The following is a 127,137-nucleotide window of genomic DNA, read 5'->3' as shown; positions in this document are numbered from 1 at the left end:
TGCAGAGCTTGGGCTCCTGTGGGCCTAGTGTTCCTGCCCAGGTGGCCCTGCTGTGGACATCCCTCCCTCTAGTCTCACGACTGGATGTCCCAGCCTTGATGACTCTTGGGCCTCTAGTGACCTCTGCCACCCCAAAGGGAACCCAGGGACTCTCTAGTGCTGAGAAGGATGCTGCCTGCCCTGGCAGAGACTCCTTAGGCAGCCCTGGTGAGGGTCAGCGCCCGACCAGCACCGGGGCTCCCCCTGTCCTCCTATGCTGTCTCCTCTGCAGTTCATCCCCCAGGGCAGCCAAGGGGCCAGTCTTCTCCTCGGGGTGTGTTCATGGCCTAGCCAGGGCATCTGGGTCTCCATCCTGCCCCACCTCACAGTAGTCTGGCTGGTCCAGCAGGGACAGTGATACAGTGGCCACCCACAGCTTTCCTGATGGCCGGTCCCTGTCTAAACAGGGGCCGAACCCTGTGAGCCTCTGGCGTTCACTGGAGCTGTACTGGAAAATAATTAGACTAGCCCTCTGAAAGCAAGGGCCACAGCCCTGCGCAGGTCGCTGGCACCACCCACGGGGCAGACATCTGGGGCAACCATGGGTGGCATGGTGGACTCCCAGGGCCTCTGCACCTGTGTCCTCCCCACAGCCTAGGGACCCCTTGGCTGCTGGCACCATGCTGTGCAGTGCCTGCCCCACAGAGGGGAGACCCAGGCTCCGGGGAGGCTGTCTGGCCTCGGCTGTTGAGGTGTTTGATTCCCTGCAAATCCTGAGGTCTGTGGTTTTCAGTTGTGGGTGTAGAACCCAGAACCCCCATGCTGAGCTCATCCTCAGACCTTTTCTACTTTTTGGAAACAGTGTCTTGCTAAGTTGCCTAGGATGTTCTTGAACATGTGACCCTCCCACAGTGCTGTGATTACAGGTATATGGCCCCCATGCTCAGCTCTGCATGTGGGTTTTACTTAGCACTGTACCTTGGGAATTTTCCTTTCATTATTTTATGAAATTCCTTGAATTTTAACTCTCATTTGTTTTCAGTCTTTTTCTTTTTTTTGGAGATCAGTTTTTACTACATAGCCCAGGCTGGCCTCAAACTCAGTGATCCTCCTGCCTCAGCCTCCCACACGCTCACCCGTTGATACATTTGTTTTGAAATACAACTTCCATTACATTTTCCTTGCCAATACCCTTGCTAGACTTGCCTTGCAGTTGCCTGGGAAGGAAGCGCCTTGCTCCTGCTTGCTTGGGTTCTCTGTGTGGGGTGTCTATGTTTGCCCGGGCCTTGGAGCCCCAGAGCCCAGGCAGTGAAGGCTTCCTGCTCGGAGGTCTCTGTTGGAGGTCTCTGTTGGCTGTGCCTTGAGGGGCTGTGGGGCCCTCCTCCCTGCAGACAGACACACAGCACCCAGAGGCTCTGTAAAATTGAATTATAGCTGGGCGTGGTGGCACACCCAGCCCTGTAATGCTCTGGGAGGCTGAGACAGGAGGGTTGTGCTGAGCAGTGCTCAAGGCTGAGCCACACCCACCCCAGCTCTGTCTGCTTCCTGCTCTGGAGAAAGGTGGTTCAGATGTACCCAAGCTTACTGCGCACCCATGAAGGGGCAAAGGCCCTGGCTGCCTAGGACCAGAGGGTCTGCGACTTGCTCACTTGGAGCCTCTGTTCTGGGGTGACCTCAGCGTCTGTGACCAGAACCCTAGTCATATCTGCCCACAGCCTGCCCACTGAAGCAGGTGAAAGCCCACCTGTCCCCTCTGAGGCTGTGGTTGGGGACAGCACCTTGATGGCCAGGTGGACACGGTCTGTACACCCTACATTGCCCCCTTAGGCTGTGCCATCCAGCCTGACTCATGGTTGGGACTCTGTGGTGTGGAGGGACCCACACAGACCCACTGGCCTTCGGGGGGCACCTGTGACGCCCATGCCCCGTGGGGTGCTGAGAGCCCCTCTCACACATCCTGTGGGCTGCTGCTAGAGTGCAGGGCAGGGGAGCACAGAGGAAACCAGGCCACCGGCGCCCCTGCTCTCCGTCCGTCCTCCACATCCACCCAGGTGCACCCTGCAGGCACCTCCACTGGCTGCGCGGCCCTGGGGGACAGGACCCTCCCTGTGTCCAGCGCTCAGGTGTCTGCTGTCTCGCACTGGAGCCCTGCAGTCCTGGGTTAGCTGTGCAGGGCGGGGCGCGCGAAGGGGTGACAGAGGTGATGTTCAGGGTCCCACTGGCACAGCGGCAACTGTTTCCCCAGATGGCGGTGGGGAGCACGGCTGGGGTCACAGGGACAGAAACAGAAAGGTGGTGGCCCCAGAAAGCACTGCTCTCCCCATGGTGAGCTCAGGAGAAGGGGCCTGTGCGGGAGGGGTGGCCTGGGCCTTTGGCAGGGAGGCCATCTGCTTAGTGGCTGTGCAGGGTGCCATGGCAGTGCTGGGAAAGGACCATGGGCGGCTGTGACCTGGGAGCATTAACCTTTGTCTGGAGTGGGCGGTTGCTCGGGGGAGCGCTGTTTGCAGTCCAAGCTGCTGGGCAGCAGCAGCCCGGGAGTCACGAGAGGCCGGATGCCCCGCCCCGCAGCACTGCTGACTCTGCCTAAGCTAAGCTTGAGATCAGCCCAGCTCCGCCCAGGGGGCTCTGGTCGTTTGTGGCCGTTGCCTTTATTTCCTAGGGCCTGTCTCTGTGGAGAAGGGACACAGATGGGGCCGAGGGCGGGTGTGTGGGGGACAGATGTCTCCGTGCTGGCGGCCAGGCCACAGGGCGTCACGCCTAGAGGGCCTGGCCCGTGCTGTGGTCACCAGGCTGCTGCCCCACGGAGCTGTCCTTGCTCCGTGGAACAGCACTCCTGCCTGGGTGACCATGGGCATCAGGATGGCCAGTCCCTGACTGGATCTCTGAGGAACCAGCCCTGGGATCCCCGGGTCAGGACACTGGTCTTGCCTCACAGCTGGGGTGGCAGGAAGCTTGTGGGAACCCAAGGCGGACACCGCTCCAGCCTGGAAGTTCAAGCTCAGCCTGCGCAAGTGGGCAGCGCAGCCAGACCTCACCTCAAAAAATAGCGAGCACCCTGGACATCTGAGACTTCTGCCACATTTGGAAAATGCAGATATGAGCCAAGTGGGTTTGCGTCATCTGCAGATGATCCTGGGTTTTCAGCTTGGCATCTTCTGAATGCACATACATACGTGTGCATCGCATGTGCATCTGAAGGAACACACGTGTTTGCTCATGCAGCACTGTGCTTCTCTCACACTGGGAACAGCCTTGGAGACCACGCCTGGGCTGTCCCATGCACAGAGCTCCAGCCGGGTCCCCTGGGTGGACAGGGACATTGCTCCTGTTCTCAGCTGCTGTCAGCATGGCTCGGTGAACTCCTTGTTTGTGCATCTGTTCCAGCCTCGGCCCTGGGATAGTCTCCTCCACTTGGCTCTGTGGTCTAAGTGTGGGGCAGCATCTGGGGATGGTACCATGGAGGTTCAGGGTCTCCCTGCTGGACATCGTTGGAAATCACTGTCAGCATGCTGTGCAGGGCTGGCTTGTCTCCCCCTGGCATGGACCAGGGTCTCCCCACCTGCCCACCTGACCCTGCCTGTGTGGGGCACTGAGACCCTGGGGTGCTGGGGTCCCACCCTCCTAGGGCACCAAGCACACACACAGGGCAGTGGCGTCCAGATCACAGCACACACCCTGCACCCCACCCCCTGCAGATGTTCGAAGGGCTGGAGCCCCGTGAAGCATCTGCAGGTGACCCGCCCAGGACGGATTAACCATCAACCCCACACCCTCTTCTCTGCGGACTTCAGGCCAGTACTTTTCCAGGAAGCCTGGGCCTGGTCCATGAGTGTCCAGAGGAAAGCAGGGATGGAGTGGGAGCTGGACTCCACCTCCTCGCACTTGTGCCACATCCTGTGGGCCCTGTTTGGGGCCCTTCTGGACCCCAACAGCCCCTCCATTCCTATACATCTGGGTCCTCAGGTCTCTCTGCCCCTCTGCAGGGTCTCCACACAGCCCCAGTGCCTTTGTCCCTCCCTCACCCACCCTCACGTCTCCAGTTACCTCCAGGCCGTGCCATTCTCTCCTGGAGTCCCAAAGACTACACCAACCCCACCTGACTCCCCAAGCTGCTTGTCAGCCTGCCATTCTTGGGGGAGCCCTGGCCTTGCACCAAGCTGAGGGGCTCCCCATTGGTAGTCACCATCTGAAAGTCTGAGGTGGACACAGAATGAATGGAGATGGCCAAGGAGGCTTTCCCTGCTGCCCCCCACCTCCCCTGCTCCCCAGGGCCACAGAGGGTTTGGGGAACACTCCCAGAGGCCATTTGGTCCTGTTGTCCCTCTCATTCCTGCCCCTCATTCCCCTGGGGTGCCACTGTGGAGACAGCCCCACCCAGGGCTCCCCAGGACTCTGCCCTCCTGACCCCGTGAGGAGTAATTACAAGCTGAGCCGGGTAATCACCAGAGTGGGCAGCATGCGTGAGCGACTGTGCCAGGTGCGGAGTGCTGGGAAGGGACGGTACCTGGAGGGAGCCACTGGGCATCTTCATGGCAGGACAAGAACCCAGGTCACCTAACAGGCTTTCAGAGCAGTTCCCCTTGTGCTGCCCCAGACCTGGAAGCTGCTGGTTAGCAGCCAGGGTGGTCCAGTTCACTGGTACTTTCCCTCCCACGACCCTGCTGGGAGGGCCCTGAACACACAGCCAGCACGCTCGCTGGGGTCCCCAGGAGGACACAGCGCAGCCAGGAAAGGGGCGCGTAGTACAGTCCAGCCTTGTGTTAGGCTCAGTGCTCCCTGGAGCTGTAGGCTGGAGCCCTCGGGTGAGATTAGGGAGATCCTGGGTGAGACTCAGGGGGACCCTAGGTATAGACAAACTGCACCCTGCTCTGGAAGGGAGTAGGCTGGAGCAGAGAGACAGGGACAGGGAGCTCAAGCAGGACGGCAGGTGTCATGCTAGGATGGCAGCTGAAGAGGTAGCAATGCCCTGGCCAGATGGGCAGAGAATCCAGGGCAGAAGATGCCTCCTCCTGCCTGAAGCCCCCAGGTCAGACACCTGGATCCCTGGATGAGCCCACTGGTTGCTCAGAGGGCACAAGGGCACCCAGGGCCAAGTGAGGACTTGGCATGCCGGGGCTCATGGGGGCACCAACACCCTGACTGGAAGGCTGAGACTCCGAGAGGCATGGGGGAAGCTGGGGTGGTGTAGTTGGGAAGTGGCAGTGGCGCCGGTGAAGAGGAGAGTATGCCGAGGGACCTGGTGGCACTGTCAAGTGGGCATGGCCCTGGGCTAGGGCTAGGGTCCAGAGGGCAGGGGTGTGGTGGGGACGGGTGGGGCAGCGGCACGAGTCAGGAGGCTGGCGGGGTGGGCATGTGGCCAGAGGAGGAGAGGTGACAGGGTGACCCCAAGTCCACGAGTCAGGATCCGGTCCTTCAGCCGCAGTACCAGCCGTTTCCTGGTGCTCTGTCCCCAGTCTTGCAGGGCTTCTGTGCACCCAGTCCACCTAAGGGGCCAGGCACCCCCTCCCCACTCTGTCTGCTCCCTCCTCTGCCAGCCCTCCCCTTCCCTCCCCGGGTAGTCCCCCGCCCTGCTGGGGTCCCTGCCTCCACTATCTCCTAACTCCTCTCCAGCTGGGTGCGCTCTCACTCACATGGGCCCCAGTTCCTGTAGCCCAGGGCTGCTCCTGTCCATAGTGCCCAGCTCTAGGGGCTGACAAGCCTGGGCAGATGGAGTCAGCGGCCCTGAGTGGCAGAGAGGTGCTGGGCAGCCTGGAACCAGCCCAGGTCATCTGGAGAGTAGAGGTCCCCTCCAGATAGGGTCCTCCAAAGGGGAGGGTATATGGCGACACAGAGGAGGGATGCCTGGGGCTTAGGGTGCATTGGGCCGGATGCTGTGGGAGCAGCGGGAGTCTGGGGCACCCCTGCTCTTCCTGGAACCTTGAGGTGGAGAAGGTCGCTGTGGGCCAGTCCAGCTGTGCCCCAGGACTGCTGTGTCAAGGAGGACAGCTGGACGGACAGCTGAGCTCTGTGACTTGCACCTTCAGAGAGTCAGGTCTTCTCTCTACTCTCTGGGTGTCATAGGAGTCCTGTTGGTCACTCGGGGCCTCAGATCCAGGCCAGCTAGAGGGAGGGACCAGGCCTGGTCACATCGTGGGCCCCAAATTGTCAGCAGCCTACAGAGAAAGGTGGACAGCTCCACCTGCTGCTGAGCAGATGCTGGCAGGAACCTGCAGAGAAGGACTTGTCCTTGCTGGTCCCTCTTGTGTCGCAGCTCCTTGGGGACAGACTGTGCCTGCATGTGCAAGGACCTCAGGCCAGCAGGACGAAGTGTGGCTGTGGCTGGGCAGAGCCGCCTGGGCCTTCCTGAGTCTGATTGTCCATAGTCACCTGAGGCCCCCGAGGAACAGGCTTTCTGTGACAGCAGGTGTGATTATGCATTGTCAGTGAGAACAAGATGGGAAATACAGCCAGACTCAGTTCAGGCACAAGTTGGGAGTCGTGCATCTGCTGCCAGAGACGTTTGCCAGCCTGTGGGAGCTGAGTCCATGGCAGCCAGTGAGGCCCTCATGCCTGCCGTGGCCAGCCCAGCTTGGGGACCCTGGCACTGTCTTTGTGTGGCTCCAAGGCAGCAGTGTGGAGGGCTCTGACCTATGGCTACACAGGGCTCAGGTTCGTGTTCCTAGCAGAGAAGACCATGCTGCGCCCAGGCACAGTGGCACCAGCAGTCACCCTCACGTAATGCCTTCCCAGCAGGGCTGCTGCAGGTTAGCCCCAGTTCACAGCTGAGAACCTGGAGCAGGACAGAGGACAGCAAGACCCTGGCCACTTGGTGCAGGGCGGGCGCCCAAGCCTCAGCTGCTTCTGCAGGGTGAGTTCAGCCTGCTGGGCCCCATCAAGGCTGAGCCTGGGTGTGAGAACTGAGCGCGGGAGTGACCCTTGCCTGCTCCCCAGGCTTGTGCAGGTCAGGCCACCCAGGCCACCAAACCCCCATCCTGCCCTTGCTGACTGCAACGCCCTCTTCTTCCCTGGGTCTGGTGGTCTGTGACTTGTTCCCCGCTGGGGATGTGACACGGGACTCTGCTGTCCTTAGTGTGGTCACCCGTGACCTCCGCCAGGCAGCCAGACTCTGTGGGGTGGGAACTGTCTAGAAAGAAGCTGCAGACAGGGTCTCGGCTTGCACCGCCCTGCCAGGCAACAGCTGAGGGCTCGGGCATAGGCATCTGCCTCTGTGGCCTCTGCAAGCACGTCTTCCTGGGTGCTGCCTGGCTGTGGCCTCACCTCACATCTTGTCCCTTTGCACAGGGCCCCCTCCCCTCCCTGGGGCATGGACTCAGCACGTGACTGTGCAGCCTATAGCAGAGGTCAGCTGTGCGGGAGGCACTGGGGCTAATGCACGTGAGCAACCAGGATGCCAGTGGCGCAGGTGCCCAGCAGGGGCTGCCCGTGGTCCTGACCAGCATGGCTCCCACACTCCACCCTGGGTGAAGGTGGAGCATGAGGGATGGGCAGCCCCCTCCAGCCCTGAGAGCAGGAGCAGAGCCCCAGCGTGGCCACTCTGTAGGTCAGAGGGTGGTGGCTGGCAGAAGGACCTGCTGGGCACAGCTATGTGTTCCTAGCAGAGAAGACCATGCTGCGCCCAGGCACAGTGGCACCTTTACCCTTTACAGGATCTTCCTGTCTGCTCCTTGGCCCCATTCCTCCCCGGAATCAGCACTCTGTGACCACTCAGACCCCAAAGGCAGACCCACCCCGAGCAGTGTGAATGCTCCTCCCCAAGACACTGGCTCTGGACAGGGCTGGTCTGGGCTCACAGTGTGAGGTGCCGGCACAGGCAGTGCTGCCAAACCGGTCCCGTGGGTGGGGACAGACCCAGGCCTCACGGACACACTGTCCACCCTCCAAGCATCCTGTGCTGGGGTGAAGGAGTGAAGACCGGCAGCTCTCCTAACTAGGAAGGGCTGGGTTGCTAGTGGGGTTCTGAGCCACTGCCACACGAGGCTCTGAGATGCTCCATGGCACCCATGTGGCTGCAGCAAGAACAGTCCCCAGAGAGCTGGGGTCCACAGCTGCCTCTCCCAGGTGGGCCAGGAGAGCACTGCTCACAGTGGCCAGAGCCTGACCGTGTGGCCAGGTGTCAGCAGCTTGACGGAGGCTCTGCAGGGAGAGCAGGGCGCATGGGAGTCCCCAGGGACTCTCCAAGAACTGGGGTCAGAACAAACACCTGGCCTCTTCCATGGAGCTGGGCCCAAGTGCTGCCCACGTGTGCCCTCTCCTCATCACTGCCACTTTCCAGGGCCAGCCAGAGCAGCCCGCAGAGCATCCCCAAAGTCCTTCGGCCCCCTGGTGTCAGTGGGTGGCAGTGCAACTCTTGGGGAGGCAGGGTCTGTTCTCTGGCACTTGCTCCTGCGGCCCAGGCTGCTGGCCTCCCAGGCTGCTGGCCTCCTAGGCTGCTGGCCTCTCCTCAGCTGCTTTTGGCCTAGGTGCTTGTGATGGCAGAGGGCAGCCAGGGGCTCAGCCCATCACCCAGGAGCAGCAGGCAGAGGGTAAGGGCAGGCACATGGCCCAGTGACAGTGCAGGAGTTCAGAGCTGGGTTTCTGCCGCTTAGGTTGTGCTGGGTCAGGGGACTCCCTGTGGCTTGGAGCTGCTGGCTCCCAGACTTAATTTCCAATGACAAGCACACCTAGCTGCAGGACCAGGGTGTCACTCTGGCCATGTGTATCTGGACCCAGATGGAGGCTGCGTATCCACCTGCACCCATGTCCACCTGCTCCCTTCCCTGCTTGCACATCTCAACAGACAGGGACCTGGCTCAAGACCTGCCTGGCAGCAGGCCAGGATGGCGCCAGAGGGTGCAGCATGACCTATAAGCTGCACTCGGTGGCAGTCTCGCTGAGTCGAGGGCCCAGGGCCCCGCAGGTATCCAGGTCACCTTGTAGCCCCTCCTCAGACTGCACACTCACCCCTTCGGAAAGGAGCATTGGGCCTGGATGCCCCACATGCTGGTAGGGATGGTGGGAAGACTGAGGCCAAGGGCAGCAACATAAATGACCACAGGGGTCAACGTGCCGGCCACAGGTTCCAGCCTGGGAGTCACCTCCCTCCTCCCCTGGGAGGAGCTGACCTACTTTCGGGAAGATGTCCACCCTGCTTCTCCCCACAGACAGCCCCTTCCCAGGGTGGGGGAGGGAAGGGCTGCAGGAGGTGCAAGGTCCCAGGCAGGCTTCAGGGCCCAGGAGGGAGGGACAGGGACACACCTTACACCCTTCAGGCCTCCGCACCTGGGACCAGCAGGGAGCTGGGAGCAGCAGTGCCTGACCTAGTGGCTCCTCCTCCACTCTGTCCCCAGCCTCCCAGGGGTCCTGATTGCCCCCGCTGCCCCTAGGGCATGTTTTTCTGTCCCAGCTGAGGACACTTGTGGTGCAGGGACCACAACCTGGTTCCCATGGGCTCGAAGGGGACAGGGGAGGCCGGGTATTATCTCCCTGGGCAGCGGCCAGTCTTCAGCCTCACCAAGGTTGTGGAGTGCGTGTGGGGCACAGAGATGTTCAGCCGTGCTCTCGCTGGCCTCGGGTGCTGCCCTACCTGAGGCCGCTAGTCCTTGAGCTCCCCAGCTCTTCCGTGGCTGGCCTGGCACGTGAGGATGAGCATGGGGCAGGGCAGAGCCATCCCACCTGGCCAACGACATGAGGATTCAGGAGTGGGGCTGGGTCCTGGGCTTCCACTGAGGTTGGAAGTAGATGGGGCGGGGCCTGAGGGGGTGAGCGTGAGGCCGCGGTGCCTGGGCCACCTGCTTCCATACCAGGAGCATGGCTCTGTGGCCTTTCAGTGTCCTGAGCCACTGAAAAGGAGCCCTTTTCCCAACTGACCCTATTGCTGGGCAGAAGGACACGGGCATCCCTGCCACCCGAGTCCCCACCTCAGCGGAAGCCAGTAGTTCTCAGGTAGATGGACGTGAGGTCCCTGCCCCCATCCTGGCTGAGGCTACTGTCTTCCTTCCAGGAACTGGGAGGAGCTGCCACCAGCTGATGCTGCCTTCATCAGGGACATGACACCTTCCTCACCTAGGTGACATTCTCATCACTGTAACCTATCGTCTCCATGTTCATGCCATGGTCCAGGCATCAATGGCTCAGCTCATGGTGACCTCCATCTAGGGGAACTGAGTCATGTGTGAGGCCCCTGGATGGGGTGTGTGAGGCTGGAGCACTCTGGGACACAATCCTGCAAGTCACAGCCTAGAGAGCTGTTCCGCTCCCATCCGCCAGTGTCCTCCTCATCCCAGTGAAGAGTTTAAAGGAAAAAACTATTCCTTTAGTGGCTTCTGAAGGGTTCCACGTGGGCTCAGAATTTTCAGAATGTGCTGGGGTGCCAGGTGGGGGCTCCTGTGAAGGCTAAGCCTGAAGCCTGCCACAAGCCATGAGGGAAGTGGCAGAACACTAGGTGGAGGGAGCAGGGATGCGGAGAGCACCATGGGCAGGTGGGGAGGTGGGAGGATGGACATCGGTGGATGGATGGCAGGATGGAGGAGTGGACAGGCAGATGATCCACGAGGAGGTGGGTGGATAAACGAGGGTGGAGGGCCAGTGACTGGAGGATGAGTAAAGATGGGTAGCGGTGGGTGGGTGGATGGGGTGGATGGACAGATGGGTGGATGATGAATAAGTAGATAGAGGGAGAAGGTGGATGGGGTAGATGAATGTATGATAGGCGGATGGATGGGTGGACGGGTGGATGAATGATGGGTGGGTGGATGGCAAGGTAGGGAATGAATAAGCAGATGGAGGGAAGGGATGGAGGATGATGGATAGAGAGAGGATGGATGAGTGGACGATGGGCAGGTGATCTTTATTCCTCACTGTTTCCATGTGGATTCAGAGTGACTTGGATGCATGTGAGAAACTCTAAAAAGTAAGAAAACAGGACAATTGGAAAATGAGGGGAGTCTTCTTAAACAGTGCTGGAACACATAGACTCTTGAGAGCTAACGCCCTTCACCTAAGAGACCAGAAACAAGCTCCAGACCTAAAGCACAGTGCACAGCTACGAAGGCCCTGGCAGGGAGCATGGGAGAAAGTCGAGAGGACCTCGAGCTGGCACAAGAGACACGGCGCCCGGCATGAGCACACGAGAGGACACCACTGAGATCTGTGAAAGGCGCGGCGGAGAGGCCGGGAGGACAGCCAAACACTGCAGAGCGTGTTGGTGGAAGGCGCATCTGACATGGATTCTTCTTCAAAACCCACCAACACCTAAAGCTAAAAAAATCAGAAAGTAAACCAACTGGGCACAGTGGCACATGCCTGGAGTCCCAGTGCTCTGGAAGGCCGACCAGGAGAACACCAGGTTCCTCAGAAAAGAAAAAGAAAATAAGGAAAGTCGATGATATGATTAAAAACCAGGCAGTCAGCATTTAGGAGGCCCAGCAGGAGGGTGACAAGCTTCAGGCCACTTTGGGCTACAGAGCAAGACTCTGTCTCAAAAATAAAAAGGTTCAAGACGGCAACAGGCACCTCAGAAATGATGCCCACTGAGGAAAGATAAGCAAATAAACATCTGGAAGGGCTGCACATTGGTGCCCTCAGGGAAATGCAGACAGAACAAGGACAAGATGCTGCCACCAACTGCGGACAGTGGCTGGGCCCAGGTGCAGGCAGTGGGGCGCAAGCCTGGCTGTCGCTGGTGGGACTGCAAGGGCTTTGTGGAAGGGAACTTGGGGGATTCGACCCACGCTGGATCATGCTCCCCGGGCTAGGGGCCCACACCTGCCAATGGCACTTACTCATCTGCACCCAGCCTGAAGCAGCCCCGACATCCGGAGAGGACAGGGGGCTCTGCGCAGCACCCAGCCCTTACATTGGGGATCTCGACCTCCCCAGGCCATCCAGCTTGTGATGCAGCAGGAAGAAATGTGTCCCCAAGGTGCCCTGGAAGGCGATGGGGACCTGGCCCCCACCTCTGCTGCAGCATCCTCTGTCCTTGCCTGGTCATCCCTGGTGCCCGGCTCAGGCCCACACACAGTGACCATGGACTGAGAGTCCAGAGGACCTGCCCTCCAGGAAGGGGCAGTGTCAGGGACTTGTCTGCAGTCACCACAGATAACAGAGCCCAAGCTATGACAGATGCCTGGGTTAGGTGGGGACATTCTAGGAGTCAGACAGGAGGGAAGGAGTCCGTGCAGAGGCTGGAGATGCAGCAGGACTGTGGCCGGAAGCCATCCAAGTACAGCTGGAGTGACCAGGCCCACACGCCTCCCCGAGGGATATGCTATAAATTAAAGACTGTGCTCACCTGGTCCACAAAGTCCAGAGACATCTGTCACCCGGTGAGTGACAGGACCTCCCGATCCATCCCTTCCTTTATAAAACGGTCCTTGCTCTCTCCACGCACACTTGCTGCGTGACATGCTTCCCCTCTGATCAACATCACCTGAGCGGCTGTACTGGGAATCTTATTGGTTAATCATAGTTTTGCCCCACATTGTGCCTACCGCGTGATTTTGGTCTAAAAAACTTCCTCTGGAGAGCAGGGTTCGCAGCAGCCCACTTTCAGGTTCCCTTCTGAGTCTCCCTTTCTCTCTCTCTTTCTCTCTCTCTCTCAATGAGTTTTTCCTACTCGTAATCTCCACTGTTCCTTAGAACCCGTTCTAGATTTGGGGGAACGTGGACTCTGGGGATTAACATCCAGTAGGCTAGGAGTTACGTTTATTTCCCCTAAGTGTGTGTGGTAGATCACACCTGTAATTCCAGCTCTCAGGAGGCCTGGGCAGGAAGATCACCAAGAATTTGAGGCCACCCTGGGCTATCTAGTGAGTTAAGGCCAGCCTGGGCTACAGAGCAAGACCCTGTCTCAAAAAACCAAAAACAAAACCAAGAATTTCCTGTCTCAAAAAAACAAAAACAAAACCAAGAATTTCCCCACCATCGGAGCCATCAGAGGGAAGTGTCGGGCCAAGAGGGCTGGTAGGGGACCTCTGACTTCTGGAGAAGGTGGAGCTGGCCTTGGTGACAGGTTTAGTCGCCACCGGGGCTGGGCGACAGGAGAGACAGGTGTCTGAGGCCCACTCCGCGCTGAGGTACAGTTGGTTTGGAATGCTGGGGCCAGCAGAGGAGAAGCACACACTGCTCACTTGCTATGTGGTGGAAAATTCGGGCAGATTCTGCAAACTTGGTCAGCATGGGCAACCGAGCGTCCCTCACCTACTGAAGCCACCAGATGGACAGACGGACAGCTCTGCGGCCAGGTTCTGAGGGCAGTAGCCATTTCCTTGGGTGGCCTGGGCGATTGGACATGGGTGCTCTGTGCCCTGTGCTAGGGTCCTTACCTTGGCTCTCAGAGGGAGGATGATACCCAGAGTGCACCTGACCGTGATGGGAGCCCCAGAGGAGAACCTGTGGCACAGGGCCCTGAAGGTTCCAGGAGGAGGGCACTGCTCAGAGGCTGAGGAGGTCACTGCACCTGTGTTCAACCACAGGCCAGGAAGCAGCTACTAGACTGGGGCAAGCAGGGCCTGGAGACTGAGAGCCCCTCACTGTTGCCAGGGATCTCTGCTTGAACACCTTGGCCTCTTCCTAACGCTCTGACCCCTCCACAGTGGCCCCAGCCAGTGGCCATGTCTCGGGGTGCAAAGGCTCCCATTTGTGACCTATGCATGCGCCTCTGTACTACAGATGGGTGGGTGGGCATGAGGGGAGCACAGGAGGCAGTGGAGGAAGGGAGAAGGGATAGTAGATGGACAGATGTTGGTGGACAGGCGAGTGGATAAGAGAGAGGGTCCACTCCACAGACCCTATAGCTAGGCAGAGCCTGCTGAGAGGGCTGTCTCTGAGCTGTCCAGGAGCCCTGCTCGCCTGCCTGTGCGAGTCTGGTCCTGCAAGACCACATGGACTGCTGATTGTCCCTCACTGGGGTCACCCACCTCCCAGAGCCTCTGCCTCTGGCTGTGACTCATGGCCTGGCATTTGGTAGCCTCAGTGGGATGTTTTCCAGCAGCCTTTGGTGGCGCCTTCAGGGCAGGCCAAGTGCTTTGACTCTGTGCTCCAAGCCTGGGTCCCCTCCCTGCACACTGCTCTGCGGTATGCCGGGAGCGTGGGACCTTGTGTCCCTCGTGTAGCGGAAGGGGCAGGGCAGCTGAGGACATGGACTGCCAGGGCTGCGCTGCTCTTCCCCTGCTCTGCAGCACCACTCTTGGGCTGTAGCTGCAGGCTGGTGACCACAGGCCCCAGCCAGTCTGACCCTGCCAGGGGTGGCTCCCACTTGTTCAGACTGCATGGGTCAAAGGGAGGAACAGAGGCTTCTCTGGGAGCCTGTCACCAGCCAACCTGTGTCTCCTGGTCAAGGAAGGTCCTGCTGCAGCTGCTCCCTTCCCTGGGAGACACTGATGGCTCCTACAGAAAGGAGGTGGCCAGTAAGGGCTTTTGCTAGCAGGAAAGGAACACACCTGCAACACCAGCATCCTGGGAGCCCAGGGCAGGAGGAGCTCAGGAGCTGCACAACGCAGCCCCTCAGCCAGACCCCGTGTCAAAACAAAGAAACAGAAAAGGCTGGGGATGCAGCTCAGGGTGGAGGCCTGGATACAGGTCTCAGGAACAGAGAGAGTGAGAGAGCAGAAGTTCTCCCAAGGAAGGTCACTGGCACCCTGGTCACTTGGGCACACAGGTGCTCGCACTGGCTCGGCAAGAGTGACATCTCCCCAGCCAATCACGGTGGCCCTGGCGGAGGTGACAGGCCTCACAGATGATGCTCCCCTGCATCCCCAACAGTGCCACAGACTCCACATGCATGTGCTCCTAGACCTTGGGAGGGGTTCAAGTCACGCCCACCCCAGCTCCCACCAGCTCCAGGAGGCTGAGGTGACCGGAAGCCGGTGTGGAGCTGAGTGGGACACTTGGGAGTTTCCTTGTCATCGGGGGAGCAGCTGCCCTGCCAGGGCAGGGGACAGAGGGGTGGGCACACATGTTGGGGGGGGTGCTTCCAAAACTGTAGGGCAGGGGTCTTTCAGGCTCCCAAGTATCTTGACTTGGACACCCAGAATGCACTTCAGGTGGAACCGGTACATCTGGCGGTCCCTGCTGAGCTCGGCAATCATGGGCAAAGTCAGAGCCACCTCCCACTGCCAGCCACAGGCTCGCTGGCCTTGGGTAGCCCCTGCCCTCCAGAGCCTGTGTCCCCTTCAGGAGAATAGGGCTGGTACCAAAGCAAGGAGACCCTGGGCCCACCCGGCTCCAGGAAATGTCAAGCAGCTACCCATCACCTCAGGGCAATAGACACTTCTTGCCCTGCGGCTCCACCTCCAGCACCAGCAGGTGTCACCAAACCCACAGCTCCAGCAGCCCCCTCTGGGCCTGCCCAGAGCAGGCAGGCGCCTCGTGTCCCAGAGGAGCAGGGAGGTGGCCCGGGCTGCAGGCTCCTCACAACCCTTTGGACTGGAAAGTCCCTGAACCCTGGGGCAGCACGGGAGGCCCCACTGTCCCTGTCCATCCAGTGTGGGGAGCTCAGGTGACAGATGTGGCAAGATCCCAGCACCCTGCCAGGCCTTCCTTAGATCAGAAGCAGAATTAGGGAAACATCACACCTTGCAAACCGAGGCAGTGGCTAACTTGGAGGTATCTGGCATTTTGCCTTCCACACCTTGGGATGTTCTGTGGGCTCCCTGAGGACGTGCACATTTTGCAGAGATGATGCTTGCATTTTGGGGAGCCAGCTGGCCACTGGGTATCCCCATAAGATCCCAGCCAGGCTCCGTCACCCTGGGCTCTGGGCCTTGGGCAGGTGGACTTCCCAGGATCTCCCCGCCCATCCGCTGTGTGCCAGGCCCTGGGCACCTGGGCCTGACATGAAAGGACAGCTCCTGCCCAGGTGACAGGAGTGCAGTGCATGCACTGGGATGGTCCCCTGCCCCCTCTTTGCTGGCCACGACCCAGGCGGCTTCTTCCTGTCTACACTGCTGTGAGCAGAATGGCTTCACTGAGGGCACCTGGGAGCTGGGTCTCATCGCTCCGCACCTTGCAGACAGATGTGAAGCTCTGCCATAGAGTGTGCCTTGGGGGTGTGCAGAGCTACAAGGGCCACCCCGCCAGCAGCCAGACCCCAAGCTCGATACCCCCAGGACATGGGCGGGGTAAACTTTTGCGGTGACCAGCATCTCACTGCCCACAGGCTGGCTCCTCAGCCTCAGGATGTGGGCTCTATCAAGCCCTACAGGGTCCTGAGCCTGTCTGGCCTCTGGCCTCTTTCCCTGCTCTGTCCCCTCTGTGTCTATGTCTCCTCCTGCATCTCTGTCAGTCTCACGCTCTATGTCTGTCTTCCTCAGCCCACTGTTGCCTCCAGAGGCTCTCTGAGGTACCCACTCTTAGTTACTTTTCTCATTGCTGAGACAAATACCCAATACCCCAAAGTAAAGCAGGAAGGGCTTACTTAGCTCACAGTTTGTGGAGGTTTCAGTCTATAATCAGCTGACTTCAAGGTGGGAAGGAGCATGGCAGAGGGGCAGTCATTCATGGCAGCAGAAGACAGCAAAATCAACAACCCACTTTTAACGGTATCTTTCTGCTGCTTTAGCTTTCAATCCAGACTGCTGGGATCAGGGCAACACCAGCTCAATCAGTGGACCAATCCAGCAATCACCCACTCTTAATCCCAGCATTATGCAACCAACTGATCTCACACTCTAGATTCAGCCACCTCTGAAAAAGGCCCATGGAAGACTACAGGAGGCTTCTGGGGGACATCTGGACACAATACAGGACACACCTCCTGCAGGGGTCCTCCCTGATGTCCACCCTCGGGGGCTCCCTGCATGGCCTGCTGAGGAGGCCAGTGAGCCTGTTCAGGTGCCCAGGCAGGGCCCATGCTCAAGGTCAGCTGCCTCCTTGGGGGTCCTTGCCACTCTCGCCAGCCCTTGGGCACTGCCCCCATCATATGTTTCTGTCCAAGGGGCAGCTTCAGTGCACTGGAGGCCTAGGTCCAGGGACAGCAGTGTCAGGGCCTCTTCTGCCTGGACCCTGGGCTGGTGGAAGAGCGGGGCCATTTGCTACCTGTGTCACTCACACTCCAGCTCTCCACTCAGCTGAGGGACCCTGGTGTGGCCTCGAGCAGCCATCTCCAGTCTTCGGGGCTCAGCCAGCCAGCCACGTCCTGGGCAGCAGACAACCAGTGTGTCCCCTGGTGCCTGGCACAGCAGATATAGTAGGAGGGCCCCAATGAGGGCGGGTGGCACATGGGGGAGCCCAGCCCCAGGATTGCAGAAGTGACCTCATCCAACAATCAGATGCGAGAGGCAGGGGCTATAAATAGCTCAGTGCTCCAGAGGCAATGATTGTAATTACAGAGGTAGAGAGACCTGTCATCCAGGCCAAGGCTATTTGCAGAGGAAAATGTATAATCTTCAATGTTCTCTTTATTTACTGAGACGTAATGGGAAAAAAATGAATGTATTTTCAGCCTGAGATGGTAGAAAGAGCCCAGCGTGATGGAGGCACACTTGACATTTCATCTGGGAAGGCTGAGGCAGGAGGATCAAAAGTTCAAGGCCAGCCTGGAAGACTTAGTAACCTAATGAGATCTTGTCTCCAGTGAATAACCCCTAGTACAATCAGAGGCGCCACACAGAGCAAGAGGAAGAAAGAGGGGACACACATGAAAACCGGAGAGCTGCAGCAGTCATCGCCTGGTCCTGGAGCCTCTGTCCTGTTCCCACCCCGAATGGCACACGTGTTCTCTGTGTCTCCAGCAGCCTGAGCCTCCTCCAAGCCCCTGTCACCTGGTGCACCCAGAGCTCATTGTCACCCTGTTTATTGCTTTATTTGGGGTCTTGCAGGAACCAGCCGCACTTCCCATGTTTAATGTTCTAAAGAGGAGGCTTGGTAGTCTGTGTGTTCTCTGTTCTCTGCACAGATGTGTAACACTGATCAGAACTGCTGGGCTTCCTGTGTCTCGGGCCAGCCCATTCCCAGCCTGAGAGGGGTCTAAGGCAAGACAAGCTGCTGGGCTTGGTATGGCTGCCAAGCCCTTCACATTTCAAGGCCAGGTGCTGGCTGAGGGCAAGGTGGGCAGACCTTGGCTGCTGTGCTATGTGGTAAGACGGAGCCCAGAAGCCTGTGTCTGCAGCAGGCTGGTGACCCCTCGCTGTCTCTGATTAGAGGCATGGAGGCTTCCCACATAGCCAAGTGAGAATGACTGCCCCTCTCCCAAGCTCCCTGCCTTGGTTGCCCAGCCAACCAGGGCACAAGCTATCCCCAGCCTCCATGGGCTACGTGCCCACCAACACTAGGATGTCCACATGTCCCTCCAGAGGCAACATGCAGCTCCACTAGGGCACAGCATTCAGTGATGCCCTGAAATTTCTAGAGCATTCCAGAATAGAACAGAGGGTGAAAAGAAAACAGAAGAAGTATACCAAGGAAAAAGATCAAAGCTGTCATTCTTTGTGGGCTAAAAAATTTCCCAGCAAGAATGCAAGGGGCTGGGCTGGGAAAACACTGGAGTAATGGAATCTGGAATTCAGTGAGATGGCGGGTTGGTTACACAGGAAACAGATCCAGCGATGTTTGGTTCAGTTTCATCCAGAGCATGGTTTCAAGGTCCAAATGGTGGTGGCCGAAATGTGGATAAACAGGAATGCATTTAATGGGCAGAAAGATCCGACGCCGTAAGATGTTTCTCAGCACATTCAAAATTGTGTCTGATTCCTTTTCAGGAAAACACGAATGGATTTGGGGGAAAACTTTTAAAAATTATGGAAAGGGGCCAATCCTGGTGGTACATACCTGTAATCTCAACACTCAAGAGCCTGAGACAGGAGGATTTCTGCAAGGATTTCTTCATGCCTCTGATCAGAGACAGCGAGGGGTCACCAGCCTGCCGCAGACAGGGACTTCCGGGCTCCGTCTCACCTGAGAGTTCATCCTGTTCCACCACACTGTACAGCAGCCAAGGTACTGCAACCAGCTTGGGTTACATAGTAAGTTAAGGCCAGCCTGAGCTACATAGCAAGACCCTGTCTCAAAACAAGAAAAAGAGAAAGACTGAAAAGTTCATCTGCAGGGAGGGGGCTGGGGATTTAGCCCGCGGCATAAGAGCCTGCCTTGCAAGTGCAGTTGTAAGTTGAATCCCCGGTACTGATGAAAAAAAAAAAAAAAAAAAAAGAAAAGCCAATCTTGGGAATAAACAGCAGCAAGAATGACCTGGACATTATTGGATGTGGAAAGAAGGGCAGGGTTCGAGGGAGACCCCTTCTGCTTAGAGATGCACCAAAGCAGCCCCCAGAGAAGCCTAAAGGATGTGGATAGGCGTGGATGGGTGTTGGTGGGTGTGAACAGGTGTGACACAGGGCAGGTATAGATCAGCATGGTCAGGTATTGGTAAGTGTGCAAGGGTGTGAGCAGGTATGGATGGATGGGTGTGGATAGGTGTGGACAGGTATGGGCAGGCATGGGCAGGTGTGGACAGGTGTGGATGGATGTGGGCAGGTGTGCACAGGTGTGCTGCAGGGCAGACATGGACAGGTATGGACAGGCCTGGGCAGGTGTGAGCAGGTATGGGCACGTGTGTACAGGTGTGGGCAGGTGTGGACAGGTGTGCTGCAGGGCAGACATGGACAAGTGTGGACAGGCCTGGATAGGTGTGGGCAGGTATGGGCACGTGTGCACAGGTGTTGGCAGGTGTGGATGGATGTGGGCAGGTGTGCACAGGTGTACTGCAGGGCAGACATGGACAGGTGTGGACAGGCCTGGGCAGGTGTGGGCAGGTATGGGCACCAGTGCACAGGTGTGGGCAGGTGTGGATGGTTGTGGGCAGGTGTGGAAGGTGTACTGCAGGGCAGACATGGACAGGTGTGGACAGGCCTGGGCAGGTGTGGGCAGGTATGGGCAACTATGCACAGGTGTGGGCAGGTGTGGATGGATGTGGGCAGGTGTGAACAGGTGTGCTGCAGGGCAGACATGGACAGGTGTGGACAGGCCTGGGCAGGTGTGGGCAGGTATGGGCACCAGTGCACAGGTGTGGGCAGGTGTGGATGGATGTGGGCAGGTTTGGACAGGTGTGCTGCAGGGCAGACATGGACAGGTGTGGACAGGCCTGGGCAGGTGTGGGCAGGTATGGGCACCAGTGCACAGGTGTGGGCAGGTGTGGATGGATGTGGGCAGGTGTGAACAGGTGTGCTGCAGGGCAGACATGGACAGGTGTGGACAGGCCTGGGCAGGTGTGGGCAGGTATGGGCACCAGTGCACAGGTGTTGGCAGGTGTGGATGGATGTGGGCAGGTGTGGAAGGTGTGCTGCAGGGCAGACATGGACAGGTGTGGACAGGCCTGGGCAGGTTTGGGCAGGTATGGGCACCTGTGCACAGGTGTGGGCAGGTGTGTTGCAGGGGAAACATTCCCTGGCTTCTCCTCGCCTGGCTGCCAACTGAATGGAGAAGGTGCCCTGCAGAACGAGCTCTGGGCCTCTGCTCGCCCCTCACCCAGGCCTGGGCCCCAGCTTCCTGCACAGGTATGCTGCATAACAGGTGACAGAAGCAGAGGTGCTGTGTGCAACTTCGAGGTCGTGCCAGGAGGGAGCAGCTCACTGCCTCCATGTTTCTGCCTGCTGCTGGGGGGGCCCTGGACCAGGTGCAGCCATCCCACATCACGAGGTGACCACTCTGGCAGCTGCCACAGTGGACAACTTCCTCCAGGTCACACTTGGATGTCATTTCCCTGCCTCAGTGTTCTTACCTCTGCCTCAGAGACAGGGCTCTGGCCCTTCTGTGTCCAGCAGGGTTGGCACAGGCGGCCAGCGTGTGGTGATGTGGATGTGTTGTACATGCAATGTCAGAGCCGGAAGCCCAGCCCCTGCTGAACCCAGTGGCAGAGGCAGTGCCGTTTCAGCATCGTGCACCTGTTCCCACAGCCTCTGGGCACCAGTCCACTTCCACACCCCCAGGCAGGCTCAGAAGATGGCCACTTGTCCCTTAGCGCTGACTCAGCAGCCAGGAGGTGAGTGTTGGGGAAGGATAAGCTATGGGGGTGGCCAACTAGGGTATCTCCTGGGCAGTTGGGCCCCAGTCTCTGGGCTGGAGTCTGGTAGGCATCCTCACTGTCCCCAGGCCAAGGGCCCATCTGAGACCTCAGTCCTCACCATATCCTCTCTGGCTCAGGCGTGTGCATGTAGGGGGAGCACAACTCCACGCCACAAGCGTGACCCCTTACTCTGCACTGAATGGGCTGGGCTGGCTGGGTGGCCAAGAGTGCCATGTCCCATGGGCAGGACTAACGGAGGGTGGCACCAGATCCCCAGATGCCACACACCTGTCCCATGCCCAGACACAACTCTCTCCAGCTGTACAGTAAGGAGCGCCTGGGATCCCTCCAGCAGGCCCCCAGCCCAAGTCCCCCACTCTCCAATTCCTCACCCCCCCACACAACTCTACACACCCCCTGCCCCTCCAATACTACTGCCCCCAGCCCCTTCAGAGGCCCCACCGCTTACCTGGCCCAGCCTGTAGCCCCCCACTCCTGCCTCTTTTCTCCCCACCCCCTCCACCGTTTTGGCCCCGCCCAGCCCGCCCCGCCTGGCCCCGCCCATTCCTCCCCGCCCCCTGGCTCAGGCCTCCCCCTCCCGCCTGGCCCCGCCCGGCCCCGCCCCCTGATCCTGGCTGCCCCAGCCTAGGCTCCTGGTCCCGCAGCCGTCGCGGCGCCGCGCTCGGTCGCCAGCATGTCCCTACGCTTCGTGGTGACCCCGGCGGGCGGGGTGGGGCACGCGGGGACCGGGACAGACAGAGGTGGTCCCGACCTCGACCTCGGCGACACCGATCCCAGGGACCCCGGTCCTGGCGCCAACACTGACCTCCAAACCGCGCCTGATCCGGGGGTGGACGCGCTGCCCATCCTGCTCTACTGTCGTGAGCCCAGCCGCTACGGTAGGCGCCAGGGTCACCGGGATCCCGGAGAGTGCCTGGGGGTGGGGCGGGAGGTGGGCACTGGCCTCTGATGGTTGTTCCACAGAGTCGTCCAGGAGTCAGCAGGGACGACTTTTGGTGATTGGTGGGTGACACTCCTGAGGCCCGGCACCCTGGCGGCTGCAGGCTGTCCAGGCCAAATCACCTTCAGGTTTCGGGGAGGGTGGCCCATCCCATCCTGGCAGGGCCTGTGGGCATAGGGACCTGTGGTGCCAAACCCACCCCACCCCTCACCCCTCCCCCGCAGCGCACCCCTTGCCCCATGTGGTGCTCCAGCCAGAGGTCCCAGGATTCTAAGATGTCGGCTATGAGCCATGGGGATGGAGGACAGGCTGGTTCCTGACTGCTGTCTGCCCCTCAGGTGGCCAGGCCAGGTGGCCTGCGGGCATGGGAGAGCACACACCACCAGCATGGTCTCGTGCCCCTTGGCCTGGGCATCTGAGTTCTCCCATCAGGGTCCCTCCCTGTGTGGGGCCCACCAGCCAGCAGGATGGGCAGCTCATGAGGCCAGGGGTGTTTAGGCAGTGTGGCAGCAGGGCGCCGGGAGAGGGGAGCCCCAGCCACAGGTCTTGCCTAGGGCCTTTCTCTGTGTGGATATGTGGTTTGGGTCTCTTTGTGGTGTGCATCTTTGTGTGGCACAGATCTGTGTGTGTATCTGGGTGTGATATCTGTGTGGGTCTGTATGGTGTATGTATCTGCACCTGTGTGTCTGGGTTGATGTGTATGTTGCAAGCGTCCACTCCATAGGACTGGCCAGCTGACACTTGTGTAACATACATAAGTCCAAACCTCCTCCCCAACCTGTCCCCAGGCATGGACATGCAATGGGGACAGGTAGCAGCTGGCTCTTGGGCTGCTCTGTGTCACCCACCTGAGCCCATGGCTATGGAGACCCTGGGTCTGTTCCAGCTTGTGTCCACCCTCTCCAGCTGGATAGGTGCAGGGTTCTCCTGGTCTTGGCCAGGCAGTAGGGGCTGGAGTGGCTGCCCACCTGCTGGCCAGGGACAGGTTTCTTCATGTTTTGGGAAGCAAGTTGGGGGTTCCTGAGCTGGGGGCTGTGGAGTTTATGGTTGTTATGGAGTTTATGGTGGTGTGGACTGGTCAGGAGGGTCTCCTGAGAGGAGGTGGGGAGAAGCACCCTCCTGGTCCTCACACTGCTGTCCCCCAGGGTAGGTCTGATCTCAAACCCCACCAGGACTTCCTGACAGGGCTTTCCTGCTCCCCATGGCTCTCCCCACAGCACGGGGCTCTGCCTGGACTCTCGGTGGCAAGGCAGATGCCCAGGGTACCTGCTCTCAACACCAGGCGGGTTGGGACTGGATCACGTGGCCCCAGTAGGTACCCCTTCAAGGCTCCTCAGCCCCTCTTCCTGGTGTGACAGGGGCCCAGGATTCTCTATCTGCACAGCCTGGCTTCACCCATGTGCGGGTCCTCTCACACCCAGTTGCAAGGCTGGGGCTTGGCAAGCCATCCAGGGGCCAGGCCCCGGGTGTGGGACCTATGCTGCAAGGTGACCCAGCTGTGCCACCGCCTGGCTGGCCCATGACCTCTGTTGATAGCCAGTTGGGTTCTTGCGGGTTGGGGACTTGGGGTGGCAATTCCAGGGATAGTGAATCGAGTGGTTTTGTGTCGTGCCCACTATGTGGGAACAGAAGACCTATTATTTGGTGCTGTCATTAAGACAATGTAAACCAAGTTTTAAAAAAATAAACAAAGATTTTATGGGTCTTCCTTGGGTGCTGAGCCAGGAGCAAGTGCTGGGTGCGTCCTCTGTCCCAGGCTGACCTTCCCACAGGGTGTGTGTGAAGGGCAGGCGCGCATCAAGGAGGTCTCCTGCCCACTGCCCAAGCTCCTTCTCTGCTGTCCTCCTGATCGCATCCAGCCTCAGCTCCCAACGCTTGACTTTGTCATGAGGCCAGCACCTCCTCCCTCGCTAGACAGCCTGGGCTAGCTGGCTCATGGCAGGATCAGTGGTAGTCGTGATCCCCTCACTCTGGAGGGGCATTGACATGGTGTCTAGACCCCTCCCTGTTATCCCTGGGGTTTGGCTGTGTGAGTGTGTGGTGCACACACTTCTGGACCACCTGCCTGGGGCCCCTGCTGCCTGCCTCGTTGGCCATGGTGCCATGAGAAGGGGGTGGGGCCTGCCACGAGCCAGTCTCCCTCTGGACATAAGCATCTCCTGAGAGCACAGGGCCGGAGGCCAGCTGCAGAGTCCCAGGGGAGGTTCCCGAGGGTCGCACCACAGCATGGGCCAGGTGTGGGGCTGGGTGTGGAGACCTCCTCCCTGGCAAGGGTGCTGGTGAGCTCCTCAGCCTGGCCTCATGGCCACCTTCGCAGGCCTTGCAGGACAGGGCTCCCCACCGCCGCTGCCACTGCCTGGTCCTCTGCCGAGGCTGGCCAGCTGATCTGGGCGAGGCTGCTGGCTCTGGTGTCCGAAAGCTGTTGTACCGGCAGGCGTGCTCTCCTCCGTGTAAATATTTCATGGCACTCACCTGCCGGTGGCCGTGTCTTCCCAGGCGGCATTCTCGCCTCGGCCTGGTGGGAAGAATGCAGGCTGCTTGATTTGGCTTCTTTTTCGCAAACCAACTCCCTTTATGTTGGATTTTGTTTAAATAAAGGAGCTTTAACATCCAGAATGGAGATCACGGCTGGGTCACACAGAGCAGGAGCCAGGGGCTTCACCACGAGGTCCACCTGAGCAGGTCCCTACAGCAGGACCTCGGCCCTGGGCTGCCCCGGTAACTCCAAATCCCAGTGTTGCCTGTCCTGCGGATGGCAGGTCATCTAAGAAACAAGCACATGAGATGGTCCATGTCCCGACGAGTGCATGGGGGCCGGCCCTGGGCCACAGACAGACCATGGTGTGGGATTGGCAGTTCTGGGCGTGGGTGTGTCACGCAGGAACATTGGGGCATGGGACCCAGAGGACCCCACAGGAGCAGGTGGGCACTGGCAGTCCTGTGTCTGAAATCCAAGCTGCCAGGACATCATAACCATAACTCAAATAAACATTGACCCAGGAAAGGGTGTGGACAGAGACACGTGTGGAAGGACACTTATGGCACTCAGGTGGGGCAGTCAGGGCCCAGTGAGAGCCACTTCGCACCATGGCGGGGCTGTTTTCAAGACACTGGAAGAGCAGATGTTGGCAAGAACATGGAGAAACTGGAGCCCTGGCCTTTTGCTGGCAGAGACGTGGAATGCAGAGCATTGTGGGTGGCAGATGTGGCTCCTGGAGTGTTTTTCTTTTTCAATTTATTTACTTTTTTCCTGCGGCAGGGCCTCACTATGCAGTTCAGGCTGGCCTTTAACTCACTCACTGTGTACTCTAGGCTGGCCTCGAACTCCCAGAGATCTTCCTGGCTCTGCATTCCCAGTGCTGGGATTATAGGAGTACGCCACCATGCCATACTAGCTCCTGGAATGTTCAGTGTGGTGATACAGAGTGAGCCAGCAGGTGCACTCCAGAAGAATCAGCAACAGGGATCGGAAGAGATGTGGGGCAGAAGAAGCCCGGGACCCCACAGAATGTGGTGCCGTCACACGGAAGCGCCAAGGCCGTAGTTTGGGCTGAGCTCCCGCATGAGGCCTGGCAGCCCCAGCTGGACTAGGACAAGCCCTTCCTCTGAGCACCATGTCCAGCCAGAGCTGTGTGGGGCAGGCAGAGCCAGGACAGAACAGTTTTGCCCAAAGACAGGCAATTTCTTGCCACCAGAGTCGGCTAACGCTTTCTCCCTTGAAGATCACCCCTGTCACCACACAGGGTTTTATGTTGTCCCCTGGTCAGCTGAAGAGCCCCACTTGCCCTCTGGCTGGCAGGTAGCAGGAATAGAAGCCCCTGGCTGGCTGCCGTGTTCAGAGTGGGCTTTGCAGTGCCTCCACTGGAGTATCATGCAGCCCTCCGGGCCCAAGGCACTCACCTGGACAGGTGTTGGAGACCTGAGGCCCTGGGACACAGGAGGACATGCTCTGTGATTCTCTCTGTGAGTACCCAGTCATCACTGCCATGGAGACCAAAAGCAGAGCGACAGCCTCAGGGATGGGGCTGGAGCTTCAGGGTCACAAGATGCAAAGAGGCTGCCTGTGGCTGGGGTGGCCACACAGCCTGTGACCCGTGTCACACCCTGGAGCTGTGCCTTTAGAAACAGTTGAAAGGAGCTGGCACAGCAGTACCACCTGTCACTTGGCTGCTGTCGAGGCTGGGGAAGGTCAGTGCCTGACCACGGGCCACACAAGGAGGCGTCTCTCAGGGCAGGGGTAAGATGGAAACTTTTACAGTGTTACATGTTCGCTGCTGAATGTCCACCACAAAGGACTGGGAAGAGGAGGTAGAGGATGGGCCGCAGCCCAGCCTCCCCTCCTGGAGGGTGGAGCAGTCCAGCTGGCAGCTTTTCCGGAGTTCAGAGCTGACTTGATTAAATCAATTCACACCCAGGCGGGGGCTCCTCCAGGTGGGGCCTCATTAATCTAAAGCATCTCAGGATTTGTGCGCAGAACCTTCCTGCCTTGAAGCCCATGATGTGGTTCGTGGCAGGGCCAGAGATGGGGCGAAGTCCCTGCAGGCCCCTCCCTGGATCCTATTTCCAGGGCAAGGAATGTCCACTTGGCCTTTGTTTCCAGAGCCGGACAGTAGGGGGTAGGGGGTTCTAGCAGGGACACCCCTAGCTAGGCATTAGGGAAGGGGTGTCCCCCACACCCCCATGCCCATGCGCCCTGTGTCCCCTCGGAGCTCACAGACTTAAATCAGCTTTGCCCATAGCAGCCACAGGCCCTCAGCAGCATGAGTCCCTCAGGCCCCGGGCACAGCTAAGGTGTGTGGGGTTCACTGTCACAAAGTGAGAGGAAGGGTGCCCAGCAGTCGCCGCCTTGAAAACCCATCCAGAGGTGTCGCCTGTGCACCCGAGCTCTTCATGCACACACGCACACACCCCCACAGGGCACATCTGCACATAAAGACGAACACTCACAAGGTTGAGCGCAGGGCCTTTCTCAACCTTCTATCCCCTTCTGACTCGAAGTTCTTTCATTTGTAAAAGAAACACCCTTTTAACTCTGTTTTCCTTTCCAGTTTTCCTCCTCCCTGAGGATTGGACCCCAGGCCTTTGCACTGAGCCCCATCCCCAGCTTTCTAAAAAAATTTGAGACAGGATCTCACTAAGTTGCCCTGGGTGCACGTTTGCGGTCCTCTTATGGCAGCCTCTAGGCAGAGTGCTGGGGCTACAGGGGCGCTGCCACACTTGGCTCCCTTTTATTTTTAAATATAAACATATCAATGCGCGCAGACTGGCACAATGTTGGGCTTCTGTGGTGTGTTCATCGCGGGCATCACACAGAACCACCCTCCTCACCCCTCCGCTTCTCTCCTCCCCCACTCCTGGCCGGCCGTTCACACCCTCGCCACCCCCCAGCCCACCCTGTCACCCAGGTCCTCCCCTGCAGTCTAACAATAGTCTCTGTTCTGACATCTTTTTTACATTCCACACAGTCTTTCTGAGCTTGGCTTGTTTTGCTTAACACAATCTCCAGTTCTGTCTGTTTTCTTGAAAATGACGTGATTCTGCCCTTCTTCACAGCCTCGTAGCGATTCACCTCGAGCCCACCCTGCACCTTCTTTCTCCCTCCTCCTCCGCCGTGCACCTGGGAGGGTATCGCTGGTGACCGTGGGTGCAGCTGCCGTGAACAGGGCGTGTGGTGCACCGAGGATGTGCTGGCCTCCGTGCCTTTAGGAGCGGACCCCGTTGGGGTGAGCGGGGTCCTAGGGAAGCTCTGTTTCAGTTCTTTAGGAATTGCCCTACAATTGCCATAGTGGCTGTACTGATGATTTACAGCGGGGACAAGCGCTCCTCTGCCCCTCATCCTGGCTGTTATTTGTTGGTTTTTAATTCTTGATGAGAACCATTCTGCCTGGTGTGAGATACAATCTCCAGGTAGTTTTGATCTGCATTTCCCTAATGGCTAAGATCCCAAACGTTTTTTTCTTGTCTTTCTGGGCCAGTCGTACTTCTTTTGAGAAATGCTTGTACAACTCATCTGCCTTTTACTGATTGAGATGTGCTTTGGGGTTCTCTGTATGTTCTTAACACCCCGCTTGTGTCAGGAGAGGAGCTAGCAGAGTCTGCCCGTCCTGTGGGTTGCTTCTTCTGCTGTGCAGAAGCTTTTCAATCTGTGGTGATTCCATGTGTTGCCCCTTGCGGTTGGAGCCCCACTCAGGAAGGCTTTCTGGAGCCTGTGGCTTCAGTGTTTGCCCTGTGTTTTCTTTTAGGAGTTTCAGAGTTTCAGGTCTTGTAACTAGACCCCTAATCCGTTTTGAATGGATATTTTCCTCAGGGATCTAGCTTCAGCTTTTGGCAACTTGATTTCTAGTTTTCGAGGTCCTGCTTGGGGAAGAGGCTGCCTTTTCTCCAGTGTGCCACGCTGGCTCCTTTGTCCAGATCAGGCGGTGACAGTTGTGTGGGTTTGTTTCTGTGTCCTCCACTCTGTTCCGCTGATCTGTGTGTCTATTTTTGTGCTGTTATCATGCTGTCTTTATTACCATGGATTTGTAGTACAATTTGAAATTAGGTGTCTCGATGCCTCCTACTTACTAAGATGTCTTGCTTAGGATTGCTCTGGCTCTTCTGAGTCTTTTGTGTTCCCAAAGGAAATTAGGATTCTTTCTTTTTTCTAGTTTTGTGAAGCATGTTGTCGATATTTTCATGGACATTGCCTTGAATCTGTGGATTGCTTTTGCTCCTCTGGCCATTCTGTTAACAATAGTTCTGCCTGTTTGTGAGCTGTCATGAATGGAACTGCCTTCTTTCTTTCTTGGATAGTTCTTCATTGGTGTATAGAAAAGCTTTGTTTTTGTTGTTGTTATTGTTGTCATTGTTGTTTGTTTTTTGGTACCGATGATCAAACTCAGGACTTTGTGCTTACCAGGCAGGCGCTTATGTCACTGAGCTAAACCCCTGCCAGAAAAGCTATTTTTTTCATGTTGATTTTGTGTCCTGTGACTTTCATAAATATGCTTTTAGCTCTAAAAGTCCTTAGTTCTTCTAACTAAAGGATCATATTGGAAGTTAGAATCATTTTCCACGTTGAAAATGCTTTTATTCTTTTTCCTTTGTCTGAGTTTTGAAGTGAGTCATTACATCATCAGCCAAACACAGAATGTGAGCACACAGGGTGGCCTGCGGTCCTCAAGCCCCAGGCAGGGCTGGGCCTCTTTGCTGCCCCATGCTCTTGAGGTTTCCAGACCCCTCTGACCAGCACCACAAACTCCTCTGCGTGGCCTCCGTGGAAACCTGCACTCAGGTTTCACTGTGTAGAGACTGCTGAGGCCCAGCTTTCCACAGCATGTCGGGCGGGCAGGCGGTGCCACTTGGTGCTCCCAGATAACCTTGTGGCTGCCGTGGAGGCAGATGGCAGGCTATGGGCATCTCCATGCCCAGCCATGTGCCCTGCCCAGGCCCCTCCAGGGCACTGTGCACAGTGCCCAGTGTGAAGTGACTGGGCAGTATTTCAGGGTTAGAGGTTTCGGGGCTCCTTGTGCTCCCTTGGCTGAACCCCTGTCCTGCCACAGCACTGTTGATGACACCTGGAACACGGAGCAGGGCCTGGTGGCCTGTCGTCCAAGGGCATCTGCACTGACAGCGCTCACACTCAGAAGCAGGGTTGCCATGACCAGCCTGATCCCCAGGAGACCCAGGAGGCTCCCAGGCTCGCAGAGTGGTTTGGCACACCCAACAGGCCGCATATACCAGCCACGCTTCTGCCACAGGAACAGCCCTAAGACCATGAGATGACCAACCACTGCACCCAGGCGGTGGCCGCTATGAGTACGTGTGGGACCAGCATGTCCCAGAGAGGTGAGAACAAAGAACAGGTGTCAAGAAGCATGGGACTGACTACAGAGGACCCTAAACATAGCACCTCACACATAGCCCTGAAGCTTAACCCCAACACTAACCCCTAACCCTAAGACTTAACCTTAATCTTGGACACAATCTCTAGCACTAACCCTGACCCTGACCCTGACCCTGACCTGAGCTCCCGTGATTCTGCCCTGGGATGGCTTGTGGGTCAGGGCAAGGTGGGCATGTGTAGGAGTGAGAGTGCTGGACCCCAGAGTGGCATCAGCGCAGCCCTAGGACAGGAAGTGGGGCTCCCAGGACAGGAAATGGGCTCCAAGAGCCAATGCGCAACAGTTTGTTCTCCTCTGAGATGCCAGCAGCAGGAGGGGACAAGGAGTGTAGAGTGTGGCCATCCCCAGGGTCAAGCAGATTGGCTGTGGCCCTGTGGGAGGGGCTGTGTGGGCACCTCCCCATCCACCAGCTGGCCACAGTGGACAGGACCAGTGGTATCATCAGTGCCTACTTGGTGGAGAAGCAGTGCTGATTGGACACTGATGACAGCTCCCCTATGATGGAGAACACTGTGAGCTGAATTGTGTTCCCTGATGGGAGTGGACAGGGCCTTGGAAAGTCATCAGGAGGGCCACCCATGGGGTTTGGCCTTACAGGAAAGGAGAGGATGGGGGTCCAGGGGACCCCTGTGAGGACACAGGGTAGGTTCTGCCCACAAGTCAAGGGAAGTGTTCTTGGGAGGTCAGCAGTCAGCTCCAGTCCCCGCCCAGCAGCCCTGTCCAAATCCTGTCGTGTGGAAATGTGTGGCTCTGTCCCTCCCTGCCAGGGCCTGCGTTGGTACTGGTGGAGTCTCCCTCCTTATAGCTGCCTCTGCCTGGTCTGCTGCTTCCCCTGTGCTGCCACCTGAGCCCTCCCTGGGGCCCAAGCTCCTGTGCTTCTATCTGTTGCCTGGTGATGGGAGTGTTCTGGTCCCCCTGGACTAGACAGCACTCGACTGGCAGTGCTACCTTCCTGGGCAAGCTGTGGCCAGGACATGCCAGCATGCTGATACAGTTGCTGGCCCTGGCTCCCTAGGGCTGGGAGTCTGGGAGAGGGCATACCACCCACACTGGGCAGCTGTACCCCTGCTCTTTGATTACTTGTGCCCACCAGGCCCAGGGGCTCACAGCACTGCGTGACCAGGACTGGTACATGGGGCTGTCCTTGTTCTGGGACCTGGGAGGGCATAGAGTCCAGTGCTGGGGACATACCAGCTGGGATGTTGCTTCCTTAGCCCGAGGTTTTGGCTCTTACACCAGGTAGCCCAGCCTGCAAGTGCTCTTGCATGATGGGGAGGCCACTGGAGGACCGTCCCTGTCCTTCCCAACCTGCAAATGCAGCCTAGACCTGGAAACCAAGGTGTTCAGCCAGAGCCTGGTACAGACTTGGACTGAGGTCCCAGCCAGCCACTGCCTGGGACCCCCTGCAACAGGAAGCTCCAAGTCTCAGTCATCAAGTCTTATGTGTGCTGAGCAATAGCAAAGCCCTTTCTGGACCTCCATGTTCAGGGACTAGGGATGCCTGGGGGCAGCAGTGCAGACAAAGCTTGTTCTAGCATGTTCCAGCATGTTCTGGCATCTGTGATTGGTGCCTGAAACCCAGGTGAGAATTGCTGGCTTAGAGATGAAGCCACTCTTGACGAGCTTCCATCAGCTTCCTTTTTCACAGGATCAAGACCCGTGGGCCCACAGGGCAGCCCCAGGACAGGAAGTGGCAATGGGCAGCCCTAGGACAGGAAGTGGGGCTCCCAGGACAGGAAATGGGCTCCAAGAGCCAATGTGCAACAGTTTGTTCTCCTCTGAGGTGCCAGCAGCAGGAGGGGACAAGGAGTGTAGAGTGTGGCCATCCCCAGGGTCAAGCAGATTGGCTGTGGCCCTGTGGGAGGGCTGTGTGGGCACCTCCCCATCCACCAGCTGGCCACAGTGGACAGGGCCAGATGGTCAGGAGTCCCCTTGAAGTTCCTGTTTCAACTGGAGCCTGCACTGTGTGAGAGTCACAAGCCCCTTCTTCCTGTGACCCTAGCAGCCTCATTTCAGAGTTCAAGCTGCCATGTCCCCTATTGTCCTATGTCTAGAGAGTTGGGACACAGCTGTGCCAGGTGTCTGTCTCCTGGCTCTGCTCTTGCTTGTCCTAATTGATGTCAACACCAAACCTGCTCCATCCAGGGTAGACAGGGAGGCTGTCTTTTCCCTGAGGTCCCATTCCACGGTGCATGAGGGCAAGTCTGCAGCTCTGCTGGAGACCATGGGGCCTCACTGCCAGGAATGCAGGCTGGTCTGTGGGTGCCCATCGAGTGAGCCCACTTAGGTCTCAGGTGACATATCCTAGCATCCTGCCCAGCGTCTGCAGCACTGCACACTGTGGTCTGGTACCTGTAACAGAGAAAGCCAAGGCAGGAGCCCTGGAGCTTGAGACCCCTTGGGAGGCTGGGTGGGACAGTGGGGTTGGTTCCAGTCTTGGAGAGAGGGGGAGGATGGCATGGATGTGAATGCCTTTGGAGCACCTTTAAATCACATCGTTGTTAACCTGCTAGGCACACACAGCTGGCCCGCAGTCCCAGCGCTCCACTACGGCAATCTCTCAGTGATTAAAATCCACTCAGGGGCTTTCTTTTTATTTTAATTTTAAAATCTATTTTATGGTGCTGAAATGGAGGCCAGGCCTGCCAGAGAGCTCTCACCATGCACGCTGGGGGAAAGGTTGGATTTCCGCTCCATGCAGACTCCAGACGCCGTGGCGTCTGCTGTGTGCTGAGGTTCTGCAGAAGCCCAGTGGGAGGCAGAGGAAACTCCAGAAGTGGGCAGGGTGAGCCTCCTGCCCTGCCAGGGACCCTGTGGGCATCCTGACTGGCCTGGCATGTTGTCTCATTTCTCCTGTCCAGCCAGTGGCAGAGTCCCAGAGGTCTATGTGTTTGAAAATGTGCTGGTAAGGGATAGGGGGCCAGCAGTATGGGGGTCATTGTGGGCATCTATCCATCTGCCCTCGCTGGGCAGGTGGTCAAACCTGCAAATAGCAGCACAGGTGCAGGACGACCTGACCTCTGGACAACACAGATGACTCAGGCTAAGCCGGGTCTGGATTCCAGCACACTTCAGGAAAGGAACTTGCTGTCTGCCTGAGACTCACCTGATGCCCTCGGCGGTGCCCTCTGACAGCCAACATTTCCGACTGCCTTAGAACACAGTGGGGACCGTGGGGACAGTGAGCACCTGTGGCCTGACCTAGAGCGAGCCAAGGCTTAAGGACTTGCAGCTGTCTTGGGGTGTGGAGCACAGGTATGGACCCTACCAGGAGCAGGCTGCCCAGCCTGGGTTGTTAGAGGCCCTGCCCCAGGCTTGGGCTTCCTCAGTGAGGGCGGGGGGCAATGTGGTATAGGAGCCTCCGTGGCCTCTCCAGGCCTGTGGTGGCCACTGGTTTTGCAGGAGCTGGAACAAGTGTCTGGAACCTTCTGCACATTCGTGGCTCCCCTTTCTCCTCAACTCACAAGTGAGGCAGGCAGCCACACAGGGTCTGTGGAGACTTGGCCCGGAGTACCCTCATCTGAGGTCCCAGGGCTTCCTGCTTTGTGGACACAGAATCCACAAGCATACTGAAGAGCAAGGAGCCCAAGTAGGGAGAGAGAGGACTGTGGCATACTCACCCTCATCCACTTGCGCTCAGACCTAGCCCCAGCTGCTGCCCAGATGGGCAGAGGCCATCACAGCCAGCCCCCAGGGACCTACGGGCCATGGACACAGCAGCAGACGCACAGCTTCTGGGAAATGCGGGGGTTCTGGTCTGCCACCTTGAAGGGGCCATGGGAGAGTCACCCACAGATGGACTGGAATCCAACGAGTGCTGTTCCAGGCAGTTCCTGTGTGTTGCTGAACTGCATTGAGAAATGGGGTCCTGGCAGTAGGTCAGTGGCTGCACTGTTTAGGGAGCAGCTGGCTCCCAGTGGCCTGCCACAGGGCATCGTGGGGACCTGGGCGTGCTGTTTGCTCACATGTGTGCAGGTGCCCTGTTTGAGGAGGTGCTGGAGGTCGGCAGTAGCACTGTGTGCCAGGCTTGCCGTCCCACAAACACCAGAGAACGAAGTTGTGAACCAAAGGCGGCGCCTAGGAGAGTTTTTTTTGGAAAAAGGGGTTCCAGAGCACAGGAATTGCTTGATTGTTCTGTGGCCACCCATCAGAGGCGGCTCTGTGGATTCAGAATGACCAGTTGGGACTCAGGCTTTTAGCATGGTTCTTCCATAGGTAGGGCTTACAGGAGACTGGGATCTCAGAAGGAACTGGTTAATTTGCATTTTAATTCCTTTCAAATTCATTAACTTAGTGGGGGGTGCAGCACCTCCTTTGTAAGGGGTGGGCTGCAGTCCATGCTGCCTGAGGAAGTCCACTGTCCACGTCCTAGTTCGCTGTCTGTGCTTATTTTTCTCAGTAAGGCCACTAACCCCACTCTAGGCCTAGTCCTTCCGCGGGTCGCTGCCTTAGCCATAAGCTAACCAAATAAACTATTTTTTGCAGCAGCATCTTAGCCCGAGGCCGGTGGCTCTTCTTAGCCTGGAATGGCCCCTGATGGCCCCAGAGCCCCAGGTGGCTTTAGGTCTCTTAGGCAGCCCCTGTGGTGAGGGCTGTGTTTACGGGCATGGTTCTGAGAGGGCTGATGGCTGACGCCAGGAGGGTACACTTCACACACTGACAGGCATGCGCATGCGCCCCTGTTGTGTGAGCGAGGCTTCACCTCTCAGTTCCTGGACAACAGATCCTGTCTGATACCTGCGTTTCTGGTTTTTTGGAAGAGCTCGTTGCCACGCCCAAGCCACATTCCCAAATTGGTGGGAAGGAAATGAGTTCATCCAATGCTGGAACCTGGGAAGATGAGGGGCTGCTACTCCAAAACAAAGGCCATCTCGGGGGACACAGGTACACAAAGGGCCCTGGGGGCAGAGAGGACAGCAGGGGGAAGGCCTGCGCTGGGCGGGGCCTCGTGATCCAGGGCTGTTCTCAAGATGGCAGTGGCCTTGCGTTTCTTGGGCTATCTCAGTAATGCTTTAGAAAACACATCACTTCCCTCAAGCGAAACATTATCCCGCCTTTAATTAAGAGCTAGGAGAGCAATCGAGTCCCTGGCCATGCTCAGATGTTATCTGGAGGCTGTCAGAAGTCCTGGGCTCTGCAAAGTCAGAGGAAGGTGACTGCTAGGGGCCCTGGGCCCCGTCCACCCATCCCCTTCCCCTGCCATGTCCACCTACAGTGGCCAGCATGTCGGGCAGCCCTTGTAGGATTCACAGCTCTGAACAAAGGGGAAAAACAGAAAATAACTTCAAGGGACAACTGCAAAGCGGAGCAGACCCGAGAGGGTCACTGTCCTGGGTGGTGTTCCTCAGTGCCTAGGAGCCTTCCGGGACCCCGGGGCTTCGGGCTCTACGTGTGACTTAGCTGGGTGGTGTTCCTCAGTGCCTAGGAGCCTTCCCGGGACCCCGGGGCTTCTGGCTCTACGTGTGACTTAGCTTCCATCTCAGCTTCTGTAATTCTTCCTCCTCTCGGGTGACTCAGGCGTCCCTAGACTGTGGTCACATCACTCTGGCCTCTGTCTCCACCTCTGCCCCATGTCCGCAGCTCCACACCCATGTTAGGGTCACCCTCTGCCAGTGTAAGGGTTTCCCTGTTTTAAACTAACCAGCACACTCACAAAGACCTGTCTCCAATCGAATCCATCCCCAGGTGCCTGGGGCTTGGCTTCTACACCTAATCTGGGGGACACAGTTCAGCCTACTGTGCTGTGTATAATTTTTTCAGGATCTAAGGGGATGGGTTTCCCCTAAGCACAGCTTTAATTGTAGGTTCTTCTAATTTAGTCAAGGTAGTGTTGGCTTTCAGTTTGGGCTTTTTAGCACATTCAGCCCTTAGAACATGCCGCTTAACTTCCAAGGTCTGTGAGGTTTTCTGTTGACTTTCTGAGGCTGATTTTTCACTCTCTTCCTTGGCCATCAGAGATCACGTTCTCTATGATTCTTTCCTGGGAAGCTGTTGGAGCGCACTGGCCTTGAACTTGTGGCAGTCGTCCTGCCTCAGCCTTCCAAGTGCTAGGATTATAGCCGTGTGCCACACGCCTGGCATCTTTCTGCTTTTGTTTTAATTAAATTCACTAAACCAAGACAGGCTAAAGTTATACACATTAATGGGTGCTGTGAGATGTTTTGTCACCAGTATATAATCTGTCATCTTTAAATTGGGATATGTGTATCGATTTTCTCCAGTGCCTGTCACTTCTTTGTGGGAGAACATTCCAAGTGCTTCTAGCATTTTGAAATAGGCAGCACATGGTGTCCGGCCACCTTCTTGTGCGTTGAGCCCCTGGGCCAGCTAAGGAGGGAGCTGTGGGGCCACCTTCCCTCTGCTCTCTTTGAAGATGCATGCTCACTGCAGTCAGGCAGCTGCCTTCAGCCTTACTCAGGGTCTCACCAGACCCACGCCCCTGCAGCTCTGCTTTTGAAAGGCTTTGTCCAGATTTCCCTGGCTGGTGGCTTCCGCCTCCTAGGAGGGATCTGGCTTTGTGCTGGGGGCTGACTTGGAGCTGGGGTGGGGGGTGGATTTGGGGATGTGAGCGCCATGTTGTATTGGTGGAGTTCAGTGGCAGTCAAAGCTTATCTTGAAAAGGCATTTTTAAGACATCACCCCAAGGACATAGAAATTAACACCTTGTGTTTGCACTGAAAAAGCGGTTTCCAGTGCAGCCTTTATCTGGCTCCTGCCGCAGGGTCCCAGCCCAGCATGTAAAGGTTTGAGTACGGAAATGAGACACACTTCCTCTTCTCTCTCAAGGGACTAGAAGATTTCGGGAAGGGGCTGGATTTCAGTTCGGTTTGCCAGGCGGAGTTTGAGGAGTAGAAGCTTGTGTGGAGCACACCTCGCAGACGCACCTACACTGGGGGTTTGTGTCTCCCCCGAGGACCCAGGGGACGCTGCCAGCCTGAGAGGAGTGTCCTGTGCCTCTGGGCTGGGAGCCCGTGTCAAGGGCGCTGGGAGCAGGGTGGCCTGTGTCCCCTCTCTGCAACCCAGCAGCTCCTGCTGCTGGACCGGGAAAGCTGACCACCCCCCAGTGGCCTCCTGCCGACTGACCTTTATGGCCAGCCTCAGGGTCCCCTTATCTGCACTGGGTAATAATAGGACAGGGATCATGCCGCAGGCGCTGAGGGTGGCCTGCTTGTCTTTCTGGTGGCAGCTATGAGCATTGAAATGATTGGGAGGTATTTTTGTCTGGACCCAGCTGGGATGTGTGACAAACACAGACAGGGGCTGGGGCCTCTGTCCCTGCTGCAGACCCCACCTCAAGGTGGCTCATCCCTCCTCCCCAGGGTGGAGCACTTCAAACACTGCCTTCCTTGAGTGTGCACACCTAAGCCGTTCGCCTCACACTTGCTTGCGGGGTGGAAGAAGAGTCATTCACAGTATCCAGAGGGGAAACCCTCAATTTAAAAATGCACCAGCAGTCCAAGTGAGTAGGTATCTTTTGCCTTCATTCTCACAGTGGTGGGATGAGCCTGGGCCTCCAGTCACACCACCCACAAAAGAGTGACCTTGACTATGGCTGGCCCTGCCCAAGGGACAGCTCATTGCTCAGGGCTCATGGCTGCCATGCAAGGAGAGATTTCCACCCGCACGGAGGGTCCCCCGGGTTGGCATGGCCATCTGGGGCTCTGCTCAGGCAGCACCCGGCCTGAGGGGAACTCCTGTTCCCTCACCACTGTGAGATTTAACATAGACTGGCTGTTTGTCCTTTCCTGTTGATAGAGGCTGTGTCCAAAATAAAAATAGCCTGATCTCCTGATGCCAGGAGCAGGAGGGACCTGGAACCTGGAGATCTGGAGGAGACTTGGGGCTTGGGTCAGGGTCCGGGGCTAAGTGACCCAGGCTTCTCTTCTACAAGCTGTGGAGTCAGCGTGGTGCCCCATTTCTTAGGCTGCTTCCCCATGGCCCTGTGCCTGCAGCCGCCTTCCAGCCTCTCTTTCACGCTTCCTGCCCTGCCCCTGGTCCCTTGGGCAGCTCAGCTGGGCATGTCCTCCACTTCCCCCTCCATCCTCTCCTCCCCTCCCCTTTCCTTTTGCCCTTCCCCTCCCTTCTCCCCTGTCCTCCTCCCCTCCCTCCTCTCCTTTCCCTTTTCCCTTCCCCTTCTTCCTCCTTCCCTCTTCCCCCTTCTCCTCTCCTTCCCACCACTTCATCTCCTGTGGCCTCTCAGGAGGGCTCAGCCTTCTGGGGTCCAAGGGCAGCTGGCCAGAGTCCTGGGAGCCCCACTGTCAAGTTCAGGGCAAGGGAGTAGGCGGCTTCTGCAGGAGGCCCCAGGCCCAGGCATGTGAACCTAGGTGCTGCAGAGCTGTGCACAGAGCTGGTAGACAGTGTCCAGTGAGAAGTGAGTGTTCCTGCCTCCTGTAACCTGGCCTTCTCGGAAGCTCTCCACCCTACACCCTTCTCCACTGGAGGTGCATAGCGAGGCCAAAACAGCACCTGCTGGTGGCCGACTGATCAGTCGGCCCAAACGAGTGGATGGTGAAGGCCTAAATAAATGAGACAAGTGATGTGATTTCAGGGCTCCAGGAGGCTCAAAACCCTCTTTAGAATTCGAGATTCTCCTGTAGCTTAGACAAGGAACTTCTCTGGGTTTGGTTTTCAAACAAGATCAGGGGTTAGAGTAGAGCAGGAGTGGTTCAAAGACTTTCCCAAGTAACAGGCTACATTAATTTAGGAGAAGTATCTTAGGATAAAGTCTGCAGGTTGACTTTCATGCAGGAGTGAGACGCCTACAGCTGCAGTCTTTAGTTAACTGGGGTGGGAGTCAGGCATCCTCAGCTGTGGCCTTCTCCTGTCCTTGGAGGCAGCAGGCATCACAGGCCACTATAGGCCTCAGCCATGACCAGCAACCAATAGAGTTTCACTTACTGAGTCCCTGCCAGTCTCCAGACAGGTGGTCTAGGCCTTGGACTCACATAAAGCCAGCTGGTTAATTTTAAATCCTGCTCAGAGTGCTTCGTAGTGGTCTCCACCCCGGTCCCCCAGGGTAGCTGCAGCCCTAGCAGGAAGGCAGAGGCACTAGGTCCCTACTGGCTTGGAATAGGCTGGAAATTTGCTGTTCTGCTCTGCAGACCCACCACCTTGGGTCTGTGCCCACATTCCAGCGCAGCACAGGTGGCCTCCAACCTGGAAGTTGAGGCACCATGTCCTCCTGAGCCAGGCAGAAACTCCATGTCTGGGTCACAGGCAGGGTGCTGGGTTTGCACCCTGCACCCACGACCACCAGCTGGCACCGAAGTCCCAGGCTCCCTGGGCTGTGCTGGCCACATGGCCCAACGGCCACCAGAAGTGACCTGGTCACATTCCAGGCTGGAGAGGCTTCCGATGGCCAGGCAAAGACAGCAGTGCATGGGAAGGACGGTGGTGGCGGTGGGGAGATGGCTGACCTCCTGGCTGACCCCTGGGTGCGAATGAGCAGACAGAACCACTACCGCAGGGTCGCCCGAGTGAACTCATACTCTGACACAGTTCTGCAAGCCCCAGGAACCTGTGACCTGAACAGCTTACATCCTGCTGAGTGAGACACCATTTCAGGAATGCAGATGCCTGAGGCCTGTGCAGCCAGCAGCCAGAGCTGGGGCCTCGGTAGGCTCCATGTGTGTGTGCGTGTGCGTACACATAGGGCGAGGACAAGAAAACTGCCAAGATGGAGGGCTGTTCAGGGAACAGGCCAGAGATGCCCATTTGAAACCCAGCTATAGAGTGGTGTGTGGGGGTGGTGCAGAGCTGAGATCCCAGCACTCTGGGAGGAGGCTGAGGCAGGAGGATCACAAATTCAAGTTAAGCCTGGGCAACTTAGCAAGATTCTGGGGGGTGGAGGGTGACTAAGCATGGAGACCCCGGGTTCAATCCCCAGTGAGAAGTGGTGAAGAGTGGGAGAAGCTGGAAGAAAGTTCTGGCGAACCTGGGCTCCAGGTGGACGCACCCAGCCCAGGGGCCTTGGAGTGACTAGTAGAGTTGACCCCAGCCTGTGGGCCTTGGCAGGAAGATTCTCTAATCTTGGGGCAGGGAGACCCTTCCCATCTGGCAAATGACCCTGGCCTCGACCCCCCCATTTTCCCTTTTCTCCTGCCGGTGAGCGCCTGGCTGCTAATGTGCCCAGGTGGCTCCAAGCTCTGGCCTTGCAGGGCCGCGGCGCGGCGCAGAGGGACGTGGGGACGCAGAGGGCAGCGGGCTCACCGACCCTTCCACCCTGGGGTCCCCTCTGTGCCCGTTCTTGGCTAAACCCGCAGGGGCAGTCGTTTGCTGCCTGCCCTGGTGGGCGCGCCTGCTTCCTACTTGTTGGTGGTGTCCAGGTCTTTCTGTAGGGCAGCCCAGGACAGGACACTGTTCCAGAAGGTGGGCGCCCCTCCACCCGCGGGTACCCCGGTGACAGCTAGACCCAGTGGGGACAAAGCGCCCTCTGCGCCGTGTAGAGCAGCTGCCCGGCAACTAGCCTGTGCACGGACGGCTGCTCCTCCGGGCCGGGTCCGAAAGCCCTGCGCACAGGTATCCTGGATCTGTCGTGCGCCGTCGCGCTCCTGCCTAGTCTCGCGCGGACGGTGCCAGGCGGTGGCGCCCTTCCCTTCCGGCGTTTGAGGCGGCATTTGAGGTTTGGGGCACAGCAGGATAAGGCGAGTCCCCCGGGGTGTCGCTGAGCCCTGCAACCTCGCCCTGATGGTTCCTGAACCCCGGCCCCCAGGCTAAGCGAGCGCTGGGCGCGGCGCTACGTGCCTCACTTCCTAGCCTCGCCGCCGCGGGTCCTCAGGCTGGGGGCGTGTTCGAGGGCGTGAGGACCTACGGGATGGGCGTGTCCTCGGGCGGCGGGTGGCGTGGCCTAGGGCAGGAGCGTGACCCGGGGACTGGGCGTGGCCCGCGGCCTTCAGGGCGTGGCCTGAAGACAGGGGCGTGGCCCACGGCGGCCCCAGCAGGGAACCTTCCTGCAGCGCCGCCCCGCCCCTTCCCGCCCGCCGGCCAACTTTTGGGCGGTGCGGGGCGGGCAGGTGCGGTCACGTGGGCGGCCCGGCGAACCCCGCCCCGCGCGCAGTCTAGCGCCGAGTCCGCGGCGGGGCAGCCGGCGTTCGCGCCATGCCCACCAACTTTACCGTGGTGCCCGTGGAGGCGCGCGCCGGCGTTGATGGGGACGGATCCGGGGACGATGCAGCCGAGCGCACCGAGGCGCCGGGGATCCCCCCAGGCGTCGAGTGCGAGCGCCCCAACTCGGGTGAGCGCGGCACCTGCGCGGGCGGTCGTGGTGGCGGATGGGGCTGGGGTGACCCACCGTGGCGTGCCTGGGGATGGGGTGACTCTGGTGGCGTGCCCGACGTTGGGGCGCCCCGCTCCACTCTACGGAGTTCCGGGTGAGAGGCATACCAGCTTGCCCCTGGCGCCGGCCCGGCAGCGCTTCCTTTCCTGGGCTTGGACGGGAGGCGCAGAGCTGCGTGGCGCCGTGGGGTAACCTGGGCCCCAGTGGCTCTTAAGCGGCCCAGGCGCTGTCCCAGGCTACTCCACTTAACTGCCAGCCCGGGCCGCGGGGCAGTCTCCCAGGAGCACCGTCCCGCGCACCATCCCGGCCGGGACTCCCCAGGGTCACGAGAAGGGCGCTAGTCTGCGCCCGCGCCCTCTGCAGCTCTTTGTTCCCTAGTCGGCTCTCTTCGGGGCACTTTCGCTTTCCGCGGAGTAGGCCGGCCTGGCCCCGCAGCAGGCTCCCACCACCAGCCGGAGACCCCAGCATCCTTCTGTAGAGGGCTGGTCACCTCGCGCTGGGCATCATCCCTAGGGTTCCCCTTTCTGGAGCTGCTGAGAAGGGCCTCGATGCCCATCTCACACATAGCCGCAGGCCCTGCCCCAGGAAGGAGGAAAGAGGCGCGGTCACTCCTCAGCCGGCCTTGCCTTTTGTTGCTTACTGCCTGGGCAGACAAGGCCCTGCGCCTGCTCTTTGTAGCTATTGAGAACCTTTTGATACAAGCCAGGGGCGCTCGCTAGGAGCGCTCAGCATGTATCTTTAGGGGTTAGCCACCTACCTGGGTGGCCCTTAATGCCAACTGAGGTGCCATCCAGTCTTCTGCTTGCAGTGTCTTGGGGCAGCCTTCTGGCTGTGGCCATGAGACCAGGCCTGGCCTTTGCTCTACATGGGGCCTAGATAAACTCTTAGCTTCAGACCTAGTCTAGCTCAGTCCGGGGGCCTTGAGCTGTACCCTAACTCAGGGTGTCAGTGTGTCCAGGAAGGTGAACGCTTTGCCCAGCCCACTTGCCTCCCACTTTGTTCCTGGGGGAGTCTCTAGGAATCTTCCTTTGTGCATGGCGTGGTGGAAGAGTGCCAGCATGGGGCTCCTGCACATTCTCAGGGTCCCCCAATGCTGTGAGCTGATCTTAGGGAATGTGGCTGAGTGTGCAAGCCCTGCACCAACTGTGGCAGAGTTGGTGCAGGCCTTGCACACTCAGCTCCCCATGGAGGAAGTTTTTGCAGAGTCTCTGCTGTGCCCTGAGGGCTTGGTGTGCTGCCGTCATCCTCCTTTGTCACAAGAGCTGTTAGCCCTCTGCAGCTGTGGAGATACTCTGTGGCCAGAGTGAAGGGCCCAGCTGGGGAAGGCTCTGCAGGCCTGGTTTCATAGAGGGAGGTCCCAGAGAGTCTGGGCAGAGCCAGGCCAGAGCATCTTCCAAGGGTGGTTGAGTGTGGCCTGGGACAGGGTCAGATTTACCTGATGACAGTGACTTTAGTGTGTCATGATGGGTCCCAGTCCTATCCCTGGTGTGTCACAAAAGAGCACTGTGGTGGTGTTTGCCTCCTGGGCCACCCCAGCCTGCTGAGCAGATGGACTCAGGGTCCAGAGAGAGAGCCTGGGCCTGCCAAGTTTGGGCTGTTCAGCCTGCCCAGGGGCTGCCTGGGCTGGAGCCCCAGGGCACTAGGAGCAGGCGTGGCTGTTTGGCCCCTTCCTGTCTGACCTGTAGGCGGCAGGTCTGAAGAAAGTGCATCCGGCCTCTGCTGTAGTCCTGTCCTGTGGTCCTGTCTGCATTTGCTCTAGGCTGCGCTCTGACCTTGAACTGGCCCTGCTGCGGTGACTGTCAGGGCCTGCAGCTTCAGCCTCGGGGGTGTCTGATGGGAACCCCCACTCTGCTGCCTGCAGACCCCACCCCTGCCACCTCCCCACCCTGGGACTGCACCATGCCTGTCCACACGGCATTCTCCAGGTCTCATTTCCATGTAAGGGTGTGAGATTTCTCTGGAATTCTCATATCCAGGTTCTCAGTGAGCAAGGAAAGCCACCTGAGTGAGGGACCTCTCTCGAGACTTGGGCCTGGTTGGCTGCCTGTGAGGTTGGGGGTCTATCTCCCTGGGACCCCTGACCTCAGGCTTCACCCTGGGGTGGTGCTGCCTGGGTGTGGTTGTAGTTTCTCCTTGTAGATTCCTTTTCCATGATTTGTGCTGTGTTGTGAACTGGTGCTCGTCACGTGTGGGTTCCCTGACCCCTCCCTGACACTGGCTGGGCAGTCCTGGGTCACCTTTGCCCTGTCCAGCTGACTGGTGTAGGTGGGCAGTGGCACTGCTCTGTGTTAGCCTTGTAGGTGCTGTACCAAATGGTCTCGGCCACCACCGAGATGTGGGGTTCAGGGAACAGTTCAGTTAAGAAGTGGACCGTGAGCCTGGTGTGGTGGCACAGGCCTGTCATCCCAGCACTTGGGAGGCTGAGGCAGGAAGATCAAAAGTTCGAGTCCTGACTGGATGACCTAGGGAGAGTCTGTCTCCAAACGGACAGGGCTGGGTCGAAGCTCAGTGGTGGGCACTGCTGAGCTCCGTCCTCGATACTGCGACTGAAGGAAACCTCAGGAGCCGCACTTCCGGGTGCCACCCATCCTGCTGAAGAAGGACAGAAAGTGGCAACAGCCATCTTGGGTTTCAGGATAGGATGTGGCCCAGTGACACTGCAGGCCACCCGAGAGGGACAGGTGAGGTGTGAACCCTGGACGTCATCTAGTGAGCAGTCCTTGGAGGCAGGCAGTGAGGTCCCAGGTGTCCGTGGCAGGTGGTGTGTGGCGTTTAGTGAGCGGAGCATGAGGGCATGACCTTGACTGGGTTCCTATCTTGGAACCAGAGGAGTGGGATGTGCCACTCAGTGTCCAGTGCTTGTCTGGCACACACAAGCCTGGGTTTGAGCCCCAGAGCTGCAAAACAAAACCCACCCAAAGTGGACACAATGGTACACTTCTGTAAATCCCAGCTGCTCAGGAGGCTGAGTCAGGAGGATGGCAAGTTTGCCATCAACCTGGCTGATTTAGGCCCTGTCTCAAAATACAAAGGGCTGGAGCTACAGCTCAGTGCAGAAGTGCTGTAGCTTTGATCTAAAGTACTGCAAATAGGGAAAACCAAATGGAAACAAAGTTTGCACAGAAAGCAGGTAGCCGCTGGAGCAGTGGCTGTCCCTCCTGTCTCTAAGCGACGGGCCCTGCCCTGGGAAGTAGGCGGTCAGATTGTCTGGAGGAGCTCCTGTGTGAGTGGGAGGGTGCCAGTGCGTGCCTGCCTTGGGGGTGGAGGAAGGCCGGTCACGAGGTGGTGTGTGACGTTGGTCCTTTCTCTTCCTGTGTTCAGTGAGTGGCTGGGTCACCTGCCTTGCACCTGGGTCTGAGTCTGTCCCAGCTGTGGGAAGAGCCTCTGACTGGCCCCTAGTGTCCCCCACTAGCCAGATGTGTGCTGGATCAGTGAGCAGCCACTAAGAGTGCCTGGCAGGTGCTGGTCTCCACAGCTACTGCCCATTCTGGGGCATGGTTCTAGGCTGTGTCCCTCATGGTTCCCCTTCTGTGCAGGGACAGCAGGAGCCTTCACGTGGCACCAGGGTGAGGGTGAGTCAGGTTCCCAGAGCCTCCAGTACAGCAGCTGTGCCTTCGCCTTGTGACAAGTCCTGGGGCCCTGCCGGGGTGCCCAGGCAGTGGGGAAGTCGGTGGCAAGGTCTGAGAGTGGGTGTGTATGTGGTGGGACACGCAGGGCACCTCAGGAAAGGAGGCTTCGCCCAGAGGGACAGTGCCTGATGCAGAGCAGCTGCAGTGTTGTGTGACCTTAGCGTGTTTACCCACTTCTCTGGGCTCATGTGTCACTGGTGTTGGGGACGTGGGCCATGGACCCAAGTGGGGAGCATAGGCAGATGCTGGACTCCTGGAAGGCCCTCCCCACCCCGTCTGGGAGTGGGAGTCACATGGTCCTGTCTGGCCCACCCTCTGTGGCTGGGTGGCCTGCTGGACATCAGCTGGGCTTTCCTGGAGGAGGCGACCCCAGGTGTCCCCTGTTTAGAGCTGTGCAGCCGCCTCAGATCCTTCCTGTAGTCAGAGTGTGTTGGCAGGAGTTGTACCTGCTGGGTCTCAGCTGTGTTGGCCCTGGCTCAGCAGTGGACTTTTGTCACGGTGTTTTCCCACTGGGCACAGGACCATCGTTCTGAGCAGCCAGCTGGGCCTCCAGCTCACTGTGGGGACACACTCCAGAACGATGCCTACTGTGACTCCCGGTAGCTCCTCCTGGACTGACGGACCCTGTTTTTCCCACTGGACTGTGACCATCCAAGGCCTTCACGGGGCTCACCTAGGGCAGAGCTCAAAGTTCAGCTGAAGTATTAACTGGCCCTGCAGGGCGTGACCAGTGGACAAAGGCCATTCCATAGTGATGGCTGTGCTGGGGACAGGACTCTGCGGGGGGGGGGGGGTGGACCTGTCAGGGACAAGGAACTGGCACAGTGCAGGGCCCTGTGGGCAGCAGCAGGTGTCCTCAAGAGGGCCAGGTGGCCTGGGGCAGGGTCTGGGATCCTTGGGACTTTCGAGGCAGGCTGGGCTGTTGCAAGGCGGGGAACAAGGCTGGTTGCAGTATCAGTCAGCTGCTCTTTGAGGTTGCCCTGCTGGAGCTGGGGAGCAGGCCAGGAGCAGGGTCCCGAGTCCAGGGTTAGAGCTGGATCTGGGGTTTCTGGGGCCTGTTGGCAGGCACCCAAGTGCTTGTTCCCAGTGAGCCTGCTATGGTGCGTTTCTCAAAGGCTGGATGGAAATGGTCCTTTCTGGCTTATGGTGCTCTGAGTCCCATGTAGGGTGTGCCGTCCAGTCTTTGTGGGAGGTGGGAAGGGGTCCGTGGGGCCTGCGGGAGGGGCATGGGGTGCCCCAGGTGGTTAGGCCGCAGGATGCTCTCCTGTGCAGCGGCCTGGGGCAGGGCCACATGCACCCGGCCAGTGTCCTGCTGTGTCCCACAGATCCTGTGGCTGCTGGGCCTAGGTTCCTAACTGCCTGAGCACCTGTGCCCTCAGGGTGCAGCATCCCTGAGACTGTTGAGGTGACCTGCGTGCTCTGTCTGCCTCTGTCTCTCCAGCTGGTTCATCCGAGCAGCACTGACTGCACATCTCTTGTCTCCATCTGTGGGCTCTGGCGCCGGCGGCTCAGCCACTGCCCTTGGGGAGGCTCAGAGCTATATCTGCCAGTCACTGGGGAGGATCAAGTGCCCCTGCATCCAGGCGGCCAGGCCGGATCAGCCTTGTGTTCCTGCCCCTGCCAGGACTGTCACAGGAGTGGCCAGACTCCTCCCCCTGCCTGTCTGTACCTTGGTCTCAGCCTGGAGGGCAGTAGCACCAGGCACTGGGTCTGTCTCCCCTCCATGGCCTGACACCCCCACTAGGCTTTGTCCACTAGGCAGGTCTGGGACCCCCTCACTGTGTGCCAGTCACAGAGCTGTGTCCCTGGATCCATAGTGTCCTGGGCCTCTCCTCTGAGCAATACAGTCTGGGACATGGACCTGGGGCTTCCTGCAGATGTGTACTGGGTGCAAATCAACCATGGTGTGTGTGCGAAGCTGTGTACATGTGAGTGTGTACACATGGGCTCTAGCACACATCTGTGCATGTGACTGTTGTGTGGTGTGCATGTGCTGCATGTCAGCGATGTGTGTGATTGTGAGTCATGTGCCTCACACATGTAAGAGCATGTGAGCACGTTTCGTGTGGTATGTGGGCCTGTCCCTAGCTTGTGGACTTCTGGTCATGCTGTGTATTCAGTGCCTGCATCTTTAGGGCAGCAAGCTGGGCGTCTCTTATGCTCCCTGAACTCTGGGCTGTGTAAGTGTCAGATTTAAAATGCTGTCGAGCAGGTGTCTATCCAGCCCATCAGCCTGAGCACCCCGAGAGTTGGGGGAAAGAGGATGCCTGCTGGCCCTGTGGGGTGACCAGGTCCTATTCCTCCATATGCTGGCAGTAGCACGTCCCTTTAGTTCTGGAGGCCTTGCCCCAGTCAGCCCATGTCCCCGAGCTTTTCTGTTTCCAGACCAAGCATTTGAGCCCCTCCCTGAACCAGAGGGTAGGTGGCACTGCTCAGCTGGGGTGAATGTGAGGGCACTGCCTATGGCCTCCTCAGGGGTTTCCGCTCGTCTTGACCTGGCCCAGAGGCTAGGTGTGTGTGCCACAGCATCAGGCCCCCCACCTCCATCTCCATGTGCCTCACACAGGCCGATGGCATTGGGTAGCTGCAGCTGTGAACCAAAGGGTATTTTTGGTGGAAGAAACGGATCTGGTGAGGGCAGTGGTTGGGGAGGAAACATGATGGGGCTCACTCCAGAGAGCCTCTCTGGCTTGCAGGGGCGCAGCAGCCAGGGTTCTGGACTCTGTCCCCTCCTGAGCCCGGGCAGTGGGGAGAGACTGTGGTGGCTGGCCCTCCCCACGTTGCTTAGTTGTGCAGAGAATGCTGGGTGGAGGGTCTTGCTGACACGAGGGGCCATGGTGCTTCTGGTTCTCAGTGTCACCCATTTGCTTCCTGGCACCGCACTACTCTGGCCAGAAGCCTGCTTGTCCTGAGCGCCGCAGTGCGGGATGCTTTTGTGTGTCCTCTGTGCATAGGCAGGGTCCCTGTGTGACCCCACGGTAGAGCTGAGCAGACTTCCTGCGCTGCTCAGGGGCAGGAAGGGGCGGAGGCTGCCAGCATCTCAGCCCGCTCAGCTGACCAGTGATCGTGGGAAAGGCAGGCGTCTCAGAGTCCCGCAGGCCACCCTCTACCCCACCCTCTGGAGCCTTCCTGAGAGGTGGCCTTGAGGTCCCTGTCAGGCCCCTGGAGGAAGGACGGAGGGAGCCAGCTGTAGTCCAAGAAGGAGGCTGTGCCTGAAGGCAAGCTAGGCCTGGCAGCGAGGCAGTGGGGGCAGCTGTGTGTGTGGCTTCTGCCCACCGAGAACTGGACACTTCCTGGGCTTGGGCAGCCAGGGACGGGGCCTGGGGGTGCCACTGCCCATTGCCTCAGAACAGACCCTAGGCCCACAGCTCAGGCAGGGCTCAAGGCAGGTCTGCCTGTGTGCCAGGGCTGATTCTGCTTGCAGCCTCTGCTGTCTGCAGGAGAGGCTGCCCCACCTGAAGGCCCCCTGCTTTGTGAGGCCAGGATCAGCGTCCCCACAGGGTTTCTGGGCTCTGTTGCTTACCAGCACAGGGCCCCTGTGAGATGTCGGGGGCCTGGGCCCGAGATAGCCTGTGGGTGGGGTCTTGAGCCCCCGTCTTGTGATATGGGGTGGACCACATGCCTTCCCCGCAGCACTGGAGACACAGGCTGCCTAGAGAGCCGTCTGGTGTCTGCTCCTCTAGTGGGTCCCTCGTGTATCCTGCCAAGCCTCCTCACCAGCCAGTCCTTTTGTTCTCCTTTCTCTTGGGTGGCACCTGGCTCGTATGGGCTCTGCTCCCCTAGTCCTGAGCGCTCCCCACTCTGTTTTCAACCCCCTATCTAGGCAGCTGGGTCATCTGAAGGGAGGTAGTGGGCATTGCAGGGTGGGGTGCAGCAGCCTTGGGCCCCAAGAGGCTCCAGCGTGCCTGGGCTAGAGGAGGGCATATGGACCCCTGCTCCACCCCAGAGACCTGTGTGCCTTCTTGAGGCCATGGAGAGGGCAGGCCCGGGAAGTGGCCATCTGGCAGAAGGGCAGGAACTGGTGGGCCCAGGACTTCTTTCCAGAGACCCTGCAGCACCTGCTGCTGTCGGAATCCCACCTGGTTTTGCGGAATAGGCCCTATGTGGTGCTTGGTGCCTCCCTCCTGACCACGCAGGTTGGGATGGTATGACAGACACTTCCATGACTCTTCTGCAGCCTCAAAGGAGAGGTCCCTCCACACAGCCACTGCACCTTTCCTCTGTGCTATGTCCCTGGGGGCTCTGACCAGCCACCCCAGCCAGGTGGCTCCCGCCGCCACCTGAGGCTTGCAGACATGGTTATTCCCTCCTGGATTTTATTGGCTGGAGGTCCTTGTTTTAAAACTTGGTGACAAAAGCCACCAGCTTTGTCTTACTCCGAGGCAGGAAAGTACCTGCTGTTTTTGTCCTCCCCCTTCTGGCCCATGGGGCCTCCTAGGGCAGAGACATCAGGCAGTGGTGCCCAGTGGCTCTTGACGTCCTGAGTTAGGCCCGGTGCAGCCTGGTTGTAGACCAACACTCTTGAGGGGTCGTGTGTGGGCTGGGACAGCTGGTCCTGGCCTCCTCAAGGGGAATGACAGACTTTTAGAAAGCAGCACTGTAACGGGACAGGCTGAGCATTTTCAGTCTTTAAATGTGGGGTGCCCAAAAAGAGGCTTGTCTCTGGGGAGGCAGAGGGATTGCGTAGTTGGGGTTTGGCATCCTGGTTACCGTGTGACCTTCCGTCATTAGTATCTGTCCAGCTGACAGATGCTTTGTGTGCATTGCTGATGAACCCGGCTGGCTGCCCCCACTGGCACCACCCCCCTGCAGGCAGCAGGCGTGTGGGTCCTGCCCTCCTGGCTGGGGTGGCGGCTACGTTTAAGGGCCTGACTGAGGACACCTGATCCGGTCGCCAGGCTGTCCCTTGTCACGTCATCTCTCTGTTTCATTCGGCTGACAGAGGCCACCCCAGCAGTGCCCAGCACCTGGGGACAGTATCTCAGGGACCCTGCCCTGGAGACGCAACAGGTGGCGTGGGAGCCCATTCCCTGTGGCTGCAGCCCCTGCCCTACATCTGGGCTCAGATTCTCCCAGCCCTCATGAGTGCGCAGACTGACGGGGATGGGGACTCCAGTACAGGTGAGTGGCTGTGTCTCTGAGCCCTGGTGGGCCGTGTCTGGGGACATGGTCTCTGGGCAGGGAGTGTGAGGGGCCAGCCCGGGGTGTGAGCCCTGCTGTGGGCATCCTGCCTTTAGAGCCCCTGTGTGCGGATTGCCTGGGAGAGGACTGGGCTGTGCCATACGGGGTCTAGTGTGTGCGCTAGAAGTCAAGATGGCCTTAGTGCAGACTTTAATTGTAATTCTCTTCTCAAGAAGCAGACAGTGCCAGCTGTGCAGGAGGCTGAGGAAGGAGAATCATAAATTTGAGGCCAGCCTGGGCAATTTAGCAAGATGTTATCTCAAAATAAAGATAGAAAAGACTGGGAGTATCACTCATTGGAAAGCAGTTTCCTAGCATGTGCAAGGCCCCAGGTTCCATGTCCAAAGTGAAACTGGAGTGTATTTGGTTTTAAAAGAGTTAGAGGAGATCTTAAAATCAAAAATCACCAGATGGTGAAGTGGGCCATGGTGTTTTCAGTTCATGGAAATACGGGGGAACCTTGGGAAGCAACATCCCACTGGGACCAGCCGTCTGCCAACAGGGCCGATGGGATACAGCCGAGGCAGGGTTGTCTCTGGGACCCCATGCAGACTGGTTCCTCTCCAGTGGTTCTACACAGAATCCGCCCGCAGCTGCCTATGAGTGCCTCTCCTGCCTGGCCACTTCACTGAGTGCTGGAAAGGTTCCTCTTGCAATCGGGGGGACCCCCTTTTAGCAGACTGCTGCTGGGACTGTGGCCCAGGGCTCAGCGGCTCAGCGGTAAGAGAAAGTGCTTGAGGTTGGCTGCAGATTTGGGTTTATCCAGCATGGCCCCCCGAATCGGAAAGATTTCACACCCCAAGGAGCCCATGCTTCCCTTCTCGTGTTTCCTGACTTGCATACCCCCTTTGCTGTGGTGAGCCCCACGTGAAATCCAGGGGTCCGGAGGCTGCACGGCCCTTGTGGTACCTGTGTGGGTTGAGGCCATGACCCCCGCGGCCTGCCTGGCCAGTGTGTGTGTAGTGTGCACTGCGTGACGTCTGCGCAGGTTTCTTAGCCCCATGGCTGCCCCAACAGTGGTCTAGCCAGGTATTCATGCTGCATGAATGGACTGCTCCTCGGGTTTTCTGTTCCGCTGCCCACACCCCTCGAGTCTTTGTTCTCCCAGTTGGAAGGTGGGGGCCACGTCCCAGCACTGCCAGATGAGACAGCCCAGTGCGCAGGGTTCCTGCGTCACTGCTCCCCGGGGCTGGGCTGGAGGACAATCGTTCCTTGCACTTGGGCAGCTTCGGGCGCATGTTTCTCTGCTGGCCCCACTGGCGAACTTTCGGGTAAGCAACTGTGCTAAGAGCACCCAGCCACGAGTGGGTGGATGGCATGGGCTCTGGACACTGCTTACCACTTGCCTTTCTGTGCCTCTGCCTCTGTCTCGGGTGAGGAACCTGAGCCCTGGCAGCCGGTGGTGACCTTGTGCAAGGTCATGAGCTTGGGATTGGCCCCATCAGAGGGAGAATCTGAAACCTATGGGCTGTTGGGGCCTGTGGTATGATGTGGTGGGGAGTGGGCACTGGGTGTGGCCATTGTGTCTTCTGCACACTGTCATTCACGCTGGTATCTGTCACGGGTTGTGGCAGGACCTTGACCCTCAAAGGAAGCCTGCAGGCTCGCAGACGTGAGGGCATTCAGACCTTTCTTCCATCCCTATGTTAGTTCAGCTGCAGACGCCAGCAAGGTTGCTGGAGCCCAGAGGATTCTCCCCCCCCCCCCCCCCCGGGCTTCCCGGTGGCAGCCTTGGCCATGGCTGCCCTGTGGCCTTCCCTTCCCTCTCCACCTGGCTTTGCCTTTCATACACACATGTTCACAGGAGCACAGGTGTACAGCCGTGCACTCGCACCCAGGCACACGCATGTACAGATGTCAGAGCTGTTTGAGAGTACATGGTGTGTTTCATGAAAGCAGGCACTGTTCATGAAAGAGGCACCTTTATGTGTCCTCTGGGTGCAGCCACCGAACTGGAGCGCTAGACAGCAACCTCAGTAATCAGGTTTCACCTTGAAGCCCAGCAGTATCACTAGAGACAGAATTGGGGTTCTGCCTTGTGCACAATGGACAGTGACATCCATCGTGCCCCTTGTGGACCTAGGGAGCTCTGGCCTCCCTGCATGCCCATGGCAGTGCTGTGTCCTGGAAGCGCTGGGCCGCTCACTGTCTGTGGGGAAGCCAAGGCTGTTGCCCAGGCTAGGGTGCAGCTGGAGGGTGCATTTTCCTTTGTCTTCTTCCAGGCTTTGCTGCAAGACAGGGGTGGCGGTGGTGGTACAGAGCATGGGTGCGGCCAGGGTGGAGGTGCAGTGCAGGGCATGGACCTGGTCCTGATGCACATTCCAGTGGCCCCTGGGCAGCCTAGTGAGGTTTGGCCCCCCTGTCCCGCTGTAACGCTGCATCTGGTCGCTGGGCTTTGCCTATACCTTGTGGTCTTCGTCTGCTGCAGGTGAGCCTTGGCCTTGGCTGGATGAGGGAGCCCACACATTCCCGACTGTTGTGGTTCAACCTTTGGATGAGAGACGCTGGGCAGGTGTGGGTTTCACAAGCAGCGCAGGTGCACATGTGTGTACGTGTATAGATGTGGGTTTGCAGACCGAGATGCCTCTAGCCTCTAGGCCCTTCTGTGAGTGAACAGCCCATGTTTCACTCCAGACTGTAGGACTAGCTTGGGCAAGCCATGTGCCAATGAGGCTGCAGGGTGCAAGGACCCTGCTCAGTGGGGCCAGGGAGGAATGGCAGTGTGTCTAGCCCCACACGGGGTATGGGGCCGAGCTCAGGGCCAGATAGTGCCCTCTGGGTCCCTGGTGCTGTCCTCACTGCCTGCCCCAACCTGAGGATGCTCGGCAGGGACCCCACAAACCACTGTGCCGCCTGCTGCTATGCAGCTGTGGTGTAGGGAGAGGGCCTGGAGAGCTAAGGATGCCTAAGCCATGAGGCAGCCCCTCCAGGGATCCTGTGGAGACTGCGAGGCCCCTTAGTGTGGGCTGTCCAGTAGGCCTGGGCCCTCATGGAGGTTTCCCCTCTACATGTTGTAGAACATGAACCAGTGCCACAGGCTTAGGTCTTGGGAGTGGCTCAGTGTCAAGTTCAGTGACCAGGGCCTGGCTCAGGCATGTCCTGAGCAGGGGTCCTGTGGGGGTCCTGGGATTCCGATGTTGTGGTGCCATTATTGTGGACTGCAACCTAACCAGTGGGAGTTAACCATAGTGCTGGCATGGGATTGGGGAACTTGAGACCCACGGCTGCTGTCAAGCAGAACCCAGTAGAGTAGCATGTGCCCCAGTCTGGGTGCCGAGTCACCTCACCACAGGGCTGTCTGGGGGGAGCTCCTGGTGTAAGGTCTTTGTGCTAGGGGATCAGGACTACGAAGTTTGGGACCCAAGAAGGGACTGATTGTGACTCTGTTGTTATCCTCCCTGTGGAGGCAGGGGTGCCTGACCACCTCTCCTTCCTGGGCCACCAACCTCAGAGCCCCAGGACTTGAGTTGCAGCAGGAGCCCCCTGTGGCTTGTGTGCCCATGTGGCCTACCATGTCTCCAGCACAGGGGACGCAGAGGTGCCTTGCCTGGCACCCACTGTCTTTGGGCAGGATGTGGTAACCCAGGAGTGGGCCCTGCCTCCAGGCCCCACTCAGATGAGTCCCTGGAGGCCCCTAAGGGTCCTGTCTAAGGGGCTGGGGCTGGGGTCCTGCTGGGCTTGAGGGTGTGATTTGGATCTAGCCCTGCATCTTTTTCTCCCAGGTCTGTCTGCTCCTGGCCTCTCCTGTCCCATTTCTGTCTCCTCCTGCTGCTGCTGCCACACTGCCTTGGTGGTTCTTGCCTTCCCAGGCTTGCACCTGCCTGTGTAAAGCTGGGGCAGAGTGCTCACGCCCATGTCCTAGCTTATGGCCCGAGGTGGAAATGCTGGGGCCCCTCAGGGTGCCTGCTGTGTGCAGCCAAGCCAGGACAGGGTTTGTGAAGTGGTCACTGGAGGACAGCTGTGCTCTGTGCCCCAGAGTTCCTACAGAGGTCACTATGTGTGTGCAAGTCCTATCTTGTGGGAAACCAAGGCAGAAAAGGCAGGCCAGGAAGCTGTCCCCTTGTGTTGTGTCCTGGGCTGGGCGACCCCTTGGGGGCCGAGGAGGGCACAGAGACCAGGGTCCCCACTCTACTGATCAGGTGTGGTTTAGTCCTGGCGTGGTGGTGTGTGTACTAGTGGTTAGGGTACTGACATGCTGGGCTGTAGTGTGGGGATCCAGCATAAGTTGCAAGGTCACCTTGGGCTGTGCAGCCATCCATGGAGGGTGGATAGAGTAAGTGACCTGTGCCTATAGGATCAGAGGTTAGAAGCCCAGGGATGCCCTGGGGACTGTGTCCCTCTGCCTTAGAACACCAGATGCTCATTTCTGTGACCACACATGGTACTCAGGACCTCGGCTAAAGGTACCAGCCTCACTCTCTGCTAGGTGTGCACCTGCCCTGTGGCCCTGCCTGCAGACAGAAGATGTGGACTAGAGCTGACTCTGCCCTATGTCTGCCTGTGGACAGAGAAGGATAGGGGACTTAGTGTGGCAGGAGCTGGCTCTGTGCTGGGCACATCAGTGGTCTTGTGTAAAAAGCAGCAAACTTTTCATCCTCTTAGATGCCCTAAACAGTTGGGGTATTCAGGGGCCAGAAGTTAGCTCTGGCCTGCAGGTGAGAATTGCACCTAGTCTAGGGCCCACAGTGATTTTTAAGGCTGCAGGCCCTCAACATCATGCAGGGCCACTGCGCAGCCCATTGGTGTGTATGGTGCACCCCACCTTGGGGATGTGGGGCAGCAGAGGGTGTCTTGGGCCTGCCCTGCCCACTGTGTCCTGCTTTCTTCTCTGATGCCACCCCTCTCTGCAGGAGATGGGACGCCCCGGGAGAGCAGCCCATTCATCGGCAGTGTGGACATGGAGCGAGACAGCTACTATGAGGGAAAGAACATGGCGCTCTTTGAGGTGATACCCTTTAGGCGGAGGTCCAGGCTGCCATGTGGGAGGCCCCTGGTGTGACCAGGCAGTGGGAGCTGGGCCCCCTTGCACTGCCTGGCCAGGGCTGCCCTCCCCACCTTCTCCAGGCCTCCTGGGGAGCCTTCTGTCCTTAGCCTGCCTCGTGGTGCCCAGGGCCCCCTCAGACTGCCCCATGACGGGTGCTGTCCCCAACAGGAGGAGATGGACAGCAACCCCATGGTGTCCTCCCTGCTGAACAAGCTGGCCACCTACACCAACCTGAGCCAGGGCGTGGTGGAGCACGAGGAAGATGAAGACAGCAGGCGGCGGGAAGCCAAGGTACTGTCCGGCCCTAGCTGGTCCCGTGCAGCCTCGGTTGCATGCGGGATTGCCCTGCCTTTGCCTGGGAGGCGCCATCCCCCTCAGGTCTCCGCAGATGCTAGGACGTGGCCTGGCTTCCGGCCAGGGGGACAAGGTTCCATCCTCAAGGGAGGGTGGCTGCAGGACTGGGCAGTGATGGGCCCGGGCAGTGCCAGAGACATGGGAGCAAGGCTGCTGCTCCCTGCACCCTCAGGTCACAGGCCCCACTCACCTGGCCCCAGGTCTCCCACCTTGTCCCCAGCAGGCAGCCGAGAGGGGGCGCTGCTGCCTGGTTTTCTTGTTTCTGGTTTTTGTTCAGTACTGGAAATTGAGCCCTTAGTCTTTGTACTGAGCTACATCCCAGCTCCTTGAAAATTTTTATCTTGAGACAGGGTCTCACAGAGTCTCTGAATTGCCTGGGCAGAGTCTGAATTTGTGATCCTCCTTCCTCAGCCTCCCACAGTACTGGGATCACAGGACTGTGCCCAGTTGCCTTTTTGAAAAACACCACCAGGGCCCCACTTTCTCTGAGGAGAGACCTGTGATGGGGGAGAGGCTCGAGGACACGAGAGGGCTGGGGAGCCGCCTTCCCCATGCACCCACTGCCCACCTCCCTCAGTAGTGTCCTTTGTCCGCAGTGGTTTTCCCCTCCTTCCTCGCACTGCACTTGCAGTGGACCGTACTTGGGCTCCCGAGGTGTGTGCCCGCTGGTGGGGGTCACGGAGCCCACACAGGGCACAGACGGGGACGGGGTGGGCAGTGGGGTACTGTGACCCACTTGGCTCTGGCTGCTGTTCTGGTACTGAGTGACAGAGGCTTCCTGGCCCAGTGTCTGATGCAGTGCCCCACCCCAGCCCTGTGGGACAGTGGGTGGAGCTCCAGGCGATGGGTGTCTCATTCGAGTGCATTTCCGCAGTTGTACCTGGCACAGGGCTGCCTCGAGGCCTGGAGGGTCTTTATCCCAGCCTTGCTCAGCGTCTGTCTGTCTGTTCCTCCATTCTGTGCTGAAGCAGATGCTGGGGAGACCCAGCCTGTGCTGAGGAACAAACAGTTCCCAGGGTTCTGGTAGGGACGTGCCCGGAAGCCAGCCCTAGCCTCGTCCTGACCGTCTGGCACCCACCCCAGGCAGCAGCCCTGGCCCCTGTGCTGCTTGGGGACCTGCTGTCCCAGACTGGATTGCAGACCGCTGCAGGACTCTTGGCAGGGCCCTGTGCCACAGACAGATGGAACTTGGTTGAGGGAATGGACTTGTCCCACTCGGGCTGTGTCTCCAGGGTGGAAAGATCAGGGACTGCCCCTTGTCCCCTCCTTGGCCAGGATGCTCCCTCAGGCCAGTGGGGTCAGAGGCTGAGCCCTGGTGAGCTGGGAGCCATGCGTGTGGCCAGAGGCTCCCAGCCAGGGACTTCCTGTCAGGTGGCCATGCCTCCTCTCTGGGGACCATGGTTTTCAGTCTCCAGCGGCCTGCAGGGTGCAGACCAAGGGGTAGAGGGGTTGCCACGCTGCTTCCCTGCTGGACATCACTGTTGCCTGTCATCGTGGTGCCATGAGTGGGGTGCCCAGGCCTGGCTGCCCTCACGCTGGGCCTTGGGCCTCAGCTGTGGAGCTCTGCATGCTTTCCAGCAAGGACTGGGTGTGGTTCCTGAGGAGCATTCCTGTCCTTCCATGTGGTGGTCAGTGTGTCCTCCTAGGGGGCTCTCAGCTGGGTCATAGGGGTCGGAGGCCACCTCCCGGCCTGCTCAGTGCTGGGCTGTGTGATGTCCCAGCCTTATTACACCATGCTTGAGGTGAGAGGAGGGTGAGCCAGAATCACCGCCCACATTTAGGCAAGGAAGGGGTCCGGGGAAGGCCTGGGTTGGGGCTGAGGGCCAGGCTACACGCTGTGTGCAGAGCCGGGCCCCTGGACACAGTACTCTCTTCCAGGCCCCGCGCATGGGCACCTTCATTGGTGTCTACCTGCCCTGCCTGCAGAACATCCTGGGTGTGATCCTCTTCCTGCGCCTGACGTGGATCGTAGGGGCAGCAGGTGTCCTGGAGTCCTTCCTCATCGTGTCCATGTGCTGCACCTGCGTGAGTGGCCGTGGCCACCTGTTCCCCCAGATCCCAAGGGTGGGGCATCCTCACCCATGGGGGCCTGGAGTCTACTACTCTGAGCCTTGGGATAACCCCACAGGTCTGGCCCACAGCGCCAGCATGCCAAGGGTCACAGGCTGCCCACTGGCCTGCTGGGGACTGGCCCACTGATATCCCATAGGGCATGCTGAGCTATTGCCAGGCCCTTCTGTGGGCCTCTTTCCAGCATGTCGGGACATATCCTCGGCCCTGTGGCCTGTGTCTGTCTTGGTGACGGGAGGTCTTCTCTCCATCTCCGGGTCCCCACCCTGCTGTCTCTGCCTTACTCTCACGAGAAGAACTAGCACACCTTCTTTACTTCCCACTCATCACCTGACTACCCACTGGGCGCCCTGTGACTGGCTGCAGGCCATGGTGCTGTCCATCTTGTCTGGTCACTTACAGTGGCTGCTGGCCCTTCCTGGTGTCATAGGCAGGCTGTCTTGAGGTGGTGGTAGCTGGAGACCAGGATCCATCCCTTGGGGGAGTGGGCATGAGAGGGGCTATGCACCTCAGTGCAGGGTGATAGCTCCCTGGGGATCACTAGGGAGTGGCCCCTGGGCAAAGTCAGCCTGCCAGGACCAGAGCCCCGAGTTGGGGTGTCCTGTGGACTGGGACCAGGGCACCATGGGCCTGGGTGTTCCCAGGGTGCCCACATTTTCTCACGCTGTCCCTCTGAGATTGGGAGCCAGGCTGGGGGCCCCAGGCACCTGCCCTCAGGGGCCCTCTGTCTTTGCAGACGTTGCTGACTGCCATCTCCATGAGTGCCATTGCCACCAACGGCGTGGTCCCAGGTGAGCTGCTGTCACCCACAGGTTAATTTAAATAAGTGCTTTTGCTACACTGAGCCCCACAGCTTGCAAAGCACGGGGAGGTGCAGTGTCACTGCACCAGCCTCGAGGCCATGGGTGGTCAGGCTGGGATTCCTGGTGGCCCTGGGCTCTGCAGTAGCTGTGGGCAGACTCCTTGTCTGCCTGCCTGTGTCCCCTGTACCCTGAGTGCTGTTCCCCCCCCCCCCCGACCAGGGCCCACAGCATTTTGGTCTTCACTCCCCTGAGCTGTGGGTTGATGTTAAACCCAGTCTTTCTGAGGCTCTTGATGAGGGGTGCGGTGGGGCCCACAGGGGCAGCGTGTGCCCTAGGGCCTTGTGTTATGTCTGTGGCAGCTGAGTGTGTGGCTGCAGCTGTGGGAGATGGCCCCCAGGAGGGCGCATGCAAAGTGGGTGCGGGCCCTGTAAACTGGCTGGACCCTCAGCGAGTTCTGTGCGTGTGCATCTCACTGGAAAGGTGAGGCCTACCGCGCTATTCGAATCAGGTTGTGGTCTCGCAGGTGCCTTAGCGGATAGCCTAGACTGGGCGCTGAGTCCCAGGACCCTGCTCTCTCGATGTGTGCTCCCTGATGCTGCTTGCAGGGCCGTGCTGGCTGCAGGCTCTGATTCCTTCCCTGGGCTCTGTTTCCCAAGATGGAAGGACACAACCACCGTCCCCAGACAGTCTGGCCCTGCTCTGCCTCTGTGTGAGAATTGTGAGCAGAGCCGGCTGTTAGGGCTGGCTCTGGGCTGTGGCCTGGCTTTGTGCCTATGTGCTTGAGGACTGCCTGCTGGACACCCCTCCCTGGGAAATGAGGCCAGGGTCACAAAAGCCCCTGGTACCCGCCACATAGTGCTCAGTGGGTTATGGCCCCCCCAGCTCTGCGGCTCTGTGAATATACCAGCCCTCCTAACCTGTGTCTTTCCCATGTCCCTTGCAGCTGGCGGCTCCTACTACATGATATCTCGGTCGCTGGGGCCTGAGTTTGGGGGCGCTGTCGGCCTCTGCTTCTACCTCGGCACGACATTCGCTGGGGCCATGTACATCCTTGGGACCATCGAAATCTTCCTGGTGAGCGTCCTCTGGTAGCTCATCTCTCCCAGCGCTCTGCCCACAGGCTGCCCCCAGGTGCCCTGCATCCCCACCCTGCCCTGTCCAGGCTCCAGCTACACCCTGTTCCCAAAGCCTTAGCCCCCACTTCTGAGGCCTGTGGCACATTCCTCACTGGTCTGTGCCATCTGGGAGGGCCAGAGGCAATGGGCTGTTGAGAGAGACAGAGACTGAGAGGTAAAAGGCAGAGAGACAAAGATGGAGACTGCTGCCCAGTAGGCCCCCTCTGCTCCCTCGCACTGGTCACAGCTGGGCTGCAGTGTGGCAGGCAGGACTGGACTGCGAGGCAGTTGGGGTGTGGGACCCTTGTCTGCATGAGGAGGTCTTCATGTTCCTTGCTTTGGGGGCGTCAGATTGCCAGGAGGGCTGGGACTCAGGGGCCCAGAGTCTGGGAAGCTGGCCCTCCTGACCCACCCCGGTCCTACAGACCTACATCTCCCCAGGAGCGGCCCTGTTTCATGCAGAGGGGGCGGGTGGCGAGGCAGCCGCCATGCTGCACAACATGCGGGTGTATGGCACCTGCACGCTGGCCCTCATGGCTGTGGTGGTCTTCGTGGGCGTCAAGTATGTCAACAAGCTGGCCCTGGTCTTCCTGGCTTGTGTGGTGCTGTCCATCCTGGCCATCTATGCTGGTGTTATCAAGACTGCCTTTGACCCGCCCGACATTCCGTGAGTCTGCCCTCGGGCCTGGCCTGTCCCTGATCCTGGCCCTGGCTCTGGCCCTGCCCCTACTGGTGGGCCTGCTCATGCTTCTGCTTCTGGCCTGCCCTTGCCGTGCACCTTCCCCGCTCCTGGCACTGGCCTCGGCCGCCCCTGCCTCTGCCCCTGTCCTCCCCTTCCCAGTTAGTTGAGAAGGGAGTGGCTGGGTCACAGCCAGCGTGTGAGGTGGGGCAGGACAGGACCTGGGCCCCAGCTGGGCTGGGGTGGCGTGGGGCTGGGGTCAGGGTGCCTGAGGCTGAAGGTGGAGGTGTGCCTCCTCCTTCACAGAGACGCCGGTGAAGGCTGGGCAGCCTGGAAGGACCAGCCACCTCAGCCCACGGTGGCTCGGGCTGGGTCATGCTGCTCCTGCATCAGCTCTGTGCATCAGACACTAGGGACCCTGAAGCAGTGGGGAAGCTGAGTGTACCTGCCCACCACAGGGTCTGTCTCCTGGGGAACCGCACACTGGCAAAGCACAGCTTCGACACTTGTGCCAAGGTTCACGTGGTCAACAATGGCTCAGCAATAGTGACCACTGCGCTCTGGGGCCTCTTCTGCAATGGCTCCAGCTCCAGCGCCACCTGTGACCAGTATTTCATGCAGAACAACGTCACTGAGATCCAGGGCATCCCCGGCGTGGCCAGCGGCGTTTTCCTGGGTGAGCCCCAAAGCGAGATCCCAGTCCCTCCTGCCCGACTGTGTCCCTGGCTTCTGCCTGGCCAGACCTGCAGCTGGCCGCCCTCCCCAGCCACCTGGCTGTCCCCCGCGCCCATGGCCAACCAGACCCACGCGTGGGTCTCAGAGCCAGAGTTCATTTCATGGAGCGCAGAACAGTGTCAAGAGAGTAGCTGGGTGTGGGCCCTGCTCTGTGAGGGACCCGTCCCCCCACTCCTCTTGATAAAGGGTCAGATGTCACTGCCAGCCTGCTGGACGTCAGACTGCAGTGAATTCCAAGATCAACAAGGGCTAGGGCGGTTGGCTGGGGAGCAAGAAGAGCTGCTGAGAGATAGGCAGGTTGTCAATGATCTCACTTCTCTGAGAAAGTTTTATAGAGCAAAATTAGGAGGTGGTGTAACCTGGGTCAAATCTGTAGTCAGCCAGTGAGTTCAGGTGTAGCTGTCTGGCCAATACTGACCTGGTTATTGCAAAGGCACCTGGCTGATCGGTCTTCTTTCCAGTGTTAGGCTTAGTCTTGGTGGGTGCAGGTGGCCTGCCTCAATGAAATAGATAATAGTTTACATGAGAATCTCACAAGGGTGGTACCAGGAATCTCTGATCCCCTAGGGAAGCATGTAAATCTGACTGTTGAGGCTTTTAATCTTTAGTTGGTCCCCAACCACAGTCACACTCCTTCCTGCCCTTGGCACTGACTCCCTCTAGGGTGTTTTTGCCTAACCCAGCCATCTGTCGTACCCACACCCGGAGACAGGCCTGTCTCTGAGGGACAGATAAGATAGTCACAAAGCAGCTCTGGTCCCCGGTTGCATCTTGGGGTCAGGTTCGTGTGTGGGACCTTGCTGGGCACCCAAGTGCTTGCCCAGGCTGGGTGACAGGGAAGACCATCCTGCGCCTCCCACGAGGTCCTGACCCATGAGCCCAGCCCTGTAGGAGACCCTACAAAGTCATGCAGATACTGGGGTCTAGAACAGAGGGGTGCCAATGGATGCTGGGCAGTGAGGCATGTTGTGGCCTGTGAGGACGCCCAGCCATCCACAGACAACGAGGGCTGTGCTGCCCTTGCTCGGCCACCTGCCCTGACAGCATTGGGGTTGGCACTGGTGCCTTTGTGAAGCGCTGATGCCCAGGGCTGTTTCAGGGCTGTGGGGTGCCAGGCCCCCCACGGGGCCTTGCATAGCAGGGGTGGGTGTCGTTTGGGTTTGGCAAGGACAGCTTGCAGTCAAGGAGGACGCTGTGGACTGTTCGACCTCTGAGTGTCTCTGAGCCACCCAACTCCAGGGAGCCTGGACAGAAGGTTCCAGAATCCGCCAGTGAGCAGCCTGTTTCCTCAGCAAACCTATGGAGCACGTACTCAGACAAGGGCGCCTTCGTGGAGAAGGAGGGCGTGCTTGCAGTGCCCGTGCCCGACGAGAGCCGTGCCAGTGGGCTGCCCTACGTGCTGACTGACATCACGACCTACTTCACCCTGCTGGTTGGCATCTACTTCCCCTCTGTCACTGGTGAGCCCTCCCGTCGCTGTTCTCAGCCGCACTTCCCGCTTTGCTGTTGCTGTCTCTGTGCTTTTCTCTGTGTCTGTGTGTCTCTGCTTCTCCCTGTCTGTCTCCATCTGTGTTCCTGTCCTTCCCTAACTGCTCCTTGGGGTCACGGTCTCTATCACTGCTTCTGGCTGTCTCTCGTCTCTTCCTGCCTTTCTGTCTCTGCCTCCCTGTTTCTCTTCCATCTCTCTGTCTTGCTGATGTTTCTGTCTCTCTCTGTATCTCTCTGAGCGAATCCCCCTGGGAATTGCCAGGCTAGCTCTGGCGATGGCACCCAGGAGGGGCCTGCATGCACCCAAGGCCCTGATCCCCTGCCATCCTCTGCTACGGTTGGAGACTCCAACTGGACCTACTCACTGCTGGCTTCTCTGTCCTCTGGCTGGAGTTGCCCTGCACTGTGTGAGCTCTGTGCAACGACTCTTCCTGTGGACCAGAGCAGGAGGGTCTGGACCTCGAGGCATCCTTTAGGCTGGCTGGGCCACAAGGCATCAGCCCATGGCTCCATCCTGGGATTTCTGGCCATGGCCTTGCGCTTCACTGAGGTCTCAAGGCTGCAGTGCAGTGGGAGAGGCGCTTCTGAGGTGCTGCTGGTTCCACGGTGGTGGGGACTGGCTGGGCTGGGCCTTGTCCTTGCTGCCTGAAGGGGTCACCGTGGCTCCGGCCTCACCATGACCTGGGGACACCTGGCTGGGGTCTGGGCTTCGTTCTCTGTTTTGTGGAGGTCAGTGGCCTGAAGACACAGGGTCCCCAGAGGCCACCATCCTGCCCCTACTGGTGGTTATGGTGCCACCCTTTCTGATGCCTTGCTGGGTCTTCGCCTGTCCGTGTTTCCCACAGGTATCATGGCAGGGTCCAACCGCTCCGGGGACCTCAAAGATGCACAGAAGTCTATCCCCACGGGGACCATCCTGGCCATCGTGACCACGTCTCTCATTTGTATCCTTGCCAGACTATCAGGTGGAGGCATTGGTGTCTGGCCTCCTGCACCCCTCTGCTCCCATGCAGAGCTGTCTAGGGGCTGCAGCCGAGGTCTTGGCCACAACCCTATGCTCTGGAGCTGGGCTGCCCAGCACATGCAGGCCAGTCATCCTTGACACTTGGACCCCACTTCCCTCACACTTGGTCATGTAACTTCACGTGCAGCCTGGGGGCGTGGCCACGTTGTCACATGGACACTCAGTGATAAGCATAGACACTGCCATGCTCGGTGGGACTGCAGGTCTCTGCCATCCACGAGCCCTGCCTTTCTGCTGAGCTGTATGTCTCTGCAGTGGTCTCGTGTGGCCAGGCACATCCTGCCCACCCAGAGTCCCATGTGAGGCAACTGGATGGAGCTGTGAGAAGGGCCCTGTGGCCCTGGGGACTGGGACAGGCAGCAGGGTCAGGGCGTGGGGTGGCATTGAAGGTGGCACCGCCCGGGATGAGTGGGCATAGGGTCAGTCCAGGCCTGCTGGCCGATGGCCCCAAGCCCACCATGTGCACTGCAGTCTCCCACTGCAGCCTGGTTGGTCACTCCTTGATCCAAGCCCCAGATCTCTCCTGCATCGTGCTCTTTGGGGCCTGCATTGAAGGTGTTGTCTTACGAGATAAGTATGTTGGCCTTTGGTCTTTGAGGGGAAATTCTGGCAGGACTCAAATTCTGCCTGCCCTGAGGCAGAGGCCCTCTGTCTGGTTGGGCTGCCCTGGAGGCCCCAGACTGCCCAGCAGGCGCCTGCTTGCTGGGCCTGGGGTGGGGCCTTGGATCACGGACTGACAGTGAATCAGGGTGGAGCCTGGTGGAATGCCGTCCACCAGGGCTTGGTCTCAGTTACCCTGCTGAGGGAAGCCATGTAGTCAGTAGACCATGGCAGGCCAGGTCTCCCAGGTGACCATGGCAACTCAGGGAGCTGGGGCTGCTTCCGAGAGTCTCTGGAGCGTTCTGGCACACTGGGTGGACCTGAAGGATACCAGCCGGGTACTTTTCATTGAGGAGCTGACCCCACCTGGAACTCCCCTCCAGGAGACAGCTTGTTTCCTGGAAGCTGCGCTGACTGCCTGCCCTGCCCCCACAGGTTTGGAGAGGCCTTGCAGGGAAACCTAGTCATTGGCATGCTGGCCTGGCCATCCCCTTGGGTCATCGTCATTGGCTCCTTCTTCTCCACCTGTGGTGCTGGCCTGCAGAGCCTGACAGGAGCACCCCGCCTGTTGCAGGCCATAGCCCGTGACGGCATCGTCCCCTTCCTGCAGGTGCGTCCTCGCCTGGCCTCCGTGGCCACCATTGCCCTTTGTGGGCCTGGGAAGTCGGGGTCGAGTGGGAGGTTGTGAGAGGCCTCTTCCTGGGTGTGGCTTTCAGAGTGGCGATGGACACGTCTGTCTGCCTGGCCCATGGATCCTGTGGCCTGGGCAGTCTCACCATTGGCAGGGACAGCCTGGGTGTCATGGGACAAGGCTCCCTGGAGACTCTGGGTGTGGGTAAGCCAGGCTCCTGGGATAGTCCGGTGACATGTTAGGTCAGGACTGCTTATTTTCCTCGACCACCCCCCCCATGCCCACAGGTATTTGGCCACGGAAAATCCAATGGGGAGCCCACATGGGCCCTGCTGCTCACGGCCTTCATCTGTGAGACCGGCATCCTCATTGCCTCACTGGACAGTGTGGCTCCCATCCTGTCCATGTGAGTGGCCGATGTCCCTTTGTGTGCCGAGCACCCTCAGCCTGGGAGACAGTGATGAGCAACCGGTGGATGCACAAGTGTTGGGGGGGTGGGCCTCCAGGCTGGAGTGGGCAGCGATGCGGGGATGTGGCTCACTGTACGCAGCATGTGGCCCAGGGTTGCAGGGAATGGCCTGTGTCCACGTGGACTGCAGGTCTCCAGGAGATGGGAGCCGGACACAGGCAGTGCAGCCAGTGCGACTGACAGTCTGTGACCCCCTTGTCCCGCCCAGGTTTTTCCTCATGTGCTATCTGTTTGTGAACCTGGCCTGCGCTGTGCAGACCCTGCTGCGCACGCCCAACTGGCGCCCTCGCTTCAAGTTCTACCACTGGTACGGTGGATCCAGTCGTGCCCCCTGGTCCCTCAGGACTCCTGGTCCCACACGGTGCCAGAGCCCCCACCTTGTGGCCAGCCTGGGCCTTCTCACCCTGAGCATAGGGGTTGGGGGGTGGGCTGCCTGAGAGGGCTTTGGGCGCCCAGCCCTGGGGACAGGAAGGCCACCTCGTGTCCTGAGGGGCCAAAATACTGCAGGAGGGCGTGGGCGATGGTGTCATCTTAGAGCCAGAGCCAGGCCCTGTGTCAGCTCCAGGAGGCTTGGGTCAGCTGATGGCTGTACATGGGAACGGTGTTTGCGGTCGGGGATGGTGGCGTGTGAGGTCCCAGCCTGAGCCGTGTGTCCACAGGACGCTGTCCTTCCTGGGCATGAGCCTGTGCCTGGCCCTGATGTTCATCTGCTCCTGGTACTACGCACTCTTTGCCATGCTCATTGCTGGCTGCATCTACAAGTACATCGAGTACCGCGGGTGAGCAGCACCCTGGGGCAGCCAGGACCAGATTTGGGGTGCTCTGCAGCAGGGGGCAGGGACACGGAACCTGGCCGAGGCTTGGACAGGCAGAGCCCCTTCCGGCCTGGAGCTTGCTGCTGTCGGCAGCCCTGGGTGGCAGGGCACCGGGTGGTTGGTGTTTGTACCGCACAGGCTGTGTCTTGCTGGTGTGTCCTTGTCCACGCCTGCACTTGTTCTTGTGTCCTAAGTGGCTGAGACCCTGTCCACCCTCATGAGACTTCCTGTGCACATCACTGCCAGGTCTCCCTGCCCAGGTTGGCCACACAGCACAGCCAGGGTGGGGTAGTGTGTGTGGCAAGCTTCCTGCTTCCTCAAAGCGCAGGTCTGCAAAACACGCAGCCAGTGACCATGCACCACTGCTGCGTCTCAGAGCCATGACCTCTAACACTGCTCTCTGTCATTTGTGGCCTCCTAGTCCCCCGTGGCCGGCCTGGCCCTGGCTCTGCCCCGGGACTGGCATGACATGGCATGGACCCCCCATTCTCTGAACTGAGGGGCTGCCTGTGGCCCCATCTTGTCGACCCACTGCAGAGCTGACTGACTCAGGCTGGGGCCCCCTCCACCCTGCCCCGGCTTTCCCCCTGGACTGGCCTGCTTGACTCCTCCATTGGCAAGTCCAGGGCAGGGGCTGGGGAGGTGGCTGTCCCTGCTGGAAGACCAGTTGCCTGGCCCACTGTGCCAAAGCCTGGGCTCTGTGCTGCCTCTGCTTCCCATTCCTCCCAGACCCACCCTGTGTGCCATCCTGCCTGCTGGTGAGCCCCTCCAGGCTGTTGTACATGAAGACCTCCCTCTGTCCTCACAGGGCTGAGAAGGAGTGGGGTGATGGCATCAGGGGCCTGTCGCTGAATGCCGCCCGTTATGCCCTACTGCGTGTGGAGCACGGGCCTCCCCACACTAAGAACTGGAGGTGAGCCATTGCTGTGGGTGTCCAAAGCCTGCCCAGCAGGCAGTAGGCAGAAACTGGACCAGCAGGTGTCCCCACTGGAGACAAGAGTGTCCTCCACATGGAGCGCTGGCCTGTGGCTGGCCCACAGCATGGCTGCCAGGGACCCCAGGGTGAGAGCGGGTGCCTGTCCTCCTTCTCCTGCCTTCCTGCTTCCGTCCCGTTGCCTCTCCAGCCCCTGCCCTGTCCTCAGGCCCCAGGTGCTGGTGATGCTGAACCTGGATGCAGAGCAGGCCGTGAAGCATCCACGCCTGCTGTCCTTCACCTCACAGCTAAAGGCCGGCAAGGGCTTGACCATTGTGGGCTCTGTGCTGGAGGGCACCTTTCTGGACAAGCACGCCGAGGCACAGCGGGCTGAGGAGGTATGCGTGGAGGGCCCATGCATGGGGCTGCGGCAGCCAGTGGGCTCGGACCCAATGAAACCCAGCATCGTGGCCTGGCTGGAAGGGCCGTGGCCACCTTTAGGTGGAAAAGCTGGCCCTTACTGTGTGCTGGGTCTGGCGTTTGCTCCTGGAGATGCTGACCCCAGCCATGGTCTCGGGTCACAGCTGGCGTCCCTGCAACACTAGGGTCCCAAACAAGGTCTCTTTGTTTCTGCCACTGGTAGTGGGAATTCCAGACCTAAGTAGGGCCAACGCTGCCCCCATGGCTACCCCAGCCTGTGTTGTCCTCGTGGAGCTGCATGCTATCATCTGATCATCATCCGTCACCAGCAGCCTTTGCAGGGCTCTGTCGAGCTGGGGCCTGCTCCTTCCCAGCAGGTGTCCTTGCTGGCCTGTGAGGTGTCCTGGGTGGATCTCTGTCACTCTGGGTCTTTGAAACCAGGTTAGTTATGTGGAGGCAGAGTGGTGGCGGACAGCCGTGGCCTTCAGTGATCTCAGCCTGAGCCGTGGCCCTGCATTGCAGGACGATGGTATCACCAGTCAGTCTCTTCCGGTCCCCAGGGGCCAGTGCATTTGGGCGGCAGGGGGCCAGGACTCTCTTCTTCCCCTCTTGGAGAGAAGTGGGTCTCAGCCTGGTCCCTGTGGCTGCTTCATGGCCATGTGCCGTGGTCCTCCTGCGCCCCTAATGTCCGGGTCCGACCTGCCCCAGGGAGCCTTTCCTCAGTGGCGCCCCTGTTTTGAGTGCCATGTTCTTCACATACCCTACCCCATGGGGTTACCTGGGGGAGCCCGGAAGTGGGGTGGCCCTGTGTGTTGCTCAGCTCCTTGGGGCCTGGGCAGTTCTGGTGCTGAGCTGTGGTACTGGAGAGTGCCGGCAACAGGCTTCTGACCCAATCCACCGCCACTGAGAGGCCAGGGGCGCCGTGTGTCACCTGGGATCAGCCTGGCTGAGCTAAGGACAACCCTGGGGCCATGGGCCAGGTGCACGCGCTACTGAGCCACGCAACCTAGAACACCCTCTGCCCAGGTGCTTAGGGTCTGGTGTGGAGCCGCTGGACAGAATTGCGGACCTCTTCAGCAGGGCCACCGGCACACGCTCGGCCCTTTGACTGCAGGGTTCACACTGTGGTGTCTGTCAAGCCAGGTTCCAGCCTGGTAGGAGATTAGAGAGCAGATCCTGGTGGGGCCCCTGCTCCTCCGAAGAAGCCCCATACCCCCCACCTCTCCTCCAGGCCCAGGGCAGCTACGTCCCCAGGACCCCTCCTCTTGCTGGCTGGACCCTCAGCAGCCAGGTGTCCCTACTGTGGCCGTTCCTGAGTTCAGTTTATTCCTTTGTTCATTCCTGCCCTGCCTCCCTGCTGGCTGCTCCCTGGTGTGGCTGGCGGCAGCTTCCAGGGATGTGGGCGCAAACTGAGCCTGACTTCAGGTGTCATCGTGGTGGGTGGGCAGGGCTGCTGACACCACGCAGGGCAGGGGTATGGGGGTGGCAGCAGAAGCCCTGGGGGGCACCACAAATGCAGGGGTGACTGTTGCTGAGGTCCTGATGTGCAGAAGTAGGGGTTGGGGCCGCACCCGGGACTACACCTCCTCCCCAACTCAGGGCCAGGTGTCCACGCTTGGTCCTGTCACACCTATAGGACCTCTTCCAGGAGGGCTCTGCCCGCCTTAGGTGGAAGCCCACACTGTCCAGCTCCCCGCGGAAGCCAGCTGCTCAGGGCGGCTGCTTTGCTTCTGTGTACTTCATCATTCCCGAGTTTCTGGTAGTGGTTACGCACGGTCACTTCACTCTAGGAAGTCTGTACCCACGCGAGGCCTACATTTCGGTTCCCCTCCCTCAGCCTCTCCTCCTCCTCCTCCTCCACAAAGCTTTGTTTCCATTTTCCCTTTTCTCATTCTTCCCTTCCTTTCTTTCGCCCTTCCCCCTCCCCAGTTTCACTTTTCTTTTGAACAATTTCTTCCCCCTTCACAATATCCATTGTACATTTTGGTCCTTATTTACATTTTCAGATTTTTACCAAACAATGTGATATTTGCACATATATGTCTAATTTATTTCACTTAAGAGTATGGTCTCAAGAGGCATCCATTTACCTAGACGTGTCTCAAGCTTATCCTTCATGACTGAGTAGTACTCCGTTATATTAAAAAAACGCCACATCTTTATCCATTCATCAGTTGATGGGCATTTGGGCTATTTCCAAAATTTAGGTATTTCAGTCTGTACTACGACAAACATGGGTGCATATATTTTTAATTCTTTGGGAAGATACCCAAAAGGGGAATAGCTGATTTGAATGGGACCTCTGGTCCTAGTTTTTTGAGGACTCTCCACACTGATCTCCATAGTGATTGCACCAGTCTACACTCCCAGCAACAGTGGAGAAGGGTTTCTTTTCCTCACAGCCCCTCCAGCATTTGTTATTGATTTCCTGATCACAGCCATTCTTTCTGGGGTGAGTTAGAATCTCAGTGTTATTTTAATTTGCTTCTCTCCAATGATCAGTAATGTTGAACACTTTTCATATATTTATTTGCTGTTTCTACTTTCTCTGAGAGGTGTGTGTGCATTTTAGATGCAATTTTTGGATTGGATCTTAAATTTGGGAGGTCCTTTTTTTTTTTTTTTAGTTCTTTATATAGTCTAAATAGTAATCCTTTAGGGGCTGGGGATTTAGCTCAGTGGCATAAGCACCTGCCTTGCAAGCAGGCGGTCGTGAGTTCAATCCCTGGTACCGGTAAAAAGGAAAAAGGCAAAAAAAAAAAAAAAAAAAAAAAAAAATAGTAATCCTTTGCTGAGGAACAGCTGGCAAACATTTTCTCCCACATCATGGGTCGTCTCTTCACTCTGTTGGTGGTTTCTCTTGCTGTGTAAAAGCTTTTTAATAAGATGAGATCACAGTTGTTGATTCTTTGTGATATTTCCTGTGTGATTGGGCTTTTGTACTTAAAGTCTTTGCCTAGTTGGGGACTGTGATGCCCCCTGCCTTGCCTTTGTTGCCCAGAATTGCTTTGCTGTTCTAGGTCTCTTCTGGTTCCAAGTGAATTTTAGGATTGTCTTCTCTAATTCTGTGAGCTATGCTCCTGGAATTCTTTGGTGTTTAGTTTCTGAAGCCCGTGACATGTGCTTATTGTAGAAGAGTTGTCAGTGGACACATTTGTGGGACATTTGCAGCAGATGAGGTGCAGATCATGTGGCCCAAAATGATTGTCTGGGGCTGGGGATTTAGCTCAGGGGATGCAGTATGGCTTCGAGAACAGCACAGGTCCCTTAAAGAGCCGCGTAGCACCACGGACAGCCAGCCATCCTGTCCCCGCCCAGCCCCCGAGCCCAGGCCAAGCTGGGGGCTGCACACCGACTCTCCTATCCCCCACAGAACATCCGGGCGCTGATGGGTGTAGAGAAGACCAAGGGCTTCTGCCAGCTGGTGGTGTCCTCCAGCCTGCGGGACGGCACGTCCCACCTGATCCAGTCGGCAGGCCTGGGCGGCATGAAGCACAACACAGTGCTCATGGCCTGGCCCCAGGCCTGGAAGCAGGCAGACAACCCCTTCTCCTGGAAGAACTTTGTCGGTGCGTGTGGCCCTGCCACCCCACCCCATCCCCAGCATCCTGGCCAGACACTGTCTTACTTGTCCCTAGCTCCACGCCCCTGGTCCTGAGGCCACAGCCTTGGGGACCACCAAAGGCTGGAGCTACTGTCACTGAAGGGCAGGGCATCTGGAGAGGGGTCACACTGTGAGGGTTGAGCCCTCAGGTCTGTGATCCATCCATCCTTGAGCAACCCGCCCCTGCCACCTGTCCCTGCAGACACCGTCCGCGACACTACGGCTGCGCACCAGGCCCTGCTGGTGGCCAAGAACATCGATGCGTTCCCCCAGAACCAGGAGCGGCTGGGCGAGGGTCACATTGACGTGTGGTGGATTGTGCACGACGGCGGCATGCTCATGCTGCTGCCATTCCTGTTGCGCCAGCACAAGGTGGGCCTCGGGGGCCGGGCTGGGCACAGGCACAGGAGCTTGCTGGGCCCCGAGTGACCACACTGCACCCCCAGGTGTGGCGCAAGTGCCGGATGCGCATTTTCACAGTGGCCCAGGAAGCCGACAACAGCATCCAGATGAAGAAGGACCTACAGATGTTCCTGTACCACCTCCGCATCAGCGCCGAGGTCGAGGTGGTGGAGATGGTGCGTGAGGCCACGGGGAGGCGGGGGCAGCGTGACAGCCCGTGTGCCCTCTAGATGACTTCTGTGTGGCTTGGGACCCCAATGTGTGGTCTCCCCAGCTGGTCACACTTCCCTGTTCCCAGTGCTGTCATCTGTGGGAGCTGAGCACCACCCCAACGGTGGTCACTGCTGCAGTGGCCTGTGGTGCTGGACATGGGGTGCCCCTGAACCCAACAGCTCTGTGCTGCGTCGTTGTGCATCTGGTTGGTTGCTCCCGGTTCCTGTGGTTATGGCTAGAGCTGCCGCAGGACACAGCCCGGGGTACCTGCTGCCCTCCTGGCAGTGATGTGGCAGTATAAGAACACTGCACTGTGGTGGCCTGTTGTCCATGCCTGTCTCTCTGACCATCATAGGGCTGGACAGTTGTGTGCGTCACCTGTGGCCTAGGGCTGCTCCCTCCTGCCTAGCCTAGGCCTGCTAGCATGGGTCACGTGGACCAGTCTCAGTCCTTGCAGGCTGGCCCAGGACCTGTTATTTGTGGCCTAGCTTGAGATCCCGGCCGTGGTGACCCAGCGACAAGCTGCCTGGGAACAAACCCTGGGTGTGGGAGGTGACCAGTGCGGCTGCAGGGCAGCAGGGACAGCCCGAGGCCGGGTGAGGTCCCTGCACCTGGAGCCTGTGGTGTGCATGGGTTGGGCCCTGTGCCAGCTGCCCTCCCTACCCAGGCCCTGCTCTGGTGACATCATCAGAGCTATGGTGCAGGCTGACTGGCCATTTGCTGGAGCTTTCTGTTACTCCAAGGGCAGCGATTGGGGACTTTTGGTGGCTTTGACTTCTGTTGGTGACAAATTGTCCCGAATTTGGCAAAGGATGCCTGTTACATATGAGTGTGCCTTGAGGTGCCACTTGTGTGGCACGACCAGAATACTGTGTCCGGAACCCGGGTGTCATGTGGTAGCACGTGGTTGAAACATTGGAGGAGGTGAGTGTGTCCACTTATGACACTAACCTCACATTCTGGCACCACTACCACTGAGCGAGGCGTCTAGGCCCCTGAGGGAGGGCAAAGAGGTCAGGACATATGGCATCCACACCAGGGGACAGTGGACACAGTGGATGGGGATGGTGGCGAGGCCGTTTGTGCCCCCTTTCTGCAGGTGGAGAATGACATCTCCGCGTTCACCTACGAGAAGACGCTGATGATGGAGCAGAGGTCCCAGATGCTGCGGCAGATGCAGCTGTCGAAGACTGAGCAGGAGAGAGAGGTGCGGGGAGCCCAAAACCAGGCCCTGGGAAAGAGCTGGGCAGGGACCCGAGCCCCCACTCGTGTCCCCATCACTGCATGTCCTGCCCTCCTGTGTGTGACTCCATCGTCCCCTTGTCCCAGGTACCCTGAACCTTGGTCCCTTTGGGAACAAGGCCTGGCCTGGGAATCGAGGGCTACTTAAGTCGTGGGTTCAGGCCACTGTAAGGTTCTCCATTCCCCTGTCCTCCTAGGCGGCTGCAGACCCGTCCTGTGACCAGCCCTGTCCCTGGAGCCCCAGCAGGGTGTCTGTCCCCACGAGGCCTAGAGATGGGGCCAGTGGGCAGCTGTATGGTGGGGTGGGAAGGTGTGGTCTCAGGCCACCTGCAGGGAGAAGACTCTCGTGGCCTGTCCCTTTGTCCCGTGGCTCTCAAGGCAGGGGCAGTTGGACCATGCAGGACAGGTGGAATACTGTGCCCAGGGATTGGCAGTTGGGGCAGTACCAGGGTCCATGTGGTGGCCTGCAGGCTCTTCCACCAGCTGGACACGTGAGTGCCTCTCCTGGGGGCTATGCAGAGCCCCCAGCTGTGCTGAGTCCACTCCCCTGTATCCCCCAGGCCCAGCTGATCCATGACCGGAACACTGCGGCCCACGCCGCGGGGGCCACCAGGAGCCAGGCCCCGCCAACGCCAGATAAGGTGCAGATGACCTGGACAAAGGAGAAGCTGACTGCAGAGAGGCACAAAGACAAGAGTGCAGGCAGCGCGGCGGGGTTCAGGGACCTCTTCAGCCTGAAGCCGTGAGTGTCTGCCTTGTGGCCTACAGGTCCAGCAGCCCAGGAGTCCTCCTATAGTTTGGGGGCGCTGTATGCAGCAGGGTGAGGCCTCGCACAGCTGGGGTGTCCTGAAGGAGCCCTAGCTCCCCTGGCCCGGGGCTCCAGCTCCTATCCTGCCGGCAACTCGGCCACTCATGTTCCCCAAGACCCCAAGACCGGCCAGGGTCTCCAGAGCCACAGGGAGTGGATGTGGTGCATCCCAGTCTCCCCTGAGGCCCCGCCCTGGTCCAGGGTCCGAAACCACTTCTCAATCCAGTCTTGGGGGTGGGTGCTGGGTGGCACGAAAGTGCCCTACCCCAGCAAACAGGGTGGGGCGCGTCTTTAGAGGTGCCCTGTCCCGGACTAACCTGCCCTCTGTTCTCTCGCTGCGGAGGGAATGGGGAGGCCTGTGAGTCTGAGCCCCGCCTGCTGCCCTGTGCCTTCCCCTGCACGTATGCCTGTGCTCAGCCTTGCGTGAGCGCCTGTCCACCTGCTCCCTGCACCTGAATCGGGCGGGTTCGTGGGAGTGTTTCTGGCATGCAGTGCTGGCCAGGGGTTGCAGGCAGCCTTGGCAATTCTGGCAAAAGCCCTGCTCCATGTCCAGTCCTGGACGCTCATCCTCTTATTGATTCCCATGGCTTGCAGAATGCCAGGGACACTGCTTGCCCTCTTCCACCTGTGCCCAGGACCCGAGCAGGGCCAGACCTGGGCTGTGTAGTTAGGGCCATGTGTGAGTTCCAAGCCCTCAGCTCTTTGCTGGCCTTCAGGGTCACATGCAGTTCTAGCCACTTGGGGACAGTGGTTTCCCCAGGCAGCAGATACGGGGCTCTAAGGAAAGCCCATTTTGGGGAGCCCCCAGTCCTATGACTGTCAGGCTGAGTTGGTGTGAGGACAGTGGCCCTTTGCCCTGGCTTCCTCCTGATACCATGTAGTCCCACCCAGGCCAAACCCTCAGCTTAGGCTGAGTGGGCACACACAACGTCCAGGGACATCTTTGGGTACCCTTGACCCACACCTCATGGCCCACTTCTGTTGTCCCTGCATTGAGGCACAAGAGCTCCATAGGAAGGGCTATGGTGAAACTGGTGGTGGTGGGCTGGCCATGACCCTGTCCTGTGGCTGCAGTGTCCCCAGATGAGCAGGTTTTCCCGAGCCGGAAGCTCAAGTGGGCTGGGGGTAGTGCTGTGCAGCAGGCTTCCCGGGCAACTTCCTGGGACAGCAGTCCCACTAGAAAGGCTCCTTAGGGCACCGTGGGCACCTGCCTGGGGACACGTAGAGCGATGAGACAGCCAGGTGTGTGTCTGCATGCCCATGTGTCCCGGCAGTGCCGATCCGAGTGGCTGTGATCTTTCCTGGCATTGTGCTGGGCACAGCCACTTTGAGTTTGAGGCGGGAGCTGCTCCACTTTCCCCGTGGGCTGCAGGTGGGGCCAGGACCGCAGCAGCCAAGGCAGCACTGGCCTCTGCAGCCTGAAAGCTGCATCTCGGGTACCGTCGGGCAGTCAGGGTTGGGTATGCCGGGGACTTCATCAGGGACAACCCAGACCACAGTGGCCCTGTGCTCTCCTGTCTGGCAGCCAGGCTGGGCCCTCTTAGACTCCTGTTACCCCCATTCTCTGTGGACTCAGCGTGCTCTGCAGCTGCTCGGCGCTTCCAGCTTCTCAGGCCCTGACTGAAGCTGCTGCTCACTGCTGAGCAGGTCACCAGGAGCCCGCCCGGGTTCAGCCTACCCTGCTGCTGGCATGTGTGGGCACCATGGTGGTGGGCACAGCTGCAACCCACGCCGCCAGCACTGCGTCCTTGTGCCCCCAGGGACCAGTCCAATGTCAGGAGAATGCACACAGCCGTGAAGCTGAACGGTGTCGTCCTGGCCAAGTCCCAGGATGCCCAGCTGGTCCTGCTGAACATGCCGGGGCCTCCCAGGAACCGGCAGGGTGATGAGAACTGTATCCTTTGGTGCAGCCCGGGGGCGGTGAGTGGATAGTGTGACCCAAACCTGCCTCATGGGTGCAGCCCGCCACCCTCCGGGACCGGGGTAACAGTGACCAGGCCAAGCCTGCAGGCCTGTCACAAGCAGCAGCCCTGCCCCGCCCATGCCCTCCCAGGGTCCCCTTCCTTCCTCTGCACCAGTTTGCCCCGTGAGTGACGCCTTTCTTGCCCACAACCAGGGACCACTGGCCTTAACTCCACACCCAGACATGGAGTTCCTGGAGGTCCTGACTGAGGGGCTGAACAGGGTGCTCTTGGTCAGGGGCGGCGGCCGCGAGGTCATCACTATCTACTCCTAAGGCCAGTGCTGCCAGGCGGGCGAGTGCCGTGCTCTGAGGTGCCAGCAAGACCAGTGTGTGGCCTCCTTTGGGACCCCTCTCTGAAGAGGCCTGGGCAGCACTGGGGAGACAAGGTGGGGCTGGTACAGGATCTATACTCCTTGGGGGCTGTCCAGTGTCTGGGCAGTTGCCGCCCACTCCCACCTAGGGCACTCACCACATGTACTGCACTGGGGCTGAGGACCACTGCCCTCCCCGTGTTGGTTCTGCCCTGTCCATACCCACCCAGAAGAGAGCAGGCATGAGGATGCAGGCCCCGGCATCAGGGCAGCGCATGGCCCACAGGGTCGGGTCCACAGTACTGACAGGGCACAAATGCCAAGGTTTCCCATGTTGCCTAAGACAGCAGCGCCCCCCACTGCCCTGCTTGAGAGGCACCATTTCACTCCTTGCCCTCCAGAAAGGCCAGGGCTGTCTCTGGCCAGAAAATGCTGGCCAGATGCTCTCACCATGTCCCCATGTCCCCATCTGGGACAGGCTATTGGTACCTCAAGGGCCACACACAGTTTGCACTTTACCTTTGAGCTTTCTGCTTTGTAGGTCACAGTCCTGGGTCACAGCAGTGATTGGTGCCTTGCTCTCTGCAGAGTGTATTTATTTATTTAAATAGTGGGGGGTGGCACCCTGTTAATCACATTTATGTGGGAAGCCCAGGGCCACACACAGCCTTCATGGCATCCAGGTTCCCCCAGAAAATTGGCTGTGGCACGAGGGGCCAGGTCAGACAGTGGGCTAGTGGGCTGTGTGTCCAGCCAGCACGGTGAACCCTGCCTACTTTGCTGGGCCTTGGCCCAGGGTAGAGCAGGTGGCTCCCAGTCCGGTTCCGGAGCCTGGCTTGTGAGGTCGCGTGCCCGCCCCGGGAGCCCTTGCTGTGGCTGTTCAGTCTCCCGTCCACATTCTCCTTTTACAGCTCCATGTCTTTGTACAATTTTGTTAGTGGAATAAAGTCCTGTGGAATCTGAGTGGCTGCAGAGAACCACATACTCCCCTTCCCCTCTTAGAGATGACTGCAGGCCAGGTGGACCATACCTGCCACACATGCACCCAGATCACAAGCAATGCAGAGCAGTACACTCAGTTCTGCTGAGTGAGAAGTGGCCCAGCTTGTACTGGTGCTGGATGGAACCTGGAGCCTCCCATGCCTGGCAGCTTTGCCCCTAGCATCACCCTGTGCTTTATCAAGGGGCAGGAGCACCACCTGGGACATCACCAGTGGGCAGCTCACACCTCACCCTGCTGAGGCTGTGATTGAGGCAGGGACAGCAATCCAGGGAGTGGGGACCAGGACCCTGGTGCCAGGGGAGAAAGGGTGCAGCACATAGGGACAGCTGTGGTTCCCAAGCTGTCTTCACCAGAAGCTGCATGGGCACCTGGCTCCACCCTCTTCCAGAGCACTGGATGTGCCCATAGTGTCCAGGGCTGGAAGGCCAGATGTCGGTGCTTGTGGGTAGGACCACAGGATGTCAGGCCCAGCAGGTCAGTGGTGAGGGCAGGCAGGGTGGGGAGATACTGGGACTCAGCACCCTCCAGCCGTGCTTGCTGGCTGTGTTGGCCTGAATAGTACTGGCAGCTCAGAGCTGTGAGCTTGGTCGTCTGGCACTGCACTGGGCCTATTGTGGGGGGCCTTGCCTCAGAAGCAGGTGACAGAGGAGGCTGGGGCAAGAGGCCCAGGCAGTGCCTGAGCTGAGGGTAGGAGGCGAAGCCCTGAGGAAGAGACACTGGAGATACCTTGTCCCACTACAAGGCCGCCCAGCAGGCAGCCCACTTCTATTGTAAAGAGCACATGGCCTGTGGCTGTCCTGCCTGGCCAAGCCTGCCCTCCCATAACCTGTCAGGAGCACCTTCTTGGTCTACAGTATGGGTCTCCCGGGCCAGGCCAAGCTGGGCGCCCAGAGGCTGTCCTGTCTACTTGTGGGGGCCACATACAGGCTTCCTGTGGGCCATATGGGTCCACCTCCATGCTGGACCCCTTGCATTGCAGTAAGTGATGTGCTGTCTTCAAGGTCACCCTGAAGGGGAGGCTGTCACACACAGAGTGCTGAGGATGGCAGGTACCCACTGATGGTTAGGGCAGGATAGTGCCCACTGACCCTCAGCCCCTACACCAGCTGGGCCCTGGCCCTGGGATGCTGGGGGCTATCCAGCCTATGGCATCATTGAGAAGCAGGCAGGTGATGGTGTCAGCAGAACCTGGTGCCAGGTGGGCTAATACACCAGGACTCCTTCAGTGGGATCCCTGCCCACGCATGAGGCCCACCCCATGCCAGATAGTCAGGTCCAGTCAAAAGGCTGGCTGGGCACTACATGGGGAGCACAGGCCCTGGGACCCAGCTCTCCTGAGCAGAGGGGTGTCACTCACAGGAGAGGCTGGATGTGCAGAAGCCTGAGGGACACTGAGCATTAGGCACACAGGCGAGCTTGCTCTTGTCTCTTGGCTCCTGCTTGCTGCCCTGAAGCAGCACAGGACCTGGGACAGCACCTGGCTGCCCGTGGTCGCAGCTGCATCTGGGTTTATGTGTCAGGTTCTGGGGTTTCACAGAGCAGCACTATGGGTCCACATGAGTGTGCCCGCTCTTCAAAGCTCACGCCTGCGCCACCGTGGTGGGGGAACAGTGCACGTAGCAAAGCCTGTTGTGACAGTGCAGCGGGTTACCAGATACAACCTTCATCCTGCCTGCAGTGCCCCCCTGGCCATCAGTCTGCTGAACGTTAAAAGACTGCAAGAGGCAAACAGTCACCTGCCTGCTGCCTCCTGCCTCTGTGGAACCCACTGGGCCATGCACTGCGGGGCCCCTCTACCACCAGCCCTCACAGAGGAGGACACTGGGGAGGCCTTGCGGCCACACATAAGTGGCCTAAGTCTGGGCCCTTTGCCTGGATGAACATCACCCCAGGTCTGGCAACCGACCACAGCCTGCACACTGTGTCCCTGTGCTGTGCCCCAACTGCAAAGATGCTAGGGACCCGGGGCTCCCCAGCTGCCTGCTGGCTCTACAGCCGCTGCCACGATGCTGTGTCTGAGCTTGGAGCCACGCACATGGGTCTGGGAGATGCAGCCCGTGGGGAACCACCCCCAAGTTTCATAAGGAACAAACATGGGAAGCTTCAGCCCCTTACCCACTTTTGGCCCCGTGGGGAGCCCATAGCCCTTGAAAGAATGAGAATGGACTGCCACGCCCTGGACACTGCGGACATGTGGACAGACATGGTGGGTTTCCACATGCATTGCTTCCCGTTGGGCACTGTGCTCCTGCCTCTACGGCATGGAGGACGTGCCGGAAGAAGGCCGGGCACACAGTGTCCATCCTGGCATCGTCCCTGCTCTGCCCACCTGGTGTCTGAGCCTGGCATCAGGTCGGGGCACCAAGCTCCATGCCTGCCCAAGGGCACGTGGCATCCCTCACTGGGTGTAGCAGGCACTAGGCTGGGTGGAAGTGGTGGTGGTGGTGGTGGTGGTGGTGGTGGTGGTGCTCGTGGTGGTGGTGGTGTTCATGCCGCTGGACCACGGGCACCACACAGCCCTCAGTACCCAGTCCAGGTGGCAAGTCCCGTGCGACCTCGTGCTCCACTGCAGCAGGCTGGCTGTGCGTGCCCTTGAGTGGTGAGTGGCCCTCCCTGCCCTTCTGCCGTGGCCGCCTGTGGCCATGAGACTGTGGCAGGGGTGGCGGTGGAGGCTGGCCCGGGTGGTGGCCACTGTCTTGGGCAGCCTGTGATGGTGTGGTGGCTGGCAGGTAGTAGCTGAGGGCTCTGCCCGGCTTCCCGCTGCCCAGTGCCCCAGGCGGCTTCCCAGTGCCCTTGGGGGACCTGAGGAATGGCTTCTCTGGCCCCTTCAGTCGAGGCTGCACATCCAGACTTCGGGCAGCAGGCTCAGCAAGCGTGGCGTGGTCAGCCAGCACCTGGGAGCGGCGGTGGTGCACGACGTGGGAGTCGGGCTCCTGGGAGCGGGAGCGGCTCTGGGGGTATGCAGCCTTGCCGGGGTGCTCCTGCCTGGCCTGCTCAGGTGGCGACCCTGCAGTGGGGTGGATGTGGGCCTGGCTGAGGCTGAGGTCAGGGCGTCTGGGTGCTCTCGTCTTGACAGAACCCAGGGACAGGTCACCCCTGGCTTCCTCCCCAGGGTTGGCTTGGGGGCCAGGTACACCTGGATGACTGTGAGCCCCCAAGAGAGTAGGGACAGGAATGGAGAGCTCGACCTATACCTGCCTGGCTCTACCACCCCCAGCTTTGGGTCCCATGGGTGGACTTCTGCCCTTGGGCCTATGTGGGACTCAGGACCGAGAACTGCATCCCCTTGGGAAATGTAACTCTCCCCACACCCATATTCTAGAAAGGCTTAGTGGCAAAGACCCGGCCAGATCAACGTTGGTCAGCCTCATGGGCCTGATCCGGAGCTCTGCAAGCATCTAGAACAGACATGAGGCAGTGTCTGCACTGTCACATGGTCCGGCCTGTGGGGACGCTGGGCAGGTGACAAGCACTCCCACCATGGCCCCAGGGTGCAGCCAGTTATGGCTCAGAACTCCTGAGGCCACCAGGGGCCGAGGTCAGGAAGGAACATGGTGGGCAGGCCTGTTAGCATCCACACTGCTGACCCCCAGACCCCTCAATGACCTTTTCCTCCTGTCCTGAGACATCACTCCCCAGAGGGGTTCACCAGATCCAGGTGCCCCTCACTTGCCTCCCTAGACACCGACACCTCGCATGTGCTGGGAGGCGACCCCTGGCTGTGTAGGTGCCAGCACAGTGTGGATGTCAGACCCCAGGCCGAAGGAAGGAGCCTGCTCAGGGGTATGCCAGGGTCCGTGGCCCTGGGGATACAGCCAGGGTGGAGTTCCTCTGGACTTACCAGGGCCAAACTTGGAGGTGTAGTTTTCGATTCCAGCGAGGTCCAGGTAGTGGTTCCTACGCTCAGTGTTCTCGTCCACGCAGTAGGGACCCCGCACGGGACAGGGGCGGGGGTCACCACTGGGCCTCCTGTGTGAGCAAACGAGGAACTTGAGCCCCAGCCTGTGGCTAGAGCCTCACTGTGCCGATGGCGATGATGCAGAGAGCCCCAGCACCCACCCCTGCCTGGCAGGGGGAACGTCTGTGGACAGCAACTCGGGGCTGGGCCCACAGCCAGTCACAGAGGCCCACCTAGTATCTCAGCCAACAGCCTAGGGTTTCAGAGAGCCCTGGGATGTCATCAGGTTCCTGCTGGGACCACAGTGGCCACTGCTCTGTCACTGTGCTAGCGGGGAGCAACCCAGACACCGCTGCCTGTCAGAATCTCCCCGTCTCTCAGTAGAGCTGGGGTGCTTGGCTGCCCTATGGCACACAGTGCCCAGCCCCCACGCCCATGTCCATCTCAGGGGGTCAGCTTGAAAGGACCCGGGGCACACAGGACACAGCCCACCTGCTACCCTTGCCTGGCACACCTGATGTGGGCAGAGAGCCTCTTGTCGGCCCCCCGGGGGTCCTCGGCCAACTCAGTGTCCGTCCTGCTGTGCATAGGCTCCCGGTCTGAAAGGGGGGTCCACATGGCAGCTCTTAAACTTAGCCACCCATTCCCCATCCACAGTTATGCACACGGCCGTGCTTCCATCCACCCACCCATCCATCCATCCATTTAATATCCATCTGCCCGCCCACCCGACCATTCACCCATCCAGACCCATTCATCCAGACATCGCCCATCCATCCACTCAGTCTTCATCACTCGTCATGTGACCCTTGACTCAGCCACCCTTCTGCTCTCTAAGCAGACCATGCTGAGCTCTGCCAAACCAGCCCTACTGTGTGGCCAGAGAGGTTTTCAGAGAAAGACTGCATGTGGTGAAGCACTTAGAGGGCCAGGATGGTGCAGGAGCCATGTGGGGCGGCAGGCGACTTGGAGGGGGACCATCCTGGGTGCACTCAAGGGGACAGAACTGTCATGGGGGCAGCTCTCGCCCTGGGCCCTCACCCTGGCTGGCAGGATTCTCCTTCTGGGAGCCTGCAGGCTCGGGGCTCACGGTCAACTTCACACGGAGGGTCTTGCTGCTGCCTGAAGAGTGGTTCATGGAGGCATCCACAACCTCATAGATGGTGTGCATCAGGCTAGACATGTCCTGGGATGACACAGCAGACCTCAGAGGAACACTGCCCATCTGAGGCTGCCTGGACTCCATTCTCCTCATGTCTCAGGTGAGGGCCCCGAGGGCCTCATCCTGGCCGGGGTCATCCTGAGGATGCCTGCAAGTTCATGTCTCTGACCCTTTACATCCCAGCATTGATGTGCAAAGGCGGTCGGACCGTACCGGACTGCCTTTTGTCAGACACCCCCCCACACACACATGTTAGCACCCCATCTCCCACTGCCTGCTTCTTGTCAGGGGCCCATACCATCCTGGACGCAGGGCCTGGCTGAGCAGGGGACCCTCGGGGCCTGGGCTGCCTGTGAGGGTGCTGGGTTACCAGCATGCGGACATCACCCTTGAGGACACACGGTGGGCCCCCTGGCTTGTGCCTCCTTCCTGCCCCAGCCCCCGTCCATCCCGCATTGTGGAGATGGGGCATCACTATCTTGCCCGGCTGCACTGGGCAGGTGATTCTTCCAGACCTCGAGTCCCCAGCCCACTCTCCATAGATGCATGGCGCGTTACCTCCCTGGTGATCACCCCACTGTTGTCAAAGTCGTAGAGCGTGAACGTCCACTCCTGGCGGTTGCCCTCCTCCACTGAGATGTCACACTGGAGGGCCTGCAGGTGCAGTAGGATGAGGACTGGAGTCTCCCCTCGGCCCAGGCGTCTGCGTACCCCATGGACTCAGGGACCCACCACCCAGATGCCTTCCTATGGCATCTCCCTTGGATGGGGTGAAGTCTCCCCAGCTTCCAGCCTGTAGCCAGGAAAAGGCACCCCAGGGTGGTGGCCTGACACCTCCAGATCCATCTTCACCCGACGCCATCCTCCCCACCTCGATGCTGTCTCTGCCCATGCCAGTGCTTGGTGTCACCCAGAATGAGAAGAGGCCACACGCCTGTGAGGCTCCAGTGCCAGAGACCCCAGCTGAGACCCAGGGACAAGGCTGAGACCTACATCAATGTTCAGGCGCCTCCTGGCCCCTTCTCGCGGACCCTCACGGGCTGGTGCCCTCTCGCCATCATCCACGATGAGGAGCTGTCCTGGGCTCTCATGGCCCTCGGCTTTCTCGGAGGGCAGAGCCACTGTGGGGATGACAGGGGGTAAGGGACAGGCCAGCCCAGGGGTAAGGGAAAGTGGATGCTGCCTCCTGTGCCCAGCTGCTGACCCCTGCAGAGGTCCTGAGGGGAGAGCCCATTGCTGTGAGTGAGGATACCACAAGGGATCCTCAGCCTGGCCATCCCCCAGGGCCGGTGCCTTGCACAGCAGCTTCCAGGAAGCAGCCCAGGCCTGGGGCAAGGGTGCCTGACCCTATTTTGCAGGCGGAGGTGGGGTCCCAGCACTGTCAACCCCACCCACCCACTTCCCAGGAGTCCTCAGCCCAACACTGCTCCACACCACTGCAAGCCAAGCTCCTAGAGGTGCAGCCTCCTGTCCCCAAGCTGTGGTTAAGCCATGTCCCCAGGAGAGGAGTCTGGCCATCCGGCAGCTGTGCATCCTGGCCTGCATTCTTGTGGCAGGGGGTCTGGAGCCCCTCAGCTCTGGTAGCTGTCTGCTGGCCACCCTGCTGGCTATCCCCAGACCCAGACCCAACCCACGGATGGCCGTGGTGACCTGTTCCTCTACAGGGGGACTGACTGTACCAAGGACAACATGGACAGCAGTGACCCAGGGCCTGGCAGGCCACCACTCCCTCAGCACACAAGCTCAGCCCTGGGGGCCTCCTGCCCAGACACAGGTTCCCAAGACTCCAGCCGTGATATAAGCCAGCACCAGGGACCCTGCTTGACCTCTGTGTCACTGATGGCCGGGTCCAGCTCATATCTGGTATACAGCCTGGCTCATGTGTGCATGTGGGAGGACAGAGGACAGAGGCATGAGAGGCAGGAGGAGCAGCTGCAGAGGCCAAGCTCACCTTCTAGGGGGCCCTGATTTTCGTGGAAAGGCCTCTCCTTAGCGTCCTCACTGAGCAGCTCCTGCAGGAGGACAGAGTGGTGAGTGACTCAGACTCAGCTGGGCAGACAGACAGGAATGTTTCTGCAGGCCTCGGTGACAAGAACCCCAGCCCCAACCTCACGCAGAACGCAGACACTCCACCGTCAGCCTCATGCAGAACACTCCTTCAGGACCCGCTATGGCTGCCTGCATGGCACCCTGCCCCCTGCTCCACCAGCCTGCAGAACCCCCTCAGATATGTCCCAAGCTTCCCAGGACCATGGCACTGTCCCATGGAGCCGCTGAGGGGGCACCACCTCCTCCCAGGCCAGGCTGAAGTGCAGGGCTGCCAGCTACTAGGAGTGGATCTTAAGACAGCTTATGGAAAGACTTCAAACACACTCAAGCAATGCTTTACCCAAGAAAATGTGCACAGCACGAGCTCACATGGTTCCCATCAAGACTGACAGGCACACAGGACATAGAGGAAGAAACAGGAAGTGTGCAGAAAGCTGTGGAGCAGGAGCCCCAGATGCACGCTTGAGGTGAGCTTATGGAAAGTGCTCTGTATCAACTTGAGACCCCCTGTCAGCTGGACACTGGCAGCTTTTATGACAATGCAAGAAGTGGAGGTGCAGGGGCACAAGGGTCTGAGACGCGGATGTGATGGGTGGGCTGGACTGGATTTCACATCCTGACCCCAGCTGCCCATGCCCTTCCCACCATGTGACACTCAAGCTAATTTTAATCACCTGAGCACCGCTTTTGGAATCTTGCATTGGTTACAGAGCATGGGAAAGACACGGGGCACAGACAGACACAGGAAGGAGAGGCAGAGGAGCTCCACATAGAGCTCAGTGAGGCCCTGGGCACAGTGCCCAGCACCACAGGAGAAAATCTGCGTGGACTGGAGTCACCTCCCAGACACATTCCCAGCACTAAATAACCAGCTTGCCTGCAACCACTGACCAGAGCTGCACTAACCAGCCGCTGCTACAGTAACCACCCAGGGCTACTATAACCAACTAATACTGCTTTACTACTACCATAACCAGCCAGTGCTGCCATTACCAACCATGGCTACAACAACCAATCAACCAAGGCTGCTGTAACCAACCAGGGCTATGCTAACCAACTGCTGCTACAATAACCACCAAGGGCTACTATAACCAATCAGTGCAAGCATAACCAACCATGGTTACAACAACCAAGCATGGATACCTAACCAACTACTGCTACAGTAACCACCCAGAGCCCTACAATCAACCAGTGCTGCTATAACTGACCAGGGCCACAACCACTGCTACAGTAACCATCTGTGGCTACAGTAAGCAGTGAAGTCTGTGATAACCAATCAGTGCCGCTACATCCACCAGGGTCTCTATAACTAACAAAAGTTTCTGTAACTGACCAAGCTTTCTATACAGACCAGGGTTGTTGCTGCTGGCCAGGGCCACGCTAACCACCCTGAGCCCTGCCGCACCCTCCCAGGCTAGCAGTGGCTCCTTGTGCATGGTAACAGTCCCTGAAGAGGACCCCCGACACCTCCTGGAACTGTAGGGTCCCAAGCACAAAGCCTCCCTCCCCTGCCAGCTCTGAGACAGAGGGTTGGGGGGGGGGGACATGGGCACTGTGGGGCAGCAAGCCTGGGCTCTGTGGCAGTGATTCATATCCAACCCATTCTGTGCACATACAAACACCCTCTAATCTGCGTGGCTTCATTAACAGAGGGACAGGAGTTTTCACTGAGATATATGTCAGCCCTCTCCCAGCAAATTCCCAGGAGGGAGGACTCGGGCAGCACATGGTCAGTGGGATGGCCAGGTGATGCATGCCAGCCAAGTAGCCTGACAGAAGAGGGCAGAGGATCTGGAAGCATAGACCTACAGGGTGTGGATGCCCAGGTGTCACCTCAGCCGGGGGTGGCAGGTGGACAGGAATGTCCTCAGGGAGCGCTGTCTACACTGCAGCCCCACATATTCACATGTACACACACTTTGCATGTGTGTATGCACACTGTGCAGTACTTCAGATGGCTTGCATGCACAATGCTCACAGTTCTGCCCTGAGGTCCGGGTGTCCAGGAGCTGAGTGGACACGTGCCTATGTCCCGGCCAGGAGGCAAGGCACTTCCTCCCCCAGATTTCCCAGGAAGAGGAGACCAGGGCATTCAGCCTCCCACTGGGTGCCACTCTCTGCTCCCTGTCACTGCAGCTGCAAAAAGACAAAGTAAAAGCCAGATGGGGTTCCTAGATTCTGGAAAGTTGCCCTCAGTACCCCAAAACCCACTAACCTCAGATGCAGACCAGGTCCAGGCCCGGATTTGGACTCCGCCACGGGAAAGCCGCCTGGCAGCTTTGCTTTCTTTTGTTCCTACAACTGCCTTATGTTTCCTATTTCAAAGGAAGATTAATTCCAAAGCTGGAAAAGAGCTCAACTGAACGCACACAACTTTTCCCCTTTAATTTAGCAGACACCGTATGTTCGCACACGATGCCAGCAAACTCGCCAGCAAGTAGACTGGAAGGCCAGGCACTCGAGTTTGATTATAGGCAGGGTCCCCAGGGATGGAGCAACTCAGAAAAAGCAATAAACTTTTTTCTTGTTTTTAAACACCCTCTGCGGCGCCATGCGGGAACATTCCCTGCACACTGCAGTAAACCTCTCCACGGGCTGCTCTATTGCTGGCCCCGGGCTGTGGAGATCAAAGGGAGGCCGTGGCTCTGCCTGGCAGAGGGGTCTTAAAGGAGCAGGGACCAACCCAAGCCTCCCCAGGGAAGTTGCCTGGACCCCATGGGAAGGACAAAGGGTCCAGCGGAGGCCTACATGCTCGTCTCTATTAAGTAACAAAAGATTGGGCTGGAGATTTAGTTCAGAGGCATAAGCGCCTGCCTGGCAAGCTCGAGGCCATGAGTTTGAGTCCTGGTGCCAAAAAAAAAAAAAAAAAGATGCCTGGGGAAGGCATCAGCCCCGTGGCCCACACAGGGTAGATATAGGGATAACCTGGAATGCAGGAAGCATGGCTACACCCCTGGGCTCGGTCCAACTGCAGGGACAGCAAAGACGACAGCACATGGTTCTGAGGACACCACCACAGTGACACTCGTGAGACCAAGGACCCGCTGCTCCGGTCGCTAGGGCTAGGGTGGGGGTGGAAGGGGACACGCTGGCCTGATCCCTGTCCCCAGGCCCAGAGTCCATGGCAGTGCTACCAGAGACACAGCACCCTCCATGCCCATCCACCGCTCCCCACAGCAGGCAGTGTGGCCTCTGTCCTCCTGTGTGCTACCTCCACCCTGCCTGAGCCCCAGGTCATGCTGAGGAGTCCCCAAGTGGTTTCCCGAACCTGTAGCCAGGAGGCCACGTCCACTCTGGTGAGACACAAGTATGCAGGCCAGCATGGACCCCCCTCACCCAGCAGTGACAGAGGACCTTCCTGCCCACACAGGGTCTTGGCCTCCATGTCAGTGGTTCAAAGCAAGCCTCAGAGACCACCCGACACTGTCGCCTGCCAGGCACACCTGGACACTGCCTGCGTGACCAGACCTATCCCACTGAAGTATAGCTTGGTCTCAAGGACTTCGTACAACACATGGCCCCAGGGCCCAAGCCAGTGCTGCTGTCAAGAAAGCCTAGGTCATTCAACAAATCTGGGTGTGGAGAGACGGGCCCTGCAGCCAGGAGGCACTCAGAGTGTCCCAGGCGTGACAGGGAAGACAGGTCCTCCACTCCAGACCTGCACAGTGTCACAGAGAGGCCGGCACGTGCTGCCCACAACTGGCATGGCTCCGGGACGTGCACGGGGTGCTCACGGCTCCTCCAGCCTTGTCGTGGTGCTTTGCCCATTCTCCCACCCCCAGCTAGCCATGCTCCCTGCGTGGTTACCGGCCATGGCACTGGCTGCCTCTCATGGGGCTTCTAGATAGCCACTCTCCAACAATCCAATGTCTCCTGAGGGGGTGACACCCATGTCCACTGCGGCAGCCCCACTATCCTCTCCCATGGGGACCCAGCATGGGGTTTCCCCACCCAGCTCCCAATCAACCCCTGGCACTGAGGCACAGGGCAGGTGGGGTGACTATGGTGGACATGGACTCTGGGCTCTGTCTGCAGGGGTCCTGCTCCAGGTCCTCACTGCCCTGCCCAGGTCCTCCCTTCCAAGAGGCCCTTGACGGTAGCCTCTTGCTGGTGCTGTGAGAGCCATTGGGGCTCCTCCACGCCGGATGGCAGGGACATGGCACAGCACAGCTGAGGGACTCTTGCCTCTGTTCTCAGGGCACAGTGGCTGCAGGCTTAAACAGAGAGGATGGGGCGGTGCCCTGTCCTCGGTGAGCCTCAGTCCTCTGAGGAACAAGGGGCACTGCAGGGCACAGCAGAGCCCTGCCCACCTGTGAGCTGACCTGGAGGGAGGGAGGGACAGAGGTACACACACCAGATGGGCTGCCTCCGCTGCCTCGGGCAGAACTTTCTGCCCAAGGGGGGAGGAGCTAAAATGACCCAAGCCAGGTCTATGTCCTGGCCAGTTTACACCCACAGTGGGTGCCCTGGACAGGCTGGTTGGGCCCATGGCCCTGGAGGGCCATGGCTACCATGCCACATGATGCCCCCCAGAGCCACACTTTACACCCAGATCCAGCAGGACACTTGATGGTCATGTTTGAATCACCTCCACTTGAATGTGTCGTAAAATATACCACACCTTTCAGCTTCTCTGACTTCTGAGCTCAAAACCAGTTACCATTTCCTCAGAAGATTCTGCAGAACAAAAGAAAACAAACTTCTCCGGCTGCCAAGGGCTCAGACAGACCCCTCTGTGCAGGGTTCACAGGAGAGGCGTCCAGCACCTGCCGCTGCCCCAGAGCAGAAGCGGGGACCCCCAGCCTGGGGCATGAGCACCCTCCCTTGTCTGGTCTCCAGGGCCAAGCAGTGCTGGCTGTGTGCAAGGTCTCTTTGTGGACACACAGCATTGCCTCAAATGCCCACCTCTCACGGTGACACCCATCAGGGACCCTCTGGAAAGAGGACCAAGGGCAGAGTCTGGGGGCCCATGCTTAGGATCTGAGGATCACAGTAGGCTCTGGATCAAATCGTGTCTGCCAGGCAGACTTCTGCCTCTCCCCACTGAGATGGCAGCCAGTCAGGACTCCCTCTGCAGGGAGGGGGCACAGGGACCCTGGCTTCAGGCAATGCTGGGTCACAGCCTGGAGGGCAGAGCTCAGGGTCCCACAGGCCTCAACATCCTGCACCTCTCATGCAGGTAGGCACCGGAGCTGGGGCAGCTCCCTGCCTGCAGCTGGTCTTGGACCCAGCTCATGAAGGACCGCTGGCCAGTGGTGGCCACTGGGTTGGCTTTCAGTGGGCCCTGCCACCATCACAGCTGAGTGCCCACCATGGAGCAGCACATCTGTCCAGACAGCTGCAGGGCCGACAACGAAGGCTACTGAGGGGCAAGGCTTTCAAAGGGAAGCATAGCTCAACCAGCAAAGTAGAACCAAACCCTCAGACTCATCCAGCGAGGAAATGGGGGCAGAGTGCTAGCTTTACTGGGTGGGCGGCGCCTGGCTTCCCGGGGTGGCTGATGGCCAGCAAAGTCACTTCACTTCTCTTACCCACCAGTTGCTGAAATTCAAGTCCAGGCAGAAGCAAAACAGCCCTAGCCCGGTCCTCAGCACCCCCACTCCAGGTGGTCTCGGGTCCCGTCTCCATTTTGTTGCAGCTGGCCCCTGAAACATGCCTCACAGATGCAGATTGGACATCACACACACTCTGCAAACCTGTCTCAGTCCCCCATAGCTGAAGTTCCCTGGGGCTTCCAGCAGCTGTGGGGCTTCCCAGGGGACTCGCACCCCCTAGCCCCAATCCACTTCCCAGCCTCAGGCCCTCTCTGGACACCACTGTCCGCTCCCTGCCTCTGCCAGGCTGCCAGCTGTGGCCCCATGGGTCCACATCCCAGAGCCCCGACATGGTGGTCCCAGGGTCTGTTGGCACCCACAGGGCAGGAGCTCCACACTTGACCCCTAGGCATCACAGATGCCATTGGCCATGGCCTGGGCCTGTGGGGACACCTCCACTGTCCCCCAGGGCATCTGTGGGAGAGTGAAAATGACAATGCTGGACCCTAGGGATCCCCAGGCTGCTGCCCAGTATACATGTCCTGGGCTCCGGGCACATCCATGAGGGCCCTGGGAAGCAAGGAACATCTGGAAAGTAAGGTGTGAGGGGCACACAGAGGAAGGAGGTTTAGCACAATGCCTTCCGAGGCCGCCTGCAGTCCACCCTGGGCCCTGGGCTGGAGCACTCAGGCAATGCCACCTCTTCGGGGATCCTGAGACCTGGCAGCCAAGCAATAGTGGGGCATTCCCACCTCTTGCCCTGGGCACAACAGTGCCAGCCCTCCATACCACACCTCTGTGCTGGCTGTGATGTGCACCAGGAATCAACCACGGGAAGCCAAAGGGTCCCTGACCCTGGATAGAGGCTGTGAACCCTGCAGCGGGGGTGGGGATGGGGGGGAGTGGGAAGCACACTACGTGCTGCAGCAGGGCCATGGCAGCCACGCTGCACGGACAGATGCAGAACCATCACCAAAGCAAAGCATCCAAGCCCAGTGGGGCTGGGCCTCAATGCAGGAGCCAGGCAGCAGGCAGACGGCAAACACCCGCTGGGCCCACAGACCGGCCTCGAAGGCACTGGTGGGTCACTGCCGTCCTGTACCAGGGCACTATGTGTGGACATCGTAGACCAGGCCACCTGTTCCCTGTGCTTGGCCCACAACAGGTCAGAGGACCCCAGAGGCCGTGTCACCATGTCCTCGCCTCTTGCAGATATGGCAGCCCCCCAGCTTACACACAGGCAGGTCTCCAGACCTCCAGATCCCCTGCTAAGATGCCACCTGGAGTTGGCAGGACATGTCCTTCTCAGGCCAAACTTCATCACATCAAAACCCAGATGGTGACAGTGACTGTCCTCTGAATCGGGGGAAACTGAAGACAGCCCAGCAACTCGAGCTGTGCTGTGACATGACCTCCACCTCCCTTCCACGGACAGTTGGTGTTTAGAAAAGCCACTGCCCAGTGCCCCAGAGCCACTATGCTGCTACTGCTGGTAACCTCGGCCACACACAACTTCAGCTGCCTCCGACGTCACCGCCGATGTCCCTTGCTCCCCTCACAGCCATCACTTAGGAGCCCACAGCCTGGGCCTCAGAGGCACTGAGGGTCCACACATGGCCAGCCAGGACCACATACGGCAAGGGGGTTCCTCACCCAGGATGCTGACACTGAAGGGCTCAGGGGCCCACAGACACATGCGGTCAGTTCTAGAGTGGGACTTGGATGAGCCCTGACCATGCATGAAGGTTACTGCCACAATTCCCTGGGCAGAATGTTGCTCACTGCCACTCTATGTGAAACACGCTGACCTCTGTGAGGTGTGGGATCTTTCAGAGGGGGACATGGGTGATAACAGAACCCTGGATGCTGTGTGGAGATAGTGAAGGCAGGCGGCCTAACACCTGCTGTCCCCTGCCAAGCACCCACTGGACCTGAGGTAAGAGTCACCAGCAAGTGGGCTGCCACCTGGCCTTGAGGACACAGCAGGAGCAGAGCAGGCTGTGCTCACCAGGGTCTCAGGGCTGAGTGGGCCTGGGCCTCATGGACTGCGGCTGAGGAGGACAGCGTGGGACAGCAGTGTGATTACCTGGAGGCTGAGGCATTCCATGCATGCCTCAGTCCTTGGTTCCTTCCAGGTGAGAAAGGAGCTTAGCTTTGTGAAATCAGGGTGCAATGCAAAGACCCCACTACTCTAAGAAAAGTTCCTCAATGTGGTGTCCGTGATCTTGCATCCACACCCAGATGCGTGGAAAGGTGTCAGCTCTGATACCACCCTGTGCCCTCAGGTTTCTGCAGGGCCAGGTCCCCAAGCTGAACAGTCAGGGGTCAGGGAGGCTCAAGCCCATCACTACGAGGAGGACACCAGCCCAGTGTCACAACTGACCTATGGCAGCCCAAGAGCCAGCGTGCTGGACACCAGTGTGCCCACCAGCAGGCATGGCATGGCTAAGAGGGCCAGGGCTCTGCTGAACCCCCCAGCCACATCCTTGCCGTGTGCAGCGTAGACCCACATGCGCCTCCCATGTGCACAGACATAGTGTTAGACGACCAGGAAGCGCAGAGCAGCCAGGGCTACTCATCCCTGAGTGCCAGGAGCCCTGGCTCAGGAGGAGCTGCAGCGTTTCCCACACACACCTAGGACCTTCCGCCCAAACGGCAGAACATCCTCCAGAAGGACTCGGACTCCTCAGGGCCCAGCAAGCAGCTCCTGGGACCTGGAGTGTTGGAGCCAGCAGCACTAGAGGGGCTCTCAGGCCCACGTGTGGCCCTTGGCCCCAACATCAGTGAAAACTTAATATCCACTGCGGCACTGGCACAGAAGCAAGGGGCTGCTTTGCCAAGATGCCTCCGGGGCCTCCAGGCCCAGACAGCTCTGATCCTGGACACTTGGCTTCAAGATTCACCTTGGGACACCTGGGTGGAAAAAAGACCCTGCCACCAGGGCAGCATCTGTGGTCTGGGTGGCCTCAGCTTTCCAAAGCTAGGATGCCTTGCAGGTCTGTGGTCACCCTGGAAGACAGGGCTTTCCCTGCTAACCCAGGTCCCTCCAACTCTGCCTGGGGCTGAGGCGCAGGCCTCCAGACCCCCAGTCTGGAGCATCCTGGTCCCTCCCATAGCCCCTTCCCCAACTTCACCACCCCATCCCAGCCCGGCTGGGATCCCCACAACCCTACCCAGCAGCCTCCTCCCTCGGCCTTTGCCTCTGGGGCCGCGATCTCAGCCCGGGAGCTCCCTCCTGCCCGGTCCCCTGCCCGGCCCCGCCGCCTACCTGCTTGTCCCGCGCGCGGGGCTCTGCGCCGCCCCGCCGCTCCGCCTCCTCTGCGCCCCTGCGGCCGCCGGCGAATGCGGTCACCGCGAAGCTGTCGCCTGGCGGGAAACGCGGGCGGGTGTGGGGGCCGCCGTGAGCCCCGGCCGCCCCTCCCACCCCTGGCCGTCCCGGCGGGGACGCAAGGCACTCACCTTCGGGGCTCTCTCTCCGACGGCTCGCGGCGCGCGCGGGGGCCCGGGGACGCGCGGCGGCGGCGGGGGGCCCGGGCCGGGGCGCGCCGCGCTTGGACTGCTGGGTCCCCATCCGCGGGCCTGGCCGGGTCGGGGTCGGGGTCCGGGTCCCGGTCCGGGTGCGGGGCGCAGCAGGAAGGGCGGGCGCGGCGCGGGGATGGCGACAGCGTCTACCCGGCTCCCTGAGCGCGCGCCCCCCCGCGCCGGATTTTAACCGCTGCCTCCGCAGCGCCCCCCGCGGCCAAGGCCCGCGGCGCACGGCTCCGCCCCGGACGGCTGCGCAGGTGGGGCTCTGGGGAGCTGACAGGGTGGGTAGCGGACCCGCACCGAGGTCCTGGCTCTTGGAGGTCCGCATCTACCATCCCCGGACCGCCTGAGGAGCCCAAAACTAGAGCGGCTGGGCCTCTCCCTTCCCAGGGAGGATTTGGGAACCCCAGGGTTTGGAGACCTCCCTTGGCTGTTGGGAGGCAAAACAACAGAAGACAAGACGCCCCCACGGACTCAGAGATGAACGGGGCAAGGAGGGTCCAGCGCGTGGAGCCAGAATCCACTCTGGGCTGCCTGCCTGGACCGCGTACCCCGACAGGAGATCTGGCCCCAATTAGCCTTCTGCCCAGCATAGGTGAGGCAGCTCTGTGCCCCCCACCCACCCTTGACTTTGCCAGACTGGGGCTGTGGGCCGCTCGGGAGGCATCAGCTCTCCTCACCAGCCTGGCCCAGCCACTCAGCTCCATTCCTCTTTCAGGAGCAGGTCTGTCAGCCCTCTCCATGCCCACCCGCCACCCACTAGGCCCCTGCTTCTTGGGTGTTACCACCCTCTCTGCTTCCCTCCTTCTGTCCAGAAACTCGTCTGCCCCCTCCTGCTGGCCCCGGCTGCTTCCTTGGGTCAGGTCCATACAGCAATGTGTCCTAATGGGCTCCTGTTGCGGTTTCATGCACAGATATGGTTCTTCTCCAGACCCTGTGGTCCCTCCAGGTGTCCCAGTGGGTTGGACTCCCCACCATCGGCCAGTGCTGGTTCTCAGCCTGGATGTGGCTGCTTTAGTGGTGTCTGCTCACTGGGTCTCTACCAGTCCTACTCTGGATTGGCAGAATTCCTTCTGCTCCCTACTCCCACCTCCCTTGGGAGGTGCCACCCCCTAGCGCGCCCCTGTAGTCCTCCCCCTGCCCTGCCACTCACAGTGGTGGGGCTTCGGTCCAGCTGCACCCCGTGGATGTCGCACCTGGATCATCCTATTCGACTAGCCTGTCTCCAGCAGCTGAGCTATCACCCCCTGTAGAGACCCAAGAGCCCTTGTATCTAACTCAGGGTCAGTGACACAAGCCAATCCATGAGATACACAGAGGTCATCCAGTGGTGTCCAGCAGGTGCATGTGCACCCACACACACACATACACACACACATACACACACAGTGCAATGGCCTATGACTTTGACAGCCACCTCCTGGACCTGTGTGTACTGAGTCCCAAAATCAAGCCCAACATAGCGAGTGGTGTGGGGAGCAGGCCTGTCCATCTGTCTGCCCTTGCTCCCTCTCTGCGGAGGCTGGCCTCCTGTCCTCTGAGGTCCTGCACTGCTCAGCTATTGGACAGCATCCTTCCCGAGAGGAAGGAGCTGCCAGAGTTGCTGCTCTTGGCTCTGGTCATGGGGTGGGCTCCTTGTGTCCTCTCCCTGCCAGGCCAAGGCTGACTGCATGACAGAGACAACTCACATAGTCTCCAAGTCCCCTGGCAGTCGCACAGCACCATGCAGGAAGTGGTGTGTCATGAGGCATCAGGAGGAAATGACAAGTGCCAGGAGGCCACTTACTTCCCAGACGCCACCCGCCACAGGTCTCACCTGAGGACCAGGGATGCAGTGGTGCCCTGCTGGTATGGTGAGCCGCACCAGCTCAACAGTGCTGGGGTGTCATGATGCCCCTTGCCAGGGCAAGGAAGGGAGGCTGGCAGTGAGTCTCTCTCTGCACTGTCACCTTCCCTGTACCCTCTGCCACTTCCAGAGAAATCTGTGCACCTGGTGGACGCTGTCCACAGTCAGAGAGCACCTGTCCTTTGGATAAGTCCCAAGGGCAATCCAGGGGGTGCCTGGGCCCTGGGTCTCCTCTCATCCCTGTTGGTATGGCTGCCTGCCACCAAGCACCATCCTGTAGGCCAGCAGGCCTGGCAGAGCTCTGGGTGCAGCACTGCAGTTGCCATCCTGGCAAGAGTCGTGCTCACAGAGAGTGAACTGCATGTCCTGGGCCAGCACAGTGCACACAGAGCTTGGCACACGTGGCCTCCAGGTGGCTGCCGTGAGCACCCTCCCTCCACTTGGTGCTGCGATGTAGAGAGGCAGAGGGAGCAGCTCTGTCTCTGGGAAGACCTGTTCACAGGAGCAGGTGGAACCCTGGCTCACCCCTCATCTCCCCCAAGTGCCCCCCATGGTTTTTACTCTCCTGCCACCTGTCCTGTGACCCCACAACTACATCCCAGGTTGCTGTCCTGCTCTGCACATCTCTGTCGAGGAGATCCAGGGTGGCCAGCACTGTCTGCCACCTCCCAGCTTCCATGAGGAGCTGCTGGCTATGGGCTGAGGCAGAGCAGGTGGGCAGGCAGACTCCTCAGCCTGGGGCAGCCTGCAGAGGAGCACTGCAGTGAGCCAGCAGGGCTGCGCCCTCTCCCCTCCGCCTGTCCTCCAACAGGGCTGCTGCTTGGATGTAGGTTGGTCCCCCAGGTCAGCTGTCCTCACCTCCAGCTGGCTTCTACTGTGCTGTGTCCTCACCCCTGCTCTGCCATTCTTGGGGCCCTGGCACCCACAGACGGTGCTGTGTGTTTGCAGGCCAACAGAGGCTGCCCTGTCTGCTCCAAGAAGGAAGGAAAGGACCGCTGAGCTCCCTCACAGGAGCCACCAGCTCCCAGGGTGAAAATGCAACAAATTGTCACCCCCCCTCCAGGGAGCCTAGGATGTGCCAAGAGAGCTGACTCAGCCTCTCTGGGCTGGTGACCAGGGAGGTACCAGGGGTGCAGGGTCCCGTGTCAGTGGAGACGGTGACACTGTAGCCACCATACCTAGTGCTATATCACCCGTCTGGGGCGCCACCACAGTCCTGAAGACATGGCTCTGCAGCCCACAGTGCAGCCTTGTGGTCGTCCCAGCAGGACCCTGCAGCCTAGCCTCACAGAGTAACCCTGATCTCACTCCATACCCTCTTCCAGTGCCCTAAGTCACGGTCCTCCCTGCAGGACGCTGCCTCAAGCATAGAGCCCAGGCCACATGGGGTGAAGAGGACACACTGCCGAGCAGTGTCACTGTAGGAGAAAATACTCCCCAGTCGGTGTATTGTTTCTTTGCTGCCTAGGTAATGGTTCTGTTCCAGTTCTGCTTGTATCTGTCTCTTAAAAACAGCTGGTCGCTGTGATACACCTTGTAAGAACTGATCCCCAGGGGCTGGGGATTTAGCTCAGCGGCATAAGCGCCTGCTTTGCAAGCAGGCCTTCGTGAGTTCAATCCCTGGTACCAATAAAAAAAAAAAACCAATCCCCAGTGGACAAGCCATTCTGCTTCTGTACTTCCTGCTTTTTTATTCCACATAAGCCCTAGACCTCCAGGGATCAGGGCCTGGTATTCTGGGGGTGATACCCATCAATGCCCATTGATGTAAATGAATCTGCCTCCGGAATCCCAGGTATTTCTGCTTGCTCCTGCCCTGTCACGTTGGTGTGGATGGTAACTGCTAAGGTGCTTCTGGGCTATGGGTGAGGACCATGTAGAGGCAAAGTGCTCTCCATGCTGGGACACCTTTCCTGGCTGAGGGCCCAACAGGACATGTGACAGGACATGGGAGGCACGCAGCTGAGCAAAGGGACCACAGTGCTGGCAGGAACCTCTCCTTAAGGACAGCTTGGGTTGCCTTTTGCTGGACCCCTGGTCCTCAGGAGCCTGCTGTCTCCATAGAGCTCCCGGACCTGTCTGCCCCTCCCTCCCAGCCAGCTCTGTGTGTGTGGAGGGAACAGCAAGTTTATTCAGGGCTTGGACCCCAAAACCTTGCAGTGCCCCTCAGGGCCATGCCAGGATGAGCCTTCCTACCCTGCTTTCTCTCTGGCACTTCTGTGACCCAAGTGGGGCAGCCCTGCTCCACTACATTCCTGGGGCTGCCCCACTTGGGTCAAAGGGTCTCCATCTCTGCAGAGTACAGTACAGCTCATGTCCCCAGGCTTCTTGGTGACTGTCCTCTAATCTGACATCAAAAAGATTCGAGCTGGCCCTGGGATGGCACCAGGCCTGGGCAGGGGCTCGGCAAACTTTCAGGCCCACATACCCACAGAGCCCTCAGTGAGGCTCTGCTGGCTCCCTGTGGACCATCGAGTGGGTGTGGGACACCAGGACTGCATCCCCAGGGTGTCTCTGTGCCCTTGGGCACTCGGGTGGCTCCTTGCTCTGCAGGTGTAATTATGAGATGAGATGCTGGGTGGGGTCCTCACCTTTCATCCTGGTAATGGGTGTCATTATGGCTTTCCCAGCCCAGAGATGGATTGTAAGGATAGAGAAGGCAGCAACTAGCAGGGGACGCTCAGGAAGTCCACGCGACTGTGAAGAAGGCACAGGGCACTGTCAGTCCCAAACCGAGCTAGCCTGGCCACACCACAGCAGCCAAGTAGATAGCAGCTCTGTGTAGAGGAGGCTGTGGGCTCAAGCCCTCCAGCCTCCTGGGGTGACATGAACTAGTCCCCAGCTCTCAGGGTACATGGTGACCCTCCTGCCACAGCCCCAGCTCCCAGAGTGACTCCCCAGGAGAGGATGTGCATTCTCGGGCAGCTCCAAGGCCCTTGCTCATGCTCAAGCCTTGTCTGCTCATCCTGCAGCACTCCTGGCAGGTCACAGTGACCTTAGCCCCAGCTATAAGGCACTGGTGGCCCCAGTCACGCAGACGAGAGCCAGCACAGGGCAGAGAGCACCCGCACTGGATGCTGGATGCCCGGGGCTCATGGTGCCGAGACTGTCAGGAATTCCTTGTTCCTAGAAGGGCGGATGACAACACCAGGCTCTGAGGCTGCTGGCAGCCTCTCCAAGTTTCCTTTTGGAGAGGGACACCAGGCCCTGGGGGACCCTGGGGGCCACCCCCTCAGAGCCTCCATTTCTCATAGCCTTGGAGACCTTGGCTGAGGAGAGGACACACATAGCAGAGGAGTCTGAGCAGACGCCAGGGGCAGGGGCAGGGGCAGGGGCAGGGAAGGGAAGAGCACCTGTCTGGATTCCCAGCAGCAGCATCTGAGACCCTGGTGGGTATCCATGGGGTCTTGGGACTGGGAGGCAAGATTCACTGTGAGATCTGCTTATGTGGCTTGGGGAGAAGCTCAGCTCCATACACAGTTCTTGGGGTACCACTATAGCTCATAGGTGTCTTTCATTGCTCACTCTGGGCTCGACTTCCCCTGTATCTGCAGAACCAGCCACTTCCACACCATGGCTCATGTGGCTCTGCCCAGTGCCCCTGCCGCCCTGCACCCAGCTACTGGTCACCAGGTGGGAGCAGGGGTCGTTCTTCTGCTTGTAGCCTTGAGAGACCCCATCTCCATGGTTCAGGGTCATATAATGCAGCACAACCCAACCACGACCACCATCAGCATTGCAGCAATCAGCTCTGGCTGCACCCAGTACCTGTGCCAGGTCCTGTGCTCTGCACTGTCCCCTCCTGCTCAGCACCTCACCAGTCACCGAAGCCCTGTCCACTGTGTCAGCATGTCATGGCCTCATCCCGAGGAACCCCATGCAAGCCGAGCATTGGGTGCTCCTTACTTAAGGAGGGACAGCAGGACTCCTCTGGGGATGAGTCAGCTGGACTCATTGCAGGCAGAATCTGGAAATCATTTTTCTCCTGCGCAGTCCATGCGGCACTGTGCCAACTTTGAGTTGTGGGTACTTTGATCTGAGGATGCTGTGGTCTAAGGGGTTCTGTGAAGAACCCCCAAATCTGAGGTGAGAGCTGTGATCTCCTGGCCCCAGACCTGCGTCCCCACGCAATGTGGTGAGAGCTGGGTGTGAGGCCTACTTGAGGGCTGGGCGTGGTCCTTGCTGAGCAGCAGGTTGGACAGGTTGAAATGACGCAGGGTAGAGGAAGGCATGGGGTCCATTTCTGAGCAGTCCAGCAGTCCCTGGGGAGCCAGGCATGGGGCTGCACACACAAATCCACAAAGGGCAGCTCCTTTTCCTGATGTATTGTCCCATCTGGGAAGCTGGAACAGATTCCCTGCACCCCACAGGGAACAAAGAGGCCTCAGAATCGGTAGCCCCACTGTCATACCCCCACCTCAGACACATGATGCCCTAACGGGGCGCACAGCTCCAGCCAACTCTTAAGGGAGTACAGAGTGGAGTTCTTCGAGCTGGCTTCCCTGCACCTGCTTCCTGCAGGCAGGGTGGCTCCTCCCAGGGAGGAGTGTGAGTCCTGCTGTGGATGAGTGTGGTCCTGCATGTCCCTTGGCCTAGCTGGCCCATGCTGCTCTGTTCTGCTTTGTCCTTGCTGATTTTACCCCCTGGGCTTTCACCTCTGGGGAGTTAGGGCTATTGCACCATCAAGCTGGTTTATCGACTTGGCCTCACGTCTTGGAGCACTGCCATCAGGTGTGTGGGTGTCTGAGACTGGCATATCCTCCTCGCGCCCTGGCCCTTCCTATTTATGAAGTGTCTCTTTTCTTTATTCTTTGCTTTGAAACTGTCTTCCACTGAGATTAATGTTTCCACTTCAGCTCTCCTTTGCTGGATGCCAAAGAGGCCTCTTTCTCCAACCTTTGACTCCAGGGCACCTGCAGCCTGAGAGCCAGGTTCTTGTAGGCAGTGTGTTTTTGGGTCTTGATTTTTATCCATCCTGTCTTAGTCACTTGGTTGTCTCTGAGACATAGATCCCAACACCCAACTTTACAGTAGGAGCAGTTGATTTGGGCTCAATTCTTTTAGAGGTTTTAGTTCACAGTCGGCAGGCTACAGGACAAGAAGGGCCTGGTGGAAGGGCCCACCATGGAGAAAGCTGCTGAGGTCATGGTGGCCAAGAAGCAGAGAGCAAAGGCAGAAGTCAGGGAGGCAGAGGAACCCTCCAAGTCACATCCCAAGTGACCTCCCCTTCTGGCCGGGCCCCATCTCCTAATGTCACACTTAGCTATAACACCCCATAATCCAGTCGCTTTCCAAACTCATGAGGCTTTGAGGGCCATTTTAGATCTAAAGCATAACATTTCCCCCCTGAGCCCCCGAAGACTTGTGCTCATCTCTTTATACAAAATGCGTCTGACCCATCTTTAAGAATTGCCAGTTTTAACAGTTTCAGCATTGCTGAAAAGTCCAGGTTCAAAGCCTCTGAAACCCAAAGCAAACTCTTGGCTGTTAGTTTGCTTGGGGGCATTAGACACTGTTGACACACAATGCCACAAGGTAAGCCCCCCATTCCAACAGGGGAAATGGGGAATAGGAAGGAATCAGACCAAAGCCAGACAGAAACCCAGCAGAGCAAACATTAAATCGTGGAGCTGCATGTTCACCTCTCACAGCATGTTGTAGGTAGACGTGAGCTCAGAAAGGTTTGGGCAGCCCCGCCCCTACGGCATCGCAAGTCACAGCCCCAGCCCCAGAGCCCCTCCTTGGGATAGCTCCACTCATTGCCTGCAGCTTGCTCAATAGACGTCCCATATTCCTGGATTCTCCAGTTTCCCGCGGTCTTCACTGCACCTTTGGGTTCACTCTCACAGCTTTACACACTGCCCTCTCAAAGACACACCGTCTGGCCTCCCAGACCTTCTTTTGAAATCTGGGTGGAAGTCTCCCTGACCTAACACTTGCATTCTACATGATTATAAAGCCAGCATCATGTGAATGACACCAAGGTCTGTTCCAGTGTGAACAGTAACTTAAGCTCCCTTGAATCATGGTTGCAGGGGCCTTCAAATGCCCGAATGACTGAACACTTTGAAATGAATTCTCAGAATCAATGCTGCAGGCAGCCCATCTTGAGAAGAATACATTAGGACTCTTTCTGAAAAATAAAGTCTTGCAAAAATAGTTTTCACCTTCACCGTTTTACACCCTTGAGCCTGTGATGGGTGGGGTCTTGCTGATTCCTGAGATGCCTTCAAGCCATCTTTCCTATTGTCCTCGATGGACAGTACTGAGCTGCTTTTAACTGGTAACTTTCTTGGTAAACTTGCTCTCCAAGGCACCAGCTTTGCAGGCTCTTCCTTTGAGGACAAGCTTCACATCACTGGGCTGTGATTTTTGCTTCCTGTAGATCTGACTGAAAGCTGCCAGCAGTAGTGATGCTACAGTGCTGAATGCTGGGCTGCCTTGAAATTTCACCCACCAGAGTAACTAGTCAGTATTCTTAATCTTATCTCCTGCAAAAATGTCAGGATATGAACAAAACGTAGACAAATTTTTTGCCAGAGCATCAGGCAGATGTTCTTGAGTCCAGCTGCCAATAGAGCCCTTTTTCTTAATGGAAATGAGCCTACTGAGTCTAATCCGTACTGTGTGCATTTCTTTCTTTTTTCTTTTTCTTTTGTTTCTTGAGATAGGCTCTCACCATGCAGTTCAGGCTGGCCTTGGGGCCACTTTGTAGCTCAGGCTGTTCTCGAACTCACAACGATCCTCCTGCCTCAGCCTCCCAAGTGCTGGGATTACAGGAGTGCACCACCATCCCTGGCGTACTCTGTGCATTTATACGATCATTCCAGTCTTCTGAACTCTGACCAGACTCTCCCATCAAACTCAGCTTGCAGCCTCCACAGCTTCTCCAGTCAGCTTCTCCACACCCCTCTAAATGCCTCCCTTGAGCCAATTCCAAAGGCTTTTAAACCGCAAGATCAGGTAATCACAACAACCTCACTCTTGATAGCAAGAGTCTGTCTTAGTACTTTCTTGTCGCTGAGATGTAATACCTGACACCCACAATTTATAGATGGACAGGTTTATTCTGGCTCACATTCATTAGAAGTTTCGGTCTGTAGTCAGCTGGCTGTGATGCAGAACTGAGCAATGGAAGGGCCCCCGTGGAGGAAAGCGGCTCACATCATGCCCTCCAGTAGCAGAAAGCAGCAGAGGAGCCAGGGAGAGGACACCCTCACACCCTTCCACGTCACAGCCTTCGTGATCTGCTTTAATGTGATCGTCCGCTAACTCTGAGTCATTTGGGGGAGTTCACTTTCTCCTCTCATGAGTCACAATTTCCTACTTCTTTGCAATTTGCCCACTTTTATAGGATGCCGGATACGGACTGATTGAGTGCTTGGCATTCTCTATCCCTACAGATACCCTCAACTCTGTCCTGGGGTGCAGCTATGCGGGAATCATTTGACTTTTTCTGATCTGGTTTTGAAACTCTCTGAGGTGGGAATGGAACAGAGTTTAGTCCGGCGATCACTTCTCACAACTGCTGCTGTGGGTTGGATTTTGTGCTCTACCCCTAGGAGTGAAACCCTAACCCAGGCCTGTGAGTGGTTCATTTGGATGAACCACTTGCAGATGATCGACTTGATGTGAGGTTTTTAGGGTGATCTCAACCCCACACAACTCTTGTGCTTGAAAACAGAAAGAATAACACAGACACACATGGGGAGGACCCCTTGTGACCATGATAGTGACCACAAGCCAAGGGGCCCCAAACCACCAGAGTCTGGAGGAGTGCCTCACACCGAGTAGAGACAGCCTGCCTGCCTCGCTTGGGGCTTCCAGACTCCAGAACTCTGGGGTGATTCATCTGTTTCACTGAGCTGCCCAGTCTGTGGCGCTTTCTATGGCCCCTGTGCAGGCAGACCTAGCCAGCTGCCGATGCTGGGCATATTCCTGACGCCACACAGCTGCAGAGGTCAAGCCCCTGACCCTCTGGCTGGCTGGGTGCTCAGGGACTGGCTGCATGTCCCCTGTCCTCTCTCAGCACTCTGTGGTCTCCTGTGCGATTTGTCTCCGTGACCGGCCTGGAGCCCCAGCCCCTCCTGGGATACTTCCCTCCCTGAGGTTTGGAGACTGTGGATAAGAGGCTGAGTGGCTGGAGCCTCTCCTTGTTTGCAGTCTTCTCGTCAGTACTATCAGTGTCTGCTGCCTTGAAATCCATTATTTGACACTCATGCTCTGAGGTCAATCCAGTCTCCTTTCATTTTGTCTGGAAGCAGAAGGGTTGGACGAATACTTTACATCCAAATACGTGTTGGCAGAGCATAACTTCTAAATCTACTTATACTTTTTAAGAACCAACTTTCAGTTTGAGTGATTAGGAGTAGTTGATGACACTATGGTTTTGAAATTTTTCTGTGTATTCTTCTTGTTTTAATTTTGTTGTTCTTTTTCCTAATTTAAAGTCCAGGGTGTGATCCATTTGCGTATGTCAAGGGTCATTCTTCACCCTCCCAGAACTGACCTTGCCCATGTGTCAGGAAGCAAATCACAGCTTTCCTAGTTAAATAAACACAGTAGTTATTAAGTTTATGAATGGATTTTTTGTTTTTTGTTTCTCTTGTTAATTAAAATGCTTTTATCATGGCCTGAGAATGTAATCTGCCTATGTTTGTCTGTTTTTGGTGCTGCTCAAATTCTATGACTATTCAAAGGTTATGTGCTCCCTGTTTGGGAACACATGGCTTTCCATGTTTCCAATACTGTTTTCAAATAACCCATCAATGTATTTTTAACTTACTGATCATGGGTTAATGAGAGAAGCAAATTAAAGTGGGCTTGTTGATTAGCTATAGTTTCTATTTTCAAAGTGATGTTCTGTGGTAATTAAGTAGTTTGTTTGATCTCATAGGTCTTTTATAAATGCAGTGTTTATTGTTTTCCATTTAGTGTTTCACCACTGATTGTTTCGTGCAAAGTCACCACCAGCTGATGTATCCCTGCTCATGTGTGCCTCACATGTGCCCCCTGCATGCCCCTGGCCTTTGGTTTTCAGGCACTTCTGTTTGGAAGAGTCTGGTAGAGACTGAAGCCACTGTGGTACAAGTACCCGCAAAGGAGCTGCAGAGACAGAACTCAGGTCAGCGCAGATTCAGTGCAGCCTGGGATTTTTGAAGTGGCCAGAGGCGGGGAGGAGGCAGTGTGGACTCAAACGTGGCTTCCCAGCAGGGCTCGGAACAGGGCAGGGTCTCAGCCTGCAGATTCTTGTGTATGCCCAGGCCAAGGGTCGCAGGACAAGAGGACAGCACAGGACAAGGGGATGCAGCGTGTCTGCAGCCAGATGCTGTGGGCAGAATGTCGGCCACACTGGCTGTTTGGAGTGGCTTCGAGTCAGGGGTATAAAGCATCGCTGTTGTAGTCAGGGACTGCAAGGAAAACAATTACACACAGGACACAGAATTTATAGTATTATTTATAATGGTCACCCAAGAAGTCAAATACAAAGAAAGCGCAGGAAATTTGTCCACGTGCTCAAGATGTAGAGAATCCAGCTGAAGGCCCGAATCCCATAGCAATGTCCTGCGTGAGTCCAGCTGAGAAGCCCTTGGCAAGGCCCCCCTCCATGAGTCTAGCTGGAGGCCTCGAGCCTGTGACAATGATTTATGCAAGTTTGTTTCACAGACCGGTGCTGGGAAGGGCCAAAAGTCAGCGGTGGAAGCTGGAAAGTCTGTGCCAGCAGGTTGAGGGATCTGCACTGGAGCTAAGAAGCGATGCTCAAAATAAGAACCAGGGCTCCCCCAAAAAGTACCTCCGCCATCCTCAGTGACTGTGAGGTCCTGAGCTCCTCCAACGATGAGAACAGCCAAGTTCACATCAGGAAAGAAGCTCAGCAACCTCTTTCAGAGGTTCCAGGAGAACCCACGGCCACAGGAGAAACAATAGATCCAAAAGAACAAAAATATGGAGAACTAATGACACTCCTTTTTCCTTTTTATGCTGGCAACAGCCTGCAGGTGGGCCATCATGTACAGCGCTACACTGATTCAGTTCAGCTGGTATCACAGCTTTCTCTACATTGCATTCCCTAATTTCTTCTTTGTGTTACTGGAGAGTGGATCCAGGGATCACTGAGCTATACATCCTGTTGTCCCTTTTTTAAAACTGTATTTTGTGGTGAGGTCTTGCTAAGTTACCCAGGTTGCCCTTGAACTGGCGATCCTCCTGCTTCAGAACCCCAAAGAGCTGGGATTGCAGGCCAGTGCCACCACATCTGGCCTGTGTCTTTCTGACTATCGGATTCTTTAGAAATTTATCAGTTTATTTCTAAACACTCGAGACAGTTTCGCGTGTGCTTCTCTGAGACTGTTTGCCTGTGGCAGTTGTGGATGTAGACCACATCTGGGTCTCCGCCCCCCAGCAGGAGGGAGACTCCCCCTCACCACGCCTCTTGCCCTGGTTTTCCTGGTGGGCGTGTCCCCTGGCCATCCTCTGCTCTCTGTGTCGGCTGCCAGCCCTGGACTCCACCTGCTGTCGTGCTCCTGTGCTGTACTATATCTCCAGCCTGCCTCTTGAGTAGCAGATCCCCATCATGGAGCCAGTGACCTCAGCAGTGGTGGCCATATACGGATGGTGCAGGACCCCAGCCTTCTGGGTGCAGGCCTCAATTTTCCTCCCACAATCAAGTATCTCCCTTCTGACTGAGCTGGCCACTTTCTCCCCCTTCCCGGCCTCGCCCCGGGACAGGACAGACACAGTTTGGCCGCACCTTCCCACCTCTGCTCTGAACCCCAGCTGCACACACTCTCAGGCGGTCCTCCGTCACGTCACAGCGCCGTCTGCTTACCTGTACATCCTCTTTCCCTCTGGGGGAGTCGTTTCTCGTCTCCTGAAGGTTACTCTAGCAAAGACTGCCCCTGTCAGGCTCTCCAATCTTGCTTCCTGACTGTCTTGTTTCCTAGCTGCTGCACCCGAGCCTGTGCCCGGGTCATCGGCCGCATGGGGCGGGGCAGCTCCCACAAGCTTCGTCCACTCTGCTCCTTGACTTCGTGTCACTGTGCCTCTCGGGCCCTGGACCTTCCTCCACCAGCCTCTGCGGCTGTCTCCTCTCCTGCTCTCCTGCTGTGCGACTCTGGCTGCTCCGCATCACGCACCCTCTTGGTTTCGCCTGTGACCCTTGATCCTTCCAGCTGGCTGGCCCTCTGCCTGGATTCTGCTGTGGGATCCACTGTGTTAGGTCAATTGAGCTTTTATTTCTGGTGCTTCCACTTGATTTAAAGAACAGGCTTCAGGTTTCCTTTGCAGTGCTCGCTTGTTACCTGCGCTCACTGCCGGTACCCACTCTCACTCCCCAGTCACGCCTGCCAGTCCCGAGCGTTGGCTTTTTTGTACTCACCGCTGTTTCTGTTGTCTGCTGGTCTCTTAGTGTTTGGCCATTTGTCCCTTTCACAGTGGGGAATTCTGTCCTTCAGATGTCACGTGTGAACACAGAGCATGGGGTGATATCGTCCCCCAGGGATGATTAGCCCAAGGCAGGGCAGGGCGAGCCCTGAACACAGGCAACCTGGACACAGAAGTTCAGCTGCCACACAAGGAAGAGCTGGACAGTGATGGCTTGTGACGAACAGACACATTTAAAGTAACACACACGTCTTCAAGAGATGAGAGAATCCATCATCCTAGCACTCTAGGAAGCTGAGGCAGGAGGACTACAATTTCAAGCCCAGCCTAGGCAACTTAGTGGCTTTGAGAGAGTGTGTCTTAAAATAAAAGAGGGCTAGGGGTACAGGTCCGTGGGAAGGCTGGTGTTCAGTCTCTAGTACTGCAAAATAAATAAATATACTTGCATACATATAATGAGGGAAGAATTCAAAATATGAGAAAGAAATTACTCTGAAAAAGAACAGAGTGGAAATTGTAAAACAGTACAATTGCTGAAAGACCTATTTTAGGGCGTAATAGAAAGGCTCTTGGAAGCTTCAGAAGACCTGCCAGCAGAACCCACAGTGAAACCTCTGCATAAAAAGCAGCGGCCAGGAGCGGATTGGAGGACATGGAGAGAGGTGCCATGGTGTCCAGCGGAGTTGGTCACTGGTTCTAAAACACACTTGCCATAGCGATGGTCCCCTCCTCATGGTCGGCATCATGAACAAGGGCTGAAGCCCTGCAGCTGGGATGGCTGGTGTCAGCACAGGGACAGAGCAAGAGGACAGGGAGCAGGGGCACAGCTGGCCTGGAAGGTGGCAGGGGAGGCCAGGGCCAGGCGTCCCCTCTGGACATCGCAAGCCTGCAGGCCTATGGAGACCACATCCAGGACCAGGGCTGGGAATGGGCAGGGTCCCTCAGGGTGACAACATCCTTTCCCCTCCCTCTCACTCTGCCTCTCACCCTGGGCCCTGGCTGTTTTCTCTGAGACCCTAGTTCACGTCTAACCTCTGTGACATCTGCTCCCGGTACCCAGGGGCTGGTCTAGCAGGGGCTATGGCAAAAGCCTCCTGGCCCCCTACCCCAGGGCTCTGCCCCTCAGGAGCTATGGCCACCTGCTTGGGGTCCCAAGCACACTGGACCTGTCTTGGCCTGGGGTTCCTGCTCTGCACCCCACCTGCCCTGCCCACAGCTGTCATCCAGAGAGGCCCTGCAGGAAATGTGTGAGCACCCACCCACCCAGGGTAGCAGGCTCATCCTTTTGTGGGACCCACAGCCCTCCAGGCCTGGCCCTCTTGCTGTCCCACCATGCCACCTGCGGGATCCCGCCTGGGCCCTGGTCTCCGTGGCTGTAACCTGTTGCAGATGGGCTGCCCTCAGCCTAGAGTTGACTCAAGGCCAGGCTGAGAGAAGTCCCTCGCAGGCCCAAGGGTGTCTCGTCCCCAGACATCTGGTGCTGCTCACCTTGTTCTCTGCCTGTCCCCATCAGCTGCTTCCAGGCCTCCCAGGTCCACTCCTCCCTGGCCCCACTGTGTGGCCCACTGATTTCGCCTCCTGCCCTGGGAAGAAGATTGGCTCTGACTGAGAAGGGTCTTGCTTTGGAGAGCAGATCAGGCGGGTGAGGCCTGGCCAGGGGGGCCCTGTGAAGAATGAGGGTGAGGACCCTTAAGGGCCAGCAGCTCGGCCAGAGCTGCAGAGGTGTCCTGAGTCAGCCTGACCTCTCGGCCCCTTGTGGAAATTCTGGAGCCATAAAGGCCCAGCCTCCAGCTCCAGATTATGAAACAACATTCCCCTCGGATAAAGCAGCATCCAGCTGTAGTGAGGGTCAGGCTAGCTCTGGTGAGGTTAGAATTGGCCTGAACTGTGGTGGGTCAGCTGTAGTGTGTTGGAGGCCACACTCTGCGGCCAATCAGGAAAAATAGTTGTACCCACTTCTTTGCAGTATTGGAACTTAGCTGATGGCGAGCCCTTCAGAAAGCTCTAAATTGTGGACAGAAGAATGTGCTTCAGAAATCATTACTGCATTTTAATGACAATAAATAAACTTCAAAGCCCATGGAAACAGCAGAGCCTCATCAAAGCCGAAAAACCAAATATATTCCCAGCTCAGCTCCAGAGCAAAGCTGGAGCTGTTCTGGGTGAGGCTACAAAAGCCTCGGAATGAGGGTGGGTGGGGTTTCTCAGTCTTTCTTCTCCTGGATAATGAGACACTGTCACATGTGGACGCTTGGTGTCCCCGCAAAGTGCTTAATGGTTCCGATTATCTAAAATGAGCCTGTTTACAGGAGCCGGCAGCCAGCCCGGATGATAATTTAGGAGAAGCCTGGAGACAATCTCAGCATGCCTCCTGCCCCTGTGAGTTTTCTTTAACCAGTGGAACTCTTGGAGGATCTCAGCTTCTGACTTGGGGTTGTCCAGGGGTGTGGCTGGGGACACGGGTCCTGAAACAAAGGGCCGGCCGACGCTAAAATGCCTAGCTGGGCTTGAGATATCTGTTAGTTGCTGAACAAGGATTTTAGGTGTTTATCAGATGGAGCCCCACACCCCAGCCATTATACCACCCCTGCCCCTCCCCGAGTTTTGGAGGCACACAAATGAAAGCCTTATCCTTTCTTCTGCTGATGTCTGGTGGCTTCTGGCCAGCTTGACGGGCCTCAGGACACCCTCCCGACCGGCTCCTTCAGAGAAGGACAGTGCGGCCTTTCTCAGAAGCCGGCTCTCGTGTGCGCCATCAGGAAGTCTTCTTCTGCTGCCATCTGCCAGAACCCCAAGGAACAAGGCAGAGACTGAGGTGCTGGCCCAACCCTTGGGCAGGATGCGGTGACATCACAGGGCCCAGCAACTGCTGTTGTGGCCCAAGGCCTCCCTGTGGCAGAATCCACTCAGCTCCTCTCCCCTGCCCTCGCCAGATTTGGGAGGAGAGCAGAGCCCTCGGTAGCTGGCTTCCGGGTTGCCCAAGGACAGAGACCCAGGGCACCACCTCAGACTGATGTCCTCCCGAGAAGCGAAGTGGAGACAGGACCTCCCTCCCCACTTGGTTGGTCTGTGCCCTCTGCCCCCAGCCTTCTCCCTGGGGCCACCCATATGACCGACCCCATCCTGGGGCCCAGCCACACTTGCTGCCCTCCCTGGTCCTGGCCTGGTACCACCTGCGGCCGAGCCATTCTGCAATGGGCACCCTGTCCAGTGTACCTGGCCCCAGCTGCCCCTGCAGCCCGCCCCTGCTTCTTACTCCTGGTTCCCTGTTCCCTCTGGTGGGCCCTGTGGTGAGATCTGGGGCCGCAATGGCGGTGACCTCACTGAGTGCCCAACCAAGTGGGCAGTGTTTGCCATGCCCCAAACCTCTGCAGTCACTTTGGTTGGTGTGGGAAGAAAGCTGGGGTCCACCCGAGAGAGTGAGCAGGGCCAGGGGCCTCACTGATGGGCCCCAGCACCACCCTGGCCAAGGCTGAGCACCTCTCTGTTATAGGGGTCAGGGACAGGCAGGGCAGGCTCAGCACCATGGACAGGAGGAGGCAGCCTTGTCTCCAGAGCAGGGGCCCAGGACAGAATCCCAGGTGGCCACCTTCGTCTCCAAGCAGAAGGAACTTAGATGTTGACAGATACAGGAGGGACTGACAGGATCAATTCCCCTGTGCATGTGTGTGTGTGGGTGCATCTGTGCTTGTGGGCCTGTGTGTGTGTATGTGCAGGTGTGGATTTTCAATCACAGCAGAATGTGTCACTGTTGTCTTTTTAAAGCCTTCAGCCTAATCCCAGCACTTGGGAGGCTGAAGCAGGAGAATCTGTGGGAGCTCAAAGCCAGCCTCAGCTACATAGTGAGATGCTGTCTCAAAACAAATAAACAAACCCTTCAGCCAGCTCCACCGGGCAGAGGTGGGCATTGGGGACACACTGGGCCTCCAGTGAGATTAGCACCTGGCAGGGAAACTGAGGCTGGGCAAGGCTGGCTACTGGCTCAGTTGCCATCTGAGTGTTGAGTGGTCTTTGGTTTTCATCTGACCCTGTATCAGGTCCCACAGCGGCGGTGTGGATACCCAGTCCTTTTCTGGGAAGCTTCCTGCCCTGCGTCCATGTGTGTCACCTGAGGGGACCTGGGTGGCCTCTCTCCTGCCTTGGGTTGTGTGGGTGAGAGTAGGGGTGGCACCTGGGCCTGAGAAACTCTCCTGTGTCCCATCTGTGTGGGCTGCCAGCCACGTCCTTCTCTGGTCTGTACTGTTCTCTGGGCAACATTCCTCCTCTTTCCATTCCCTTTTGTGGTGCTGAGGATAAACCCAGGGCCACACACATCTGGGCAAATCTGTCCCACTGAGCTACATCTCTGGCCCTTTTAAAATATTAATTTGAGTCAGGATGTCGCTAACTTGCCCATGCTGGCCTCAAACTTCTGACCCTCCTGTCTCAGCCCCCACCAAATAGGTGGGGTCAGAGGTGTGCGCTGTCACGCCCAGCTCTGGGCAGCATTTCTGACTAGAAATGCTGCCTGACTTGCTGTCTAGTAGTCTGCATATAGCTCTAGCTTGTGGGTGCCCTGAAGTGCTGACCACTTCAGGCTCCTCCCTGATTCAACTGTGCCCCTTGGGCTTCTCCCCAGATGCTGGCTCCTCTCTTTGGGTCTCTGATCAGCTGTGTGCTGTTTTCAAAATCTGTGGTCCCTGGGCCACAGGGCCTTTTGGAGACATCTACATTTACCCCTGCTCTGCCTGCACCCTGCATACGCGTCCCTGCCCCCTGCTGAGGAGCCTGGCAACCATGGACAGAGAGTGGAGGGTGGAACAGAGCTCTGAAGGCTGCAGTACAGGACCTTGGTGACAGCCCGCCACTTGCTGGGCTCCCGGGCCACAACTGTGCCGCAAGCTCGGCTTGGTGACTCCACGCCATGTGGGTCCCCAGCAGAACTGCTCACTATTTCTTCTCCTGCACCTCCTTCCAGGTTACCCCATCCCTGTTGTTCACTGCTTTATTAATTGGCTTTTGTTTGAGAACTGCAAAGCCTTGGTGAACTGGGGTGAACACAGAAGGGACCTGGTGTGCTCTGTGCAGAGCTGCCCCCTTGCAGGCTGTGGAGATGAACACGATGTCCACACAGCCGGCCTCGAGTGGGACAGCCTTTTCTCTACACAGTGGCAGAAGCAGAGGCTCCTCACAGCCTCCAGACTGGACAGTGCTCCCAGGATCCACCCCTAGGACAGAGGCAGGGGGCTGGGTGGGGTGGGGGTGTCCGGATTTGGAGGGTGTGGCTGGGTCCAGAGGAAGCCAGGAGGCCAGGCATGCAACCGTGGGAGCAGAAGATGCAGCTGCTTCTCCAGCTTTGTTGGGACCCACACTTTGCCCCACCAGCAGACATAGTGAGGGCATCAAGCATAGTGGGGTGGGAGACCAGGACAGCAGGAGCAGAGGGGACCAAGAGGGAGGAGCCCCAAGGACTTTGGGGAGTTAGAAGCCAGACAGTCCCAAGCACCTCCAGAGGGGCTGGTGCCCAGGCTTTCACCAAAATTTCCATGCAGAGAGGGTGCCCAGCCTTGTCCCAAGGAAGGACAAGCTGCGTGGTCCTCCAATTGACACAGCAAAAGTGGCACTGAGTAGTCTGCAGCTGGGTGGCATGAGATGCAGCAACGGTGACCTCACTGTCCAGCACTGTAACAGGAGCTGCAGGACCAAAGCAGCCACTGACTGCTCATGAGGCCCATGCTGAAGGCGGGGGGTGGGGAGGGCACATCTGGGCAGATCCAAGTTAGTGGAGGGGGGTGGTCTGGGCAGGTCTGGGCAGGTCAGAGCAGGTCTGGGAGGGTCCAGGTGGACTGAGGTAGCCCCCTAGCGACCACTCACTCCTGTCACACTAACCAGTCCCCAACTGACCCTGCCTGCCCTGTAGGTGTCCAGGTTGGTAGAGCACCAGGGTCCCAGAACTGAGGCAAGTGCCCTGGCCACCCTGTGCCATTGGATTATGAGCTGGTGCCACCACCTACAGCCTCCACAGACTGCTGCCTGTGTCCTGGTGGTCACCTCTGATCTGAGCCCCACGGTCCTTGACTCATGTCGCCAATGTGTGACCATTCTGGGGAGCAGGGCAGAGAAGCTGCCTTGAGGGCCTTGAGGCTGGTGTTCCTGCTTCTGGCCTGTGGCAGGGTGTGCAGCACAGTGCTCTGGGGAGTGACCAGCAGACTGAGAATGGGTGCAGGCACCTGAGGTGGTGGAGCTCTGTCCTTCCAAGACACCCGATGGTCCCTGTGGGAAGGGGCATTTCCTGCCATCAGATTCCTGCCATCGCTTATTTAGATCAAAGAAGCCTAAGCCATATGCTCCCAGATGGAGGGCACTGCCCGCACATGGGCACAGCAGGATGCAGCCCAGCCGTGGGGTGGACCTGGCCACATAGGCAGCTCCTCGAGGATGCCGTGCCTGGCCCCTGTACGCTCAGCTTTCCTTCCATCCCCTGAATGGGAAGCCAACAGAGGTGACCCTAGCACTGTGGCCTTGCTAATGGCACATACATGGCAGTACCCACCATCGCTGCCAGAACCTCTCAGGCACTACCAGTGCCTCTGACACCATTATCCGGGAGCAGGACTCCTGTCACTTCAGGGTCCTCACAAGGCAGGGCATTATGGTGGTGCCCTATGCAGGAGCTGCTGGGAGCTGTGTGTGGCCCTGAGGGTCCCAGGGGCATGGCTGTGCCTGGTGCAGCAGAACCCCAGTGCTGATCACAGAAGGGTGAACACAGCCAGAGCCAAGTGGCCGCCTGTGTCTGTTTGGTTTCTTCCCCTGAGTTTGGCCTGGACGAAGGAAGCAGGTGATGCCACACCTTGGCTTGCATGAGAGGCAGCGAGCGTGTGCAGGGGCCACTTCAGGAGTTCCCAGGGCCCAGGAAGCACTTCCACAGACCAGACCGCAGGTAGACAGCACTCTCTGGAGAACATTCCAGCAGGTGACAGGGGACTGCTTCCCCAACAACCTCTCCCAATGATCTTCTGTCCAAGGAGGACGTTGACCCTTAGGCAGGGGCCAGGGCACCCTGAGCCCACGCGGCTGTAGCCCACCTGTCTAGATGTCCTGCCCGGACTTACCGGAAGCTGCTGTGAAAGGAGGTGAAGAGCACCCACAGTTCACCGTAAGTCAGTATGTGATCAGCCCCTCCCCGGGTTTATGCTGAGCCACTAATACAGAGTTCCCGTACCCCAAGAGCTGGCTTGACTTCACCTCATTTTGGGGTGGGAACTGGAAGAGGGGTCAGGGGACAGAAGGCCTGAGACTGGCCTGGGAACCACTGGAGAGGGGGAAGAGGGACCCTGGGTCTTGGCCTGGGCTGGGCTCGATGGGCAGGATCCAGGACCCAGGCAGCCACATTGGTCAAAGGAGAGAGCTCAGGGTGACCTTGATGTCACACGGAACCACGGAACCACGTCATCTACTGTGAGATGGGACCAGAACTTGACAGCTGAGGGAGCCTGGGAGAAGGCGGAGGCTGTGTTGGTAACAGGAATGTGGGGTCCTGGGCCACGAGCCCCAGAGGACATGGAGGACCAACCAGGGTCTCAGAAACTCTGCATAGGGCTGAGAACTCTGGGGCTCAGAAGGCACTAGAGAGGGGGCAGCTCAACACCCCATCCAGGACCGACAGGTGCCAGTGCCCTGCAGGCCCTTGGTTTCCGGCTTCCACTGGCTCTGCTGCTGTGCAACCCAGGTTGGCCCAAAATAGGGGAAAATATCCCAAGAATTCCAGCCCCGCAACCTTGTTTTCTCTTGGCTTTGCAAGGGTTTGAGGAATGTGTGTTTATGAACCGCCGCCACGCCGGCTGCTGACCATGGGCATCCTTTGAAGGGAGAGCCAGGCAGTGTGTGGTGTGCAACCGCCTTGGCTGAGCCTGCAGACAGCAGGGTGGGGTAGATGAGCCCCACTGCCCTGTCCCAAGATCTGGGAGGCCGCCTATCAGGAGTGGAGCCTGAGGGCCATGGCCCCTCCACAGCTCAGCCTCACTCCACACACTGGCCCTCTGCCCCAGCCCTGGCCCTGGCTTGCACTGTGCTAGGCTAGGAGAGGGAGCCCCCTCCTCTTCCTAGGAGCAGGGTTGTGGGCATGCAGTGCCCTGGCCTCCCTGCGGGGGGAGCTGTTGGCACCGGGAGACCCAGGACAACATCTGGGAACATTCAGCCTCATTCATGGAAAAAGGCTCAGCCACTAAGAATAGAAAGGCATTTCCTCCACTGAATCAGGGGTCTCTTCAAAGACTCTCAGCAAACACTGAAGCTGCGTGTGGCTGAGTGTCCTGATCAGGGATGCAGAAACATGGCTTTTTCCCAGCACTGCAGGAGAGGCCTGGCTGTGGGGTCCTGTGGAGAGGGAGAGGGAGAAGGGGAGGCAATGATGGGGTGGGAGAGCAAGTGGAGAGGGAGGGGGAGAGGAAGGAGGGAGAGAGAGGGGGAGAGGGTGAGAGGGTGGGAGAGAGAGGGAGGAGTGCAAGAGAGAAAAAGGGAGAAAGAGAGGGAGAGAAGGAATAAACGGGAGGGGGAAGGGGAAGAGGAGGGAGGGGGAGGGAGAGGGAGAGACAGGAAAGGTCAGCAGGGGACGGCAGGGCAGGGGACGGGACAGTAATTGAAAAGGAGAAGCACTCACCAATGCTATCATTATGAAGTAAGAAGAAATGAGCATGGTGAAAGGAAATAATAAAGAACTAAACGATGCCATGGGAGAAGATCTAAAGGCATTTTCCTGTACATGATTAAAGGGAACAGGCAGCAGCGAGTACTGCATGTGGGTGCAAACCCAACATGCAGAGTCCACAGCAAACCTCAATTCTAGGAAAAACACTCAGAAATGTAAACAGCGTAGACTAGCAAGGCTCTGAGGAGAAAACTGCAGCTTCCTCGAGACGCTGACACAGCCCTAACCCTACGACGACCGTGTCCCCACTGGTACTAAAACTCAGTGTTGCACAGGATCTGACCAACACACTGGCTTCTCACTGGCCTTCAGACTCACAGGGCTGAGCCAGAGCAGGTGAGTGACAGCCACCCCGAGCTGCCGTGGTGAGGCAGAGTGGGACAGGTGCACACAGCAAGCAGACAGAGGGATGGCCACGTGCTCAGGAGAGACGGGCACAGGGACAGGGTCGTATGCAGAGATGAAACACGATGGTGAATACTTACATTTTAAAATTTATTGCAGTAAAAGACACGGCCGGGGATCCCTTCACAATCCTCCCCCTTCTTGGAAGGCACTCGTCCCATCTTCCTGCCACTCTCCGCAGCAGCTCTGGAGCCTTCTGTCCTCAGTGTCTTTAGCTGCACTGCCGGGACTGCCTAGATGTCTTTAAAGGGTGAGAAACTTTGTCTTTCGTGGTCATTCTGACTTTGGGGAAGAGCCAGAAGTCACATGACGCCAAATCCAGGGAGCAAGGTGATGCCCACGCAGCCTCACAGCTTTATGAACCTGCCTCTCTGCTGGTGGCGCATGGCAGCAGCGTTCGCTGTATTTTCTTAATCACATCTAATAAAGACATGAAGGAGGACCTGCAGTGCCGCTTCGGAAGCTGGCAAGAATCCCGGGGAAGAGGGTTGCAAGGGGAGAGAGCGTTCCGAGGGAGAGAGGTGCGGCAATGCGCCTTTTACCATAATATACTTTTTACCTGTAAACATTCACCGTCTGTACTTTGACCAGACCTTGTATACAGGTGGACTCTGCTGTGGCAGCAGGGGGACAGTGAGGTATCTGCAGATAAAAACTTAAGACTTCATACCACAAGTAAAGACAGAGTCTAGTTATCTTAATGACCTCAATGTTATATGCAAAATTAAGAATAAGCCATTTAGCTCAGTGGCATAAGCGCCTGCCTGGCAAGTGTGAGGTTGTGAGTTCAATCAGCACAAAAAAAAAATTAAAAATAAATCACAGGCAGCGTAGGATAAGGTAGTTGAGGCTTTGAGGTACAAGGGAATTCCTTAACTCGGGAGATGCATAGACCATCAAAGCAAAGACCCATAAATTCATCAAAATCAAGATGATGTGGCACTAAAACTCTGCAGAGTGGAGACAGCCACAGAGTGACAGGACCCCTTGCTGCCTATGATCAGATGTGGGTGTTCAGAACAGAGCAGCAACCTCCACGCTCTGCAGAGACAGCCTCACACACGTAAAGCTGAAACGCTGTGGCTCAGCAGAGTGGAATCAGCCAACTACATTTGCAGACAGCAAGACATCAGGGGAGGCAGGAGAGTGAAGATGGAGTTGTCACAGCCACGTAGGGACAGTGGTCACCCGCGGCTGAGTTGGATGTGCACCTGACCGATGCACCGGCCAGGCCACTGCCCGCCAGGGCCAGGAAACCCAGCGGGAGGCACAGAGCTTCGTGCTGCCATAGCACCCCCAGGGTCAGGGTCTGTGCAACTTCATCTTTCTTCTTTTGTACTTCTTTTTATTTTATGGAAAAATAAAATTCATAACAAAATAAAAGAACAACAATAGCTCACACATTGTTTACTGTTATCTCAGAGTAGTTACTCAGTACAAGATGTTGACCAAAAAAACACTCTTACAAAGAAGAAACAAAAGATAGCATAAAACTTTCTTTTCAGTGAACTAAGACAAACTAGTAGTAGAAATGAAACAAATTAGTACATATGTTAAAACAGTTTTGAAGGGGCTGGGGATTTAGCTCAGCAGCATAAGCACCTGCCTTGCAAGCAGGCAGTCGTGAGTTCAATCCCCTGTACTGATAAAAATGAAAAAGACCAAAAAAAACAGTTTTGAAGCAATGAAATAGGTTAGGGTCTTCTACTTTGCTCTTCATTTGCATACATGTATTTTGAGTTTCTCAGATAAGAGGAACTGTGTATGACACGTTATCTTGATGGTAACAGGTCTTGGGATGTACTGGGAGCTAGCAAAGCAGGCTGTAGGTGTCTGGTGGGCCATGTGAGTGATATGCAGATGACCAGGGTCCCCAGTCCCTCTTCTCTGGCTCTTCCTGCTCTCTTCTAAGGTGTTTTGTGGTGACCAGCTGTCCTCCACCACGCTCCTGCCATGATATCCTGCCTTAGTGCAGCCAACCATGGACTGGGTCCTTTGCAACCGTGAGCCAGATAATCACCTCCTCCTCTGTGCTGTGCTGTGTGGTGGCTGTCTGTCTACTCCAGGGCTTGCCGTGGTAGGAAGAGGATGCACTGCAGCCTGGCCATCACCAAGGGGCATCTGTGGAGAGGCCCACATTCCTCCACATGCATGGGTCTCTAATCACAATGCAGAGCCATGGAAGCAGGCCACACATGGCACGAAGTCCCTCATACGCAACACTATCCTTGGGGCTTTGGTGGGAACGGAGTTGGGTGATGATGATGGCTGAATTGAGAGCCAGGGCTCAGCAGGAGAAGCATGGGAGGTTGTGTTTATTACCCTTCCCACCACTGACGCCGAGCTCCAAGCTTTCCCAGGATGCTCTCCTTCTAATTCCAAAGAGCAAAACGCCACTACTCAAGGTGCCTGCTTACATTTGTACTTAACTTCAGCCCCCTTGCTCCTGGCCTTCACACTGAGCTGCATCTCCAACCCTTTTTTATTTTTTACTTTAAGATAAAGTCTTGGGCCGTGGATTTAGCTCAGCGGCATAAGTGCCTGCCTGGCAAGCGTGTGGTTGTGAGTTCGATCCCCGGTACAAAAAAAATAAAAAATAAAGAGGAAGTCTTGCAAAATCTCTAAGCTGCCCAAGCTGGGCTGGAATTAAAATCCTCCCGCCTCAGCCTCCCAAGGTGGTAGAATTACAGGCTTGGGTCCATACTCAACTCCACTTAACTGTCTACTCAACTTCCCTTGGCTTCTGGGTGGTGTTTTGCAACTCCAAATGGAAGAATTTATCTCGTTCCACTCGCTTTCCCAATCTCAGGGAAGTCCCCTCCAACAGTGTCATGGCCCCACGCCCATTTCCACTTGGAGGACACTGTTCCCTTGGGGCCTCTGCCATTGGAGCACGTGAGTGTGTTACACTCCTCGGACAACACGGGCGGGGACACACACCATGGGGCCTCTGAGCAGCTGTGGAGATAGCTGTTGTGGAGCCCAAGTCGTGACTCTGGATCTTCTCCTGCCTTCAGGGGGAACAGGGAGCCAGGAAGGTGGAAAGAGCTGCCTTGTGCCGCAAGAATCCTGCGCTGAACCGAGGAAACACCTACATTGGATGCTGCCCAGTGCTCTTCTCGGCTAGGCCCAGGCTAGGGAGTGGGGAGAACAGTCCACAGCCCTCTGGATCCTGGGTGGGCACATGGGCACTGACCACCACTCTGTAGCTGCGGCCCACAGAATGATGCTGCAGGGAGTGTCTGGCTGGCTGTGAGGCAGGCGACGTCTCCCATGGCTCAAGCAGGGGCCCCTGGAAAGTGCACTGAGGGCAGGCGAGGCCTGGGTCTGGAGGAACAGCTGACACACAGCCCAGTACAGCTTCAGAATCAGCTTGCCTGCCCTAGGTCCCTTGGACATCCCCAAAGGGACCCCTGGGCATTGTGACAGGACAAGATGATTCAGGCATGGCCAGGGGACACCATGAGGCTTGAGGAAGGAGGAAAGGAAGCAGCACCAACCCCACAACTTCCTCAGGGCCCAGAGCATCCTCTTCCTGGTGGGAGACACGAAGTTGAGTCTGGACGTGGAGTGCCAACCACAGCGATGCAGTCCTTCATGACAGTGGCATGAACCTGACGGTGCTGAAGAGGCAGGGATGTGAGAGGGGACTGGATTGGGACAGGGGCGAGAACAGAGCCACTGGTGTCTTGGAAGCCGTGCTGAGCATCCTGCCAGCTGCAGCTTGTCAGACCAGGGCCTAGCACAGCCCCACAGGCTCCTGGCAGCAGATCAGCCCGAGAGAGGCCGGGACCTAGGTCTCCACCATGCAGGAGGCAGCTGGATCTCAGCTCATTCTGGGACAGATGAGGCTTCTGGCCTGCAAAGAGGATGGGCCAGGTCTGCCTGGAGGTCCCTGCTGCTGACCCACTGGCTGGACTTCAGACAGCACAGCCAGGCCATGTTTGGAACTGTATCTCCCAGTAATGCGCTGGCTCTGAGCCGGGGGGTCCAGCAGGGACCAGCGTCTTGAAGAGGCCCAGAGCTGCAACTCTGAGGAGGGAGGCTGCTTGGCAGCTGTCCACACGAGAGCCTGGGTCCCAGCCAGGGCTGGGGGATGGGGACCCATCTTCCTAGGCGCCTTTTGTCCAATCTGCCTCATGAGGACAGCACGGGGGCTGACGCCCCCACTCAGGACAGAGCTCCACAAACTTTGGAATTCCCCCACAGGTGCATCTTGTCCCCTGGAGGATGGCACCCTTGTTCTGGACTACCTCTGCTACTCCTCTCCATGTCACTCAGCACTAGGCAGCAGGACTGGAGGGGCACTGCATCTGCAGCATGTCTGCACCCATGTTGGCAAAGCTTGGTCCCATCACCTGGGCCACAAGGAGCTGAGCGGGTCCCACAGAGACAGAGGCCCCTTGAGCTGATCTGGTCCACCTCTGAATCCAACCCCATGAAGCTCTGAGCAGGTCCTGCACTATGCACTTTGGAGATGACAGACTGAGCCCAGGGTGCCCAGCACCTGGGCCACTGGCTGTCCTGCTCCTGCCTGAGCTGCCAGGGCTTTGGAGCCTGGACGCTGTCACACTGGGCCTTCTGAGGACACCTGCATGTGTTCTGTGAGGGGGGAAATAGGAGCAGACCGCGGGAACCCTCCCGGGCCAGTGGCCTTCCTGTGGTTGCCCACGTAGGGCTTCACCATCGCCACGTCCCCTAAGACAGAAGCTGACTCCTTGCTGGGGTCACCGTGGTCCCATCCCTGCATACCCAGGGCTGGCACTTGGCACTCTGCCCAGGCCCCTTGTAATGCTCGTGTGATTCCTAACAATGCCCTGCCCTGGGGCTCATGTGGGAAGAGTGATGTCTCAGCCCTGAAAACTCCTGCCCACCCAGTGGCCACCCAGCCTCGTGCCCAGCTCCCCACCTCCTCAGCAGCCTTGCTCTGAGTGCTCTCACCTCTCATCCAGGAACATGCGTGTATGCATACACAGACACATCTTACACATCTCATATGTATAAGAACACACATGCGGACACACAGACACGCACTGTGCACTCACACACACACTCATTCCCCCACTGGCCTGGGTTCTGCTCTCTCTCCTGACCTCTGGTCCTGTGTGCCAGGCCGTGCTGCCATGGTGAGCATTCTCAGACTCTGTGGTCTTGGTGTCTGACTGCTTGTGCTCTCCCTCGAGGTTGTTTCCTGGTCGTTTCCAGCTTTTTGGTCTGCATGTCGCTGTGCACCGCCTGCAAGCCCTCGGTCACTGCCCTACTTGCATTTCCCGGATGTCAGCTGCAGTGTGCACCTGCGTCCAGTCTGAGGAACATGCTCTTCATCTGCTGGAACACCTTTCCGTGTGTCTTTCACTGTGATGACGTTCATGGGACTGGGTAGGAATTGTGTGTGATCTGTGCATGTGCATGTGTGCGTATGTGTTGTGTGTAATGTGTATTAGACCTGTACAAAAAGACAGGAAGGCTGTGGAATGTGACAAGGCCTTAGAATGAAGATTGCTTTATGGACATGACAGACAATGGAGAGACACACAGTGTAAATCAGCTCAGAAAGCATCCCTGAACTCAACTCCACATGGAGTCTAACACACAATTCGGCTCAAAGATAAGGAAACACCATCGGGTATTTAAGAAAAACAAAACAATGCTGAAAAGCTCATAAGTTCAATATTTACAAAGGAAAGAACCCAAGACTGGCACCAAATGTCTCAGTAACAACTCTTCGCTAGAAAGTGTGGAGCAAAATTTTAAAGAGACTCCAGGGAAGAAACTGTGATCCAAGAAGGCAGTTCCAGCCAGGCAATTCCTCAAGAACAAAGTCAAAAGCATTGTAAATTTTCAAGCACTCAGGGAATAGTCCCCAAAAGCCCTTCCCAAAGAATGTGCTAAGAAACAAACTTCAGATAACTGTGAACAGGCAGAGGAGCTCCCTTGTGAGCTTGGGGACGTGCTTGGGGGCATTAGTGGGGGCTGAAGTAACAGGTTTTCAAGATGGAAAGAGAGTGTGAGGGGGGTCCACTTTGACATATGGAATTAATGTGGTTGATAAATATTAGGAAGCTTCGCAGCTGCAAGTAATCTGCGGGGGAGACAGCTACACTGGGGGACACCTGTGGCAGGAGTTCAGGGTACTATGGGTCCAGCAACTATTGCAGGACTTCCATACCTCCATCCAGATGGTGCAACAGTTAGACTCAGATGGACAACTACACGCTGGGATTTGGTGCGTGGCCCCCACAGGCCCATGTGGTGAAGACCTGGTCCCCAAGTGGCACTACTGGGGGTGTGGACACCTCCTTTAGGGAGTGGGGCCTGCAGAGGCCTTGGTCACTGGAGGATGGGGCCAGCCCTGTACTCATTCTCATCTGCTCCACTGTGTGCTGCATCATTGCCCTGCACCCCGACCGGGGCCTAGGGGCAGCAAGGCTACCCAGTCTTGGACTGGGGACACCAAGACCAGAGGCCAAAACAAGCATTTCCCCGGTACGGGTTAATGATCTGAGTGTTCGTTATAGTGCCAGAAAGCTGCCTAACCGGCCATAAAATGAGCAAATAAATACAAAGGGGTGGGAATGGGAATAGCAAAGAAAAGGGGAGATAATAAAATGGGTTTTCAGTCTTCCCAATACAAAAACACTGGGGGCAAAAGGCAAATGCTCCAAAAAGATAATCATTAGCAAAGATAGAAGGATAGTGAAGAAATCACCCAAATATATGCTGTTTCCAAAAGGCCTTACTTAAAATATAATTATATAAATAGGTTAAAGATAATTTAAAAGAGTGATGATGAGGACATTGATCAAATATATGCTGAAGTGACTTTAAAAACAAAGTAGAGTTCAGAACAAAGATATTTACCAGGGATGAAGAGAGACATTATGTAATACTTTTTTTAAAAAAAGAAGAAAAATAAGTTCTTCAAAAAGACTTGATCCTGAACTAGAAAGATTCAAGATGCAGGAGGCAGAAATGCATAGATGTGAAAAGAGAGAGAAGGGTCTATAATTATACTTAGACATTTCAGTATTTTTTTTTTTTTGTCTTTTTCCTTTTTATCGGTACCGGGGATGAAACTCACGACTGCCTGCTTGCAAGGCAGGCACTTATGCCGCTGAGCTAAATCCCCAGCCCCAACATTTCAGTATTCTTCGCTCAACACTTTGTAGAAATAGTAAAAAGAAATAAGCAAAGAGAGAAAAAGACAGGGAGAGAGAAAAAAACAACCATGTCATCAATCAACTGTATCCAACCAGCCTGTATGGAATGCCCCACCCAACAACTGCAGAATGCACATCCGCCAGAGTAGACCAGGCCTGGACTGCAAACAGAAGTTGCAAAAGCAATACAGGGCTGGGGATTTAGCTCAGCAGCCTAAGCGCCTGCCTTGCAAGCGTGTGGTCGTGAGTTCAATCCCCGGTACCAAAAAAAAGCAATACAATTTGCAACTGCTCAAAAATACATAGATATAAGTTTTAACTCTGCAGAATTAAAAAGTTGAAAATAAGAAAATGCCGCTGGAAGAAATCAAAGAAGACCTGAAAAGTAGACAGACTTGCCATTGTGCATGGATTGAAAGAGTCAGCATAGGAAAGACATCCTTCTCTCTAAGTTGATCTATAGGGACAACGCAACTGAAAACCCGCAACACTCTTGTAGATAAATAAAAACTCACTTAAACTTTATGTGGAAAAGCCATGGAACTAAAATTAGGCAAAACAATTTTTAAATTGGTAATGCTGGTGGCTGTGTAACTACAATGATCAATACACAGTGGTACTGGCAAAGACACACACACACACACACACACACACGCACACACACACATGCACACATACACACACAAAAGGATCCAGAAATAGACTGATAAAAGTGTGGTCAACTAAAGTTTGACAAAGGTACAAAAGCAATCAATAGAGAAAAGGTATTTTTTATTCTCACTTTCCCCCTGTATTCGGGTTTGAATCCAGGGCCTTTGTACTGAGCTACATCCTCAGTCCTTTTATAATCTTTTTTTAAACAAAATTCCAGATATGGGCTCATTGAGTTGCTGAGTTGCCCAGGCTGGACTGGACCTTGTGATCTTCCTGCCTCAGCTTTCAAGAATGTTGGGGTTATACATGGACACTGTACCCAGGAAAAGAGTAGTTTTTTCATCAAATGTGTATTGAAATTGCTGGACATACGTAGGGAAAGAACTTGTCCTAAACTTTGCACATTAGTATTTGGTTTCCTCTTTTTCTGTTTTGTTTGGCACCAGGGATTGAATTCACCACCTTGTACTTGCCAGGCAAGTACTTGTGCACAGTTAAATCCCCAGCCCCCACATTTGTATTAATCATGTCTTTCTGTGTTTTGTGATGTTTAGACATTTTGAAAAGTATGCTGGCTGGCAAAGGATTCCTAATTCTTGGGGACAGAAGAGCCCAGGCCAGGGCGGGTCTTTCATACAAATCCACGCCCCAGCCTCTTCTGTCTAACTTACACTGAGCTGTGTTTTCCTGGCCCTGAATCAGCCCAGAGCCTGGTTCAGCCACCCCACCTGAAACAGCTGATGACCTGGGATCAGAACAGGCTCCTTCCCCAGCCACCACGCAACTGTAATCACACAGGAGGTCTCTGTCCGGGTGGAGTTCTGAGGGTGTCCAGAGTCAAAGGAACCCAGCCAGGTGCCCAAGGGCTTCACGGTCTCCAATAACTGCAACACAGAGACAGTGAATGCAACCTGACTTCAGCTGGATTAACATGAAACCTGTGGGTTGTATTTTACCTCTTTTTTTTTTTTGGTATTGTTAGTTTTATTTATTTTTCTGATTATTTACTTATTTATTTTTATTAATAATTTTTTCAGTATATAAAGTTGTTTCTTTGTTTTGTTTTGTTGTTTTTTAAAGACAGGTCTCACTATGCAGTCCAAATTGCCCTTGACCTCATTGTGTAGCCTGTGTTGGTCTCAAATGCTCAGCAATCCTCCTGCCTCAGCCTCCTGAGTGTTGGGATTATAGGTGTGGCCCGCCATGCCTAGCCCTGTACATATTTACATTCCTTGTATGGTGTTGGTTCACCATCAGCTGCCTGTCATTCAGGGGACCCCTCTGCACCCCTTTGCACTCTCACCACTGACTCGGCTGTCTCTTGCTCACCACACTCCTCTGCGGTCTCCCTTCCTGGTGCCTAAATAGCGGGCGAAGATGATCACCCAGCCCCCTCTCAGACAATGCACCTGGGTGATAATGCAGCTGCCTTATCCAGTGTTTCACTTAAAAAAGAAACATTGCCAGTCATGGTGATGCACACCTGTAATCCCAGCACTCGGAAGGCTGACGCAGGAGGATTGCTGGGCCAGCCTGAGCTACACAGCAAGAGGCTGTCTCAATAACCCCCCAAAATTGTGAAAGCAACAAAAACAATAAATACATTAAAATGTAAAGATTAGTGTAATGAATGAAAAGGTGCTGAACTAATTGTAAGAAAAAAGTGCTAAGAAAAAAAAAAAACAACTGGAGAGTCTGGAAATATAAAACACAGCAACCAAAACAAAGGTTTACAATTTTAAAACAGCCCTCGGGGCACCCAGAAGTGGTGGAGCTCTGGCTCAGCAAGAAGCAGCCCAAACAGCGGAGCACACAGGCCCTTTGGGACTCCGACCATGTCCCCGGGCCCCCGGGGCCTTGGCTCCTCTCCTGTGAAGAAAATCTGATTACTGGTCCCTCAGCTGTGTGCAGTGCTGGCCTGTGCCATTCTAAACAGCCCCACGCCACAAGAGCTGATGTCAAGCTGTCCTGGAAGTGACCCACCCCTCCGCTCTAGGAACTAGTGTGAACAGCTGCTTAGAACATCTGCCCCGTGGTCTGCGCTGTGTGCTCCTCCACCTGCTGCTTGCCTGGGTTCTCTGGGGAGACCTTCCAGGGCCACCCCAATATCCCACCCATTCCTCAGGGTCCTTAGCAACAGCTGTGGTCGGTGCTGCGTGGGGTACAGGTGGTAATGGGCAGCTGACGGCTCTGGACTGCCCACCTACACTCTCCACATGGTTGGTGGGGACAAAGCAGGTGGGAAAGGCCATTCCAGGGGCTCCAAGCTCACCACTTGACAGTGTGAGGGAGCCCCGAATGGGCTCCTCCCAGTGTAACTTCCTGCTCCCTCTGGGCCTCGTGTCTTGGAAGGGCTCTGCAGCCCCATGTTGCTGCTCCCCAGTGCTAGCCACATGTAAAGCATCCCTGGGCACACAGTGTGTGCGTCCACATGAGGAAGGGCAATCCCTGAAACAGTGGTCAGCCAGGAAGGCCCTGCAACTGTTCCCACTCACCAAGGTGGAAATGCTTGGGACAGAGGTGACCTGTCCTGCCTGGCAGCTACCAAACTCCAGCGTGGTGTTTGAGCAGGGAAAGAGTCTGCTGCCCTGCCTGGCAGGTGCAGAAGAGCTGGAGATGCAGGGAGACCTCGCATCTCCCACCTGTGCCCCTGGGCTGGAAACTGCACCCATAGAGGCTCACATTCCCAACTCGGCAGACAGCTCAGGAAGGCTTGGCATGTGAAGGTGACACTGAGACCATGGGTCCCCCTTCAGGCTTCCATGCTGGCCTGGCTGCTGCTACCCTCAAGCCCTGCGTCCTCTCCCATGGCCACCCAGCCCTGTGGCAGCTGTGCAACCATGGCTCCCAGGACCAAGCAGAGAGGGCTGCTCACTGAGGGCCATTCAGGAGTTGAATAAATCTCTTCACTTTATAAAGAGCCCCAGCCCCGGAATTATGCCACAGCCACCTGAAAGGGACCATGCTGGCATCATTGCCCCTCACTCACCCCAGTGCGCCCACACTGGCCTAGGTGGAGGTCGCCAGCTCTCCCTGAAGGAGTGGATGGGCTGGAGGGGCCAAGGGTGCACATCCTGTGCCTTTCTGCAAGCTGAGTCACAGGTGCCTGGCTGATGGCTGGTGTGAGAGGTCACCCTCCATCTGTCCCATCCAGGAAAACAGGGAAAGGTCACCCAGAGGGAAGCGAGGACTCGGGCAGCTGTGCAGAGAGTTCTGTCCTGCACTCCTTACAGTTGCTTTGGTTTCTTTCAGCTCCTGGGCTTCTGCTTACCGGAGTGGGACTGTGAAGGCCGACGTCACCAGCACCCTGAATACTGCTCTGACAACAGTGAAGTCATGTGTGTCTCATGGATAGATCTCTACTTTAATAAAGACCATGAACATTTGAGTGTCTGAGTCCACATCTTCATAGTCTCCAGGGAACTGGGTGCCACCACCGATCACCAACACCCGAGTTTATCTTGGCTGGCCTGAGACCGAGGGAGTCGCACATGAGGCGGGGAGAGACGTGGACTCGCTCTGTCGGCAAGCAGGGAGGCCTCTGCAGTTCCCCACTCTTTGGAGCCCAGGTCTCCGGCTGCAGGGGTGAAGGCTAGAGAGGGAGGGCAGCATACATCACAGGCACATGCAGCCACCAGCACACACCCATGAGATTGGAAGTGAAGGGCACAGCCGAAGGGGTCAGCACTGCTGACCTTCACCTGGAGGTGAGGACGCTAGACACCTGGCCTTTGCTCACTGCCTGGAGCCTCATGCAGTGTCCTGAAGCATCCCGGCGGCCGGGCCTTCCCTGGAGCCATGCGACATCTCAGCCAGGTGATGCTGGCTCCTGAGTGTGCCATGGGACGGGTGGCACACACGTTGGCAGTGCGGTACCTGCCTGGAGCTACTCCGCTCCAGGGGCCTGTGCTCAAGGAGGCACACACTGTCAGGGAAGTATGAAGGAACTGAGGACCCAGAAAAGCCACGTCAGAGGACTCGAGCAAAGGCAGGACCAAGGGTGCAACAGCTCCTCCCTCCAGAGTTTTATCGGGTGCTCTACTTTCTCCAGAAAAATACTGCTGAGGTGAGAGAAAAAGCTCTGAATGAAGACTGTGCACGAAATGTGATGAGCTGCGGGAAGGTGACGTCTTTGTGAAACACACCGAGGCGAGACACACACACACCTAACTCAGATGCAAGGTTGAGAGCTCAGTGACAACTACACTGCTCATGATGCAGACGGGCGTTTTCCAATCACACGGTAACTCAGAGGGAGACAAAGAGGTTAATAAATAACACATGTGATCAATCGCAGTACCCGAGGAG

At 57.7% G+C, this 127,137-nt stretch overlaps 2 protein-coding genes across 8 annotated transcripts; one reads left to right on the top strand and one right to left on the bottom strand.

Moving 5' to 3' along the window:
• Positions 1 to 21,617: 21,617 nt before the first annotated feature.
• On the top strand, positions 21,618 to 76,488 carry Slc12a7 (solute carrier family 12 member 7). Of its 6 annotated transcripts, none has more exons than XM_063257916.1 (24): positions 21,620 to 21,852; positions 54,733 to 54,827; positions 55,035 to 55,157; positions 57,099 to 57,245; positions 58,027 to 58,081; positions 59,037 to 59,167; positions 59,634 to 59,875; positions 60,346 to 60,563; positions 61,915 to 62,082; positions 62,956 to 63,054; positions 63,651 to 63,708; positions 64,170 to 64,344; positions 64,653 to 64,771; positions 65,043 to 65,141; positions 65,494 to 65,613; positions 66,458 to 66,562; positions 66,792 to 66,960; positions 70,356 to 70,551; positions 70,789 to 70,958; positions 71,033 to 71,164; positions 72,301 to 72,408; positions 73,004 to 73,185; positions 75,012 to 75,171; positions 75,368 to 76,488. In XM_063257916.1, the coding sequence occupies exons 1-24, from the start codon at positions 21,648 to 21,650 to the stop codon at positions 75,485 to 75,487; spliced, it is 3,396 nt and encodes a 1,131-aa protein (XP_063113986.1). In that variant the 5' UTR covers positions 21,620 to 21,647; the 3' UTR covers positions 75,488 to 76,488. The 6 variants fall into 6 exon arrangements, with proteins under 6 accessions (XP_063113989.1, XP_063113988.1, XP_063113986.1 ...); XM_013140854.3 differs by having other exon boundaries at positions 21,622 to 21,852; positions 75,012 to 75,145; positions 75,396 to 76,488; XM_063257917.1 differs by lacking the exon at positions 21,620 to 21,852 and adding an exon at positions 40,835 to 41,030.
• Nkd2 (NKD inhibitor of WNT signaling pathway 2) lies at positions 76,093 to 92,856 on the bottom strand. Of its 2 annotated transcripts, XM_013140750.2 has the most exons (9): positions 92,631 to 92,856; positions 92,440 to 92,537; positions 83,540 to 83,600; positions 82,582 to 82,709; positions 82,147 to 82,242; positions 81,468 to 81,612; positions 80,941 to 81,025; positions 80,370 to 80,497; positions 76,093 to 79,535 (listed from the first exon to the last, which is right to left on the bottom strand). In XM_013140750.2, the coding sequence occupies exons 1-9, from the start codon at positions 92,740 to 92,742 to the stop codon at positions 78,946 to 78,948; spliced, it is 1,443 nt and encodes a 480-aa protein (XP_012996204.2). In that variant the 5' UTR covers positions 92,743 to 92,856; the 3' UTR covers positions 76,093 to 78,945. The 2 variants fall into 2 exon arrangements, with proteins under 2 accessions (XP_012996204.2, XP_063113990.1); XM_063257920.1 differs by lacking the exons at positions 92,440 to 92,537; positions 92,631 to 92,856 and adding an exon at positions 85,616 to 92,237.
• Between the last annotated feature and the right edge of the window lie 34,281 nt (positions 92,857 to 127,137).

Source organism: Cavia porcellus, unplaced genomic scaffold (genome assembly GCF_034190915.1).
Source record: "Cavia porcellus strain 051 isolate PalLab524CR breed Dunkin Hartley unplaced genomic scaffold, mCavPor4.1 scaffold_11, whole genome shotgun sequence".
Lineage (NCBI taxonomy): Eukaryota > Metazoa > Chordata > Mammalia > Rodentia > Caviidae > Cavia > Cavia porcellus.
This window is presented reverse-complemented; position numbering and strand designations above follow the sequence as displayed.

What these genes read in the sequence shown, in the direction of transcription:
- Slc12a7 (XM_063257916.1), top strand. Translation starts at nt 21,648, where the DNA reads ATGTCCCTACGCTTCGTGGTGACCCCGGCGGGCGGGGTGGGGCACGCG. An exon ending in AGAACATGGCGCTCTTTGAG is followed by an intron (nt 54,828 to 55,034) that starts GTGATACCCTTT and finishes TGTCCCCAACAG; the next exon opens with GAGGAGATGGACAGCAACCC. An exon ending in GTGGCTCCCATCCTGTCCAT is followed by an intron (nt 64,772 to 65,042) that starts GTGAGTGGCCGA and finishes TGTCCCGCCCAG; the next exon opens with GTTTTTCCTCATGTGCTATC.
- Nkd2 (XM_013140750.2), bottom strand. Translation starts at nt 92,742, where the DNA reads ATGGGGACCCAGCAGTCCAAGCGCGGCGCGCCCCGGCCCGGGCCCCCC. An exon ending in AAATCAGGGCCCCCTAGAAG is followed by an intron (nt 82,710 to 83,539) that starts GTGAGCTTGGCC and finishes TCATCCCCACAG; the next exon opens with TGGCTCTGCCCTCCGAGAAA. An exon ending in GGAGAATCCTGCCAGCCAGG is followed by an intron (nt 81,026 to 81,467) that starts GTGAGGGCCCAG and finishes CCCCCCTTTCAG; the next exon opens with ACCGGGAGCCTATGCACAGC.